This window comes from Salmo salar, chromosome ssa16 (assembly GCF_905237065.1).
Source record: "Salmo salar chromosome ssa16, Ssal_v3.1, whole genome shotgun sequence".
Lineage (NCBI taxonomy): Eukaryota > Metazoa > Chordata > Actinopteri > Salmoniformes > Salmonidae > Salmo > Salmo salar.
Genome location: NC_059457.1, coordinates 62,899,392 through 63,031,802, shown reverse-complemented (window position 1 = coordinate 63,031,802; position 132,411 = coordinate 62,899,392). Strand labels below are relative to the sequence as shown.

Sequence of the window (132,411 nt, the reverse complement as noted above, 5' to 3'; positions counted from 1 at the left end):
TTTTTTGCACTATTGGTTAGAGCCTGTAAGTAAGCATTTCACTGTAAGGTCTACACCTGTTGTATTCGGCGCACGTGACAAATACACTTTGATTTGATTAAAACTATGAAATAACACATATGGAAGCAAAAAGGCAGTAACTGCTCATAGCGCGGAACTGAGAAAAATGTCTTCAAAGTTTTTTAATTGTCCAGACAAATTAATTCTAGGGAGATCATTGGAGATGTAATGATCTGTTGCCTTACTATGAGTAAATGTTTTATGAATGTTGACCCTGACCTCTGACATGACCTTTGACCCTTAAACGGCAGTTACTGCCTTCTTCCTTGGCATGACATGTTATAAATTGCAGGGTAATACCAAAGCAAAGAGCAATATCTGCCATTTTCATTTGTTAGTTTACTATACTTCTCATTTATGCTATTAATACAAGAGCAGTGTAATTACTGACAGTGTAACAGAGTTGAAACTGCATCCTTTGTGTGTCTTCCACTAAGATACCAGTTGCATTTACATACACGTAGAGATGTAGGTTTTGCGTCAGTCACATTACATGCTGTGTTTGACAAGTAGCCCATGTCTTGTTATAAGAATGAATATGAAAATCAGCAATGGAATTGTTTGAATTACATGAAATGATTACCTGTCTTGTAATATATAATGATGGAACGTGATAGAAGTATGACGTAGGGTAATACTAATTTAAAAAAATTACCATGAGATTGCTAATAAAAACATTTTATTTGTATTTTTTCAAATGACACTTTTGAATGAATAAATAACAGCTTTAAGAATACATTTTAAACATATTTACATGTTCATATTCATAAGAGGACACAAATGACATTTAGCTACAATTGATAAAATGCTGAATAGTTACATTTCATTTTTAAGTAACATTTCATTTAAGTAAAACAACTTCAGCGCTATTCCATATCCCTCCTCATCCTCAGCAATGCTGTTCACAGCTAAGGCATTCAAGAACTGCCTTCGATTTGCAGGCATCAGAGGACATAGCTTGGTGATTATGTCCATCTTCTTGGACTCGTCTATCCCTCTATCCTGTGTACGTAGCGTCGAGGCTGTCTCTAGAGTGACTTTCTTCGTGGTAAAGTCAAGCTCTGTGAAGTCCTTTTCTTCATGGGAGACTTTGTAGACGAGGCTCCTGGATCCACGCCTCAACTGGATCTCAGCCATCTCTGCCAGCTTTGGTGCTGCTGCCTTCTTCAGCTTGACGAAGGAATGGCCAGCTTTCCATGCCAGGATGTTTTCCTTTTCATTTCGACCACCTCCACCTTGCCTGCATTGGAAGTGGCGACCACATGGAGGAAGTCCCTGAAGTCATACACCACACCTCCAGGTCGAGCTTTCATTTCCTGTTCCACACCATGGTGGAAACTGTCTGCACTCATGAAGGTGTGTCCCGGCTTGAAGAACTTGAGGGTGATGTCTTCCATCAAGGTTGAGTCAGCATTGACAACACTCACCAGTGATGTTAGGAGGCACCAGTTTTTGTTTTGAGAAGTGCAGTTATCCACCCAATACACTGCATGCTTGACATCGCTCTCCCCCTCTCTTCATCTTCAATCTTCAGATTGTTTTCTTCTTCTTTTGAGACTTCTTTCCAATGGTGGCGAATGTCTCATGATAGGCAACAATTCTTCTTGTGAACAATGCTGTTTTCACACCTGGCATGCGAGGGCGCATGATGACTTTTTGCATATCAACACTCCTCACAGACCAGTCCTCAGGACAATCTTTCTGTGCATCAGCCTGGTAATGGCTTCTGCTCTTCCCTGCATACTTCTTATGTTCCTCATATTTCCTACATTGCATGCAGTCTGGGTTGGTGATGGTGAATTCAGGTGCTGCATGGCTGTTGTCTTGGCAGGTTTGGGTTTCCATGGCCTCATTCTCCCTGTGCTCCATCTTCAGATGATGACCCATGCACCAAACAGAGCTCGCTCTCCTCCTCTCCAAGCTTCACAAAGCAGATGTTCCTTCCTTTTACCGCCTTGCGATAGGTCTCGTAACCGCAGTTAGCATCTTTGTAGTCATTATGCTTGAACCGAATATTGACGTCACTCGGGAGGTAGAGGCGATGTGAGGCATGCTCTCGTCTGTTGTGGCTGATTTGGGGATGGAAGGACTCAATGTGTTGCAGGATTGGAATCATGTTCAATTTGCTTGCTGAAGCTTTCCCCTCTGATGCTTTGGTGGAATCAGTTTGGTGGTGATTGACTTGCCCATCATTGTGACAATCAGCTTGTCATTTTTGGGGTGGTAGCCCAATGTTGTCAGAAAAAACACTTTGCACACCTGTTGTGCAGAACCACTCTGGTTTGGAAGATGGTACAGAAACGACCTGCAGCGTTGACTGTCAGCGCCAACAGTGATATTCTTCTTAGATTGCTGTGCCACCATGAAGAAGATCCATGTCCTCTTCTTCTTATACTTCATCTCCCAATACTTTTCCCATATTTCCCTTTGCCTACCCTCTGAAATATTCTGAGTACATTACCGCTTGCATTTGTGTCACGGATGTCGTAGGGTGTAGACCAAAACGCAGCGGGAAAATGTATACTCATCTTCTTTTTATTTAGTGAAGAAGGAAAACACAAACAACGTATACAAAAAACAAACGAACTGGACAGTCTCGTCAGGCACACAGCTAAACAAGAAACAATCTCCCACAATTCCCAAAACAAACACACTCCTAAATATAGGACCTTCAATCAGAGGCAACGATAGACAGCTGCCTCCAATTGAAGGCCCCAATCCCCATTACCAAAACATAGAAATACAAACGCCTAGACAGAACATAGAAATAAACTAACATAGAATGATAACCCAAAAACCCCGGAATACATATATCAAATACCCCTCTACATACACAACCACCCCGAACCATATAAACCAAATACCCCCTCTACATGAACACATACACAAACACACCCTGAACCACATAAAACAAATACCCCCTGCCGGTCCTGACCAAACTATAAGAACAAATAACCCCTTTACTGGTCAGGACATGACAATTTGGGACCACATGGCTTACTCATTGGTGAAATCTTGGATTTCTTGTTTGTTGGGTTGTCTGGAGTTGTGTCCACGGGCTCAGCTGCGACTTGTGCTGGAACATCCAACTCTGAAGGTGGATGATAATCTTCATCATAATCATCATTGGCAGTTGATTTCTCATCTGATAGACTGATGGCTAAGGAGTCAGACACCACCAAATGGTTCTCTATTTCATCAAATAGTGTTGACACTGTGACTTCAGTTAAAGGGGGTAGGTCAGCAATTACATTTTACATTTTAGTCATTTAGCAGACGCTCTTATCCAGAGCGACTTACAGTAGTGAATGCATACATTTCATACATTTTTTTTCTCCGTACTTGTTCCCCGTGGGAATCAAACCCACAACCCTGGCGTTGCAAACACCATGCTCTACCAACTGAGCCACACATTCCAATCTTTGTTGGAATGTGGCCCTCAAACTCAACTGAAATAAATAGAGCAAATAATCATGGACGTGCATCCTAATGATTCTATTCTGTCATGGATGATAATAATTGATAATGACATGTGGTGTGCAAACATGATCATAATCCTTTTCAGTTATTCTATAATATAGGATATAATCAACGTTGATTTTACCTTGTGCAAACATTATCATAATCATTTTCACTGTCATAACTCAGTTCATCTATTCATTTCTTACCTGCTCCATAAAAGGCTCTTAAATTTGCATCTTTATTTACAAATACAAAACAATTGCATGGATGGACATTGACAGGAATAAAACCTAGTACTGACGTGGTTGTACTGTCCTAATACACCCTCACATTGCAACTTTGATCCGCATAGATGCCAATCATCTAGACCACAGGGATTGGTTGAAGTCATTTTGGCAAAACAGTTTTTTCCGCATTCATGTAATGATGGCACTGAAGCAGACACATTGAGCACACATTTGGCATGTCAAAGCTTGTTGTACTAATTACATATGCCACCAAAAAAGGTTATGGATACAATTTGGGATTTTAACTTTCCTGACCGGTACAGTCACGCAATACTGGAATATAAAAGAAAACCAGAAACATGTGAGTAGCTATATTATTAATGAGCTAGCAATGCTGTGTGTGTCCCCACCCGGAAAACGAGTGTGCATGGCTTTTGACAATTCAGTATGGGGTGCACGTCCAACTGACTGTCAGCTGGCTAGAGATCGTGTGTGTGGTGTAACGTTACTGATTCAAATAACTCATTAAATGTCACAATACAACTATAGGGATTGTAGTCATTCCAGATATAATAGATTGAAGCTAGTATAAACTGCTGATCACCTCTTATGGGAGCATGTAGCACAAATCTGTTGCTTCAAGCTAATGCTAGCTAGGTAGGTTTTGACATTTTGGTAGGGGAGCGTCAGTTTTAGCTAGGTGGCTGTCACGGGCTAGAAATCGTGTGTATGGTGTACTGATTCAAAGAAACCATCAGATGAAATTTCTGAAAGTAATTCATTATATGGCTAATAGATTGAAGTTATTATCAATTGCAGATCTCCTCTTATGAGAGCAGGTAGCATTGGTCTATGCTCACTAGCTAGTTAGCTAGCTTGCTAGCTAATTAATTTTGATCTCAGATTTACTTAGCAAGCTAAAAGAAGAAGAAGAAAGAAATTCTACTTAGCTAGCTAGTTCTTACCAGTGTCTGAATGTCGCCGTTTCAGAGCAAGTTCAAACATAATTTTCCCCCTGGAATGCTGTGCCATCGTGTTGTATCCCAGAGGTTTACATACACCTTAGCCAAAGACATTTAAACTGAGTTTTTCACAATTCCTGACATTTAATCCTAGTAAAAATGCAGTGTTTAGGTCAGTTAGGAAAGATAAAATATACATTGCTCAAAAAAATAAAGGGAACACTTAAACAACACATCCTAGATCTGAATGAAAGAAATAATCTTATTAAATACTTTTTTCTTTACATAGTTGAATGTGCTGACAACAAAATCACACAAAAATAATCAATGGAAATCCAATTTATCAACCCATGGAGGTCTGGATTTGGAGTCACACTCAAAATTAAAGTGGAAAACCACACTACAGGGTGATCCAACTTTGATGTAATGTCCTTAAAACAAGTCAAAATGAGGCTCAGTAGTGTGTGTGGCCTCCACTTGCCTGTATGACCTCCCTACAACGCCTTGGCATGCTCCTGATGAGGTGGCGGATGGTCTCCTGAGGGATCTCCTCCCAGACCTGGACTAAAGCATCCGCCAACTCCTGGACAGTCTGTGGTGCAACGTGGCGTTGGTGGATGGAGCGAGACATGATGTCCCAGATGTGCTCAATTGGATTCAGGTCTGGGGAACGGGCGGGCCAGTCCATAGCATCAATGCCTTCCTCTTGCAGGAACTGCTGACACACTCCAGCCACATGAGGTCTAGCATTGTCTTGCATTAGGAGGAACCCAAGGCCAACCGCACCAGCATATGGTCTCACAAGGGGTCTGAGGATCTCATCTCGGTACCTAATGGCAGTCAGGCTACCTCTGGCGAGCACATGGAGGGCTGTGCGGCCCCCCAAAGAAATGCCACCCCACACCATGACTGACCCACCGCCAAACCGGTCAAGCTGGAGGATGTTGCAGGCAGCAGAACGTTCTCCAGACTCTGTCACGTCTGTCATGTGCTCAGTTTGAACCTGCTTTCATCTGTGAAGAGCACAGGGCACCAGTGGCGAATTTGCCAGTCTTGGTGTTCTCTGGCAAATGCCAAACGTCCTGCACAGTGTTGGGCTGTAAGCACAACCCCCACCTGTGGACGTCGGGCCCTCATACCACCCTCATGGAGTCTGTTTCTGACCGTTTGAGCAGACACATGCACATTTGTGGCCTGCTGGAGGTCATTTTGCAGGGCTCTGGCAGTGCTCCTCCTGCTCCTCCTTGCACAAAGGCGGAGGTAGCAGTCCTGCTGCTGGGTTGTTGCCCTCCTACGGCCTCCTCCACGTCTCCTGATGTACTGGCCTGTCTCCTGGTAGCGCCTCCATGCTCTGGACACTACGCTGACAGACACAGCAAACCTTCTTGCCACAGCTCGCATTGATGTGCTATCCTGGATGAGCTGCACTACCTGAGCCACTTGTGTGGGTTGTAGACTCCGTCTCATGCTACCACTAGATTGAAAGCACCACCAGCATTCAAAAGTGACCAAAACATCAGCCAGGAAGCATAGGAACTGAGAAGTGGTCTGTGGTCACCCCCTGCAGAACCACTCCTTTATTGGGGGTGTCTTGCTTATTGCCTATAATTTCCACCTGTTGTCTATTCCATTTGCACAACACCATGTGAAATGTATTGTCAATCAGTGTTGCTTCCTAAGTGGACAGTTTGATTTCACAGAAGTGTGATTAACTTGGAGTTACATTGTGTTGTTTAAGTGTTCCCTTTATTTTTTTGAGCAGTATATTTTGATTTGTTTAACAATTTTTGGTTACTACATGATTCCATATGTGTTATTTCATAGTTTTGATGTCTTCACTATTATTCTACAAAGTAGAAAACAGTAAAAATAAAGAAAAACCCTTCAATGAGTTGGTACTATACAGTCGTGGCCAAAGGTATTGAGAATGACACAAATATTACTTCACAAAGTCTACTGCCTCAGTTTGTATGATGGCAATTTGCATATACGCCAGAATGTTATGAAGAGTGATCAGATGAATTGCAATTAATTGCAAAGTCCCTCAAATTAACTGAATCCCCAAAAAACATTTCCACTGCATTTCAGCCCTGCCACAAAAGGACCAGCTGACATCATGTCAGTGATTCTCTCGTTAACACAGGTGTGAGTGTTGACGAAGACAAGGCTGGAGATCCCTCTGTCATGCTGATTGAATTCGAATAATAGACTGGAAGCTTCAGAAGGAGGGTGGTGCTTGGAATCATTGTTCTTCCTCTGTCAAACATGGTTACCTGCAAGGAAACATGTGCCGTTATCATTGCTTTGCACAAAAAGGGCTTCACAGGCAAAGATATTGCTGCCAGTAAGATTGCACCTAAATCAACCATTTATCAGATCATCAAGATCTTCAAGGAGAGCGGTTCAAATGTTGTGAAGAAGGCTTCAGGGCACCCAAGAAAGTCCAGCAAGTGTCAGGACTGTCTCCTAAAGTTGATTCAGCTGCGGGATCGGGGCACCACCAGTACAGAGCTTGCTCAGGAATGGCAGCAGGCAGGTGTGAGTGCATCTGCACGCACAGTGAGGCAAAGACTTTTGGAGGATGGCCTGGTGTCAAGAAGGGCAGCAAAGAAGCTACTTCTCTCCAGGAAAAACATCAGGCTGATATTCTGCAAAAGGTACAGGGATTGGACTGCTGAGGACTGTGGTAAAGTCATTTTCTCTGATGAATCCCCTTTCCGATTGTTTGGGGCATCCCGAAAAAAGCTTGTCCGGAGAAGACAAGGTGAGCGCTACCATCAGTCCTATGTTATGCCAACAGTAAAGCATCCTGAGACCATTCATGTGTGGGGTTGCTTCTCAGCCAAAGGAGTGGGCTCACTCACAATTTGGCCTAAGAACACAGCCATGAATAAAGAATGGTACCAACACATCCTCCGAGAGCAACTTCTCCCAACCATCCAGGAACAGTTTGGTGACGAACAATGCCTTTTCCAGGATGATGGAGCACCTTGCCATAAGGCAAAAGTAAAAACTAAGTGGCTCGGGGAACAAAATATCGATATTTTGGGTCCATGGCCAGGAAACCCCCCAGACCTTAATCCCATTGAGAACTTGTGGTCAATCCTCAAATAAAAACCCAAAATTCTGACAAACTCCAAGCATTGATTATGCAAGAACGGGCTGCCATCAGTCAGGATGTGGACCAGAAGTTAATTGACAGCATGCCAGGGTGGATTGCAGAGGTCTTGAAAAAAGCCAGAGGCCAGTGCGTAGCTGGTGTGGAGGAGTCAGGTTGCAGGACAGCAGAAATGAGTAAGGAATGTAATTTACTCAAGGAATCAAAAAATACAACACAATAAACTAGCCCACAATAACGGACCGTATACATACAAACAATCACTCACAAAAAACCATGGGGGAACAGAGGGTTAAATAATGAACAAGTAATTGGGTAAGTGAAACCAGGTGTGTAAAACAAAGACAAAACAAATGGAAAATGAAAAGTGGATCGGCGATGGCTAGAAGGCCGGTGACGTCGACCGCTGAACGCCGCCCGAACAAGGAGAGGGACCGACTTCGGCGGAAGTCGTGACACAACACTGCAAATATTGACTCTTTGCATCAACTTCATGTAATTGTCAATAAAAGCCATTGACACTTATGAAATGCTTGTACTTATATACTCCATAGTAACATCTGACAAAAATATCTAAAGACACTGAAGCAGCAAACTTTGTGAAAATTTATATTTGTGTCATTCTCAAATCTTTTGGCCATGACTGTACATACTGTAGTTTATATAGAGTTTCAACTAAAAGGCAACTATTTTATTCGATATTCAAATAGAGGTCTCAGAAAAACAAATAATACTTGAAAGTATTTTGAATACCTCTCAGAAAACCAAATAATATTTGAAGGTATTTGAATGTATGCAAAACTATTTGATGGCTGCCAAATGTTTGATGAAGAACCAAAAACTACAACAGTTAGTTGAATTTGTCTAAATATATTATCATAAGCACATGGTTTGGAAGGCCCTTAGATATGAATCTTAATAATATTAGAATTAAATACATGAAGGACATGGAATCACTGCAACACACCTCAACCACTTTTGCAGCATCAAAATTACTATCAAGTATTTTCTTAATGAGTAAGACATGAAGTAATACAGTAACACTTGACATCAAGTTCTTACACATTGGTAGTAACTTTGTGATTATTACAGTAGCAACATTGTCGTTACATAGGATTTTGGAAATTGCTTTATATTTGCATATTAATGGAGTTAATACATAAATCGAATAAAAAACATTCCTCGTGTACAGTAGTTACAAAAACTCTCAGCTCATTATGTATGCAATTAAATGTAATTAGAAAAGTATTATGTAACAATATCCTAATAAAACATGCTCCAAAAGTAATTGCAATTTTATTACACAGGCACAAGAACAGTTTAATGTTAAGTGTTACTGAGAATACTAACAGTAACAAAATATGGCTATTAAGTGTCTAAACGAAACCAAATATCCCAAAACTGCATTCTTGAATCAACTACAGCCAAGGTAGGTGGGAAATCATGTTAGTTTGTGTTCTGGGTAAATTATCCATTTAAATATAGTGTAGTGTGTGTTTGAAACAAGAACACTTACCCTCAGATGGAAAAAGATGCTCAAAGTTGATTGCAGCTTTCAACCTCTTCAGTGGCATGTTGAGAGTCATACAGTATTTGAGCATAACGTATTTCTACTTATCTGTACAAAATATAATTGGTTTGACTTTATAATGTACACCTGGGACAATGGACATTCAGAATGGACATTTACAGAATGTTTCGATAGAAATGTATTGTGTCGACCAAATATGACTGTCAGATAGATTGGAATAATATAGGAGATTGTGTGTACTCTATTCTATCTATTTCGATCTTCATCATGCGTTTCCAGATACAGCCTTGCCATTAGTTGAATGCAGCGAATCCAATAGTTTCTCAAAAGTTACTTTCTGAGATCAGTGTTCAAATCAGGGGTTGGAACCAGTTCAAGGAACAGAACCGAAAACTGGAAAAATTTTATTTTAATTCTGGTGCCGCTCTGCACACACAAGCTTGTTAGCTAGCTTGGTAGTCCAAAGTCAAGCCAACTCGAAATTCTTTCATAGAAGCCGCTCCTCCGTAGGTATGATTCTGTGGGCCTAATCGGATGATTGGGACGCTAGCGTCCCGCCTCGACAACATCCAGTGAAATTGCAGAGCGCGAAATTCAAAAAACAAAAGTAGTAATATTAAACATTCATAAAAATACAAGTGTTATACACCATACTTTAGCTTAGAATCTTGGTAATCGAACCGCTTTACGGCGAAAGCATAGCATTTGATTGTCTGAGGACAGCACCTCACCCACTTCCTGCATTAACATGAATTCATAACCTGCACAGGTGTCACAAAACTCAAAAATAGCGATAAAATAAATCACTTACTTTTGAAGATCTTCATCTTTTTGCAATCCAAAGGGTCCCAATTACACAATGAATGGTCATTTTGTTCAATAAAGTCCTTTTTTATATCCCCAAAAATTAAGTTTAGTTGGTGCGCTTCATTCAATAATCCATCAGTTTCCCCTCGTTCAAAATGCATACAAAATGAATCCCAAACGTTACCAATATACCTCATCCAAACAAGTCAAACAATGTTCCTAATCAATCCTCAGGTACCCTAATATGTAAATAAACAATCAAATTTAAGACGGAAAATAGTATGTTCATTCCCAGAGATAAATAACGAAGTGCGCGCCCTCACTGGAGCGCGCCACAAACATTTTCCAACCAAGCAGAGGCATAACGAAAGTCAGAAATAGCGATAAAATAAATCACTTACTTCTGAAGATCTTCATCTTTTTGCAATCCAAAGGGTCCCAGTTACACAATGAATGGTTGTTTTGTTCGATAAAGTCCTTCTTTATATCCCAAAAATGTCCATTTATTTGGCTCGTTTGATTCAGAAATACACCTGTTCCAACTCGCCCAACATGCCTACAAAGGAATCTAAAAAGTTCCCTGTAAACTTCGTCAAAACAATGAAAACATTGTTTCTAATCCAATTTCAGGTACTCTAATATGTAAATATTCGATAAAATTTAAGACGGAATAAACTGTGTTCAATACCGGAGAAAAAGAACGAGGAGCGCGCACTCATTCACGCGCGCCAAAAGACTAGAGTCCTTCTGAGGGATACTTCGAAAGAATACGAATACTTCTTCATTTTTCAAAAAACAAGCCTGAAACAATTTCTAAAGACTGTTGACATCTAGTGGAAGCCATAGGAACTGCAATCTGGGTCCTAATTATTAGACTTTCCCATAGAAAAGCATTGAAAAGTCCAATGACCTCAAAGAAAATAGAGTGTTTTCTATCCAATACTACCATACATATGAATATCCTAGCTTCTGGGCACCAGTTTACTTTGGGCACCTCAGTCATCCAAACTTCCGAATACTGCACCCTAGCCTTAAAAAGTTTTAAGATAATCCATGTCTTAATAACAACAAGTTGCCCAGTGTTTCAATTATATCTGTCACGTCCTGACCAGTATAAGGGTTAATTGGTATTGTAGTTTGGTCAGGACGTGGCAGAGGGTATTTGTTTTATGGTATTCGGGGTGGTGTGTTTGTTGTAGGGGATTTGATTTGTGTATTCCGGGGTTTTTGGGCACTGTTCCTTGTTATGTATGTCTATGATTGATCTAGCTGTTGTATATCTATGTGTGGTCAATTGGGGTTGGGACTCTCAATTGAAGGCAGGTGTTGTCCATTTGCCTTTGATTGAAAGTCCCATATATTAGGGTGTGTTTGTATGTGTCTTTTGTGGGAGATTGTTGTGTGCACTGCGTTTGTTTGAGCCTGCCACACTGTTGCCGTTGTGAGTATTGTTTATTGTTTTGTTTTTCTTCAAGTGGATACCTTACCTGTTTTTATCAGGAATAAACATGAGTGTCCACAATCCCGCTGCATTTTGGTCCTCCTTTCCTCAACACAACGAAATACGTGACAATATCTTCCTCCTCCACTCTCTCTCTCTCTCTCTCTCTCTCTCTCTCTCTCTCTCTCTCTCTCTCTCTCTCTCTCTCCCCCCACCCACCCGGTAAATGACCGAGGTAAAGACAGTTTCAAGTTGGATATTCGAAGGATATTCACGCTTTCAAACCTCAATAGCTTTCAAACCACTTGAGCCACAGACTCCAAACAAGTGTCATGTTGGAAAAATTGCGCACAACATTGCACAGGTCTTATTTTCACGATTTGGACATTAATTCGCTTTCCAAAGCTAATAAACATGTGGAAATGTGAGCAGCATTTTGTATTCCTAGTTGAATTAGTTAGGGAGCGTAAACAAAGTACAAACTTTTTTTACATTGAAATTTCAATAGCTCCTTGGTCATGTGACCTAATGACTTCAAACAAGGTTCAGTATGTCCACTGACTAGCCTTCTATATTGCACACCCTTTAGTTTGTCAATTTTCATATCACATGGTTTTACATTAATTTTTCCAAATGTATAATTTCAATAGCTCCTTGGTCATGTGACCTAGTGACTTCAAACAAGGTTCAGAATGTCCACTCAGTAGGCCTACATATTGCACACCCTTTAGTTTGTCCATTTTCATCTCATATGGTTTTACATGAATTGTTCAACATTTTGAATTTCAATAGTTCCTTAGTCATGTGACCTGGTGACTTGAAACAAGGTTCAGAATGTTTTTTTTTTGAATGGACCATTATCATGTAACTGTCTCGAAACAGGCAGCAGAAAAAATACATGTCATCTGTGCACTTAAATAGCGAATGGAGGACGCTTTTCCCTGTGGTTTATTTTCATGCCAGCCAGGTAGGCTATACTCCTGTTGTAAAGATAAGCAATGTGCTTAATATTAGCAAAGTTGAGAAGTAAATATAGTAGGCCTAGCCTATAGAAAGCTGATGGGAACCTCCTCTTTTTAATAGAGGCCATCACTCTGTTTTCTCACGCAATTGCATAGCCTATAGAAATGTTGTGCAACATGAGCTCATGGGCTCTCATGAAGTGTTTGATTAGATTAGAGGGACAATAGAGTGCTGAGTACCAGGCAGTTAGCAAGTTTGGTAGGCTACTAATGACCATCAGCAGCATCAGAGCTTGGAGAAGCTTAATTACCGTGACTAAATGGTCACGTGGAATTTGACTACTGTTATGACTCGTGACTGCTGGTGTGACGGTAATATGGTCACTGTAACAGCCCTAATCACAACCAGTGTATCAAATGGTTTGTACATCAGTTGTACAACATGAGTGTGTATGGGGCCAGAGTGAAATATTGTCTGTGGTGGCAGCTGACATGTTGCATTGAGAAGAGGAGCACATTAAGCTGGTGACTTTGTGCAGACAACTGAGGACCGATTTTTTTTGTCACAAACAGACAGTGAATGTAGCGACAAAAGGTTATCTCAAATCTATGTAATCCCAAAAATGTATTTATCATGAGGGGCATAAACAATTTCTAGTATTGCTGCATACTTCAATAAAGGTTAAAATCTCACCTTTCTGGTGAAAATAGTCATACAATGCTGAGGTGTAATCACCTTTGAGGACACAAGCTCAAGTACACAGTGCAAATATGATACACAGTGCAAATATATCATATTTTAATATTTTTTATTTCCTATTCAACAAAACTGTATGAATAAATGTGCATATTTTCTAAATCCTTGACTTGGTCATTTACAAAATACACTCGACTCAGCAAACTGGATGCAGCCTATCACAGTGCCATCTGTTTTGTCACCAAAGCCCCATATACTACCCACCACTGCAACCTGTATGCTCTCGTTGGCTGGCCCTCACTACATATCCGTTGTCAAACCCACTGGATCCAAGTCATCTATAAGTCATTGTTAGGTAAAGCCCCGCCTTATCTCAGCTCACTGGTCACCATAGCAGCACCCACCCATAGCATGCGCTCCAGCAGGTATATCTCACCCCCAAAGCCAATTCCTCCGCCTTTCCTTTCAGTTCTCTGCAGCCAATGACTGGAACGAACTGCAAAAATCACTGAAGCTGGAGACTAATTTCTTCCTCACTAACTTTAAGCACAGCTATCAGAGCAGCTCACAGATCACTGCACCTGTACTGTACATAACCCATCTGTAAATAGCCCATCCAACTACCTCATCCCCCATACTGTTATTTATTTTATTAATTTTGCTCCTTTGCACCCCAGTATCTCTACTTGCACACTCATCTTCTGCACATCTATCACTCCAGTGTTTAATTGCTATATTGTAATTATTTCGCCACTATGGCCTATTTATTGCCTTAACTCCCTTATCCTACCTCATTTGCACACACTGTATATAGACTTTTTCTATTGTATTATTGACTGCATGTTTGTTTATTCCATCTGTAACTCCGTGTTGTTGTTTGTGTCGCACTACTTTGCTTCATCTTGGCCAGGTCGCAGTTGTAAATGAGAACTTGTTCTCAACTAGCCTACATGGTTAAATAAAGGTGAAATAAATAAATAAAAATAAAAAGGTCTCTCTTAAACAAAAGTCTTCCCCCACCGCTGTGAACGTCACACAGAGCTCCAGCTTGGCTTCCTGAACTCGTTAGGAACTTGCCTTTCATCTCATATTAATCATGTCCATCTATGACAAACAGAACATGTTTTTTGTTTAAAATCTCTGAATTATTTTAGATTACTTGGCTTTAAATCAGTCTCTGAATGTGCTAGAGTGACCAAAGCACTCTCCCCTGCTGCTCTATGATGTAATGGTGCTTTCAAGACAACTGGAAACTCTGGAAAAAAAACTTTGTCAAATCATGATGTCTGTGATATCCAGGTCAGAAATTCGGAGCTCTAGAAAGATGCCAGTGTTTCCGACTTGGAATTCCGAGTTGGATGACCCTTCAAAACGATTTATCTCAGTCGGAGCTAGTATTTTTCCCAGTTGTCTTGAATGCACTGAAGTCGGAGTTCCCAGTTGCTTTGAATGTGGCATAAGGATTGCAGGCATGTGCTTAATCAGTGGCTTTAATGTAGCCAGAAGTTGATGGACAGTCATAAGAGCGAATTAAATGGTTGGAGGGAAATCCCAGCTTCAAGTGGTGTCAGATTTCACATCCTACGTGACACAGGCGGAAGAGATATACTTCTGTGTCCGTGAGAACCAGGGCTACCGCTTCGATCTACAGTGTCCACAGATCTATGTACAAGCAATAATGTTGGTCGGAACCAGTACCAAAACCACACAGGTCTCTAAACAGTGGACTTTATATCTATGAGGTTGTTTTTATTTTTTAAATGTAACCTTTATTTAACTAGGCAAGTCAGTTAAGAACAAATTCTTACTTACAATGACGGCCTACCCCGGCCAAACCTGGACGACGCTGGGCCAATTGTGCGCCGCCCTATGGGACTCCCAATCACAACCAGATGTGTTGCAGCCTGGATTCAAACCAGGAACTGCATTGACGCCTGAGATACAGTGTCTTAGCCCACTGCGCCACTCGGGAGCCCCATAGATATTAGATCTTTATGAAAAACATTTGACCTCAAAGGTCAACTAATAACTTGAGAAATTACCATCTGAATGGTAATCACAAACAGAGCAATACATTGACAATTGAAGGTTTCCTCTTGGAGTGCTGTCAGCTTTAAGAGCGCATCATTCAATCAGCTCACAGGGAATATGTATATTGAGTGAATTTCCTCCATGATGACCTTCCATGACAGGGGAGCGAGAACCAGGTTGCGTCCCAAATGGCAATCTATTCCCTATATAGTGGTGTACTTACACTACTACAAAGTTGTGCACTATGCAGGGAATAGGGTTACATTTGGGACACAGTCCCACATTGAGTCTGGCCTAGTTTGAGCTCACAAACAGAGATAGTCTATGTTCTTGTTCTAATATTTCCTCCATTTATTTGTTTTCAGAAGCCATATCCTGTAGTGGCAGAGACGAGAATGAATCGTCAGGAAAGAGGGACAGCCCGTCTTTCTGTAAATGTTTAGATAGGTGGCTGTGGATGTCACTGGGTTTGGGCGATAGCAGTCATAGAAATATAATTACTAGAAGGGAAGTAATTAGGTTAGTCCATGGAAATACTCCTATGGGTACACTCAATGTGGCCGTCGGTCCACCCATCACAGAACATTGACTTGAATGGGATAATCTATTCTAGAATCTAATTCCATTTCTATGGCAGCAGCTGCCCGGATCCCCTGTACACCCCTCTTCTGACCCAGATATAAGCTTTGAACCATTGGCACACAGGACATGACAGGCAGGGATGTGACTGGGCTGACTTCCCAGCGAGCCTTGTGAGACAGGGGAGCTGCTCAGTGGAAGGGAGAAGGAGTGTGTGTGGGGGAGGGAGGGAGTGATGTGAAGGTTCTGGATACTGCTGAAAGGGATACTGGGTCAGTCTCTTGGTGCTTCTCTGGGATCTGCTCCTGTTCATCACTGATGGGGAGAATGGACTGTCACTCCATCTCGATCAGATCCAACTCGCCCAGACTGTCAATAGGTCTATGTCTCATCTGTCGATTCAGTCACAGAGAAGATCCACTCAAACCAACTAACCTACATTCAACAAATACACCAACAACCAACAAAATATACAGCAACACCCGATCACACCACACAACACTCTCCTCTCTACATATAATCAAGATACAAATAAATGATTGGACCTACAAAGTCCCGCAGCATAATCGCAAAACTTTTAGTGGAGCAACCACTGTAGCCCTCACGCAGACACTGTGATTACAGAATGAGTAATGAGCTGTGCGTCCACTACTGGCGCTGCCGCTCTTAATCTGGCCCTATCAGTTTACAGATGCTTTGAAGGCTGGTCTGGCCGGGTGCAACGTTAGAAGCGAGACGTCTCTCTGATGTCAGGAAAGGAAAAAGCTCATGTGGAGTATTCCATTTCCAACTCAAAGACAAAAGGGAAAAAACATAATTTGGCAAAACATTATTTTCTTTTTTATAATTTGAGTCTTAAGAACAGAGACCCCCCCCTCCTGCACAGAACAACGACAATCAGGCTTCTTTGGTAATTTCTTGTTGACGGTTCGGTCATGGTTTGTGTCTGGTGTGCTCGTTTCTGCTGGGATCAATCACACTTGCTCGCTAGCTAACAGATGGTGGTGTGCTCCTCTGTTGGTTCGGGTGTTGCGTTTAGGGACCATAATTGGGCTGTTATGTTGCACCGCAGAGCGTGCTAACAGCCGCGCACCCACTTTGACTGGGTAACAACATGTGTCGAGGCTCTGAATCACTGGTTGTGGAGCAGTGGGTATTACACCGTCAGTAAAGAGCCCACTCAAAGCTGAGCCACGGTTCCCAGGAAGTAGCTAACAGTGAATGTTGTCAATCCATTGTGAGGGTTATGATAAGATATGAGACAATTACCTTTTTGGTCTGTTGTGAGACAAATTTCTCCCTTCAAGGGATAGTTTAGCAAATTAACGTAATTGAATTAAAACTTCCCTTTAAATTCAATACACAGTCTATTCATATTATGACTCTATCCATTTCCTCCCTCTTACCAATGCCAGCCAGAGAAATCCTTGAAATCACGGATATGTTACAGGCCATACCTTCTGGTTGTGTTAGTGTTTAGGTATGAGGGCTGACATGGCCAAACAAAACCATGTGTAGGAGATGGGGAGCCATGTAAATGGAGGAAGCAGAGTAATCGTGTGTGTGTGTGTGTGTGTGTGTGTGTGTGTGTGTGTGTGTGTGTGTGTGTGTGTGTGTGTGTGTGTGTGTGTGTGTGTGTGTGTGTGTGTGTGTGTGTGTGTGTGTGTGTGTGTGTGTGTGTGTGTGTGTGTGTGTGTGTGTGAGAGACGCTGGGCTCTTCAAAGCTTTGATGTTGGAGCTCCTGAACAAGGGCGACTAGAGGTCTGGGCTAATGGGAGGCCATGGAGAGATGAGAGGAAAACTATGGCTGGCTGACACTGTGTGTATGCATGTCTGTTTTCATGTTTGTGTTTGAAAGCCTGTGTGTGTGACCTATACAGAGAGTTTATGAATACAAACGGTGTACAGTGTGTGAATAGAAATGTGCCTGTGAGGGTGTTTGTTAGAGTGTACAAGTGTGTACATGGCTATGGACGATACAATGTACTGTGTGTGCGTGCGGGTGTGTATAAGCCGAGGTTACCTCAGTGTCCTCATACTAACAAACCCATCTGAAACTCACACAAAGCAAGACAAATGACCACATCCAGTGATGACCACCAACATTCTCTGTATGGTATAAATCCTTTATTAAATAATCATAATAACAATATTAATAACAATCATAAAAAGCAAATTTCTGTACAAAGCCCCCAAGCAACAATTAGGTCTGACCAGCGTCAGGGTCGTCCTTGTGAGGTTTAGCCCCTCTCTTGCCCAGAGGGGTGAGTTTGACTCATTCTTGCCCAGGGAGGTGTGTTTTAGCCCCTCCTGCCCAGACAGATTGGGCTACTGTTCTGTATCTGTAATCTGATATGGGCTACAAAGGCAAGCTGGATCACAGAAGCTCCAAGGCACTTGGAAGAGAGTCAGTGGGGTCCAGTGATGGGAGCCTCTGGGATAGGAGAGGGAATGTGGGTTGGTGGGGGTGGAGGGGAGAAGGGGATAGACTCTACCTCACGGCCCAGCGACCCCCCCCAACAACCTGGGCCTCTCGGTCAGCACAAGCCTGGGTCCACTCCAGCGCATCCAGACGCACACAGCCCTATACATGCCCATCATTGCATCACAATGACCAGGATACTCTTTCTTCGGTGTGTGTGTGTGTGTGTGTGTGTGCTAGCATGTGCACGCTGTGTATGCATGTGTGTGTGTGTAAGTGAGAAGTCTGAGGTACAGTGGAAAGATTTACTGTTCTCTTTCCCACTCCTCCTTCACAAGGATCGAGAGTCCAGAGGGAGCAGATGTGTGTGTAAATCCTCCTGATTTACCTCTCCCCATAAACCTGTTTCCTGTTAAAACGCCAGCCTCACCGTGACAACGCAAAATGGAGTCAAAGTGTGAAAAAAAGAGCAACAAACATCAAACGAGGAGAGCACAAGTGAAGAACCATGACACCAAGACCGCATTGGTCCACTCTGAGGAAATGGTGTCCTTCCATTGGTGTTTCCTCTACCAATCGCTGACTTCAAGCTCAGATGTGTGTCCACTGTCAAGTAATGACCTAGAATATATATCTTTTTTTTTTGTAACCCACTTTGCGTTTTATCGTCGATTCTTTCCTGATCCAACACACAGAGTATATTGTCCCCAGAGAGGTTGATTTAGGACTTTGTGCTCCATTGATTCATATTTTAGTTTTTTTATTCTCTCTTCGTCAGTTCTCATTTGTAGACGGCTATTCAGTCTCTGCCTGGATTTCCCAGCAATCCATAGGTTGCACTGACCAAAACCATCTTCACCTTAACCTTTTACTTCACCTAGCCACAGTTTACTGTAAACACGACCGTCAACCTTCTTTTCGATACAAACCCACCGGCAACAACAGCCTGAAACTAAATCTAACAATAAACTCCCTCGCTTTCTATCTTCAAACAGAACACGTTTAGAAGAGAACATGATTAGAACCTCCCCTTCTCTCCCCATTCCCTCCTTTCTTTATCAGCATTCACAGGCTGGCAACGGGCCAAAACCAGAAAGAAAACAGAGAAGAATTGAACAAATAACAAAAAGACACACGGTGATTAGTCTAAAAATACCCCGGACCTGTCAGAAAATGGGGTGGAGAACTGAGGCTGATGTGTTACAGAGACGCAAGAGTCTAACTCAACAAAAACACTTCATAAAGAATTCACTTCACTAGGTTCTAGGCCACTGGGTCCACGTGATAGAGAAATACTATCTAAGCACTGCATGAACACCTGCCTAAGGCGTTTTCTGTGTCAAGGAGTTTAGCATAACATCTTTCCAGTTTAAAAACTAGACCTAGAAAACTATGATGTATTTATATGGAATTCTCAATTTTGGGGGGGATAGTAGGTATTGATATGTGTTGATATTTGAACTCCCCTGGCAATGGAACAGTCCGCTACAGGGACCACTTTGGGAAATACCCAGTCCTTCCCTCATTGGTTTTGGTCCAGAAAACCCCACCCTGGACTGCACCACTTTGATTGAAGCAGGGTGGAGGGGTCTCAAGATCAGTCTAAAAAGTGTTTTTTCCCCAAAATGTCCTTCCATCTGGCAGGTGTAGTCCTTCAGCTCAGAAAGGAAATTCACGTTCCAAGCAAAGGAGAGAAAACAAAGGAGAAGATAATCTCCTCAAAATGGCCGCCTCTCTCCTTTCCTCTACCCCTCTCCTCTCTCTCCTCTTTCTCCTCATGCCTCGGTGCAGCAGCGCTGCTGGTTGAGCTTCACCTTGTGCTTGAGGCCATCATACAGCTCAAAGTTGTAGTTCTCCAGCGTGGTAGAACTACGCGATGACAGGCCACTGTAGGAGCACGTGCAGTAGAGCAGCATGCCGGCGCACACAGCGCCCAGCAGCACGCCCAGGGAGCTCATAACGATGATGGTGACCAGGATGGGGTCCAGCGTGTACAGCCACGAGTTGTCCTTGTCTGCTGAGGAGGAGACGCGCGTCTCCAGTGGCTCGGAGGACGGGGCCGCCGTACTCAACTCCTCGGGGAACACCCAGCCTGGACGACAGGAGAAAAAGGGAGGGAGAGGGAGGAGAGAGAGAAGAGAGAGGGGAGATGAGAGAGAGAGGAGAGGAGGGAGAGAGAGAGAAAGGAGTAGAGAAGGAGAGATGCTTATTAGAAACTAGGTGTTTTTTCAGTAATGGACACATGAAATACATTGTAGTTGATGGAAGCACTTACCTCCATCTAGCTGGTCCCTGCCATTAAAAAGTCTGCTGTCTCCAAACTCTGGTCTCTTATCTATGAGAGAAGAAGATACAAAAGAACAATTGCACAAAGTATGTACAACGCCAAGCATCCATCCATACAGTACATTTTGGTTTCATGCAATAATGTAAGCTGTCTATGTCAAATCTTCCTTCACTGTAATTAATAATTACAGTAATGAATTACTATAATATGTGTTGGGGCTGCTAAAGTCCAATGGCATACAGACACATACCACAACGTAGAAAAATATCACTTTATTATCACAGATCATACTATATTCACATTCATTTAACTATTTCAAACACACTTTCGACATAGCTCACAAAGAGGTGCAAAGCCCAAGTAAAGTATCAGCAAACAATTTTACCATCATCATCATCATCATCATCCAAATAGATTATGCATTGAGCGCTAAACAGACAGAGATAATCAAACACAGTTCCCTCCTGGCTTCCACCCACTGCATTGTGATGTGGTGTGATCATCCTGAGATACCAATGAGTATCAGCACTGAGAGTGGTCCTTAAGAGTGCATAAGCCTAGCCCTCCGTTCAACGCCCCAAAATCCACCCCGACGCTGTTTTTGAAAACGGCACTTTAACTTCAGGTTGATTTTCATCTTGAGAGGTGTGTGCGCAACACTTGGCATGTGGACAGAGGTTGGGAGTAAGTGCTTGGCAGGAACACCTTAACTGGAGCCCTCAACGAGAATCATTAATATTGTCTCCAGGGGCAACTGCTGTTGGCTGCTGGTGTGTGTGTGTGTGTGTGTGGGGGGGTGCAGTGTGTGTCGGGGGAGGGGTGCATGTGTGAGAGAGACTGCATGTGGGCGTGTGTGTCTGCGTGAGAGATTGTGTCTGTGTTGTGCAGGAGATGGGGAAAAGAGAAAAGTGCTTACTACAGCCTAAATAAATGTTATCGCTCCATTACCTAATTAGAGATATTAAGAGCTTGGAGCGGACCTACGGTGAGGTGGACAGAGTGGGGTGCCCAACCCCCAGTTGATTTAAAAGCACATAGTGAGTGGATGCCAAAAAACTCCTCTTCACTCTGAGAAAAGTAAAAAGCCTGATTGCCACACACATTCACCCAACTCAATGGGAAGACTATGGTCCTTATAGCCTTCTTCAAAACCCCCCAGATAACATGGTGGCTTCCATAGAAATGCTCTATTTAATTCCGCGGAGGCATCACTCTAACCCAAACACGGTTGTCCTACTTAAAGGGACAGTTCATTCCAAACTCAAAGTTTGTCAGATGCTTTCAGACCTGGGAATTGGTCTTATGTTGAGATAAGTTCACAATCCCAGGCCACCGGTTGTAAATGGAAGCACCATCATTTGCTGATTTTATTTGGTGTTTATCTTTTCCACTCATTCGGGTTTGAGGCATATAGCTGGATCTACACAACTATGGGACGTGGACTCATCTCATAGACTACTTTTGAGATCGGAAAACACCTTTGACATATTTGGTGGTTAAATGGGTTAAATGGGCAGGTATTGAACTAAACTACCCCTGGATGTACAATAATGGTGAGATAGATAACTGTTTATCATTAAAGGGATAGTTCACCCAAACTACACAATTAATTTAAAAAATCTTCCCCTGAAAGCAGTCTATAGAAACCATGCTTAGGCTTTGTTTACATGGCCACTGTTTTGTAATTTGGGTGAACCTCCCCTTTAAGGGACATCTGATTCTCAGAGCTCTACATAATCCCTAACAAACCAACCAACTTAAATATGTGCTAACTATTATCATAATTGGGCCTGGTCCCATTTTAAACATATTTCCAATTCTCTTGGCCACCGGTTGTTATACCATTACATTCTTTTCCATTTTGTTTATACCCTCAGTGTTCTAATGAGGGATGCATCCCGCCAGCATCCACCTTAAGTTATAGAGAAGCATCGTTTTGTAGTTTGTCTCTGGTTTCCATGATGTTTTGGTGCATTCTCAACTAAGAGCACACGCAACAGATTTTTTGTTGTTGCCTTACAGCTGTTTGAGAGTATTGCATAGAGTTGGATGTGGGGCTTACCAGCCACATGTTTTCACATGGGTGACGCCATTGAGGACCTTCCAAGATAGAACACAAACAATGTGGGAATGAGCATTAATCACTGATGATGATGATGATGATGATATTATAAAGACAGGGACTCTGCTCACAGACTGACTGAGGGGTCATATTCAATCAAAAGCTTGATGCAGGGTTTCCGGTGTGGGACTACTAAAATATTATTCTTGAGCTGCGTGGATGAGATTGATTCCTCAGGTCAATAAGAGTGACACAAAAATGCTCAACTTCATATTCAAACATGCTTTAAGTCTTACACTGGAATACCCAATAACCCGGCCCACTCATAATAAACAAAACACACATAATCGTTACAGTGTATATATTTAACATCTCCTTCAGTAATAGTAACACTAACATCTTAGCAGCCTGTCCTGAAGCGCTATCTTGATAATGAAGCCGCTCCTGTGGCACATCCATTGTCTCTGACTCTAACATTCCCCCTCCTCTCGCTCTTCTCTCTTCTCAGAGTGTTCCAGTGGAGCTGTCAGTAAGACAGTATCTCTCGCTTGTCTGTTTGTGGTCTGACAGCGCTGGAGGTTTTACATGGCTGAACTACTACACCCACACCGGGCCGGGAGGTTAGCCCACACTGAGTGTGTCCGTGCTGGTGTGATTTCAGGAAGCCCCGGGGAGTAGGAACCAGAACTAGAACCAATAGTCCTGTAAAGGCTGGGTTTGAAACGGGCCACTCACATAGATCGCTTCATCTCTCTCTGAATCACATCACCGCAGCTTGAAGTGTGAAATGTCAACGACCGACTCCCCCATAAACACAGTGAGCAAAACTACATCCATAGTCCGTAGACAGATTCAAATGATAGAAATAGTGTTCGAAGAGTTAGTCTGTGAACAACAACATCCGCTGCTGATGAAAGCAGGACCCAACAGAAAATGTCACTGTCAATACCACTCCGATCCTTGTCCCCCGTTGCATCATCCATGATCCATGCCATCAAAAGGGGAGGTGTTTAGCTGTAAGCCCCACCGCTTCCTTTCAGCAGAGGGCATATGTTTGGTGGCCGTGGTTGTCTAGCCTCACGGTGAGCACGGGCTCCGTCCCTGGAGCGGCCGTTACCGGGTTACTGGCTGAGCACTGGGAGTACTGAAAGTACTGGGATTGGCTGTGGTAGGCCACAGAGAGCTGGCTCTTCTTCGCTGCCAGCCTTCGTCGATGGCAACAGAGCGCCCGTACCAAGATGGCCACTGCGAGGAGTATCAGGGCACCCCCGGCGGCCACGAGGTAGTACCAGAGGGTGGGTATGAGTGGCAGCGCCAACGTGTCTACTGTGGGGTCACTCCCGCCAGGAACACCTCCCCCTGGTGGAGAGATAAGGAATATGTTGGCTCAGGGGGGGAGTAGAGAGGAGGCAAGCTAAGCACATCCAATGGACTGCTTTGTTTTGGTGTTTATTTCTCCCCTGTGGCTTTCCATCACATGAACAGCAGGCGTACGAGCACATGGGCATGCACAAGCATGCCAGCTCAAACGGGGAAAAAAAGTTATTCATCACAGATAATGGCTAAAACAAATCAAATGCATCAGGGTTTTTTTATTTTTATCTGAGGATTGAAGCTTGGGTTGCAGTCGATGGTGAGAGAGGTGATTTTCACACTAAGAGCAGTGAAGTATAGCTACAGATTTTAAATGAGTCTGTGGGACTGAATTGATCCAATGCTCCAATGAATAAAGGTCTCATGTAATAACTTGGGTGTGAAACAAAGGGTGTGATAATTAGCTGTAACAGAACGGACGCACGCACGCACACGCACACACTGAGAGACCCACTGGACAGAGACATCTGAACCATATGAATTGATACCTAATTAACTTGACAACAAACATCAATTCGGTTTGAAAGAAATGAAACCACAGAGGTTTCAAGCCCTGTGGTTGATTTATGATTGAAACCTGGTTTGGATCAAGACACAAACTGTGTAAGTTGTTGACTTTTTGTACATTCAATTGAAAAGTCACTGATGCAATGTTACGTGACTGCGCTGATGAAGTCAAATCTATTTTTCCCCCAATGAGGAGCCACTACTTTCTGTTGGTACAGGAAATTCCAGTGCTCCACTGACCAATCATTAAGACCCCATGGAGCCTTCATAGGAATGTTCTGGATTGTTGTCTCTTTAATTTGGAGACAGTGATGGAATTTGTTTGGCAGGTTGAAATGGATTTATTTGGAAGACACATTGCTGTTCTGTTCTAGTCTTTGTTGCTCTCTTGGTCAGTTCTTTCCTCTTCAAGCCAGGAAGTATCTCAGTGGAGACCCTCCTCTACTAACACAGCTCCTCTACTTCAATCCTATGAACCCCTCTCACATTCTTTGCGCAATCGTCCTAACAACGTCTTCCTATTCATACAGGTCTGTGAAATCATACGCCGACAACAGTTTCCAAGCACCCTTAGGTCTAAGCTAAGAAAATTGACCAAAACCAGCAGTTTAAGGGCCCGAGAGAGAGGGAGAGAGAGAAAGTGAGAGATCGCTGAGAGACTCCATGTACGGTGTAGAGTTGAAGCCACCCGGAGTATGCGACCATGTCACATAATTACAGAGGGATATGGTGCGTGTACCTGCCACTGCACTGTGCACACGCTCATTAGACAGAGCTGAGAGGATGAGAGAGACACCGGCGTCGCAGCTGAGTCACTCTATTTGATTACGTTTCACTAGGAAGTGTGTATGTGTGAGTTTTTGTATGTGTGGTTTTGTGTGTCTGTGTGGGTGTACGTGCATGTGTGTGTGGTTGTGTATATGAGTCTGTGTGTGTCTGTGTGTATGTTTGCGTGCGTCACGGTGGAGGAAGAAATTGCACACATCACACACACAAATTCCCAAGCTCTTATCTTATTGGAATCAGCAGCCAAAAACGCTATATCAAGCAATAACATCAATCCCCTATAGCTCTCCCAATATTTCTATTGAGGCAGACAGTTATTTTAAAACCATGGATGTCAAAGCAATAGTATGAAGTTCTCTGCAATAAACTGGATTCTGCTGGATTCAGTGGGCTCTGATGTCGTTTGATGATGTCTGGATGCTGATGATGATGATTTTGGGAATCGTTTGTCACCAAGGCAGCATTAATCAAGTGGCGAACACAGCTCTTGCACACCCATTTCTTTTGATTGGACTGGGCTTGTCACATGGGTGCCATCAAGCAAAGCTCCCATTAGCCAAAGCTGTACAGTGCAGTGCAGCGAGCAGGAAGCGGAAACATTTGCACAGGAAGTGACATCATTACACGGCTAAAGGGGCGCAAACTCACCTGTCATGTCGGGAGGGACGGAAGCAAAGGGTTCTGAAAGAGAGAAACAAGACTTTATAACCTGAACAATAGCTAGGAAAGTAAGCCAAAAACATTTAAACAAATTTAATTCGGATTCAATTTCTGTTGGCACTGATATCAGCCTATTGACAACTTTCTCAGTACTGCAACTCAAAATAAATAGAATGAAAGAGCCTGTAGGTATGTATGTTCTTGGGGTAGAATGCAATGTCAAAGAGTGTGTTATTGTGAGTTGGGAGACTTGGAGGGCGACTGTGTGAAGTTTGAGTCATTCAAAGTTGTGGAGTCCAGTTGAGCTGGGGAAGGTTGCTGTCTGGCTGGCTGACTGCACACACAACGTTCAGTCTGATTGACTTGGAATGGCAACAAAAAGAATTGGGGCCTGCGAGAGGGGTGACTTGGGAAGTGGAGCCTTTTTGGCTGTAACACCAATGTGCTGTGAACAAACTCGACTGCGCTGGTTGATAAGAGCACTCCCAGCATGCCTTGGGAATGAGGAAGAAGGAGAAAATGGGTAGAGAGGGGGAGAGGCACTTCCACACCGGTTGACAGAGGGAGGACGGGTTTTCATCTTTCGTCTCACAACCACACTACCGTACACACGCACTAACCCCCCCACCCCACCCACCCACACACACAGCCCAACTCTATGAAGTCAAACTCGATGATGGCAGGTTTTTGGCTCAGAACCCACGGTCTGTCTGTGATCTGTTTAAGACCCACTCCTAAACCCCCCTGCTCTGGCTAGATTAAAAAGCCCAGCACACACACACACTCACACACACACCTGTGCCGGATCTATTGCTTTGACGGCTCTGGAAAGCTCTGTTTACATATACGAGAGGAGAAGAAGAAATCTAACGAAACATAGATTAGCATCGCGGGGGCCCACGGGGCGTTTCTGGCCTACTTTCTATTCTTCCTTTCTTTTTCTGGCAGAGGAATAACACTCCACTCTTTCGTTCATTCTCTCTCCTTTCATCTCTTCGCCCCAGCTTTCAGAAGTACCAGTCAGTCTATCCCCGAGATTCTGATGAAGGAACTTGGGGTGTGTGTTTGTGTGTGTGTGTGTGTGTGTGTGTGTGTGTGTGTGTGTGTGTGTGTGTGTGTGTGTGTGTGTGTGTGTGTGTGTGGGGGGGTGTTTAAAGCACAACTGGAGTGACAGGTCGGGGACCCCAAGGGAGGAGAGGAGGAGGAGGAGGAGACGGAGGTAGAGAAGGAATGAGAGAGAGAGAGATAGAGGGGGGAACAGAAGTTGAGTGGTGTGGTGGTGGGATGACGGAGGAAAATAACTGGGCACTGGAGGGTCAGGTGTGTGTATATACATGTATGTATGTGTGTGTATGCACATGTATGTATATGTGGCAGTGAGTGTGTGTACACATGTTTGTATAATCTGCAGACTTACGTGTGCACTCCTCCAAAGGTGTACCAGAACTCATGCGGATGTTGTCGATCATGATATGGCCCTTGGTTCCGTGGTCAAAGAAGCCTTCCATAACCACCTGAGAGGAGGAGGAAGAGTAGGGGAAGGGGGAGGAGGAGGAGGAAGAGTAGGGGAAGGAGGAGGAAGAGGAGGAAGAGTAGGGGAAGGAGGAGGAGGAAGAGTAAGGGAAGGAGGAGGAGGAAGAGTAAGGGAAGGAGGAGGAGGAAGAGTAAGGGAAGGAGGAGGAGGAAGAGTAAGGGAAGGAGGAGGAGGAAGAGTAAGGGAATGAGGAGGAGGAAGAGTAAGGGAATGAGGAGGAGGAAGAATAGGGGAAGGAGGAGGAGGAAGAGGAAGGGAATGAGGAGGAGGAAGATTAGGGGAAGGAGGAGGAAGAAGGAAATTACCTACATGTAGATGCAGGGATACATCTTATACATGGAATCAATAACCATGAATATGGACCACTGCAACACATAACCACTAGTAATATACTTCTAGTTGTTTCTCCAGCTAACTCTTCTCCAGCTAACTCTTCATTAGCTAACTCTTCTCCAGCTAACTCTTCTCCAGCTAACTCTTCATTAGCTAACTCTTCTCCAACTAACTCTTCATTAGCTAACTCTTCTCCAGCTAACGCTTCTCCAGCTAACTCTTCTCCAGCTAACTCTTCATTAGCTAACTCTTCATTAGCTAACTCTTCATTAGCTAACTCTTCTCCAGCTAACTCTTCATTAGCTAACTCTCCATTAGCTAACTCTTCTCCAGCTAACTCTTCTCCAGCTAACTCTTCTCCAACTAACTCTTCTCCAACTAACTCTTCATTAGCTAACTCTTCATTAGCTAACTCTTCATTAGCTAACTCTTCTCCAGCTAACTCTTCTCCAGCTAACTCTTCTCCAGCTAACTCCAACAGACCATTTTTATGGAAGGGGAGAGGGGAGCATGCTGACGCCCGAATACCTGGAACTCTTTGGGGGATCGGGGCAGGATGGTGCGACCCTCCTTCCAAACGGGGCCCTGGTCGCCGCGGAGTGCCCAGAGAAGGGTCTCCTTGTGATGGGCATCGCGGAGAAGGATGCGCAGGGTGCCCTGGGCCTCTCCCCACAGCTGGTAGGAGAAGAGCAGGCAGAGAGGCCCCGTGTCGGGTCCCACCATGGGGCTTAGGATCCTGGCTCGCTGCCGCTCCGTCTTGGGGTTGGCTTCGATGTACAGGTAGCTATTCAGGTCTGTGTGGGGCAGGGAGACAATGCAGTGGTGGGTTTACAGACTTGAGATGTTGCAGTGAGGGGAACACAGTATGTATAGACACGTATGGGAAATACATACACATAGGCACACGTGCACACACACGAGGGAGTGTACACACACACACACACACACGTGCGCACATCAGCGCATCTGCACACACAAGAATAAAACCACACAATACCACAACTACAAGGTCAGACTTACAATAGCACAGGGATATGATACATACCAAAACACGCCTAACAGAAGAATAGGGTCAGTGAGAGAGTCAAGCACTAAGGGAAGGTGATGCATTCACAGCCAACCCAAGGGAGCCATTCCCATTGGTATTCAGGTAGACCCATTACATAATAGCATTGGGTTCAACACAGACAGTTGTTCATAGAAGAGGATGTTTAGTTAGTAAATTGGATGTGGACTTTGGAATCCTTTGTGGGAATGAACCTGACAGGGTGTGGGTGTGTGTGTGTGTAGAGTTAAGTGGGCTACGGACCAGTATCAACACATTGCTGACAAGATCACCTGTGCTTTATCGCAGTGTGTTTAGAGCAGTTAGGTGAGGGAACTACAGATAAAAATCATTTTGTGTGTGTGTGTGTGTGTGTGTGTGTGTGTGTGTGTGTGTGTGTGTGTGTGTGTGTGTGTGTGTGTGTGTGTGTGTGTGTGTGTGTGTGAATATTGTCCAAGAGGCACTAGGTACAATGAAGTTATGGATATTAGCATCACCATATTCCAGCTGAATGTTCATGTATAAACCGTTATATATTACAAACTGACATGGAATTATGTAATATATATAAATAGTATATGTTATGCCCCGTGTACTCAGGCAACAGGTGTAAATTGAAAACAATGTCTATCTTCAAAATATGATTAAAATGATCATTTTGACCCAATGGACTTTCAGTCCGTGCATCTATAGCTCCGTATACGAATTGTTTGGTGATTACGTTTCGCCAGCTTCATAGAAAACATTTATTTTATCTATTTCATAGAAAACACATTTTTATTAAGGAATGGCCTTCATTGCTTTTTAGTTGAAGCTGGACCATAGAAATAGAATTCGAAGAACTTGAGAACAGTGCACAATGTCATAGTCCTCGATTGTGATGCATCTGTGATGTCATCAGAACACCTGTGAAGCAACGTTCTAGAGGTCAACCAAATCATTTAGGCACTTGAAAGCATTGCCTATCACATTGCTATCTGCTCTGAACAATTAAAAAATATATAATTACTCCCAAATTCTTTCAATAATGGACTATCTCCAATATCTGAGCCAGTTTGGGCCCCTCCATCCCTTCCCTTTGGACCAGTTCATCTGGTTAGTGTTGAGGATGGACCTTCTCGCCTCATGGCTGATCACACAGATGACTGGAGGACCTCCCGTGCCTGGAGTGGCTACCTACCAGGACCTGAACCAGGTTTGTTTGGCCTAGATTATAGTGAGTAGTCTGAAATGGCAACTTATCCCCTATATAGCTAGTGAAATACTTTTGACCAGAGCCCTGGGCCTAGGCCGGGTTACTCTAAAACACGTTGTGACAAATGTTGATGTAAAAAGGGCTTTATAAGTACAATGTGATTTATTGATTGATTCGTTGCAGGGACAATGGCAAAGTGGATTTTTGAATACCCAACCTGCATGCCCGTTCCAGCCCAACTCAGCCCCTGCCACCTTCCAGCTAAACTCCAGCTATGGACAAGACCAGGAAACTTTTATGGACTGGAAAGAGGGGCCCCAGATCAACAACAACAATCAAGTGCATTGTCATCAGGATGTGGAGCCAATGGATGTCAATGTTGCTGTGGAGGTGAAAGACAACAGCCAATCAGTAGCCACTTGGCAGGCAACAGTCTGGCCCAGCCAATCAGCAGCCACTACCAAGACAACAGTCTGGCCCAGCCAATCAGCAGCCACTACCAAGACAACAGTCTGGCCCAGCCAATCAGCAGCCACTACCAAGACAACAGTCTGGCCCAGCCAATCAGCAGCCACTACCAAGACAACAGTCTGGCCCAGCCAATCAGCAGCCGCTACATTTTGGTCATCTAGCCAGCAGAATGCCGCTATATTTTGGCCATCGAGCCAGACAACCACTAAACAATTATCCACTAGCCAGACAGCAGTCTCCAACAGCCAATCAGCAGCCTTCACTAAGAGACATGGTGGCGACATGAGGAGCAGCAGCACTTGCCAGGTGTTTGACCCCAAGAGGAGGAGGATGTAAATGTGAGAGACTCTTAAGGGTCATTTTTCCCGAAAATGGAGGGTCTGTGTCACAGCCAAAAGACTCAGTCCATCACAGAGACTTTGATGTGTGGATCACAGCATAAGAAGCTGTAGAACCACAAGCTTGACTATTTTTCATAGAAAAATAAATGTTGGATTGATTGCAAACTAAATTCAGCATGGCTCTTTTGTGTCCAAGTTATGGTGGTTACTGTGGCTACATGTTCGTCGTAAAAGAATGTGCTGTCGTGGAGGGAACTAAATCATTTATTTGATTATATTAAAGGTTTAGACCACCTGTATAAGGACAGCAATCAGTATCCATGATGTAAATGCAGATAACTCACTTGTAATGAATTTAACACTTTATCAAGGAAATGTACACTCTACAATTTGTACCTAACTTAAATCTGGGGGACGACTGAAGTTTGTATTGTATGTGAGAGGGAGAGAAAGCTTGAGTACATTCAAGTGTGTATTATACTGTGCAGTATGTGCATGTGTGTGTAGCCACCCTAATAGTCTGTCACGATGACAGCCCCCCTCTGCTCTCTAGTGTGTGTGTCACATCAGTGTGTGTGTGTTTGTAAGGAGCCCTCCCATGCAGCACCATACAGCACTGTCTATTGGTGTCTGTGTGTGAGTGTGTGCGTGCGCGAGTGTGTGAATGCAAGTGTGTGTGTGTGACTGTGTGTATATGTGTGTACGAGTGTGTGTGCGCGAGTGCGTGCATGCGTCCGTACGTCTGCACGTGTGTATGTGTGTGTCTTCACCACACAGAAAACATCCCCACTTTATCAAACGGATCTTAATGCGTTCGCAGAGGCCCCCCTCTCCCTACACCTCGGGTGAACCCGGCGTCTCTGAAAGCTCCCCCCATTGTTCCGCAGCTTGTTCAGCAGACAGCTCATAATCGAGAGGGGCGCATTCACGTGATATGATGCAACAGCATTATTAATCCATTTTCTCAGCAGTCTCCTGCAGCGAGCGAAGACAAAAATAACTCAATCTACAAACACAGGCCTCATTATCGACGCCGCAGGCACCACGCGTTGATATGCTACGGGGCTAGTTCTCCAGCTGTTATGTTTTTACATTTTAGAGAGAGAGATCAAGAGGTTACTGGGTCTGGGTTTTCTGGATCACGAGAGAGACAAAGGAAGGGAGGGAGGGAGAGAGGGGGAGGGAGAGAGAGAAAGGGGGGGGAGTGTGGGACAGTGAGAGAGAGAGAGAGAATGGGAGAATGAGAGAGATAGAAAGGGAAATGAGAGCGATAGAAAGGGAAATGAGAGAGATAGAAAGGGAAATGAGAGCGAAAGAAAGGGAGAATGAGTGATAGAGAGAGAGAGAACCTCTCTCTTAGGCTAACCACTAACAGAGCGATCCGATTGGATGATTTGGCTACAATCCTCGACCTACATACCCAGGGATCCCCCGATCTAAAGCCCAGGTGACATCAGAGATTCCGAACCACTTTGAGCGCGAGCAGGTCCTGAAACTCCCCCTTTAATTCTTCACAGCTGCAGCTTGTTAAATATTTCATGGGCCCCATTCGAAATATAGCAAAACCAATGAATTTTAAAACAAGGTCAGGATAACAATCCCTTTAACCCCCATTTGGCGGAGTCCCAAATGGCCCCCTATTCCCTATTATAGTGCACTACTTTTGACCAGGACCCATAGGACCGGCTCATAGGGACCTGGTCAAGAGTAGTGCCCTATATAGGGAATAGGATGCCATTTATAGCACGGTCAGTGTAAGAAAACCTAAAAGAAAAACTCCAAACTGCTCATATCTTTAATTAATATGCCAAAAGCTTCACTCTTTTTTGATCTGCGGGGTATGTATAAAGGGAACTTAATAATTGCTCTAAGTACATGGGAGGCTACTTAGGGAGCCAGAGATTTGCCTGCAAGGTAATCGAGGGGCAGGAATGCGCGGCTGGGAATATGGTTTTCCTGGTTTTTCCTCTGGAATCTCTTGCCTCTGTAGTTAATAAGTGCTACTGGTTCTTTTTCCTGCCCAGAACGCTACCGGAACAACCCGTTAGCATCACAGAGTTGTCGCGCAGTCACATAGAGCAGAGTGGATGAGTTACACGTCATAAGTGTGTGCGTGTGTGTGTGTGTAGGTCTATGTTGTTGTGTGTGTTTATAAGTCACAAAATCAGCCTCGGCTGGGGCTCAAACAGAGTTTTTGTACATCCACATGTTTACAAACACCAAGCAAGTTCTTTACTGTACATCAAGCTAAATGAGGCCAAGTGGCTATATAACCTCTTTCTTGCCTTCTGAACATGGTCGTTGTGAACCACCATTGCCAACCCTGACTTATGGGGGGAAGCTAGCTGTGCTATGCTCAGGGAGACTCACCGGTGGGGGGCAGAGCGAGGTCCAGGCTGGGGCCCTGGGCTGGGGCTTTGGAGCTGCTGTGGAGGGACCAATGGAGCGGGGCGCTGAGGTCGTGAGTCCAGCCACACAGACTCTGCTCAAAGTCACACACACCACCCATTGACGGAGGGGAGGAGCTAGCTCCTGGAGAGAACGGGTGGGAGAGGGACGGAGAAAGACACAGAGAGAGAGAGAGACATCAATCATCAAACATTCTATAATATTATACAAACATAAAGTATCTATATGCAACATTTCCACACAGCATGCTTACAGACACTCACCTCTGCCCGCCCGCTGGGCAGTGCTACTCTCCATTGGACCAGACAAAGTCGGCGTGGCTGTGTCAGCCAGCGTGCTGGTTTCTATGGAGGCACAACACATAAGTGTTGTCAGTTACATCCAAGACGCTCAAAATTAAACACACTCAATGAAGCATACTCAATGAAACAACACCGCACTGTGAATGTGACCACAGCTTTCTGCCTAATCAACAGTTTGCCCATGAATACATTTTCTCAATCTCTGCTTCTCATAGACTAGTGCTTACTCCACATACCTAGATAAGAGTCTGAGGTCATCTCCCACGCTCCTTCCCTCCCTCCCTCCCTCCCTCCCTCCCAGACGAAGTGACTGGCTCATCTCCCTCCCTCCATGGGTCTGTTAGCCCAGACATCTCCCTCCCTCCATGGGTCTGTTAGCCCAGACATCTCCCTCCCTCCATGGGTCTGTTAGCCCAGACATCTCCCTCCTTCCATGGGTCTGTTAGCCCAGACATCTCCCTCCTTCCATGGGTCTGTTAGCCCAGACATCTCCCTCCCTCCATGGGTCTGTTAGCCCAGACATCTCCCTCCTTCCATGGGTCTGTTAGCCCAGACATCTCCCTCCTTCCATGGGTCTGTTAGCCCAGACATCTCCCTCCTTCCATGGGTCTGTTAGCCCAGACATCTCCCTCCCTCCATGGGTCTGTTAGCCCAGACATCTCCCTCCCTCCATGGGTCTGTTAGCCCAGACATCTCCCTCCCTCCATGGGTCTCTTAGCCCAGACATCTCCCTCCCTCCATGGGTCTGTTAGCCCAGACATCTCCCTCCCTCCATGGGTCTGTTAGCCCAGACATCTCCCTCCCTCCATGGGTCTGTTAGCCCAGACATCTCCCTCCTTCCATGGGTCTGTTAGCCCAGACATCTCCCTCCTTCCATGGGTCTGTTAGCCCAGACATCTCCCTCCCTCCATGGGTCTGTTAGCCCAGACATCTCCCTCCCTCCATGGGTCTCGACCGTCTCCACTGTCTCCACCTCCATCCACAGCCCAGTCAGACCATTGGCTGGGGCCCAGTCAGGACAGGCCAGACACCACTGGCTCCATGGGTGATGAATGGGCCTAGCTAGTTCACCTTCGAATGGATGATCACACACACACACACACACACACACACACACACGAGCATGCACGTACACACACACACACACACACACACACACACACACACACACACACACACACACACACACACACACACACACACACACACACACACACACACACACACACACACACACACACACACACACACACCTTCCAGCGGCACATGGTCTACAGACTGCAATAGGAATGTTATTGTGATAAGTGGCCATGCTATTGGGACCAGATGGGACAACCCTGGTTCCGTTATGCAATGACAGAGGGGAAAGGTTTGTGTCATCTCTGCTTTCTAACCACAATCTAACCAAGGTCCTAATCATATTATCATGCATCATGGAAATGTGTGGAAACTCTATTCCAGACTCTGTTCCAGAAGTCTGGGAACCTCTGCCTTAGAGTATAATGTACGTTCAACTTGTGCTTTCTGTTCATTTCTATGTAAAAATCTGTATCCAAGATGGCAAAACCTTTTTTTCCCCCCCAAGCATTCATACTTTCCCCAAGATGTCATTTAGGAGAGTGCAATGACTAGAGAGACACACCAAACTCGAACATCTGGAAAGCAACACTGCTAGCGCAGAATCTGGATGCATCTGCAGTCCAAAAACATAGCTGCTAGCTAATTGCTACGTCAGTGTGATGATGCTTCCTGGGCATGGCTATTAGCGTTTAGCGGCGTTTGAGAAACACAGACGTCAACAAACACGGAGGGAAGTTGATGACGTTGTCCATATCAGGACAGGTTGAAACGAGTCCTGCTGGGACTGAGGCTGTCCTAATACGGACACCATAGTTGACTGATCCTTTGACATTTTACCGTGACACAACCGCTTGTGAGGAAAAAAACACAGCTAAAATAGCGCAACATGAAAGAATAGCGCCCAGCTGTTGAGGTCTCTGACTGCGTGACATTAGGCTAACGTTAATGTCACACCCTTTACTGAGGCAATTAGTTGGCCGATCAGATTTTAATCACCAAGGAGCTATGGGGACCCCACCGGAAATACGTTAACCCCCTACTCCTCCCTAACCTTTTTCACATCCGAGGACCGTGTATCCTGTTATTTTATCTCTCTTAGTGCAAGCCTTTCCTCCAAGCCATTGCATCTCTGTGCTTTCAAAGGTCAGGCCTTGTCACAGTGGAAACGGCTTGACCTTTGTGGGGTGTGACAGGGGTGTGTGTGTTTCTCTGTGTCTGTGTGTGCGTGTATGACAGAGGTGTCAGGGGTAACGGGAGAGAGACGAGGAGCTATGACCTGCCTGCCTCTCCCCGAGGGCTCGCCACTCCTTGACACGTGTGAGGAAACAGCTACAGAGCTGCACCGAGAGGCCGGCCCTTATACAGTACCACTGTCCTTTCTCCTTGTGCAGAAGGCCTCCTCGTGCAGGACGGCCTCCTCATGCAGCAGAAGCAGGAGAAGGACTAATTGTGCAGGGAGAGGATCCCCTCATGCGGGAGAAGGCCTCCTTATTCAGGTAGAGAGTCCCCTCATGCATCAGAAGGCCTCCTCATGCAGGGAGAGGGACCCTCATGTAGGAACAGCCCCTTCAAATCAAATGTGATTTGTCACATGCGCCGAATACAACAGGTGACCTTACAGTGAAATGCTTACTTACAAGCCCTTAACCAACAATGCTTTAAGTAGTTCTTAAGGAAAAAGTGTTAAGTAAAAAAAATGTTTTTTAAGTAACAAATAATTAAACAGCATTAGTAAAATAACAATAGGGAGGCCATATACAGGGGGTACTGCGCAGTCGAGGAGGATGAGGAAGCGACTTTTTTTTTAGGATCTACTCAGCCCTCAAACTATGTTATGTCATTTACTGTGATCTAAAATGAAAAACCCGATCCTAAATCAGCAGTCCTACAGATACAAACGGCACCAGGGGAACTGTCATGTTACAGAGAATACAGTGAACAACGCTCCACCCCCTTCCCCTTTCTCACTGTTCTCAATCCCCCCCAGCCCCCTACTCTGCTCCTTCTCTTCTGGAAAACAGCCATAGCTCTCTCTGAACAATCTGACTCAACAAAATTTGAGCAAGAAAAAAAAAAAGTCAATTATGTAAAGAGCCTCTGTAAAACACACACACACACACACACACACACACACACACACACACGCACACACACACACACACACACACACACGCACACACGCACGCACGCACGCATTAAACCAGCGCAATTGTCAAACGCACGCTCTTTTGCAATTTCGACCTGATAAAGCCGGCGCTCTTCTATTTTCAAACCCTAGCGCCAGGATTGGTCATTTACCTGGTTTATATGAGCTTGCTTGTGCTGAGGTGGGAGGGGTGTCAATATTTTAGCTGTGTCCTTAAAAACGTGCGCCAAAGTGCCAATTTCAGGCGGCGTTCGTGGGGATATTTAAGACCAACCAAAAGCTGGTTTTAGCAATAACACGATTGTTTATGGCATGGATTTTGACAGCAGAAATGCAGCCATGACGCACAGTACCCATATGCGTATGGAAAACAAGATATATGTACTTTTTGTGCCCGTAAGCGTTTTTTTCCCCATTTAATTTTATTAAAAACCAAGCATAGCCTCAGGTTTTTTTTTGTCCTGCCCAATCCATTCGCTCACTTTTAAATAAATCTTAATCACCAAAGCTTTATTAAAACATCAAGTTTGGGAGCAGCAAAACAGTGAGCAGACATCCCCTTTTTAATCTATGTACTATTGTACATTATTTTAGCCAGCTCCTGTTATTATTTTGGATGTGCGTAAAAACCCCTCCACGCAGGCTACATACCCATCATGGAAAGATAGATTATATAATCCGAAGACAATCATATTTAGAAACACTTAAATTAGGTTCCTGTAACAATTGCTTGTTTTCTGTTTAGTTTGATTAAAAAACAAGCCCTTATAGGCCAACTTTACCCTACTATAACGAAAGCTGGTCCTACAGCAATTTGTCTGGTGTCTTTCTTATCCTGGCCATGCATTAGCCAAGTAGCCTATCCATAAAAGGTTTCTAAATGTTTTTTAATTTTTTTTATTTAACCTTTATTTAACTAGGCAAGTCAGTTAAGAACAAAATGTTATTTACAATGTCGGCCTACATTGCTGTTTCGTTATAGTAGGGTAAGGGTAGCCTATATGGGCTTGTTTTTTAATCAAACTAAACAGAAAACAAGCAATTGTTACAGGAATCTGTTTCTAAATACGATTGTCACCGGATTATCTAATCTATCTTTCCATGATGGGCATATAGCCTGCGTGGACGGTTAACTGTCTGGTTCAGGGGCAGAAGGACAGATTTTTTACCTTGTCAGCTCGGGGATTTGATCCAGCAACCTTTCGGTTAATGGCCCAACGCTTTAACCGTTAGGCTACCTGCTGCCCCTGAAATGTTTCACTCTTAGTCATCTTGCTTTTGCATTATTCCCAATTCACATAGGCCTACCTGTAGTGCATAGACAACTCTGTTCGGCTTATATACATCCCCATTCCAAAGAGCACATCTTGTCCAGTTAGCAAAGATGCACTCCTCCAAACATATTCAAATGATTCAGTCCTATAACGCCATATCAACGGTAGGCCCAGGCGACATATTGCTTATTGAGAACGTGCCTCACACACACAAGACAATTCACAGGAGCCTAATATTACTATTTTTTTGAAGTGCGATGCGTAAAGGCCTTTATTCATTGACGCCAATTACAACAATTATGACCGTCAACACTCCAAACATATTGAGCAAACACCAGCTGTTTTTTTGTTTTTTTTTACTGTTGCTATTACTCATTACTGTAGCCTATGCTATTCAATCCACAAACGGACTAGTAAAATAATATTCCGTGCCACCTGCCTAATTGTAGTTGATGACAAGGCAACCGGAGACAACAGCATGCAGTATTAAGCCATGAAATGTGTTGACAGGCCAATTTATTTATTCATCAAAACCCAGAATGTTATTCATATATTTCAGAAATTCATAATTAATCAACATTATTTTTTTTTAAATGCCCCAAAATATGTCCAACTTTTTTTTCTTCTTGTGATGTATATAAAGTGTAAATAAATCGAATACATTTCAACTTTATATCTGACATGGTGTCTTCTTTTACAGGGGGCTTTTTTTGAAAGCCCATAACCATGTGTGTGAGGTGGGGGGGGGGATGAGAAACAGCAGAGGAGAGTGGAGGAAATAAGAAGAAGAAAAACATTTACAGACCCACGCACTATGCCTAAGGGTGGGAACAGAGAGGAGAGGAGAGAACAGAGCCATGTGTGGGATTTAACAGCGAGAGAGAGAGAGAGAGAGAGAGAGAGAGAGAGAGAGAGAGAGAGAGAGAGAAAAAGGAGGGGTGACAAAAGATTTACAATCCTCCCTCCTGTGTTACGAGGCACAGCACTCCAACCCTCCCACTCAAGCACTGTGAACACTTGTGGACCAAATGCTCTGTTGAACGCCAGTGTGGTGTTAAACTCCTCCATCTCTCTGGGATATCCTCCATGTCCAATAAAGAGAAGCCTGTGACGGATTGCTTTAACACAGGGCTTTCACCTGGTCTCAATGCCTTTTACATGTGGCAGGGTTAACATCGGGATGGCTGTGGCCTCAAGGTGAAGGGTTGCCGGTTTGAATCCCAGGGCCTATGTGTAGACCCCACTGGGGGCAGCAGCAGGAAGTGATGGGGTGAGGAGGGAGTGACATAGGACAGCAAGGCGAGAGAGATGTAGGGAGGGGAGGAAAGCAGCTCATTGGTCAGTCATTCATGTAGGCCAATCATAGGTGTGGTACTGAGGGTCCCTAACAAAAGGCACTAGCCTGTTATTCTGACAGAGAGAGAGCGTGTGTGTGTTTGTGTCCTCTTGTTCTGTGTTAATGGAGGGTTCCGGTCTTGTTTCTCCTCTCTAATGGCATAGTGAGTGAGTCAGAGAAGAGTGGGATGAAATATTAAGAGGTCCACATCCTCCTTACACCACCGAACAGGGCTTGTGTACCTTACGCACAGACGCGCAAGTACGCACACACAAGCTCTCCCCTAACACTGATTACAGTGTGCAGGTGTAGGTGTTGAGACTCCAGCACAGACGTCCTGTGTAGGCCCATTAGGAGCCATTACAGTGTCTGTCTGTGTGTGTTTATGCGTATGTGTTGAACATCCTAGTCAGGGTGGGAACAGAGAGAGGAGCCTAGAACCAGCTCAGGGGAGATGAGGTGTGTGTGAGTGTGTGTGTGTGTGTGTGTGTGTGTGTGTGTGTGTGTGTGTGTGTGTGTGTGTGTGTGTGTGTGTGTGTGTGTGTACTGTATGCTTGCAGTGAGGGTGTGTGTGTTTGTGTGATAGGTGGAGCCAAGGTGTTGTGTTGTGTGTGTGTGTGTGTGTGTGTGTGTGTGTGTGTGTGTGTGTGTGTGTGTGTGTGTGTGTGTGTGTGTGTGTGTGTGCGTGTGTGTGCGTGTGTGCGCTGAGCCCACTGTCTGGTGCTGCAGCTCAGGTGTCCTGCGTAGGCCCAGTGGGAGCAGTGAGCAGTGAGAGACCAGATGTGTCTACTACCTCACATCTGGATAGCAGACCATACCAGCAGTGTGTGCGTGCATGGTACCCTTGAGACAGATTGCTCAAAACCCGTCCAACCCTTTCTCCACTCCCTGTAACTTTAACCTTCACTCTTTCCAAGACTCCCCTGATTTTTCCACTTCCACTTGCTTTCCAACTCCCTAATTGTGTATCCAGTAGACTCACAGATGATATATAGTACACGCACGCACACACACTTTTTAAAAATATACCCTACCGTTCAAAAGTTTGGGGTCACTTAGAAATGTCCTTGATTTTGAAAGAAAAGCACATTTTTTGTCCATTAAAATAACATCAGATTGATCAGAAATACAGTGTAGACATTGTTCATGTTGTAAATGACTATTGTAGCTGGAAACAGCAGATTAAAGAAGCAATAAAACTGGACTTCTTTAGACTAGTTGAGTATCTGGAGCATCAGTTTTTGTGGGTTTGATTACAGGCTCAAAATGGCCAGAAACAAAGACCTTTCTTCTGAAACTCGTCAGTCTATTCTTGTTCTGAGAAATTAAGGCTATTCCATGCGAGAAATTGCCAAGAAACTGAAGATCTCGTACAACACTGTGTACTACTCTATTCACAGAACAGTGCAAACTGTCTCTAACCAGAATAGAAAGAGGAGTGGGAGGCCCCGGTGCACAACTGAGCAAGAGGACAAGTACATTAGAGTGTCTAGTTTGAGAAACAGACGCCTCACAAGTCCTCAACTGGCAGCTTCATTAAATAGTACCCGCAAAACACCAGTCTGAACATCAACAGTGAAGAGGCGACTCCGGGATGCTGGATTTCTAGGCAGAGTTCCTCTGTCCAGTCTCTGTGTTCTTTTGCCCATCTTAATCTTTTCTTTTTATTGGCCAGTCTGAGATATGGCTTTTTCTTTGCAACTCTGCTTAGAAGGCCAGCATCCCGGAGTCGCCTCTTCACTGTTGACGTTGCAGGTACTATTTAATGAAGCTGCCAGTTGAGGACTTGTGAGGCATTTATTTCTCAAACTAGACACTCTAATGTACTTGTACTCTTGCTCAGTTGTGCACCGGGGCCTCCCACTCCTCTTTCTATTCTGGTTAGAGCTGTTCTGTGAATTGAGAAGTACACAGCGTTGTACGAGATCTTCAGTTTCTTGGCAATTTCTCGCATGGAATAGCCTTCCTTTCTCAGAACAAGAATAGACTGACGAGTTTCAGAAGGAAGGTCTTTGTTTCTGGCCATTTTGAGCCTGTAATCGAACCCACAAATGCTGATGCTCCAGATACTCAACTAGTCTAAAGAAGGCAAGTTTTATTGCTTCTTTAATCAGATCAACAGTTTTCAGCTGTGCTAACATAATTGCAAAAGGGTTTTCTACTGATCAATTAGCCTTTTAAAATGATAAACTTGGATTAGCTAACACAACGTGCCATTGGAACACAGGAGTGATGGTTGCTGATAATGAGCCTCTGTACGCCTAAGTCGATATCCATTAAAAAAAAAATCAGCCGTTTCCAGCTAATTTAGTTATTTACAACATTAACAATGTCTACATTGCATTTCTGATCAATTTGATGTTATTTGAATGGAAATTGTTTTGTTGCTTTTCTTTCAAAAACAAGGACATTTCTAAAGTGACCCCAAACTTTTGAACGGTAGTGTATATTTGTAGGATATTTTGGCAGTTATGAGAAACAGATTGAACGTTTGGAGCGGGGATTGAACCCCGGTCTCCGGTGGGGAGAGGAGTGTACATGTGTCTAAGCCGGGAATGTTAATAGAATACCGCGGGCTTACCTGGCACATCACAGCCCAATATTTCCACTCTCATCCCGATCCCGGCCGGAGACCACCTCTCTGGATAGATCCTGATGAACTGGGCCAGGGTCTCCTCAAAACGCCGTAGCTCAGGGGTGTCGTAGTGGGTATTCCCCTCAAATATCTGCAACACACACACAGAAATAAAGCAGAAATATTGAAATGTACTGTGGCAAAAATCTGTATGTAGATTATTTAAATGAGTATAATCCATACTTTACACTGACACACACACAACCCCAACATCACCCCCACCCCTACACACGTCCCCCTCCCCCACACCCACCTTGGGCAGGCTGGTCTTGCTGTCCATAACGAACCCCCAGTCCTTCCCATCTAGACTGTGAGCCACGCGGTACTTCCTCACAAAGGCCCTGTTGTCCGTGCTGCTTGTCCCCTCTCCGCCCCTCGCCCCCTGGGTGATCATCCCCCCGACAGTCTTGGGGACACCCAGGTCCACTTGGAGCCACTCCTCCCCAGCCAGGGGCTGAGCGGGGCCGGGGAACCAGCCTGAGTGGCTGCCCACCAGGCGGGCATTCCCTGGGGACCACAGCATGTCTCGAGCTGACGAGGCTGAGATCTGGGCGTCGGGGAGCAGGCCAGAGAGGAGGCCCTGCATCTCTGAACACGGAGCATCTGAAGTTAGGGAAGAAGATGAGTGGGGAGAGGGACGGGGAAGGGAGGGGGAGTGGGGAGGGAAATTATTTATCAAAATCCCCTTTATTGGGTCAATGTCATACATTACACAAAACTATCACATTTCAACCCTCACATATTATCTGTAAAAGAAGCAATGAGAGAGAAGGTGGGAGAGAAGGGGAGGGGTTACAGGAGATGATACAATAAAATAAAAAATAAAAAAAGGAGGAGGAGAGAGAGGTGGAACTAGGAGAGAGAAGAAAGAAAGAGCGAGGGAGAATGGTAGGGGAAAGAGAGAGAGAAAGAGGACAGTAGAGGAGATTAGCGAGGAAGAGACCCGAGGGAGAAACAGGGGAGAGAAGACCAGAGACAAGACGAGACAGAGGGAGTGAGACCGAGAGAGGAGAAAGCGAGAGAGGAGGAGAAGAGAGGAGAGCATTAGTAGGGTTGACGGTTTAAGAGCACACAGATCAAAGTTTCATGCTGTTATGTCACAGCACTCGCAACGAATGTAAATTATGGATAAATGGCAACAGAAATGTATGTGTGTGTGTGTATGCATCGACGTGAGGTCATCATGCTTGTCTTCAAGTGACTATGTGTGCACCTGAACGGTGAGAGCCAGTCTAACATGCACTTGCAATACTAGCTAACGCGTGGTACTCTCTCTCCCTCTGTGAATCACAGTTCAAGATTTACAAGTGAACAAGAGTGTCATGAATGATTGATTGTGACCCTTTCTTGTGACATACTGCATCTGCGAGATTGTAGGGGTTGAGAGAAAGTAGGTTGATATCCTGAAGTCAAAAACAGTTTAAAGGGCAGGAGAGGGAGCGGAGGAGGGAAAAGGGGAGAGACGGAGAATTATTCAGAGGGAAAGAAAGGCTATTGATAGAGAGAATTGGAGTAGGTGGAGAGGGAGCGAGAGAGGGAGAAAGAGTGAAAAGCAAGAACAGAGTATGGAATGAGAGAGAAAATGAAAGTGAGAGAAAATAATGATTACGAGGGAGAAATTTAGGAGGGGGAAGGAGAGCAGAATCATAGTGGAAAGATCGAGAGAATGAGAGCGAGGGAAAAGATGAAGTGATTGGAGATGTGCTGGCTGGCTGAGAACAGAGTAAAACTTTGATTAGACTAATGCTCTGGTTGCTGTCGGAAGTTCTTATGTATGCGTGTGTGTGTGTGTGTGTGTGCGCTCATGTTACTGCGTAGTTAATGCATAAACTGGCTGGCATTTCTTCTAAGGGGATTTTATTAAGTTTCTTCACTGACAGAGCAAGAGATGCTGGAACACATTTTGTCTCTCAAAAAGACTCTGTTTTGACGTGCAGTGGGACAGAGGATAGAATGTAAAGGATGCCTCAAGTATCTGAGGCAAAATAACTGAAACATCTCTTTTCCCCGTGGCTCCCTCTCACACACACCTATGATCTGGCAGCCGTAGAGCTCGAAACGCAGGGCAATGCCGTTCTTCCAGGTCTGAGGCCGGATGCGTACGAAGCGGGCTAAGACGGGCTGGGGTATGCGGTTCAACACCACCTCAGATGGGTCTGTGTTCGCATGGAACATCTGGAGAACACACAGAGAGAGGTATATGGTTAGACGTTTATACCAATCCGTAGATACCACGCACATTTTATACCACACACACACACACACACACACACACACACACACACACACACACACACACACACACACACACACACACACACACACACACACACACACACACACACACGAGCAGTGCTAGGGCACAGTGTTGAAGATGGCCAAGCACCAACAGAAGTGGGTAGCCTTTGTTGCTGCCCGATGCATCAGCCGGCGCGATGGGGATGAGTGAATGAGTGAGTGACACAGTGAAAGGAGATGATTGCTGCGCTCAATTTCTTGACCGTAAATCGCTCTGGATAAGAGCATCTGCTAAATTACCAACATGTAAATGTAAACTAAATCTGCAGGTGCGTGGAGCTATGAGCTGTGCGTGTCAAAAAGAGGGGATTTTTGTCTTCACATTCCAAACAACAATCTTGGGACTTTATTCTTTACAAAAAGTGAAAAAGTGTGCGACCAAGTTTTCAGTTCTCTCTTCCTCGCAATCTCTCTCTACCTCACACATCCATAGCCCGCAGTGAGTCTCGCTTCGCTGCACACACACAGAGCCCCAGCTAAGCACAGACAACCTAAACACAGATCCAATGACACCCACCCAGCTGTCTGTCTGTGTTTGTGGGGCAAAAGGTGAGGGATGGTAGGGGTTTGGAAGGGCAGACACACACACGCAACGAACACACACACATCCCAAACACACACCCACAACCACACACACGCACGCACGCACGCACGCACGCACGCACGCACGCACACACACACACACACACACACACACACACACACACACACACACACACACACACACACACACACACCACACACTCCCCTTCCCACACCGCCCACACACACTACCACCCTGGGGGGACTGAACAGTGGACAGAAATGCTTGATGGACATGACAGGGCAAGGTCGGACAGGATTGGGCGTTCTGTAACAATAACAGGAAGTCTCCGCAGGAGGGCAGGACAAGACCAGGGATTACTTCCTGTGGCATGCGTCCTGAACGTCCACCCCACTCCTTACACCTCCCTTCCTCTCTTGACCCCTCAGGGAGAGAGGTTAGAGGTCAGAGGGTAAATGTGACTGTAGGAGAGTTTAGGGGAAGGACACAGACAGACAACAGACGTCCCCTCATGCTCGTGGAAGGAACCAATGGTGAGAGACGTCTGACCCACCTCATGTCCTATCCCTCTATCCGGTCTGGAGGTCTTCCACCAATCACACCCCATCAAAACATCTCTCTCTCTCTCTCTCTCTCTCTCTCTACTCTCTCTCTACTCTCTCTCTACTCGCTCTCCATTCTCTGTCCACCTCCCCCTCTTTCTCTCCGGTGAGGCTCATTGCCAGTCTGAAACCACAGAGAGACACAGGAAACCACAAGACCGTCCTCTGGGATGCGATAACACACCCAGACCCCCCAGTTTGGACGGTCCAGCTCCAGATATAAGAGGAACTCAGAGGAAGAAAGGACCACAGGCAAAAGCTTAATATCAGTTAAAGCAGACACTGACTGTGTTCCAAATGGGACTCTATGTCCTATGTAGTGCACTACATTTGACCAGGGCCCTACAAAGGCAATAGAGTGCCATTTGGGACACAGACACTGTAGAAACATGTATTGTGGCCTAAAATGCACCAGATTGACAGCCATGGAGAGTCGTTACACCATCTGACCACAGAGGGCGCCAGAGCAAGAGGTTTTAATAAGTCTTATTTAAAGCCATGTTTTTGCATGAAATGCCGGCCTATTGCCATATGCAATGCAGGCCTATAGTCAAATACTTGAATGTGCTTTCAATGCGTCTCTTTCGCTCTTCTCCTTTGTGTCTGTGTCTATGGCAATTCTCTCGCTTTCCCTCTCTATAACCTTCCTTGTCTTTTCTTCTCTCTGACTATTTGTAATATATTTTCCTCTCCTCTCTTTTCTCTTCTCTCTATGTATCTGAGGCTATAATCATTCTACCAACCTTTCCTTCACTCTCTCTTCCTCCATCTCTCTTCCTCATTACAGTCTTTTCACTCTCTCTATCTCTTCCGATCTTCCTCTCCCTGTGTCCGAGGCCACTCTGTCCCCCGGTATTTTGTTTGGCCCTGTGTACTGTGTATGCTCATACGCATGTGTGTGTGTGTGTTAACCTAACACCCATGAGTCCAAACCACAAACCGCCCTCCAGAAGTAAACATAGCCAGTTCTCACCTACTGCCAGATGGTATAGAGATAATGTCCCTTGTCTTTTAACGGCCCAAACCACCATTCGCCACACAGATTTGTCCTCAGACTTAAAACTACATTTTAGAACTTCATTTTGTGATGTCAGACACATTCAACATTATTTTTGTATTTTTTTTTTGGGGGGGGGGCATGAGGGCGAGTTTTTAGAAAATAAAGAAGGATATGAGAGAGGGAGAAACACACACAGAGAGAGAGAGAGAGAGAGAGAGAGAGAGAGAGAGAGAGAGAGAGAGAGAGAGAGAGAGAGAGAGAGAACAGAGAGAGAGAGAGAGAGAGAGAGAGAGAGAGAGAGACAGAGAGAGAGAGAGAGAGAGAGAGAGAGAGAGAGAGAGAGAGAGAGAGAGAGAGAGAGAGAGAGAGAGAGAGGGAGACAGAGAGAGAGAGAGAGAGAGAGAGAGACAGAGAGAGAGAGAGAGACAGAGAGACAGAGAGACAGAGAGAGAGAGAGAGAGAGAGACAGAGAGAGAGAGAGAGAGAGAGAGAGAGAGAGAGAGAGAGAGAGAGAGAGAGATATAGGAGAAGGAGAGTCGTGCTGCAGACATCCCCAGTCCCCTCTGTTTCCTCTTCCTCTCTCTAGTTACATCCTTACCCCTGACCTCAATTACCCTATCAGCAGGGTCAAAGGTCATTCAGCTCATTAGACACCTGGACATTTGCTGGAAACAGGTGAAGGGTCATAAAGTTTTGTGTGTGTGTGTGTGTGTGTGTGTGTGTGTGTGTGTGTGTGTGTGTGTGTGTGTGGGTTAGAGTTGATGTTTGGGTATATGAGTGTGCATGAGTTTTTGTTAGAGCATGTGTATGCTCTATGCACATCATATGTGTTCATGCAAATGACATGAGTGTGTTATTGTATGTGATGGTATGGGATGTGCCATTGTTGCTCTGGCAGACTGTGGGTGTCATTCAGCCAGTCGTCTGGGCAAACCTTGTAATCTGCCTGACGACGGGAAGGAATAGGGGGGGTAACCAGTCTAGCTCCGCCCCTACTCAGCACACAGGGCAAAGAGGGCTAAATAATTAACATCGCATGTTGTCTCCTCGTGTGGCAGGTCATGAAATTATAACGAACCCCCCGAACGAACCCCTTGACCCACCCTACCCTAGCCCTACTGCACCACTTCACACATATACACACCCCGGAACCCCTCCCACATTTATGTGACGGTCAAAATGCCTGGAGCGGATGGACACCGGCGGGACAGAGGCACCATGGATATTTAACTATTGATGACCCTCCGGAGAAGAATGGGGTCACCGCGAAAGAGAGGGAGTGTGTGTGAGTGTGTGCAGAGCAGTGGAAGGAGATAGCGTCAGACTGGGCTGAGTCTCCCAGATGAAAAACACTTCTCTAAAAACAAGATGGAGAGAAAACAAAGAATAACAAATGGAGACCTACTGTAGAGAGAGAGAGAGAGAGAGAGAGAGAGAGAGAGAAAGAGAAAAAGTAGCGAGAGAAGCTCAACTCATCCTGAGATGATCCATTTGCCTTCTCTCTGTCCCTCTCTCTCTCTGTCCCGGTGCTTGTGCTTTTGGCACAACGCTGCCGTCTCTGCTGTGTTTCCCTTGAAGCTGATGGCACCACAGGGAGATGTGTCCGAGCTCTGCACAAGACATTCTCTCTGTCTTTCTATCCATCCCCCTCCCTCCCTCCTGCCTTCCGTTTCTCGCTCCGTATGAAGATGTTGACAATTGGTTCCAACTGGCTGCTTTCCACTAGTGGCTTGAAGAGGGGGCCAGCAGGGCTGTGGAGTGTGAGTGTGTGTGTGTGTGTGTGTGTGCTGAGGTACAGCACTCCTTTGAAATGGTCTCCCACCCCCTCACACAGTTGTTTTTGTCAATGTCTCCCACTCTGCCCCACTTCCCTCATTTCTCTCTCATCACACTGCAAGTGTGTGCGTGGGCTAGTGTGTGGGTGAGTGTGTGTGTGTTAGGTGTATGTGTGTCTACATGCCTATGTGTGTATGTCTATGTGCTTGAGTGTGTAGACATGCCTGCGTATATGTTTGTGTGTGTGTGTGTGTGTGTCTACGTGCCTGTGTAAATGCGTGTGTTTTCTACATTTCGAGTGTGTGTGTGTGTGTGTGTTTGACACAGCTAGTGTGTGTGACTGAGAGTAACAGGCTGTAACTGCAGAGTGGGCTGTTTTCTCCCAGGTTACAGAGTGGCAGATTTAGCACAGTAAGACAATGCATTTCCGCGAAAACACCACGTCTGTTTATTATTTGGGCTAATGTGATTCCCCCATTTAGGCACAATGTGTGTGTGCGCGCGAATGTGAATGCATGTGTGTATGTGAGAGAGCTGTGTCAAGTAACGATGTGCATGTGTGAGAAGCATGATGCCTATTTAATAAATCACACATGCTCCAATAATAAACTGCCAGTCACACACAGAGGAAGAGGAATAGCAATTTGGCACAAAAGGAACTCTATGCTATGATGGAATTTCAGTCAAAATCATAGACATGGGGTGTATTTACTAGGAACCAAACTGAAGCAAACAGGCTGAAAAGGGGAGGGAGCCTACTGAATTTGTCCAATAAGAATTGCTTATTTTCGTTTTTCTGTTTGCGACGGTGTGCACTAATGAACAAGACCCTGGTGTTACTTGCGTGATTCTTCAGATTCGCTTTATGAGAACTGCTGATGTTTCCAACCTTCTTTCGCTCAATAAGGAACAATGACTAGAGACCTCCAGCTGCTGTATCCGTGTGTCGGCACCCTGCTCCCACACATACTTTGACACACGCACACGCACACACACAAACCAACACACACAGGCACACATACAAACCAACACACACAGGCACACATACAAACCAACACACACAGACACACATACAGCTCTGGAAATAATTACAAGACATATTGCAAAATTATCAGTTTCTCTGGTTTTACCATTTATAGGTACAGTTGAAGTCAGAAGTTTACATACACCTTAGGCAAATACATTTAAACTCAGTTTTTCACAATCCCTGACATTTAATCCTAGTAAAAAATTCCATGTCTTAGGTCAGTTAGGATCACCACTTTATTTTAAGAATGTGAAATGTCAGAATAATAGTAGAGAAGGATTTATTTCAGCTTTTATTTCTTTCATCACATTCCCAGTGGGTCAGAAGATTACATACACTCAATTAGCATTTGGCAGCATTGCCTTTCAATTGTTTAACTTGGGTCCAACATTTCGGGTAGCCTTCCACAAGCTTCCCACAATAAGTTGGGTGAATTTTGGCCCATTCCTCCTGACAGAGCTGGTGTAACTGAGTCAGGTTTGTAGGCCTCCTTGCTTGCACACGCTTTTTCAGTTCTGCCCACTAATTTTCTATAGGATTGAGGTCAGGGCTTTGTGATGGCCACTCCAATACCTTGACTTTGTTGTCCTTAAGCCATTTTGCCACAACTTTGGAAGTATGCTTGGGGTCATTGTCCATTTGGAAGACCCATTTGAGACCAAGCTTTAACTTCCTGACTGATGTCTTGAGATGTTGCTTAAATATATCCACATATTTTTCCTCCCTCATGATGCCATCTATTTTGTGAAGTGCATCAGTCCCTCCTGCAGCAAATCACCCCCACAACATGATGCTGCCACCCCCGTGCTTCACGGTTGGGATGATGTTCTTCGGCTTGAAAGCCTCCCCCTTTTTCCTCCAAACATAATGATGGTCATTATGGCCAAACAGTTCTATTTTTATTTCATCAGACCAGAGGACATTTCTCCAAAAAGTACAATCTTTGTCCCCATGTACAGTTGCAAACAGTAGTCTGGCTTTTTTATGGTGGTTTTGGAGCAGTGGCTTCTTCCTTGCTGAGCGGCCTTTCAGGTTATTTCGATATAGGACTCGTTTTACTGTGGATATAGATACTTTTGTACCCGTTTCCTCCAGCATCTTCACAAGGTCCTTTGCTGTTGTTCTAGGATTGATTTGCACTTTTTGCACCAAAGTACATTCATCTCTAGGAGACAGAACGCGTCTCCTTCCTGAGCGGTATGACGACTGCGTGGTCCCATGGTGTTTATACTTACGTAATATTGTTTGTACAGATGAACGTGGTACCTTCAGGCGTTTGGAAATTGCTCCCAAGGATGAACCAGACTTGTGGAGGTCTTTCCCATGATGTCAAGCAAAGAGGCACTGAGCATGAAGGTAGGCCTTGAAATACATCCACAGGTACACCTCCAATTGCCTCAAATGATGTCAATTAGCCTATCAGAAGCTTCTAAAGCCATGACATCATTTTCGGGAATTTTCTAGGCTGTTTACAGGCACAGTCAACTTAGTGTATGTAAACTTCTGACCCACTGGAATTGTGATACAGTGAATTATAAATGAAATAATCTGTCTGTAAACAATTTTTGGAAAAATTACTTGTGTCATGCACAAAGTAGATGTCCAAACCGACTTGCCAAAAATATAGTTTGTTAACAAGAAATGTATGGAGTTGTTGAAAAATGAGTTTTAATGACTCCAAATGTATGTAAACTTCCGACTTCAACTGTATGTGTTTGGGTAAAATTAACATTTTTACACCAGGAACGCACAATCCCTCCATCAGTGCTCAGGCTGTCGCAATAGGCTGAGAGAGGCTGGACTGAGGGCTTGTAGGCCTGTTGTAAGGCAGGTCCTCACCAGACATCACCGGCAACAACGTTGCCTATGGGCACAAAACCACCGTCGTTGGACCAGACAGGACTAGCAAAAAGTGCTCTTCCCTGGTTTAAACACAGTGTCTCGCACCCACTGTGAAATTTGGTGGAGGATCGGTGATGATCTGGAGGTGCTTCAGCAAGGCTGGAATCGGGCAGATTTGTCTTTGTGAATGACGCATGAATCAAGCCACGTACAAGGTTGTCTTGGAAGAAAACATGCTTCCTTCTGCTCTGACAATACTCCCCAACTCTGAGGATTGGTTTTTCCAGCAGGACAATGCTCCATGCCACACAGCCAGGCCAATCAAGGTGTAGATGGAGGACCACCAGATCAAGACCCTATCATGGCCAGCCCAATCTCCAGACCTGAACCCCATTGAAAACCTCTGGAATGTGATAAAGAGGAAGAAGGATGGTCACAAGCCATCAAACAAAGTCAAGCTGCTTGAATTTTTGAGCCAGGAGTGGCATAGTCACCCAACATCAATGTGAATGACTGGTGGAGAGCATGTCAAGACGCATGAAAGCTGTGATTGAAAATCAGGGTTATTCCACCAAATATTCATTTCTGAACTCTTCCTCAGTTAAAACATTAGTATTGTGTTGTTTAAAAATGAATATGAACTTATTGTCTTTGCATTATTCGAGATCTGACAACACTACATCTTTTGTTATTTTGACCAGTTGTCATTTTCTGCAAATAAATGCTCTAAATGACAATATTATTTGGGGGAATTTGGGAGAAATGTTGTCAGTAGTTTATAGAATAAAACAAAAATGTTCATTTTACCCAAACACATACCTATAAATAGTAAAACCAGAGAAACTGATCATTTTGCAGGGGTCTCTTCATTTTTTCCAGAGCTGTATAGGCACACATACAGGCACACATCCTCACACACGCACACACTTCTGCACATAAATAAATACACACGCAGACATGCACAGATTCATAGACAAAGACATCCTGCAAACACACACACACGCTCAGCAGACGGACAGGAAGTCCCAATCCCTTTACTCATACTGTAGTTGACGTATACCTGACGACATATCACCAGTGTGACATGCGCGTGCGCACGCACACACACACATTCCCCCCACACACACATTCCCCCCACACACACATACTCAGACACTCCCATAACCAGCCCATTAGTTTAGCTAGAAACTAACTGTTAAATGACAATCAGAAGGGCAAATCTCCTTTCATTGCCATGCCCCCCATCGTGTTCCCTGGTTTAAACACTTAAAGGATCTCTAAGGGCTTAGGGCCTTAGGGCCAGGCTAACTCGAACTCTGTGTGTCTGTCAGACGCCACCATTGTCGGATTAACTGTCACGGAACATACATATGGACAGGGGACGTTCTATCTTGTACGGCTCCAGATAACGTCCACTGAGAGGGCATTGAAAGAGGCGGTTAGAATGAGTATCATGGCATGTTTCTACGAGGTTTAGGGTGTGCATGTGTGTGTACCAGACCTGTGCGTGTGTATGAACCAATAGAATAGTCTAAAATGAACAAACCCCGCCCATCTATTTAAACTTACGTCTGGTATGCACATACTGTATGTGTGTCTGTATGTAAATGTACGTTCTGGATATTACTAGACAGACTGTGACCTCCCCCAACCCTACACACACACACCCCAGTCCAGACAGTCCGCTCTAAGGTCAGCGGTGGTGTGTGTGCGGGGGGGGGAGGGGGGGATTTCCAGCTGTTGAGTTTTTTAAATTTAATTCTAAATCCATTTCCTCAAATAATCGCCTCACAGACATTGTATGCCCCCCACTGCCACCCAAAGCTGAAACAGACACACAGGGGCCCCAAAGCTAAAACAGACACACAGGGGCCCCAAAGGGAGAAAGGAGGTTGGGATTAAAAAGCAGATGACTCTCCCCCTCTCTACAGTCCACGGTGGCTTTAACATAAACTCAGCAAAAAAAGAAACGTCCCTTTTTTAGGACCCAGTCAAAGATAATTCGTAAAAATCCAAATAACTTCACAGATCTTCATTATAAAGGGTTTAAACACTGTTTCCCATGCTTGTTCAATGAACCATAAACAATTAATGAACATGCACCTGTGGAACGGTCGTTAAGACACTAACAGCTTACAGACGGTAGGCAATTAAGGTCACAGTTCTGAAAACTTAGGAGACTATAGAGGCCTTTCTACTGACTGAAAAACAGCAAAAGAAAGATACTCAGGGTCCCTGCTCATCTGCGTGAATGTGCCTTAGGCATGCTGCAAGGAGGCATGAGGACTGCAGATGTGGCCAGCGCAATTAATTGCAATGTCCGTACTGTGAGACGCTTAAGACAGGCTACAGGGAGACAGGACAGACAGCTGATTGTCCTCGCAGTGTCAGACCACGTGTAACAACACCTGCACAGGATCGGTACATCCGAACATCACACCTGCGGGACCAGTACAGGATGGCAACAACAACTGCCTGAGTTACACCAGGAACGCACAATCCCTCCATCAGTGCTCAGACTGTCGCAATAGGCTGAGAGAGGCTGGACTGAGGGCTTGTAGGCCTGTTGTAAGGCAGGTCCTCACCAGACATCACCGGCAACAACGTTGCCTATGGGCACAAAACCACCGTCGTTGGACCAGACAGGACTAGCAAAAAGTGCTCTTCACTGACGAGTCGCGGCTTTGTCTCACCAGGGGTGATGGTCGGATTCGTGTTTATCGTCGAAGGAATGAGCGTTACACTGAGGCCTGTACTCTGGAGCGGGATTGAGGTGAAGGGTCCGTCATGGTCTGGGGCGGTGTGTCACAGCATCATCGGACTGAGCTTGTTGTCATTGCAGGCAATCTCAATGCTGTGCGTTACAAGGAAGACATCCTCATCCCTCATGTGGTACCCTTCCTGCAGGCTCATCCTGACATGACCCTCCAGCATGACAATGCCACCAGCCATACTGCTCGTTCTGTGCGTGATTTCCTGCAAGACAGGAATGTCAGTGTTCTGCCATGGCCAGTGAAGAGCCCAGATCTCAATCCCATTGAACACGTTTGGGACCTGTTGGATCGGAGGGTGAGGGCTAGGGCCATTCCCACCAGAAATGTCTGGGAACTTGCAGGTGCCTTGGGGTAACATCTCACAGCAAAAACTGGCAAATCTGGTGCAATCCATGAGGAGGAAATGCACTGCAGTACTTAATGCAGCTGGTGGCCACACCAGATACTGACTGTTACTTTTGATTTTGACCCCCCCCCCCCCATCTTTGTTCAGGGACACGTTATTCCATTTCTGTTAGTCACGTCTGTGGAACTTGTTCAGTTTATGTCTCAGTTGTTGAGTCTTGTTATGTTCATACAAATATTTACACGTTAAGTTTGCTGAAAATAAATGCAGTTGACAGTGAGAGGACGTTTCTTTTTTGGCTGAGTTTACATATCTGGGTCAAAGTTCGCGTTTATATTGAGTATGAGTACTATATTCATACGTTATCCCATTGACAACCATAAACAAACTCAAGCACGCACGCACGCACGCGCACACACACACACAAACCTCTTCCACACTCCAGCTGTGTTTACAACCCCACTGGTGTGTGTTTGTGTGTGTGTAAAAGGGATGATGAATTGCAGAGATAGATATGGGCACACAGAGGACTCTATTGTTCATGTTTGGTAGGTTCCTCCCTCCTTCCCTCCTTTCTCAATCTATCAGGAAGACACTTCATGGGATAGGGACATGACTCATGTCAATACACATTCCCAACAGGAATCTCAAAATAATTCCCAGTCATTCCCACAGTATCATCGGAAGAGCAGCAACAGAGCAGCTAACTCTCCTGGCCTTGACAACTGGGATATATTTCAGACAAATTAAGAACGTTTTAATCTAGTTTTAGTCTGTATATTTGAATTAAACAGCCCCAATACAACAGCTTCAATACCTCCTCACTTAGGGCCAAACTACTCCCATTTTCAATGTGGTTTAAATGGTTGGGTCAATCACACAAGCTTAATAGAGATTTGTCTTGGGAGCAGTGTACTTTTGTATTACATGACCCATGTGGGAATTACATTACAATAACATTTGAGTAATTTAAATGTCTGGATAGGACATGCTTATCCAGAGCAAATTGAACCAGCTTGTCTCCCAGAGGGCAAAACTGTTAGAAATTACGTCATTACAACCAATTTCACATTCCTTACGATGTTGTTTCAACCAGTTTTGCAAGCTAGGCTACAGTTGAAAAAACTGATATATAACCAACTGAGACTTTGAGAACTGGGTTCCACATTGGAATTCTAGGTTTTAGGTTCCACATTTGGTTCTAGGTTTCACATTTGGGTTCTAGGTTCCAGGTGCTACATTGGGGTTTTAGATTACCTTGTGATTCTTGCCGTAGCGATAGGTCATCCAGTCCTCTCCATTGGTGCTGACCTCCAGCTTGAAGGTGGACACGAAGTAGGACTTCTGCGTCTCCTTGGAGACCGCTCCCTGGGTGGCGATGCCTGTCAGCACCTTGAGGAAGTGGAGGTCCACCTGGGAGGGAGAGAGGGAGAGAGGGAGAGAGGGAGAGAGAGAGAGAGGTAGAAGGGGGAAGAGAGGGGCCGAAATTTAAAATAATGAGATACATTTCAGAAGAAGCGGAAGAAACATTTCCATTTATTACAACTATATGACAATAAAGTATCTATTTATTTGATTCAATTAAATTCTATTCTGCTCTATTCTACCTTCCACCATTTCCCCAGGCACAGAGAGAGAACGAGAGACCTAGTAGGTAAGGTTATTGGTTCAATAGAGATATGAAGTAACTACGCAGATCCTGCACTCCTTTAAGTCATATACCCCCATAGATGGATCTAGACATCACTGTCAGGTTAAGAGCTATGTCCATCTGTCACAAAGACAGTGGGGAGTGCTGCCAGACCCTATGAGGCTACTGTTGAGGAGGGAGAGCGGGATAAGGGAGAGGAGGAGGTAAAAATCAATGGCACACTCTTCCACTGCTAACAGCGCATTCCTGAGTAGCAAACTAATCTATCAAGTGACAGATAGCATCCTGCATCTGCTCCGCACACTGCATATTATCAAAACAGTGTTTGATTGTGTGTGTGTGTGTGTGTGTGTGTGTGTGTGTGTGTGTGTGTGTGTGTGTGTGTGTGTGTGTGTGTGTGTGTGTGTGTGTGTGTGTGTGTGTGTGTGTGTGGTAGGGGAGGGTGTGTGTGTGTATCTCTGTCTCTCGCTCTCCCTCTCTCTCGGTCTCCCTCACTGTGTCTCTTTTTGACTGTCTGACCTGGATGTACTCCTTGGGGCTGTCCTCGCTGGGTGTCCAGGCGTTGTCGATGTTGTTGAGCCTGGCCTGGCGAGGGGACCAGCGGCCGTCGTAGAAGGAGGACGAGGCTGAGATCTGGTCATCCGAAATCTTCCCTGACTCCAGACCAAACGCTGTACTGCAGTGGAACGCTGTGGAGAGAGAGGGGGGGGTAAGAGAAAAGGGCCAGGTGAGAGAGGGTGTGGTTAGGAGACAGAGAGTTTGGGGGAAAGAAAGAGAGAGAGGAGGGAGTGAAAGGGAGATCAAGAGAGGTAGAGAGATAGAACGTGACTATGCAGACAAAAGGACACATATAGAATGGTAGAGGGAGAGAGAGATGGAAGGAGAGAGAGAGAAAAACAAAGGGATATAGAATGCGAGAACAGGAGAACGAGAAAACAAAAGACAGATGGGCGGACAGAGACAGAGGGGTTGGGCTACTTACTGTCACTGACTTCTTTGTGCGTCATGTTGTAGCGGGCTGAGAAGCCATCTTTGGCCACAGCCATGTCCGTGTGGAAGGACAGAGACAGTAGACCAGACGACGACTTGATCTCAGGAGGAATCTTAGTACCACAGTAACGACCAATCAGAGGGCCCACTGGAAACCCAGACAGACACAAATAGTTAGGAGGGATCTGTGTTTGCCATAAACTGAAGAAAATACTTGGTAGACCTTTTAACGTATGTATTTCATGAAATAAAATAAAAACTTGCACGTTTATTCGATATCATCAAATGATTCCTACACGCCTTTCAAAAAGCAAACTCGTATGTGTTTCCTATTTTTTATATATTTATTTCAGGATTTAACATGTTTTATTAGCATCGGTGTATTTTATGGAATGTGAGCATCTCCATTGAAAGTGCTTTTTAGTCCAGACATAGGCTTAAACTGGAGTAAGCAACTAATGAAAACGCTGAAGGTCTGTGTCTCAGCGTGAGACTCTCCCTCTCGTGTGGTTTAGGCTGGGATTAAGACCCACTGTGGGGGAAGCCTTTAGATTATACACTGCTGTCACCCAATCTTCTCAAACCCACCCAATCCCACGCAACTCCCCTGGATTACAGACACACACACAATGTTCCTGAAGATTCCTCAAATCAGCTTTCCATTCCTTTCCTTCAGATCTAAAGACTCTTCAGTGTTCCGACTAATGTGCTTGATGGGGTTGGGCTCAATTCCATTTCAGTTCAGACAATCAAGGTAGTTAATTGAAATTCTTACTTCAAGTCATGAAAAATCCCTTGCTCAAAAAAATATATTCTTGAATTGGAATTTCAATGCATTTCAACGAATATTGTCTCTCTTCTCTGAGTTAAAATGGAACTGATGCCCAATACTTTCATTTTATTATGTATAGTTTTAGTCTGTAAATGAATGTAATTCCCACATGGGTCATGTAATACAAAAGTACACTGCTCCCAAGACAAATCTCTATTAAGCTTGTGTGATTGACCCAACCATTTAAACCACGTTGAAAATGGGAGTAGTTTGGCCCTAAGTGAGGAGGTATTGAAGCTGTTCTATTGGGGCCGCCATTTCAAGTTGAAAATATTTGAGCAAGTGAGAGTCAAAATTCTCCTCTCTACTAATCTAACATCATCTTGCTCCCAGCCTCAGCGGTAGATACGAAGCGCTTTGATCCCGCTCTCCAGAGCTTTCTCCCGCTAGTGTGTTCCCCTTCCCTTCCTTTCCTGATCTCTCCTGATACCACTAGCATGTAGCTATGGTGCATTATGTAACTCCGCCCACAGGCGCCTCACCGCCACGGCAACCGATACCCCTCATGCACTGCACTCTCACTTTCGCTTCAGTGTGAAGTTTCCCCTAGGAACAGATCTAGGATTAGCTTCCCCTCCCCCAATCCTAACCTTAACTATTTGTGAGAAAAATGCTAAACTGACCCAAGAACAGTATCTAGGGGCAACTTCGCCATACTCCCTATTCCCAAACAGGAAGAAAGTGCTGTGTGATAAGGGTAGATTGAAGCGAGGGGGAAATGGGGCAAAGTAGGTGTGATGAAGGGGATGAATGGGAAACAGGTCATGGGAAAGTCCTGGCTGGTGTAGAATGGCTAATGCAGGAATGGGATAGTTCCGGGATTGTTATTGAGACAAAGGCTGCAGGAAAAGCTTCATTGAGGTATTGTAGATGACGTGTGTGCGTATGTGTGTGTTTGTGTTCAAATACATGCAGGTACCTCATATAGTGTGTATGTATGAAAGTGTATGTGTGAATGTGTGTGTAGACATGCATGCGTGCATGTGTCTGGTAAGCACTCACCCTGGGGCAGCCCGTCCCACACGTCCAGCCAGTCGTACTTGCAGTCTCCCTCTCCTGACAGCAAGGGATCGTTCTCCAGGTCAAAGGTCAAAAAGGTCAGGGTCACGTCCATGTGGGGCGGAGTTATGATGATGTAAGAACATTCCAGGTTGTGGGGGTACTTGTCAGGGAAGCCGGGGGACTCGATCACTCCGGAAGGACTGGTGAAATTCCGGAAACAGAATTCCGATCCTATGGAGAACACAGACATGAGCAATTTACCACAGAAAAGCAATCATTTTTTTTTACTAGTAGGGTATTTTTTTTTAAAGAAAATACATTTGTCACTGCAAGACAGCAATAATAGAATCCAGGTGCAGTTCATTGGGTACCACACATTCACACGCACTCACACACACACACACACACACACACATACACTGGGTGGCAGGTACCCTAGTGGTTAAGAGAGTTGGGCCAGTAACCGAAAAGGTCGCTGGTTCCGAGCTGACTCGGTGAAAAATCTGTCGATGTGCCCTTGAACAAGGTACTTAACCCTAATTGCTTCAGGGTCGCCGTCAATAATGGCAGATCCCTGGCTATGACCCCACTCTCCGAGGGCGTCTCAGGGGGAGTTGGGATATAAACATTTTTAAAAAAACATTTCCATTTCACACCTCACACTCGTACAGGTTACCTTTCTTGTACATGCAGCGAAACAGGACAAATATAAGCGCCCCCATTTGACCTTTGACACACACGCGCCTCATCGTAAACCTCATAACCGTCCCCACAACCCACAGCCCAGTAAGCTCTGCGTTTACTCCCTTGCTTCCAAAAAAAAGAAAAGAAAGAAGAGTAAAGAAAAACACATGCCAAAACAAACGGGAGTGAGCTCGCTAAGCGGCCCGGCGTGTCGGCAGCTCATTAGCTATGCAGATTTATGCGCCCTGGGCGGCTCACCTTGAGCTCGCCGACAGATGTGCCTCCCATATAAACTTCCCCCTGAGTTGCGGAGTGTTTATGGACGTGCACATTAATGATTTGCGATGTGCACATCTCTCTCTCTCTCTCATTTATTCGAAGCACGGATCATATATACCTGCACCTTACAATCCCCAAACTCTCTGTGCTCCCACCTCTCACCCTCTCGCTCTGTCTCTCTCTCTCTCTCTCTCTCTCTCTCTCTCTCTTTTCTTCCCTCTCCTCTACCTCTCTTGTTATTCAAAACATTGCTGGGTCACACACATATACTCATACTTACACGCAAACTGTGAATACACAGACAAGCTCTACCAACAGCACATAGCAATGATTCTGTGAGGGGCATGGCAAACAGAAAGAGCAGCAAGGAGGAAGAGGCAGGGAAAGGAATACAATGGGATGAAAGTGGAAAGAGGGAATGGAAGACTAGATAAGCAACAGCAAACAGACAAGCACTCTACACATCTTGGTGACTCCTAACGCAAAGCCCCCCCCAGATCTGGTTTGACCTTGTATGACCGTACTTCAACCACATCACAACAACCACAACCATCACCACAACCATCACCACAACCATCACCACGTGTAGTGTCTGAATGTTCTCACTATGTGTCTCCTAAGGCCTTTGTGTGTTGCGTGTGTGTGTGCTTGCGCATGTGTGTTGTCCGTCCATGCATGTGTACATGTATGTGTGTGTGTGTGTGTGTGTGTGTGTGTGTGTGTGTGTGTGTGTGTGTGTGTGTGTGTGTGTGTGTGTGTGCGCGCGCGCGTGTTTGTGTCTCCTGTGCCTCCATTGGTCAGTCAGACCCTCTCGTTTAACGAGTAGAGACAAGGCCAGTGTGATGCCTGCCTTAACCCGTCACTATGCCAACACACTTTTATAGACCTCCGTGGAGATGGGGACTGCTGCCTTTCACCGCAGGAAGAGAGGAAACACACACACGCACGCACACACACAAACAACAGACAAGTCCAGGAGAAAGCATGCTAAAGCACTACTCCAGCCAGGTCTACTACTGCTCATTGACTGCCCCTCACTGAATAGGGAATGCTGTGTGTGTGTTTGTGTAGAAGAACATGTGTGACACTGTGAAAGTGTGTGTGATTGAACAAAAACGCATACTGCATTCTATATAGGTTTTGTGGTTTATGATAGACAGGGTATGTGTTTGTGAATGAAAGTGTGCCTCAGTGTGTGTGTGTGTGTGTGTGTGTGTGTGTGTGTGTGTGTGTGTGTGTGTGTGTGTGTGTGTGTGTGTGTGTGTGTGTGTGGTAAGCCTCAGCATGTTGTGTGAGACACACTGGCCCAGTTATCCTCAATACTGGGTCAGGGTGCACTAGACTGTTACCCAGGCAGAGGAAAGAGGGCTTCAATCACACCATTGCATGTCTATATTAGCCCAGTGTGTGTTACCACCCGTCTCGCACGCACACATCGTCACATGCCAAATATGTGTGTGGCGTGTGTGAGAGATGGTGTGTATGCATGAGTACTCTCCCTTTTGTTAGTGCTTATTAGTTCAAGTATATGAACATTCCAAAAACAAGCCCCTCTTCCCCTCACACACACACACACACACACACAGACACAAGTCTGGCACAGCAGCCACTCGCCTGACTTGCACATTTCACCACGAGCAGCCATTTGGCAAGAGCTGTCTGCCGGCGGGGGGGTTGAGGAGGGGGGAGTGGGTGAGTTGCTGGGTAAAAACGCATCGGCGCTTTCCGCTCGAGTGCCTGACGGAGTAGTCTCTGCACATGTTGTGTCAGGGAATCCCCCCTCCCTCCCACGCTCCATTCCTTCACCCCCCCCCCATCCCTAGGAGGAATGCGCAGTCTGTTCATTCACCCTCTTCCCCCTCCTCCTTTTTTCATCTTCCTCTCACTCTCCTCACGCACCCCATGCTGTGAGAGTTCACCTCCACATTTGCGCCCGTCTGTTGCACATTACAACCTCTTTAACACTCTCTCTCTCACTCTTTCTCTCCCTCTCTATCTTTCTCTCTCACTCACTCTCTATCTTTCTCTTTCTCTCTCTGTCTCGCAGCCCACTCTTGCTGGAGTCAACTCAAGGGTTTCACAGAAATACACTTGAGGCGTGTGTGTTGTTTGTGTGTCTGGAGGGGAGGGGGGGCAAGAAAAGCAAAACAGGAAACCCTAGAAAAGCAAAACAACATTGTGAGCGTACCACAGCTTGGCAAGTTAAGACACCGCAGTCTATTTACGCGTGCATGTATGCTCGCACGACCACTGGATCAGAGAACACTACACTGAAGCCATGCTTTATTCAGTTAGGAAGGGGTCACAGCCAGGTCAGTCACCCTGGTCAATCTGGGCTACATTCCACTACATTCCAAAGGCAACCCGACAGACTGGGTTAGGGGGGAGCGACCATGACCCCAAGGGGAACCACAGAAAGACGAATCACGATTGGTTCTGCTAGTGCTAGAGGCCGGAGGAGGTCGCTTGGCAGGAAGTCTTCCCGCACTAGCCGTGGTAACAGCGTCACAGTAACAGAGTCACGTGACAGGGGGCGGAGTGGGGGGCTGGTTTGGTAAGAGGGGTTAATACGCCAGTGTGTGTGAGGAAAGTAGGGCACAACAATAATGGGGGGAGGGAGGGCAGTGGGTGTACATTCACTACTGTGGGGTTATGGTGCGTGCGTGTGGGATGGGGGTGGGGTGGGTTTGGGTTGTTGTTTTGGGGCACACGTTCCCTCAGGGGGATGGGATGGGGGCTCAGGGTAAAAGGGATTTGGGAATACAGTTAAGGGTGAGAAGTCAAATATCTTATTGCTGTTTATTATCCCTGTATCCATTATCGGCACTGGACATAGGAAGGTGGGCACAGTATACACAAACGCATATGCATGTCTGCACACACACACACACACACACACACACACACACACACACACACACACTGCTTACTTAACTGTGTATTCTCTGAATCAAGCTACAGCATACTCCTCATCATTAACCCTGGGTGCTGATGGCAGTCTAGGAGAAGAGATATACTGCAGGGCCGTGTTCATTTGGCACCAAACGGAAGAAAACAGACTGAAACAGGAAGGGACTATTACCTGGACTTGCCCAATAAGAAACACTGATTTTAGTTTCAGTTGCAAACTATTTTGAAACGTTGTCCATTGTGTAATGAACACGACCCTGATCAGCAGCGAAAGGAGGACTGAAGGGTCAGGCTCTGGCGGAGGACAACCGCCAGCCGGACAGACACACCTCCAAGCTGTGTATTGAACTAAGATCATATCTCCACTAGTGACGCCCTCCTTCAAAACACATACGGACTAGAGCGTGTACACAGACACGCTGCGCGTGCGCGCGCACACACACAGCAAGTGCACACGAATAAGACAAGAACGCACATCCCTCATGCACAAACATCAGTGTAAATAAACAACAGCTCTCTCACTGGGTTGTGCCTGGCAGACTCTAATGCTCTCCCAGAACTGGTAAACTACTGAGGTTTGCGGAACTATTTGGCCCGAGCCTGACTTGTTCAAATAAACAACCATGATGGGTGTAGGATGCGAAGGGAGAGAAGACTGCACTCCAAAACATACGCTCTGCCTGTCGATCTCTCTCACACAGAAACACACACACACATCTATACGCCTACATAGACACAAACAGAATCCTATAACGCCCAAGCACACTGTAACCACCCACGAACACATATCACACATACATAAATACGCACCTACACACGCATACCATTGTTTTTGCACCCCAAATGCACGGCAGGCTCTTGTTAAAACCATGGCAACAGCATACCCATCCATTCTGTTGCAGAGTGTGTGTATGCGTGTATAATATTAGCCCTATCACATCATCATATCATTGTGCTGGTGGCCTTGGTAACCGAGTTAAATGACAAAACTGGGCCACGTTCAAAACGGTTGTTTTTCAAATCACGTTTAAAAACGTTTTGAAACAGAGGAGGTACTACTACCTGAATCCCACCCAAACAAATCAATGTCAATGGGATCTTACAAGCAAAACACAGCTCAGTACAGAGTGTATCAGTACAGCTCAGTACAGTGTATCAGCACACTACCGCAAGTGTACTGTATGTCAAGTACACTTCCTCTTATGCACTACCACCACCAGCACCATCGTTAAACTCAAATCCCAGCCCAACCCTACCCCCTCTCCCAGTAATCATCCCCTCACCGCCTGTAGCCCCTCTCAATCACCCTTGCCCATCCTGCCCCTCCTCCTCCTCAACCCTCCCTCCTCATCATCTCCCTATACAGCCTGTAACCTCTCTCCATCACCCCCCCATTTCCCCCCCTCTAGATGAAGCAGATCCCAGGCCAGTTAAAAGAGGCATTCCTGAGATGCTTTTCAGACAGGATGAAAAGAGTTAAGGCTTTTTTTTCCCCCTTTCCTGTAAAACCATGTTTATTTTTCCTCCCTGCCTCTTTTGAAGTTAATTGGTCGGGGTGTGTGTGAGTTTGCGAGGTGAGTGAGTGTGTGTATGGGTGTGCGGTGTGTGAGGTAGACTCCCCCACGTGAAGGTGAAGGTTATCATAGGTCCTTCTGCCCAAGGCATCCATAGCAAGAACTCAGTCAACAATCCAACCGTTCCACAAGGCTAGTTAGCTAGTTAGCTAGTTAGCTAGTTAGGGGAACGGCCACCCAGAGCCATTGGAGAGTTTGGCCATTGTGGTTTCAACCCAAAAATGTATTAGGATGAACTTAGATCGCATTACATGGTTTGATGAAAGCCATGTTAGCGCCTCACGGGCAATATTGACCAATAGCAGTCCACAGGTTTATAAATACACATTTTATTGAATAAATAAAATGCTCAGAAGCAACAACTTGGCATCCATCTAAGATTGGCCGAAGTCTCTCTACATATGTCTCCTTCCCAACCTATTAGCAACCAGTCAAACATCAACGTCGAAATCACACAACCAATAATACCCCCGCCCCCAACGATCAACAACCAATCAAAACACCCCAATAAGAGCTCATCAGGCAGAATTAGAGAATTCACTCACCTGTCTTAAAGATCATGAACCCCCCCACCCGGACATAATTTTGAGTATTGGCTCACCTGTCTTGAAGATCTCGTAGCGTAGTGAGAAGCCAGCCCCCTGGTGGGCGTAGTCTGAGACAAACTTGATGTGCAGGGCAGTGCCAGAGGAGATGATGGCTGGGGGGGCGATGTTACTGCAGTGTTTACCCAGCAGCTCAGCCGAGTCCGAACCACCATCACGGATCTCAATGAAATCATACCTGAGAATGAGATACAGAGAATTTCATGAAAAATCGTTGAAATGTTTTTATGTGCGGCGTCCATATTAGGACAGCCTCAGGAATTGTTTCAATCTCAGCAGGAGTTGCCTTAGTCTCAGGAAGAGCTGTTTAATCAAAACTAAGACTGTCCTCATATGGACATCTTACCTATGGATTTATTTAATCATGTATATGTTAAAAGAGGTGCTTCGAGAAGGATGTATTGATTTCAGGAGGATGTTGAATGGATGATTCAAGCTTAAAACCAAGGACAAAGAGAAGAATAGAGAAAAAACGGCTTTGGGGCTCAATGTGATTGAACTCTAGTCCATATGACCTTCGACCTAAGACCTATTGACCTCCCTGAACTAACCCAAATTCTTAACTGTCATTTCAGAGACAGAGAGAGGGGAAACTTGGACTCAGACAAATCCCACCTGCCTCTCCAAAATTAGCCAACTCAACAGAAACGAGTCACTGACACTTAAGAAACTAGGAAAGGGGCATACCTGAGAATGAGATACTGTGTGTGTGTGTGTGTGTGTGTGTGTGTGTGTGTGTGTGTGTGTGTGTGTGTGTGTGTGTGTGTGTGTGTGCGTGCTTGCGTGTGCGTGTGGGTGTGCCTGTGTGTTCTTCTACGTGGAAGATCATAAGAAATCCCAGGACATAGAGTTGCTGTCACAACCGCCGAACTCCACACAGTTGTCACTGACTAGTTGGATATTCATTTCCCAGTGAGCAAACAATTTCTGTACTTTTTTTCCCTGAATTTTTTTGATCAGGTTTTTGCTTGGCAGACCTTATATCTTTATTGACATGGGTCAGTAAAATTCATGAATGCAACTGTTCATGTCAAATTGTTTATCAACTTGTAGCCCTGGTTGTCCTGTAAGGAAAAAGGTAAAACACTTCAACGTGAGGCTAAATATGAGGGCAGAGCAAGCAGATTCATGAAAATAGTGAATTTCAGCATTTCCACAGTGGACTTCCTGGGACGGATAATTAATAAGCGTCCCCCTCAAACCCTCTCTTGGATATGTGACGGAGCCGTCAAACAAGAGCCGTTGAAACAGTCTCACATCTAATTACAATGAAAGGCCTTCAGCAGCCTTCAGCACAGCACTGGATCACTGTTCTGTGTTGGACCCACGTGTGCACGCGCACACACATGCACACAGACACGCAAACACAAGAGCACGCATACACACACACACGCGCGCAAATAATACAGCCCCATACACTGTTATTGGGAGCAGGAATGTTTAGATTGACATAGTCTCTAGAGATCAGTGGCCGTTAATGGTTGTTCTGGGAGCCTCACAGTGTGTGCACATATTCGTTAGAGCCTAGCACTAACACTCCTGATTTAACTCATCAAGGGCTTGACGATTTTGTTGATGAGTTGAAGTGAAGTGTGTTTGCGCTGGGCTGGAACAAAAACCTGCACGGGCCCAGGATCAAACTACACTAATGTGAGGGCCTTGATCCAATTCACACACATTCCTACCTAATGCTACATCACGGTGGCTATTAAAAGAGGATTACTCCAGAGATCGCCTTGGTGAAGCTTAGAAAACTAGCAATCCATGAGTGTGTGTGTGTGTGTGTGTGTGTGTGTGTGTGTGTGTGTGTGTGTGTGTGTGTGTGTGTGTGTGTGTGTGTGTGTGTGTACACAAAGTATGTATGTTTTTTGGCTGTAACTGACACATGCTTAAGACAAACACACACACACACACACACACACACACACACACACACACACACACACACACACACACACACACACACACACACACACACACACACACACACACACACACACACACACACACACACACACACTGCAGTGTGTACGTAAAAGATAAAAGGCCTGAGAAGGAACTGAGAACCTAATTAGGTTTTAATTGATTTGGGAGTGGGCTCTCTCGCCTGTCGTGGATTAGAAGCGATGACTGAGTGTTTCTCAGATGTGATTATTGACCTGAGCTCTCCGTCTCCCCAGGCCCTGATGAATACATGCATGAAGGCTGGCCGAGTGGGAGAACAGAGTCTCTCACACACACATCCATGTGTGCGCAAACGCACGCAGACAGACAGACAGACAGACAGACAGACAGACAGACAGACAGACAGACAGACAGACAGACAGACAGACAGACAGACAGACAGACAGACAGACAGACAGACAGACAGACAGACAGACAGACCCTAATCCCACTCAGTCCATTAGAGTTCACCTTGCATTTTCTGACTCCTTCCTTTCCCCCTTCTCCCTCACTATGTGACTGGGTCTTCATGGGTTATGGAGTCCTGCTTGTTGGGACCCATGATGGTTTCAACCAGCTCTCCATAGAGGCCAGAAGAAACCCATAAGGGGTGAGCAGTGGAAACTTAAGGAAGTCTTTCAGGGCTGTTGTTCAGCACCAGTCCAGACATGCCTTCGCTCCTCTACTCCTTTCCCCTCATCCTCCTCTCCTCCTCTCAACTGCTAACAGAACCTGCTAATTACCTTTCACACCTTCCTTGTTTTTCTGGGACTTTCCTCCACCTCTGTGCATTCCCTACAGGCGCCAGGCCGGGGACGACCCTCAGACAGATAGCCTCGCCTGGGAGTGTGTGTGTATGCGCATGTGTGCGTGCATGCCTGTGTGTGTGCTTGCATGTGTGTGTCTGGGAGAGGGAGACACAGCAACCAGTCTGAAAACACCATGGTATAACTAGGGTGAAACCATTTCTCCTAACCCTTAGCCCCAGACTGTCAATCTCACCACTGAGAGCAACAACAGAGTCTAGTTCACTTCCACCGCTCTGTAGGATGAGTGTTGCACTTGACAGAAAATGCAAATATCTGTTCCTAAAATAGTGGCAAGGCAGGTGTAATCTACACTCACAACTGAACTGTGTAGTTTATATTGACAAAATGCAATTTTGAGGGGTATACAAAAAATAAAATGGCTAGGAATTTGTGTGCGTGTTGCTTCCAATCCAGACGATATATATTTGTTACCACCATTCACTCTTAATCTAAAGTGCTCAACAACCACAGCGATATCAGGCGCTGACGGTCAACAGCAGGGCTGAGGCCCAGACACTAAAATGAAGTAAGGCTTCTTAGTCTGCCAAGCATAGAGCCACGTCATGCGCCTCATGTACGCCTAATAAGGCATAAGTGCCTCTGAAATATTAAGTAGACGCTGGGAGAGAAATCCCAACAGATTCCCCCGGCTACCGTCTTCAATCTGGCCTTAGAACAAATAGCACTCAGAGCAGCCATCCCCGAGCCGTTGCTTACAGTAACTTTACAGTTACAGATAACTGGGGTGGCGTCCCAAAAGGCACCCCTATTCCTTATATAGTGCACTTCTTTTGACCAGGGCCCATAGGGTGTGCACTATTTAGGGAATAGGGTGCCATTTGGGACACAGCCCGGGGCTAAACCGCTAACAGCTAACCACAAAGAGTCTATATAGGCCTATAGGCTACGGCCCAAGGCTTTTTAAAGGGGCATCACCATCGATCCCGCCAGTCTGGTTGGTGTGAGTATCTACTGCTGGGATGCCCTGTATGACCTTCTTACGACTGTATTAAAAAATATGTTTTTCTCTCTGTCTGTCTGTCTTTCTCCCTCTGAGCATGAGAGAGTATATATGTATTTAAAGACTATGGTCAATTGGAGTGATCGGTTGGTTGACTATTGGTGTGGTCAAGTACACTGGACCGTAAATGTGACCGTAACACAGTGACCATGACTTGTGACTCTGGGCAGATCAGACCTGAAGCAATGACCTCACTAATCTGCCCCCCCCCCCCATATACACATACACACACTCCCCACGTCTATGGCCAATCAATTCCTCATTACAAGCGGAAAACAGCCATTGATCTGATTCCAACAGCTCCCATCTCCCCCCAGGGAGTGTAGCAGACACAGAGGATGATATCACACTCACACGTTGAACCTCTCTATTGTTACGCCTCAATGGCACTTCCCCCGTGATGAAACTAAGTGTACGTCCTAAATGGCACCCTATTCCTTATTGGACCTGATCAAAAGGAGGGCACTAAATATGGAACAGTGTGCCATTTGGGATGCAGACCGAGGCACATTAGTATGGGTTGCCGTTTGTAAAGTTGAATGATCAATTCTACGGAGGAACATGTCTGCAGGCTGATAGAACTGTACGGATATCAAAGCTCTACTAAATCGTCACCTCCAGTTGCCAATGTGGGGCCTGCAATAAAAATGACCTAATAAAACAAAAGCTGCATAAAAACAATATGGGTGGAAAATTGATCTTTGCGAAAGTGTGTGTCAGCTTTTATGGTGTGTGTGTGCGTGCGTGTGTGTGTGTACTGTGTAGGTGTGCCGCAAACATCCTTCAATTAGTTTAATCCCACTGTGCAAAATAAAGTACTTCCATACCAGGGCAGAGAGAGAGAGAGAGAAAGAGAGAAAGAAAGAGAGAGAGAGAGAGAGAGAGAGAGAGAGAGAGAGAGAAAGAGAGCTAAGGAGAACGTGGGATGCACCTCCTGCACTCCATATCGGTATCATCCCTTCAGCCCTGGTCCCAGCCAATGGCAGATTGCATTAGAGATATAGGCTTGATATTTCATCTCAGCCTTTATTGCATTTATTCCACATCAATCTACTCTGGGCTTGGAGGTAAAAGCCATTTGGCACCCTGCCGGACTCTGCCTGAAATGAAATTCTGAATTAAAGTGCCACCTCAGATATGTGAAGTCTGCATAACGCTGGATATTTTATTGCTGCAGCAGTGATGATCTGTGCAGTTGAAGCTACCAGAGCCTTTGACTCTTTGAACCCCGGGAAAGTGCTGGTTGGCCGGGAAAGGGATTAATTCATCAGTATGGTTTGGGTTATAAAGTAAGGCTGACCTTAGGTGGGCCAACCGAACACTTTCCTTGAGTTCACATGCTCAGGGTCTCAGAGTAATTTACTCTCAGGAGAGACCATGGCACTGACATAATGTGTATGAGCCATACAAAAGACATGGCTTACATAAAACTGTAATTGTCCATAGATTAAAGCCCTTTACAACTCTCGCAACTTTATCACATATTTACAATAAACACAGTCCATTTGTAATATTTACATTATATATACAGAATATTCAGATTACATTTAAATAATACCCCGACCAAGTGTCCTGCCCCTCCAGTGGTTTATTCACTAAGAACAAAACGGGCCGAAATGAGGAGGGACAAACTCTTGTTTTCGTTTCAAAATGTTTTCCGTTGCCCAAGAATTGTTACTGTTTGCTACGGTGTGCACTAATGAATACAGTCCAGCATTACCACTCCCTCACCTCAAACCAGACGAGGAAAAACTCCAAGTCTCCCTCCTGTCTCCTCAGTCAGACATACTGCTATGCCTAATCACTCAGGAAGGAGGAAACAACACACAGCTGCACCAGAAACACCAACTGGAAGCTATTTGAACCCAGTCTAAAGCACTCTGTGGGAGATGGGGGGGGGGTGTCGCCCTGTCTGGCTGTACTTTGGCTTTCTCCACTTTGTTTTGTTGCTGTTTTGGCCATGAGGGCCAAGAAACACATCTTCCACAAACTACATCTGCGTGTGTCCCAAATGGCACCCTATTCCCTATACAGTACAGTGTTCTCTGGTCAAAACACCATCCAGGGAATAGGGTGCAATTTGGGACACAACCTACATAAAAAGGCTATAGCAGCATTAGTGAGAAAAGGTCTTTATGAATAAATAACATTGTTGACGTGGCTCTCTTTTCTAATGGGGCTGTAAAGTAGGGGCCTTTTTCTCTGAGGATGGGGGAGAGGATGCGGAATGGATAGTGGTTGCCATGTGTTCCCTGCCGATTACACACACACTCCCAAGCATGTGTGCATGTGCAGATATACACGCATAAATAAGGAAATATACACACAGAGAGAAGCAGGCACGAAGAAACACACACACCCACACACAAACAAACAGAGGCATGTGCACCCACACACAGCGTTTCCAAAAAGCACCCACACACATCTGAGTGGAAGTGTGAGAGGGCAAAAAAAGTAGAGCATTTCTGAGGAGGCTTTTCAATTCTCTCTCTCTCTCTCTCTCTCTCTCTCTCTCTCTCTCTCTCTCTCTCTCTCTCTCTCTCAACGATAGTGAGCACATTCATTGTATCCGTCTATCACAGCTATCTATGAGTAGGGGGATTTACGTTACACAAGACCAGATAGGGACATCATCAAGTTCAACAACCACCCGAGCCACATAGAAATGGGAGTTATGGGCCTCCCGAGAGGCGCAGTGGTCTAAGGCACTAGCTGTGCCTGTAGAGATTCTGGGTTCGAGTCCAGGCTCTGTCGCAGCCGGCCGCAACCGGGAGACCCATCAACGTCCGGTTAGGGGAGGATCGCGCACTAGCGACTCCTGTGGCGGGCCGGGTGCAGTGCATGCTGACACGGTCACCAGGTGTACGGTGTTTCCTCCGACACATTGGTGCAGCTGCCTTCCGGGTTAAGTGGGCGTTGTTGGTTGGGTTGTGTTTTCTATAACGACCAATTGGATACCACGAAATTGGGGAGAAAAAGGGGTAAAACAAAAAGAAATAGAAGAAAAAAGGGAGTTCTCTTTCTCATTGAATGCAAGTCTAAGAAGTGGTAGATCTGATTTATGTGTGGAATTTCTACGCTTCCCGTCCTTACGTTTCGTTTTTACGTGTTTTACTTTCAGCTTTGCACACCAGCTTCAAACAGCTGAAAATATTGCTTATGGAAAATATATTTCACAGCGATTTAGACAGTAGAATGATTCTCTACACTAGAATTTCTGCAACCAGGAAATGGCTGAGAAATGTCTTCATACTGCAGCTTTAAGAGAGCAGTAGGAGGCAGGGGTTAAAGCCAGGCCAGAGCATGATGACTGACTGCTATGAGGTCAGAGAGACAATAGAAAAGCATATGATTCATATTATACATCTCTATGAAAGAGGAAACTGACCAAGCTGGTTCCCATCTAGCCTGTAACAGCTCCACTGAACTCTCTCCCTCTCTCAAATCTGTTTTCCTGTAAACTTCACCACGTCACCCCTGTCTTTCTTTTAACCACTCTCTCCATTCTTTCAATCCACGTTCCTTTTCTCCTCCACCCGATCAACCTCATCCTCCTCTCTATTATCAATCAATTATATTCGTTCATCCCCACTCAATATTCAAGTATTAACCGTGACAGTCGTGGCCCTTTCTTACCTACTGTAATGGCCAAAACTGTAACTATGGCTATCTATGAACACTCTGTTACATATGTATAACCAGTTAAAGGCAGATCTGGAGTTAAAACCATCCCTGGTCAATCTCCCTCCTCCTCTCCCTCCCTCTCTCCTTCTCCACCTCCCTCTACCATTTTTCTAGCCTAAGTATATCCAAAAGGCCTCCCTCTCTCCCTTTCCCCCCCATTCACCCCTCTCCCCCTTCTCTCCCTCCTCTCTCTCACCTGCAGTCCAGTCTCTCCAGTTCAAAGTGGGGGTTGAAGTTGAGGACGATGCGCTGGGAGGGCTCCGGGGCCGTGATGACCCACTGGCAATTCTGGTGGGGCGGGTACTCCAGAGGGTAGCCCGGGGACGTGATGTACCCTGCGTCGCTGGCATCCAGGGTGCCCCCACACACCTCACCTGAGAGAGAGAAAGAGCGGGAGAGAGACATATGGTCAATACACAGACTCAAAACATCTACGAATAAAAACCTTGCTATTCAAGTGATAAGTTATTGATTTGAGCATTTGTCTTCTTATTCCATGGCGATGCGATTTGTGATGTAGTGACGCACGATTTGTAATAACATCTGTGTCAGAAATACGTAGTGTTTACAATAATTCTACTATAGCAACAAAATAGACAACCACGCACACGTCCCCCCATGCAGACAAACTAACCCCCCACCATGCCTCTAATCTCTCCTCTGGGAGCATTCTCTAAATGTAATTGTTGTTCTGGCAAGGCAATCTGCAAACATTAGAACACATTCCCTGATCCTATCGGCTCTCTCCCAGGAACAATAGCATCGCTCGGCTGGCCAGACAGGAAGTGACAGTAGACCCCCTGTCTAGGGGTACAAGGGTTCACCCCGAATCTGTAATGAGAAGCCAGAGTAACAAAGCCTTTATTTTCGCCGTACGCCCACGCCTCGCTCGCCATACCCTATCTCACACAAACACGCAAAGCACACACAACCACATCGGCAGACAATACAGTGAGGCCTCTCATCAGTCATTTTACTGCAGTATATGATTTTCCAGTCATTATTATTCTAAATGGAAGGCGAGATTAGGAAGACAAAAATGTCTCTCCACAATGTTCACCATGACAACGATGCTAGGGGTGGTTAACTCTTTCCGTGCTGACAGAGGCTGCGTTACGATTCTTTACCCTTCTCCCGAAGTGTGCACTCATTTACTCCCCCTCACGCATTTGGTGCAAGCATGGCTGGAGGGAGTTTCCACCATTATCCCAACACCAGTTCATTCCTTTTAAATCCATGAGGGGGAGTGTACAAGTGAACAAATCGGAAGAAGGGTAGAGAATCGGAACACAGCCTGACCATCGGAAAAGGAAGACTGAGTGTGAATTTTCTATTTAACCTTTATTTAACTAGGCATATCAGTTAAGAACAAATTCTTATTTACAAAGACGGCCTACCCCGGCCAAACCCGGATGACGCTGGGCCAATTGTGCGCCGCCCTATGGGACACCCAATCACGGCCGGTTGCGATACAGCCTGGATTCAAACCAGGGTGTCTGTAGTGACGCCTCTAGCACTGAGATGCAGTACCATAGACCGCTGCGCCACTCGGCAGCCCAATGAATACATCAATGAAAATGGCGATGACTCAATATTCTGTTTCATCTGCTTCACCTATGTGAGCACATCATCAAAGGAAGTGGGGGAAAAGATTGGAGGGTTGACATATAATAGACTGTTCAAGTGTTGACATTTTCAAGGCTATTGTATTTTAATAAGGCACACTTAGGATTTGGTGACATTTGATATAATAGCGAAACCCTACCATCCTTACTTGGATAGAAACTCACACACACTTATGTATACACACACACCGGTGCATGCACACACACATGCACACACTCCCCCCACATGCCAGTCCAGCCTCAAAACACCTGTCACTCAATACCGCAACCAAAGCTAAATAAAAAGATAACCAAAAGTGAAGAAAAGTCTCTTTATCTCCCCTGGAGGATTCAGACATGCAGGATCATAAAGTCTGCCTATGGCGTTTTCTTCTCTCCCCACCACCTCCATGTCTACATCTTAAATGGCACCCTTATCCCGATTTAGTGCACTACTTTTGACCAGGGCCCATAGGGAATCCCATAGGGTTCTGGTCAAAAGTAGTGCACTATAGAGGGCAAGGGTACTCAAGTACTATTTGAGAAGTTCCGGTCACACAAATTTCCTAGTTGGCAAAGGTCCGGATGGATATTGCTGTTTATCGGCATAGCAACAAACCCCCACCTCACAACCCATGCAACCCCAAACTGTTCACACCCCTCTTGTCGGCAATTATACACATTTTGCATGGGACAGAGTTTTTTTTTATGTTTTAAAGCTAATTTCCTGCAATTGCACGCATTCTTCTATGTCTTATGTGTCTTTATATGATACCAGGGGTCAAAGCATGAGCTCGTAAAAACAATATATACACCTACTCATTCCAGGGTTTTTCTTTATTTTGACTATTTTCTACATTGTAGAATAATAGTGAAGACATCAAAACAATGAAATAACACACTTGGAATCATGTCGAAAACAAAAAAAGTGTTAAACAAATCAAAATATATTTTATGTTTGAGTCTTCAAAGTAGCCACCCTTTGCCTTGATGACAGCTTTGCACACTCTTGGCATTCTCTCAACCAGCTTCATGAGGTAGTCACCTGGAATGCATTTCAATTAACAGGTGTGCCTTGTTAAAAGTACATTTGTGGAATTTCTTTCCTTCTTAATGTGTTTGAGCCAATCAGTTGTGTTGTGACAAGGTAGGGGTGGTATACAGAAGATAGCCCTATTTGGTGAAAGACCAAGTTCATTTCATGGCAAGAACAGCTCAAATAAGCAAAGAGAAATGACAGTACATCATTACTTTAAGAGATGAAGGTCAGTCAATGCGGAAAATTTCAAGAACTTTGACAGTTTCTTCAAATGCAGTAGCAAAAATCATCATGCGCTATGATGAAACTGGCTCTAATGAGGATCACCACAGGAAAGGAAGACCCAGAGTTACCTCTGCTGCAGCTGCAGAGGATAAGTTCATTAGAGTTAACTGCACCTCAGATTGCAGCCCAAATAAATGCTTCACAGAGTTAAAGTAACAGACATCTCAACATCAACTGTTCAGAGGAGACTGCGTGAATCAGGCCTTCATGGTCAAATTGCTGCAAAGAAACCACTACTAAAGGACACCAATAAGAAGAAGAGACTTGCTTCGTGCAATGGACATTAGACCGGTGGAAATCTGTCCTTTGGTCTGATGAGTCCAAATATGAGATTTTTGGATCCAACCGCCGTGTCTTTGTGAGACGCAGAGTAGGTGAACGGATGATCTCTGCATGTGTGGTTCCCACCGTGAAGCATGGAGGAGGAGGTGTGATGGTGCTTTGCTGGTGATACTGTCTGTGATTTATTTAGAATTCAAGGCACACTTAACCAGCATGGCTACCACAGCATTCTGCAGCAATACGCCATCCAGTCTGGTTTGCGCTTAGTGGGACTATCAATTATTTTTCAACAGGACAATGACCCAACATACCTCCAGCCTGTGTAAGGGCTATCTGACCAAAAAGGAGAGTGATGGAGTGCTGTATCAGATGACCTGGCCTTTAATATCACCTGACCTCAACCCAATTGAGATGGTTTGGGATGAGTTGGAACGCAGAGTGAAGGAACAGCAGCCAACAAGTGCTCAGCATATGTGGGAACTCCTTCAAGACCGTTGGAAAAGCATTCCAGGTGAAGCTGGTTGAGAGAATGCCAAGAGTGTGCAAAGCTGTCATCAAGGCAAAGAGCGGCTACTTTGAAGAATCTAAAATCTATTTGGATTTGTTTAACACTTTTTTGGTTACTACATTATTCCATATGTGTAATTTCATAGTTTTGATGTCTTCACTATTATTGTACAATGTAGAAAATAGTAAAAATTAAGAAAAACCCTTGAATTAGAAGGTGTGTCCAAACTTTTGACTGGTACTATATATATATTTATTTAGTATTTTTTCCTGGACCAGAGGTCCGTATTGACCCAGTTGAGTATGGGGGATATAGGGAATAGGTTGCCATTTAGGACGCAGCCCATGTCTCCTATTGTATTCTCCAAAAGCTGTGCGGAGTTGTCAGTAGTACCGCCAGGGGAAGATTAAGCCATTTGGGAGAATCCTGCAGCCTCAGGACTTTTCCGCTCCCTGAATTGAGCAGACCATTCATGTGCAGCTAAGGAGGAGGGTGACGGGGGGACGGGGGGTGGAGAGAGGGATGCCAGCAGGGAGAAAGGCAGGTAAAGAGGGATAGATGAAGGGGATGAGGATGATGGGGGGGGGGGTGAGGGAGGAGAGGGAGCGAGATGGAGGGAGAGGGACAAAAAAGTGGGCGATAAGAGGGATTGAGAGAGGGGTAGAAGGAATGGAGAGTGGCAGAGAAAGGTTGTGAGACGGAGAAGGATTAAGGCAGAGAAGGAAGGGAGGGAGGTGATTGAGGGGGAGGAAGAAAGAGAGTGTGAGGAGGAGATGGAGAGAGAGAGAGCCTGACGAGGCTCATTAAGACATGACCGTCCCTGTGGGGACTGACCCTGGAGGAGCTGATGGGCTGTCAGTAGGATATACAGTGCATGCAGGGGAGAGGTGTGGGTGTGTGCGCGCGCAATGTGTATGTTATCGACTGGGTACGTCTTTGTTTAAGTCCTCTGTTAGGGTGGAGAATGTGTATGTGAATGTTTGTGTTTTTATGAATATACAGTGTGTTTTTCGGGGCACTATGTCTTATATGTGCATGTGTGTTTGTGTGATAAGGAGGGAGGATGAGGAGGGAGCGTTCAGTAGAGAGGTAGCCTCATGAATTATTGTGTCTGTGCTGGCTCAGGACTCCGTCCATCTCCCCACACGCACAGGCATGCCATAGCGACCTCAACATTTATGAACAATGTTGATATATAGTATATAACATATATGTAGCAATAACAGGTGAGGGCGTGTGTGGGTCTACACATGACGGTGTGTATGCGCATACGTGTGAGTGTGTGTGTGAACTTGGATGCAAGCAAAATGTGTGCTTTAAAGTCTTCAAATCTACTGTGCAAGTCTCCGTTTATATATACAGTGTCCGCATATGACTGCACATCTCTGTGTGTGCATGCACCAATTTCTATTAGCGGTATTATCAGCGTACTGTGGCGTCACACTTTGGGAACAGCTGTGAACGTGTGGAAGGGCCATTATAAATCTCCCCATCATTCTCTCTCTTTTTTGCTCTCTCTATCTTTCTCTCTCTCTCTCTACCACCTTAATTAAAAAGTGCTATCGCTTCGAGAGAGGGAATCAGGGGGACAGAGAGATGAGGCACTATTCGTTCGTCCATTCATCCCTACACAGGGGCAGTGTCCACGACTGTTTTTAATCTAACCACTCCACACAAGACTGGACTGAGGGAGGGAGGGAGGGAGGGAGGGAGGGAGGGAGGGAGGGAGGGAGGGAGGGAGGGAGGGAGGGAGGGAGGGAGGGAAAGAGAGATTTGTGACTTTCAAAGCTCTTTACTTTAATCATTAGGCACCTACCATAAGGCCCTACCTACCTTTAGATAATATTAAAGTGTCCTGTATGGCTCAGTTGGTAGAGCACAGCACTGACAACGTCAGTATCATGGGTTTGAGTTCCATTGGGGCCACCCATATGAAACTGTATGCACACACTGTAAGTCGCTCTGGATAAAGACATCTGCTAAATGACACATTATAAATGAATATGCAGCAGAAATCGTAGTTATAACATAGCCATTCAAGTGTACACATTTAGACTTCAGTTCCAATATGAACAACACACAGATTCGGTACCCTAATTCACCAATAGCGTTCTAGACTAAAGCCTCCTCTCTCTCCTGAGTTAGAGCACCCATGCATGTCTCTTCATAATAGGCTAAGTGGTTCTGGCTAATCAACTAAATGCATTGGGTTGGGTACAGCAATCAATTCATCAACGGATCAATTGACCACAAGCAGATGGTTGCGTTTCCCTGGGTTTTGCTTTGCTAAAATACTGCTGTCCAGATAAATGGCCTGTGTGTGCCGTGTGTGTGTGTGTGCAGTGTGTGTGCAGTGTGTGCAGTGTGTGTGTGTGAGTGTGTGTGCAGTGTGTGTGAGTGTGTGTGCAGTGTGTGTGAGTGTGTGTGCAGTGTGTGTGTGTGTGTGTGTGTGTGTGTGTGTGCAGTGTGTGTGAGTGTGTGTGCAGTGTGTGTGAGTGTGTGTGCAGTGTGTGTGTGTGCAGTGTGTGTGCAGTGTGTGTGAGTGTGTGCGCAATGTGTGTGCAGTGTGTGTGAGTGCGTGCACACACATCAAGCAGCAGACCGAGGGGCCACCAGCTAGCCGATAGGTGTATTATTTATGGTGACCTTGTTTATAATTTCACCCTAGTCGCCTTGTTCCAGGGGGTTGGCGTGTCCCCCTCCTCCCCCCAGCACCCCAGCCCTTCTCCTGGCCAAGGTATTGAACCACAGCCCCTTTGTTTTTCAGCTCTTAAATGCTAACAACGACAGTCCTGAGCTTGTTTCTCCGCTGCTGATGTGTTATAGGAGTCTGGGGCAGATTAAACAAGATTCTGGAGGAGAGAGAGTGAGAAGGGGGGGGGCAGCCGAGAGTGGGCATGGACAGGGAGAGAGTGAGGTGGGGGAGACAAGAGAAAGAAGCGAACGAGGGAGAGAAAGAAGCAAGCAGAGAGAGAGAGGAGGGAAATAAAGCTTTTCATTAATCTGCATTATAACAGATAGAAAGGTAAACATACAGAGACAAAGAAGACACACACTGGTCCTGTATGTTCAATTAATTACTAGTTCATTATTACAAATGACTTAATTATACTAACACAATCATGAGTCACACTGTTGCGGTTACATTATGTGCATCCCAAATGTCACCCTATTCCCTATTGTAGTGCATTACTTCTGACCAGAGCTTATTCCCTCCTTTAGCCCTATGGGCTCTGGTCAAAAGTAGTGCACTAAATACAGAAAAGGGTGCTATTTGGGACAGATACACAGACTTCTCCCTTCTGCTCTCCGACCCCCGGGTGTAGTGTTCATTTTCCCAATATCATCAGTTCCTCTTCCTGCCCTCTGTTCTTAAAACTCAGTGACCCTGCTGTTTGGTACTCAACCCCCTCCTGTCAAATACTGTACCCTTCCTTCTCATCTCTATCTGTTTCTCTCCGCTCTCGCTCTCTCTGGTGTTTGTCCTGAAAAACATGCTCTTGTTCTGCACAACATCTCTGTCACTCTCTCTCTCACAACCTCCTGTCTTTCCCAAATCTCCTTTCTCTCTCTCTCTCGTGCTGCTGTGTGTATGTACAAGATGTGCTGTTTTGAGGAGGACAGGAGAAGGCTGGGACAGTGAGTGCTTTGGCAGGCTGAGGTATCTGAGCAAGCTGGGGGAGAGCTGCCAAAGGCCCACATCTGTCTCTGATCAACGGGCACACAGGCAGCCAACACTGCCAACAGGTCATATTGAATCTCTCAAAATGGCAGGTCCAAAACCACTCTCTCTCACACACACACACACACACACACACACCTTAAATGTATGCAAACAAGAATCACACACACACCACACACTTTGGAGCACATTCTAAGGAAGAACCATAGGACTAGTCCGTAAACCAGCCAGGGATGCGACACTGAGTAGGGCACAGAGACAGAAAAGAACGGGAGTGAGAAACCAGACAGTGTTTTAAAGCTCAGGAGAGCTGTAGATCGGGAGTCCTGACTTGGACAAGATTCCAAAACTACAACAACAACAAAAATAACTCTTACGCATGAATTATGGATTCAACTACTGTGACTTAGGAAGCAAGCCAGCAAGCGTCAAATCAGCACGATTCCCTGAATGGAATGGAAGGTGGCATCAGTGGCCTTTTTGTTAAAATGTGTCATCTGGTCTTAACGTTGCAGCGCGACCGGAGAACTGATTGTGTGGCGCCGCCTCGAGCTGCCGAGGCACAAGTGCGATTGAGGCACAAACCATCACCATAATGTTGCAAGACTCTTGAGATAATGAGCGAGTTGTTGTTGGTGTTCCTGTCGATATTAATGATGATGGTGGTGGTTAGTCTAACTAATATTCTTGTCATTATCCACTAACGGCAAAATACCACTTGAGGCGCATTTATTTTGGTTTGGTCAACGGATGATGTTGTCTACAGACGCGTTTAGAGTTTAGCATTCATTCACGAGCTCTATCAAGAAACACAACAACAAAAAGAAAGTAGGTCCGTTTTTCCCCCTTTTTTAATTCTATAATTATTCTGGAATTATCGCCCTACAAAGCAGTCATTGGGCTATTATATGCTAATGTATGTAGGGTTATTCCTTTTTTATTTTTTTTTATCTGTGATCATAAAATTACAAAACCTGCCTAACATGAACGGCAGTGGAACTTTAAAACATGTAGCCCCCATGCTATGGCAACTTTTATTAAATGGTAATGACCTATTTTGGAGCATAATAGAATCGCTTTTGAGTATCAAATAACATATCACCCAGTCATTTCTCATGGGTGGAATATTGTCAAATTACTCTTGGAATACGAAAGAAGTGGAATAGCAATATTGTTCTGGACAAACTAGGATAACGAATGAGAATGGGTTCATCTGTCAAGGCTGAGAGAACATTTTGTGGTAAATAACAGTACGCTTACACTACACATGATAGACATTGTCTGATAACCAGTAGGCTGTCTGATGCCATTCACGGCCTATGTGTTGAAATTCCTGATTTGAAACAGATGGAGCCCGTGCTTTAAAACCAAATGAGTTTTCTAACGCTGAGGAAAACAAGCTATTTTCCCTGTCAGTCTCCAAGACACAGGTCTAATAAAAAAAACGATGTGAGCTTTCAGTTTTAAGCAAATTCAGAATTTAAAATCACCCGTAAAGGGTATTGTCCAGTACATTCGGACACGTTTCTTGACAGCCCATGTGTTGAAGAGAACTTACCCTTGTCTCCACGGACTCCCAGTGTTAGACACATTGCAAGTAAAAATCCAATCAGCGATGATAGCATATCCATTTTGGCAATGTTCAATGTCTTGTAATTTTTAAATGTTACCTCCCAGGATCAAATCAGTTGTCCATCAAGAAAATCCACACCCTTTTTGGCTGAAAATGTAGGGACCCTTTTTTGCAGAAAATGTAGGAACAAATGTTATTACTCCACGTAGACTATTTTACTAAAACAATCAACGAATAATGTTTGTTCCAAGTGTACTTAATTGAATAAAAATGGGCTAAAGACAGCGGTGAACAGCTTTCCCTCCGAAGCAGGCATATAGGCTGGGATGCCACCTTATAACTTTAATATTTTCGTCATGACTGGGTTATCTAGCCTCGTGGAGCAACGTGGATGAAATAAACTCCTCTTAATTCCCCGGTTCCATACAGAGCTTGCCCGCTGATTTGGAACCTCCAGGGGTATTTCCTACAGGGTCTGATAAGCGGCTCTTAGTCTACCTCCAAATACGATTGAAGCGCTTGCCTTTCCCCCCTTCCCTCTCCTGTGCTCGCAGGGAATCCAGGACTCCGGTCATTTACTAGCGATGAGACACAGTTGACTGAACTATCAACCGACAAGAAGTCTCCGTATTTAGGACAAGAATGGAGCGAGAATCATGAGAAGTGTGACGAACATGAATAGAATATCTTCCGAAGGAGAATTCATTCCATCTCTTGGCACCACTCTAGTCTTTCTGTCTGTAGCGGAGTGTCTCTATGTGCTCCAGCGGCGTGTGTATGTGAGTGAGTGAGAGTGTGTGTAATAGCACTTTTGAACAGAGCAGCTATCGCATTACAGTCAGCGCTTGGGCTCCGCCTCCGGTTGGTTGTTGATCATGGAGAGGTGCGCGCACACTCGTAAAACACACAAGCGCGCGGGCACACACACACACTTCACATGACGCCAATAGATAAGGGTTCAACAGATAACGCGCACACTATGAACTCAGGCTCGGGAGTATTTCCACAGGCTATTTTCAAGAGAGAAGAACCAAAAAAAAAAAAAAAAAAAGGGGGGAAAGTGAAGGGGGATAGAGGAAGGGGAGTAGTACATGCATTAGGGCTACCGAGTGGCGCAGAGGTCTAATCAAATCAAACTTTAATTTGTCACATGCACCGAATACAAGTGTAGACCTTACCGTGAAATGCTTACTTACAAGCCCTTAACCAACAGTGCAGTTCAAAAAGATTTAATAAAATATTTACAAAATAAACCAAAGTAAAAAGTAACACAATAACATAATACCGAGGCTATATACAGGGGGTACCGGTGCAGGGGGTACCGGTGCAGGGGTACAGGTTACATGTAGGTAGGGGGGGAAGTGACTATTCATTGATAATAAACAGCAAGTAGCAGCAGTGTACAAAACAAATGCCAATGTAATAGTCCGGTGGCCATTTTATTCATTGTTCAGCAGTCTTATAGCTTGGGGCACTGCATCTCAGTGCAAGAGGCCTCACTACAGTCCCTGGTTTGAGTCCAGGCTGTATCACTTCCGGCCGTGATTGGGAGTCCCATAGGGCGGCGCACAATTGACCCAGCGCCATCCGGGTTTGGCCAGGGTAGGCCGTCGTTGTAAATAAGAATTTGTTAGGCACTTACATTTTTTTTTTTAAAGGCAGCAGCATTTAATCAACAATATATCATACAGTGGCATACAGTGTGTGCATGTGTGTGTGTGTGTATGTGAATGAGTATGAGTGAGTGTTTGTGTGCTCTACAGGTGTGTGTGTGTGCCTCTCTGTACAGCGTCTCTCTCACCCCATTACCACAGCACATATCAAACAGTGGTTCGAGGCTTAAAGCTGCATGGCAAATGTCACCCTATTCCCCATGTAGTAGGTCTCTGGTCAAAAGTAGTGCACTACATTGGGAATATGGTGCCATTTGGGACACAAACAAAGTCATACGTTCCTGCTGCCTCGTGGAGGGAACCCACCAAGACCGGCACAAAACAGCTCGACAATCAGCCTGCCTAAATACAGCCACGTTAGCTTTACATAATAACACACTGCCTGGCCCAAAATAATCTGCTGCCTGAAAAATGCCTCTATGGTCTAACCCAGGCAGATTCCCACTGCTTACAGAACACGAGAGGGTAGCTATGGTCCAGGCAAGGGACAGGAAGGCTTAACATTAGCAGGCTGCACTAACTCCCTGAACCAGAGCTAATTGAAAAGGGACGTACATTAGCCTGGTCCCAGACCGGTCTGTGCTGTCTTGACCAACGACCAGATCTGTTACCAGGCTAATATTAGCTATATTACATGAGAGAATACAGTTTGTCTTTGATGACGCTTTGATATTTCTTTAGAGTCTAAGATGTTGGGGGAGGGAGTGCTAAACTGACATATGGAAATGTTTTAAGATGGTCATACTATGGATTATTTAGATATTTGATTTGAACTATATATAGAAAATATTGATTTTGGCCTTTATTCTGAAGCCAACAGAAACGTATTGAATAACACATTAATGAATGGCAAATGGGACACTCAAAAAATAAATAATCAGAAACAAGGTTTTGAAGTGTCTGTCCTAAATCTAGGAGATATAAAAAGACTCAGGAATTATAAATATATATACGGTTGAAGTCGGAAGTTTACATAAACCTTAGCCAAATACACTTAAACTCAGTTTTTCACCATTCCTGACATTTAATCCCTGTCTTAGGTCAGTTAGGATCACCACTTTATTTTAAGAATGTGAAATGTCAGAATAATAGTAGAGAGAATGATTTATTTAAGATTTTATTTCTGTCATCAGAAGTTTACATACACTCAATTAGCATTTGGCAGCATTGCCTTTAAATTGTTTAACTTGGGTCAAACGTTTCAGGTAGCCTTCCACAAGCTTCCCACAATAAGTTGGGTGAATATTGGCCCATTCCTCCTGACAGAGCTGGTGTAACTGAGTCAGGTTTGTAGGCCTCCTTGCTTGCACACGCTTTTTCAGTTCTGCCCACAAATTTTCTATAGGATTGAGGTCTGGGCTTTATGATGGCCACTTCAATACCTTGACGTTGTTGTCCTTAGTCCATTTTGCCACAACTTTGGAAGTATGCTTGGGGTCATTGTCCATTTGGAAGACCCATTTGCGACCAAGCTTTAACTTCCTGACTGATGTCTTGAGATGTTGCTTATGTCAATATAGGACTCATTTTAGTGTGGCTATAGATACTTTTGTACCTGTTTCTTCCAGCATCTTCACAAGGTCCTTTGCTGTTGTTCTGGGATTGATTTGCACATTTCGCACCAAAGTACGTTAATGTCTAGGAGACAGAACGCGTTTCCTTCCTGAGCTGTATGACAGCTGCACGGTCCCATGGTGTTTATACTTGCGTACTATTGTTTGTACAGATGAACGTGGTACCTTCACGTGTTTGGAAATTGCTCCCAAGGATCAACCAGACTTGTGGAGGTCTACAATTTCTTTTCTGAGGTCTTGGCTGATTTCTTTTGATTTTCCCATGATGTCAAGCAAAGAGGCACTGAGGCCTTGAAATACATCCCCAGGTACACCTCCAATTGACTCAAATGATGTCAATTAGCCTATCAGAAGCTTCTAAAGCCATGACATCATTTTCTGTAATTTTCCAAGCTGTTTAAAGGCACAGTCAACTTAGTGTATGTAAACTTCTGACCCACTGGAATTGTGATATAGTGAATTATAAGTTAAATAATCTGTCTGTAAACAATTGTTGGAAAAATTACTTCTGTCATGCACAAAGTAGATGTCCTAACCAACTTGCCAAAACTATAGTTTGTTTAACAAGACATTTGTGGAGTGCTTGAAAAACAAGTTTTAATGACTCCAACCTAAGTGTATGTAAACGTCCGACTTCAACCGTATACAGTACCTGTCCAAAGTTTGAACCCAACTCCTCATTAAAGATTTGTATTTATTTTGACATTGTAGAATAATAGTGAAGACATCAACACTATGAAATAACACATATGGAATCATGTAGTAACCAAAAAAGTGTTAAACAAATCCAAATAGATTTTAGATTCTTCAAGGTAGCCACCCTTTGCCTTGATGACAGCTTTGCACACTCTTGGCATTCTCTCAACCAGCTTCACCTGGAATGCTTTTCCAACAGTCTTGAAGGAGTTCCCACATATGCTGAGCACTTGTTGGCTGCTTTGGGTTGAGGTCAGGTGATTGTGGAGGCCAGGTCATCTGATGCAGCACTCCATCACTCTCCTTCTTGGTCAAATAGCCCTTACACAGCCTGGAGGTCTGTTTTGGGTCATTGTCCTGTTGAAAAACGAATCATAGTCCCACTAAGCGCAAACCAGATGGGATGGCGTATCGCTACAGAATGCTGTGGTAGCCATGCTGGTTAACTCTTTCACGCGTGAGTTCCAAATATCTCTAACGGTCGCCCCAGCGTGAGTTTTTTTATGCACGTGATGTTCGAACGTTCTCTCCATTCCAGGATGTGATTGTTACATAAACAACAACACTGAATGGCTCAGAGTGGGAGTGAGAGGTTACCGTGATTGACTGCCTAAACGCGCAATTTGTATCAATAAATCACTATCAGAAAATGTTTTGTGTGGTATTATTGATATATTTACTATTTTATTTACGTTTTTCAATTACCCGTGATAAATCATGCGTTCCGATTTTTGCATAAATTGTAAAGGGCGCATAGTATGTGTGTAAAATAATGTTTTGAAGGTTGTACTGATTATGATGAGCTAAGCTAATTCCAGCTTTGTGTATGGAGCCATGTTTGTTGACATACAATGCATTCTGGGTTTCACTTGATCGTCTGTCGGACCAAAGATGCTATAACAAAATGAGGTGAGTAAGGGTTCACTCATTTTTTGAGAACATCAGGAAGTGAATGTGGGATGTGAATGATGGTAGACCACACCCCTTCAACAACTCATCTTGTCTTCTCTTATTATCTTCGGTTTCTGTGAGGTAAAAAAGCATGGCTGCGCACTGAAACTAATCGTCAGATTACTTTCGATTTCTAGAAAGTGTTTTACTCAATTATTTTGATCAACGGTGAGCTCACCCGTGATGTGATTAATTGTACATAGTAATTGCTATTAGTGTAACGGCTGTCTACGGAAGAAGTGGACCAAAATGCGGCGGAATTAGGGTTCGTCATTTTTTATGTCACGAACACTATGCAATTCACAAAACAACAAAAACTGACAGCCAACACAGTCCTGTCAGGTGCAACAACAGTGACAAGAACAATTACCCACACCACACAACGGAAACGTAGGCAACTTATGTGTGACTCCCAATCAACCACAACCCTCTACAGCTGTGCTTGATTGGAAGTCACACGGCCAAAATTAAATGAAACAATAAAATACTCACTCCCTTCTGCCACGTCCTGACCCAACTACACCCTCTACTGGTCAGGACGTGACAATTAGCTAATTCATAGTGTAGTTTATGTCAGCCGAGAGTTAGAAAATATGACCGCTTGTGTTGCGTCAATCTTTCCTCAGCGCTAGGACAAATGTAGCCTACATTTTTCCGGTTAGGATGATTGTGTTATGCTATAGATACTTCTGTGAATATCTGAACATTGCATCCAAAAATAAACTGCTCACATTCTGGACATAAATTTGTATGGACTGTGTTTGTGTAAATAGTTTCTGAAAAAAGTGTGGCCAGCTCAAATGTTGTTTGTTGCGTCATTCGAAACTGGCCGTTCTAAATGAGTGTTCTAAATGAGTGTTCTAATCACACAGGGTGTGATCGTACGCTTCAGGGACCACTGTAGAACGATCACACCCCGTGTGATGGTACGTGTGAAAGGGTTAAGTGTGCCTTGAATTCTAAATAAATCACAGACACTGTCACCAGCGAAGCACACCCACACCATCACACCTCCCTCCATGCTTCCCAGTGGGAACCACACATGCAGAGATAATCCGTTCACCTGCTCTGCGTCTCACAACGACACGGCGGTTGGAACCAAAAATCTCAAATTTGGACTCATCAGACCAAAGGACAGATTTCCACCGGTCTAATGTCCATTGCTCGTGTTTCTTGGCCCAAGCAAATCTCTTCTTATTATTGGTGTCCTTTAGTAGTGGTTTCTTTGCAGCAATTCACCTATGAAGGCCTGATTCATGCAGTCTCCTCTGAACAGTTAATGTTGAGATGTGTCTGTTAATTGAACTCTGTGAAGCATTTATTTGTACTGCAATTTCTGAGGCTGGTAACTCTAAAGGACTTATCCTCTGCAGCAGAGGTAACTCTGGATCTTCCTTTCCTCATGAGAGCAAGTTTCATCATAGCGCATGATGGTTTTTGCTACTGCACTTGAAGAAACTGTCAAAGGTCTTGAAATTTTCCGCATTTACTGATCTTCATCTCTTAAAGTAATGATGGACTGTCGTTTGTCTTAGCTTATTTGAGCTGTTCTTACCATAATATGGACTTGGTCTTTTACCAAGTAGGGCTATCTTCTGTATACCACCCCTACCTTGTCACAACACAACTGATTGGCTCAAACACATTAAGAAGGAAAGAAATTCCACAAATGAAATTTTAACAAGGCACAAATGTTAATTGAAGTGCATTCCAGGTGACAACCTCATGAAGCTGGTTGAGAGAATTCCAAGAATGTGCAAAGCTGTCATCAAGGCAAAATGTCGCTACTTTGAAAAGTCTCAAACATAAAATATATTTTGATTTGTTTAACACTTTTTTGGTTACGACATGATTCCATGTGTCATTTTATAGGTTTGACATCTTCACTATTATTCTACAATGTAGAAAATAGTAAAAACAAAGAAAAACCTTGGAATGAGTAGGTGTGTCCAAACCTTTGACTGGCACTGTATATATACATAGTGCATTCAGAAAGTATTCAGACCCCATTACTTTTTACACATCTTGTTACATTACAGTCTTATTCTAAAATGTAAATGTCACATTTCAGTTTTCTCGATTTTAATACATTTGTGGGATATTGTGCATACGTCAACGAGGGACATTTAAAAAAAATCAATTTTATATATATTTTGTTTTTTACACATATTTAACCCCTTTTTTTGGGTAGGCCTCAAAACTGTCTTCATACTTCCATTTGATTTTTAAACCTGTACCGGTTACCTTCAGACAAGTCCCGTGACACCATCCTGTTGGTGAGAGTCAAACCGTTCGGAAGCTACAGATGTTTTTTGTGAGAAGACCAATTTTTAGGATGTCTCATGGTCTGACAAACACTGCTCTAGCTCTGCTACTTTTCAACACAGATGCGGAAGTGCGACACTGGCGGATGACGTGGATAGATTATTTAAACGGACAGATTTTGATAGGTATTTTTTTGTTATGTACGCGTCGGTGCATCAATCGACTCAAGGGGGTTAATCAGTTAGCGAGTCCATTAAGACTCAATGGGAGTGCAGTGTAGAAGTCATGTAGGACATAAGTTAAACATTAGTTGAATGTTTGACCACAATGCCCTTGGTGCAGGTCATGTGACGTGTGTGTGTCATGGCATGTCTGTAGCCTCCGTCTGCTGTCAATCTAAGTTTGCCCTCAAGCACCCAGTCATTTCACAGATTTCTAACACCCTGTCAATCAATGGGGACTCTACCTATAGCCTCAGAGGTTCCTTGTCACATGTGATTGGCTAATTTCAGATCTTGGACGTCGCCACAGACAGGCTGCCAGCCCTTTTGGCCGATGTCGCAGAATTCTGCAGTTATTTGTCGGTGTCTGTATGTTTTATGGCCCCCTACGGATGATGCATTCTGTGTGTGAGCATGTTCACCCACATGTTTATACTGTATATACCACATGTGGTGTTAAGTGTGTGTGTTAACAATTACTTACACCCTCAAAATATATATATAAAAAAATGTAAAATACCTAGAGCGTATATGTACACTACAACTAGCGCATGTGCATTTGTGTTGTTTTGTGTCCAGTTGTGTGTGTGTGTGTGTGTGTGTGTGTGTGTGTGTGTGTGTGTGTGTGTGTGTGTGCGCGCCTATGTGTGTGTAGGCGCCCCATGTCTCTATGAAACAGAAAGCGTCTGTGCTGCGGAGGCATCAGGCCTTCCTCACTCAACAGCCCCCTGCCTTGAGAGAGAGAGGAAGAGAGAAAGAGGGAAAGCGAACAGTCCACCAGGACCCTCAGCCTAGGCGAGGTCACTACCTGCTCCGCTCACAGCCTTGAGGTGTCACCTGACCTACGTGACATCCTGACTGTCACCCCACCTCCACACCTCTCCACTCATTCACCCACTACTCCGTCCTCCACCACTCCTTCCCCCCAAAACAAGGGAAGCGCGTCTCTCTCTCTCTCATGTTAGGGACTCATCAGTCAACTTATCAAACACCCTTTCAAATAGTTTGGTCAATGGAGGTTGAGTGAGCATTGTTATCGGCTATCTCTCTCCTCTGAAAGAACAACAGATGTCTTCTAATCTTCCTCAGAGCAGAAGATAAGGCCGGGCTGGACTTCATTTGACCCAAAGTCCTGGGTTAGGCAAGGTTAGGCAGTGTGAGCAAAACAGAGGGAGGTTTTGTTATTCATTGTAAATCAATCACACCACATGCAATGGTCTACTATCTGAACCTCCTCTCCATACTCACAGACCACACATTCCTTTGCATAGCCTCACCGGTCTAAAATACTCCTACTCTCTTTCTTCTTTATTTAGAATGTTTCTTTATGGAGTTATTTTTAAAATCGTAACAGAAATATAGTATTATATTTCTTAAAATATAGCAACATGTGGGAACACTATCTGCATCCGAAGGGAACGCCAATACCCTCTTTATTTGTCCACACATCGCACTGCTTTTTTGACAAAGTCATTTCCAATCCAACACATGCTGATGTCTGATGCGCAAGTTCTCAAGGACCATGAGAATAGACCACGCCCTGGAGCACCCGCCTGTCTACTGTCCAAAACGGCTTCTCTTCACCACGGAATTCCAGCCCACCCACTGCACAGGCCTGCCCAACCCCGGATAATAATTATACACATACACTATCCACTAATCTGCCTGGCGACTGTCTCTACTGTAAGACATGTTCACATCTGGACTGGAGTCAAAAAAAAAAAAATGATCCTACTCCCTGTGTTCTCCTCTCGGCATGGAAAATACCTCCTTCACTGAAGCTAGAAATCCAGTGTGACATCTATAGGTTAGACAGAAATGATTCAATACCTCGCAATCCTACCAAAGTCTTTGTGCTGAAATAGCAACCAGCCAGCCCCACAGTGCTTGACTTAGTTATTTTGCAGATATCCATTGAACCAAAACATGATAACAATATAAGAAATTGTTACAGTTCATCCACTCGCTTGGCTGTGACTATTTGTGGTGCAGTGCATGTTTGGTCCATATGGGGGCAGGCTATTTTTGGAGTGTTCCAAGAAACAGTTCATAGAAGCACCCAAACATGAACAAGTGAGATAAAAATCCTCTACACACCTCTAGACCATCTAAGAATTCAGGAGACCGCAAAGACTTCTCTCGACAATGATAGGCATTCCTTGTCAGATTTCCACTGTTGCTGTTGTTATTAGCCTATTTCCTTAATTACAAGATAGCCACCTCAAATACGTAGTGCCTTGGTCTTATTTACTGTAAACGAACGCTATATCCTGGCACGTCAAGAGGAGAGGAAGAGATAGGGGCTTTATTTATGTTTAACAGGAGCCAATTTTCTCTTGTTTCCTACTCTGTCATCCTGTAGTCTCAGAAGCTCTAGTGAAGTTTCCCCTAGGTACAGATCTAGGATCAGCTTCCCTTTCCACAATCCTAACCTTAACCATTCCCCACCACATAAAAAGGCTCTGTGGAATGTGTACATGTATCTGACATGTTTTTATCAATCAATATTTGTTAAGTGATAATGCCCTAGAAGCCGGTGTTTGGGGGATATATTGGCACGGGTGTTGTTAGGCCGTGCAAACCGGGCCAATATATCCTCCAAACACCAGCTTCGAGGGGATTATAATTTTTATACAATGGGTTACCAACATATTCAAATACTGATTTCCATATTTTCATTATTTTTAGGAATTTATTCATACTATTTCATCCTTCCACAAGATATAGTCCCGACACAAATCTAGGGTTGCTACCCAAGCCGGCTGGTTGTTCGTTCTGTCGGTTCGGTTGCCATAGACGCGACCCAGTCATTCAGTCTTTTTGTTCTGCATCATTCCAATCAGCATTCAGGATTAGACCCACCCGTTGTATAATTTTCAACATTTAGAAGTTGATCATCAAATTTAGAGGCCTTAATTAAATTGGCTATAGATAGCTAGACTGAGTGAAAGAGAGAGAAAAATAGGGAAGGAGAGACCATTGACTTTTTCAAGCTCTTTTTTGTCTTATGCCTATGGGTTGTTCATATGTTCGTTTGTGGGAGTTGTCATATGTTTTCTTGTGTGTTTGTGTGTTACATCGGTGTTATGCCACCTTGCTCCGCAATCACCTTAGAATGGAGATTAAATTAGCTCTACATCTAGGAAGCCAGTCTCCAGCTTCCAGTTAGTCTCCCCAGACTCTCCTACACCTTGTTTGCTCTGTGGGGAGTAGATCACGGGTGCAGCCCTCGACAAACTGGGAGAAGATAACAGTGGAGGCTACAAATGAATGTTAATGATCCCCAGCCCATTCAAGTGGGTGAATCACCAAGTCCTATTGTTTCACTGTGAGGAGGCTGGAATTGCCCCATCACATCCTGTGTGTGTGTGTGTGTGTGTGTGTGTGTGTGTGTGTGTGTGTGTGTGTGTGTGTGTGTGTGTGTGTGTGTGTGTGTGTGTGTGTGTGTGTGTGTGTGTGTGTGTGTGTATGAAAGAGAAAGGATAGGGAGATCGTAAGGTCAAGGAAGACACGCACACGCACACACACAGAGAGAGAAAGCGAGAGAGAGCGAGAAGTCAATGAAGTGTTCTGTTTAGGCAGGAAATGAGTAAAGGATCCTCCTTCTTGCTACTTCCTCTGTTAAAGGTGATTTATTGTGGAATTCCACTGCGTTTACAGTTTAGTTTAATGGAGGCTATGGGAACGCCATAGTATTTATGAGTATGTTGTATGTCTGTGATAAACTCCTGTCAGGCGATCTCTACACTTGCTTCTCTCACCCACCTGCCATGTGAGACTGGAGGCTTTGACATATATTGCTCTGGCATTGTCAGTTGAGGATACTGTGGGCAGGGGTGTTCAACTCTTACCCTACGGAGTCTGAAGCTTTTCTGTTCTACCTGATAATGAATTGCACCCACCTGGTGTCCCAATTCTAAATCAGTCCCTGATTAGAGGGGAATAATGAGAAAAAAAAGAGTGGAACTGGCTTCAAGGTCCAGAGTTGAGTTTAAGGGCTGTAGGGTAATACCAATATCTTTCTGTTTCTAACAGGACCGGCTTAACCAGTCTAGTCCATTAACATCCACCTTATCATAGCAATCTCGTAAAAAACGGAAATAACGTGTCTATGGTGCTACGAGGCCATGGTGTGTCTGTCGGGGCCGACAAGGAAACAGGAGATGTCTATGGGAAATGAAGAGAGGGCATTTCAGATTTGATTTAGTGTTAATGGTGTGGTGACGGCTATCTGCCCATCCCCGTGCAGACAAACCTAATCGACTTACAGCGTCTGTCTGAGCATCAAGGTAACATGTGTCACGCATGTACCCCCTTTCCAATCACACGCACATTTTTTACATTACCATTTTAGTCATTTAGCAGACGCTCTTATCCAGAGCGACTTACAGTAGTGAACACATACATTTCATTTCCTGCATTTTTTTTCTTCTTCGTACTGGCCCCCCGTGGGAATCAAACCCACAACCCTGGCGTTGCACACACCATGCTGGCGTTGCAAACACCATGCTCTACCAACTGAGCCACAGGGAAGACACACAGGTACAGACAGACGCACACACACACACACACACACACACACACACACACACACACACACACACACACACACACACACACACACACACACACACACACACACACACACACACACACACACACACACACACACACACAACGGGTGTAAAGCACTGTTAAACCACAGTATTGTTTGAGATTTCAATTGTTGTGCATTGTATGTGTCAAATAAATGAGTTCATAACACATACATCAATACATACAGACTGTCTGCTGGGAGGCAAATACTGGATCCCACTTCTGACAACCAATGTGGTGTCTCAATATCTGTCTGTCACATCACATCTACACTGAGAGTCAGAGAGAAAGAGGGAGAGAGAGTGGGAGGGAGGGAGGGATAAATGCCTAATTTCAATGGAGACTTACCCCCACACCAGTGTATGGCCAGAGTTTGATGTTACTGTTGGCTCTAGTGTAACTGTATTTCCATTAGGAGTGTGACACTAAGAACTTCGGGAGAACAGAACCAACAACCTCTGCGTCATCAAGACAGTCACTTTGTGAGAAGATGCTGAAGTTCACAGTTGGAGATTGTTATGTAAATGCCAGCTGAAAAGTACCAGTGGCCTGGCTTTGGCCCCAGGTGATAGCAGGTCCGCTGGAGCCATGGCCCAGTGAGACACAGTTTCTGGCCCGCGTAGATCAAAACAGAAAACCCACTGGGCACACACTGGTTGAATCAACGTCGTTTACACGTCATTACAATGACATTTTGTTGAACCAACGTGGAATAGATGCTCAATTGGGTCTGTGTCCAGTGGGAAGTTTAAACGGTTTTGGTAAAACAATTGGGTAAATCATGTATGGAAATGTACCAAAAGAGAGATAAAAGAGAGAGAGAGAGAGCAGGTTAAATTGACAAGGAAGGGATGAATCATTATTAGTTGAGGATATAGAATATCAACAATAGGATACAAGACTCGTATCATTATTCTATTATTAAGGGCGAGACGAGAGACGACAGAGATATGCTCCTATCAGACCACCACTCAATCTATCTGAGTGGTAATTCAATAAGAACTTCCTGGTTTTCCCTATAGCCAATCAATTGCACTCGGTGCAAAAACAAATAAGCATTGCCACTCCAATAACCGTCAGTCATAAAAATATTTCAGCTCAACTGACAGTGTTAATCAAAGCTCAATGTCTATTTCACAAATGGCACCCTATTCACAGTAGTGCACTACTTTTGACCAGAGCTCAATGGACCCTGGTCAAAAGTAGTGCACTACATGGGGAAAAGGGTGCAATTTGGGACGATGCCCATGTCTCCAGTTTCAGGAAATGTGTAAATTGGAGGGAACGAGTTGACAGTGGTATGTGCCATCACTCCCTGAGGTGGCTAGTGACCAAGATCACATAGATAGTAAAGAGATAGCAGTCACCCCCTGCTACTTGTGAACCCGAGCTTGACCAAGTAAAACAGATTGGGAGATTTACGTTGGCTTGTAAACAAAACAAACAAGTTCATTGAGGAACGAGTACCACAGCTTTCGTAGGCCTAACCCCCACATCACATAGACACACACAGACGCGCCCGCGCACGCACACACACACACACACACACACACACACACACACACACACACACACACACACACACACACACACACACACACACACACACACACACACACACACACACACACACGAGGGAACGAGTTGATGGTGGTATGTGCTATTACCCCCTGAGGTGGCTAGTGACCAAGATAACAGAGAGTAAAGAGAGAGAGATAACAAAGAGATAGCAGTCACCCCCTGCTACGTGTGAACCCGGGCTCGACCAAGTAAAACAGATTGGGTGATTAAGTTGGTTTATAAACGCACAGATACAGAAAGAGGGATATGCCATTTTTATTGTAAGTAGTTGGTTAATCACCTCACAAACACATTGATGACAGGAACGCCACAAAAGCAGTGTATACAGGCAAGCTGGTCTTGTTTACTCTCCCTCTCTCTCCGTCATTACATTTGACATTTTTCTATTTTAAAATAGCTTTATTGGCATGACATAATGTGCATATTGCCAAAGCGTACATTGGAAATGGAATGATTGTCATGAACAATGTTAACATCATTGTCAAAGCTAAAGGACAATTGGTAAAAACAATATAGGACAACATTCTCTCTCCCTCTCTCAATCTCACACATACACCAACATTAACTAGGTGAGAGCCCTTTGATGTTGGCTTGGGTGAGACTAAACCGCTTTGAATGGCCTTCTGAACAATTATTCAGATGAGTACACCAGTGAGTGGAGGGAGGGAGCGGGGGACTCAATGGAAGCTGTCATGGCCCAGTGGTGATAGGGAAGGGGTGCTTCCCTGATTGGAGTTGCCATGGCGATGGCAATAAGTGTGTGTGTGTGTGTGTGTGTGTGTGGGGGGGGGTTGTTGTGTTTATGTTTTTTTATAAATCTTTCGTATTTGGGTATTAGCAATGTTGTCAATAAAAACTGAGCAAGGGACAGTTTTTTACATTTCTTATGCACGCGAATGATGAAATGCTATGGGTGACAAAGAACTGGCGACGCCGCGGTGGTGTGACAACTGGAGGTGCTTGAAATACTATCTTAATCTCCGGACTGAACACAAGCCATCAAACCCACGTTCAGTTCTATGCAAATGCAATCTTCTATCCATGAGCTGCCACCCACCCCACCAAAATGACACAAAAATACGGCATGACGACTCTGTTGATCAAATACATGCTCAGACATGCACGCTCGCTCACACACGTAAATGAGTGTTTCGTTGCTCATTATTTTCCAAAACACTGTTCTGGGGTCAGCCGGTTCATGTGAAAGGTTATTTCTTAATGGCCGCTCTGAGGTCAGCTAGTCATTTGTTGCCAATGCTAAAAGGTTAAACCAACAGCACTATTATGCCATAGTCATTAATACCACTAGTCACAATAAATGATTGTAGACTCCGTCCCATAGCAAGGTAGAGGAAGAAAAAAAAAAACATGTTGTCCATTTCCTTACTACTTCACTCCTAGAAAAATTGCCCTTGCACAAACCTTTTTCCATATTTGTAGCTGATAGGAGTTGACCCAACAAGATCTAAACCCCACCTCAAACATACTACATACGGGTTGTATTCATTATTGGACACCGTAGCAAACCGTAACGAAACATTTAGCAACAGAAACTGTTTTAGTTATGTTGTAAAATTCTTACACTGAGTAAAGTGAGTAATCTGTTTACGTTGCAAAATAGTTTGCTACGGTTTGAATGCGACTCTGATCTACCAGCACACCTCTGGATAAAGAACAGTTGGTTTAGGGTCTATATTAGGATAGCCTCAGAGTCATAATTGTTAGCACAGTGATGTTCTTCCACTTATCGGTTCACTGTTGTTATCTAATGACATGTGTTGCACGTAAACATTAACATTTGGAGGCAATTCAATATTTGTGTGTGGCGAGAGAGGCTGGACATCAATGAGCAATTAGGCTGACAATGAATTTAATGTGGTCGCGGATGGCTCATTTCATTATCAAACAAGCATGAGTTGTCTTCCATATTGATTCATCTGTTTTAGAAAAAGGTATTTAGCACACACGCTCTAGCATGCAGCCCCCCACACACATTTCAGATGCAGTAAATGGCTCTTAATTGATGCACAGCATCCATTCTTTCATTATTTAGGAGCCTAGCTCATTATCCTGCCATTCCCAGCTGTAACTAAGCGCTGTACAGCCTCCTTGGAATAAACAAATACAAAGAGAAGCACCCAGAATAGCAAATGGAGCCACTTCATCATTCTGAGAGAGAGAGAGAGAGAGAGTGTGGTGAGTGAGTGAGTGAGTGAGTGAGTGAGTGCGTGCATGCGTGCGTGCGTGCGCATGCATGTTGCACACACTCCTACCCTCTGGAGATGAGGCACTCTGGTGGATTTCCCCACTGCCCAGTGATGCCGTTTGGACACTAAGCCCAGGTTTAGAGTCCACGACGGCGTGACATTCTAACATGCTGCTCTGTAATTGACTCATTAGACTCTGTCAGTCAGGGGCGAGCTCACCTGTTCAGCTCACGTCCAGAACCAATGATTGACAAGCTGTACCCTAATGCCCTAGCTATTCATTTCTCATTGGCCTTGTCTCAGGGTAGCAAGTTGGTGGTTTGAAGATATCCCTCTAGTGGTGTGGGGGCTGTGCTTTGGAAAAGTGGGCGGGTTATATCCTGCCTGGTTGGCCCTGTCCGGGGGTATCGTTGGACGGGGCCATAGTGTCTCCTGACCCCTTCCGTCTCAACCTCCAGTATTTATGCTGAAATAGTGTGTGTTTCGGGGGACTAGGGACAGTTTGTTATATCTGGAGTATTTCTCCTGTCTTATCCAGTGTCCTGTGTGAATTTAAGTATGCTCCCTCTAATTCTCTCTCTGTCTCTCTTTCTCTCGGAGGACCTGAGCCCTAGGACCATGCCTCAGGACTACTGGCCTGATGACTCCTTGCTGTCCCTAGTCCACCTGGTCATGCTGCTGCTCCAGTTTCAACTGTTCTGCCTGCGCCTATGGAACCCTGACCTGTTCACCGGACGTGCTACTTTGTCCCGGACCTGCTGTTTACAACTCTCCCTCTCTAACGCACCTGCTGTGTAACTCTGAATGATCAGCTATGAAAAGCCAACTGACATTTACTGCTGAGGTGCTGACTTGTTGCACCCTCTACAACCACTGTGTTTATTATTATTTGAGCTTGCTGGTTATATATGAACGTTTGAACAGCTTGGCCATGTTCTGTTATAATCTCCACCCGGCACAGGCAGAAGAGGACTGGCCACCCCTCAGAGCCTGGTTCCTCTCTAGGTTTCTTCCTAGGTTCCTGCCTTCCTAGGGAGTTTTTCCTAGCCACCATGCTTTTACATCTGCATTGCTTGCTGTTTGGGGTTTTAGGCTGGGTTTCCGTACAGAACTTTGTGACATCGGTTGATGTAAAAAGGGCTTTATAAATACATTTAATTGACCTAGTTCAATGACCTCTCTCTCTCTCTATATATCCCTCACTCTTTCTTTCCTTCTCACCCGCTATTTTCCTCCTATCTCACTCTGACTCTCTTTCCTTCTCTATTTACCTCGCTCTCGCTGAATGCAATGATGATGTCAATGTAGACAAGTCTCTCTCCTCTCACTACCCTTTCTGCCTCCCCCTCCCCCTCCCTCCCCAAGTCCACACAGATCCCAGAATAAGACTGCTAGTTGTGTCAATCCTACACCACTCTGATGACCACATTCAAGGTTCAGTTACTGTGCTCAAAGTTTCCATAGTCATCCAATAGGTATGATATTTTAAACTGTTGTCCAGCTGTCTAACTCCAGTAGGCGTTTCTCCGTATGTTATCCCTTAGTGATTGAAGGGCTTGGACTGTACCGTAGGAGCATTATCTATTTACGGGTGTCTTATTATCTAGATCAGATTGGGATCCTGCTTCTACACTCTCTCACTTGTGAACCGATGCTTATGTTATTCCGCTTATGCATATGCACAGGCGCACACACACACATGCTATCTCGCTCACGTCTCGCTTGCTCGCTCGTACACACACACACACACACACACACACACACACACACACACACACACACACACACACACACACACACACACACACACACACACACACACACACACACACACACACACACTTAATCCGTGTTGGCCGGAGACTAAGGTCTTTGTAAACAAAGGCACACAAATGCATCATGGAAGTAATGATTTGACATGTGAACGGGCCAATCCCTCTGTTTCTCACAGCGTTAGATTAAAAATAAGATTCTGGGATCATACCTCAAAGAAGGTTCATAACTCAACACAACAAAGGGAAGCAAATATGAAGCTCACTTTAAAGAGGCTATCTCAGATTGGTACATCCATTTATGAATACTTTCTATATACCCATTGATTCTTGAAGAACTTAGTGCAACTGTCTTACTCCATCACAATCCAAAATATAGGCTTGTTTGTGTGTACGCTTGTTTTTCTCCATGTAAACTATAAGTTTGGCAAAAAGCGGTAGTATAATTAAGAACACTATCTTGCAGGAATCAAAAACCCTGCCCTCAAACATCATCCTTCATCAATTTGGTCTTCATTTAATTGCGTAAAAAAAATGCCACTTTGGAGTTTTAAAATATCCCACTGGTGCCCAAGTTGACCTATCTTAAGAAATGCCATTAGTGGGTGGATGTAAAGTCTAAAGATCTTTGATAGGCTGATGCAGCATTTGTCACAGGTTAGCATAGGGTGAAATGGGTCAGGTTATCTAATGGGAACAGCTAAGATGTATATCATTTCATCACATGCAACTACATCAACTATTTTAATTGGCTGATGCACATTTTGAGACTGGAGAAAAGGTTTAAACTTTTCTAATGTTCGCAAGTATGGACCCATCATTTTCATCTCATGGATGATCAGTCCTTGCATCCATAGCTCTGTCTATACAGTTGAGAGTGGTCATATTTCTCCAGCTCCATCTCTCAGCTGTTTACCAAAAAACCTTTCAGGGATGAATACTTTCTTGTAGCTTGAATCCCAGATTCAAACTACAAGAAAGGTGCTGTGTGGTACCATGTCTCCTGTATTCTTGGAAAAGAGGAGCAGCGATCATTGCGTACAGTAACACAGTAGTATCAAATACTCCTGCAATGACTCACTCATCCTCAATAGCCATGAGTGGAGCCTCGCACCCTGCCTCCTGACTGGACATAGAGAGGGTTCGGAGAGAGGACAAGAGGAGATCCCTTAGCCCTCATGGACGCCCTGTGTGTGTGTGTGTGTATCTCTGTTTGTGTGTGTGTGCTTGTTGGGGGCTCCAGTGTGTGTGTGTGTGTGTGTGTGTGTGTGTGTATGTCCAGAAGGAATCTTTCATGAGTCATTTATCAGGCCAGTGTCTCTGCCCCTGGCTTTCGTGTGGCTGGAGTCTCAGCGCAGGATGGGGCCTGGGTGGCTACACGCACGGGGGGCTACAATGGCAACATTATTCTCTCACTGTCTGTCTCTCTCCAAGAGGCCTTGTGTGTGCTGGGACTGGGCCTCAACCAAAGCAGAAGGGCAATCCCCTTCCCATGGGTGTGTGTGTGTGTGTGTGTGTGTGTGTGTGTGTGTGTGTGTGTGTGTGTGTGTGTGTGTGTGTGTGTGTGTGTGTGTGTGTGTGGTTTGAGATAAGGCTTGCTATAATGACTCATACTCACTGGGTGGTCAGAGGGGCCAGGTCAGTTATCCAAAGCGTTTATAGAATATGTGTATTGGAGGGTGCGAGTGGGTTTATTTTCTCAACAGTTTCTCAAACCATTTCTAGCGGATTTCAGAAATCGGATAAAATTGTGTATTTGAAAACTGAAAAATTAGATTCTGATCCTCCGGATAGGGATTTGATAATCCAATTTTGACCTGTAATCAGGATTAAATGTTGATTTTGCGTTTTTCTGAACTCAATGGTAGTGATTAGGATAGTGCTGAAAATCTAGATAATCTTGAACCCACTGGAAAGGTGGACTCAGAAAGGTGAAAAACATGACAAGCAAGATAGTTCAATGTAACTAAGGTGAGGTTTAAAAAAACAAACAAAGCTTCATTATGTTAAATTGACTCCCGTATAGGTATGTGATCAGTCGTTATATTGAGTGTCATATAAATGCATGTACTTACTTATAAGTGAAATGCAGTCTCTATTTGTTATTTATAGTTAGTTACCTTCATTCCTGTAGTTTACTCATCTCTGTTTCCCTATGACAGTGTAGAAGTAGTAACAAAACCTGTCCAGTAGATGGCAAGGTGTAGGCCCTATTCAATTCTGCAATCTTGATATTGAGGCATCTGGATCAGAATGAACCTATTCGATCCTTTCTGAAAAACTGGCTCAAAATCAGATCAGATTAATCTGATCCTGGATTGCAAAAAGGGGACTACAGGATCATTGTTATCCAGATTAAAAGTAAAAATAAATAAAAACTGGGCTGAGAGAGCAAGGATTGTTTGATGGAAAATGTATAAATCTCTCAAAACAAAAGTGTGTATCTCAGAGAGCCAACACTAAGAACTGACTATTCTAGGTCACGATAGGTCATATGCCTCACTGTAACCAGAAGCACAACCACTGTTTGCCAAGTTTCCTTACTGCTTCCAGATAATGAGGCCTCTGACTCAGCAGAACTCATTAGCACCAAACTAGGATGGACTCACCTCATCAAGTGCCTCCACCCGGTGAGAATGCACTGATGTGGGATAGAGGTCAAAGGGCACTCCCATGGCAGTGAACCACCACAGCTCAGACAATCAGAATAGCAGCACAAATAAATCACTGCTCTGGCCTTCCGGCATCCAAACCACACAAAGAACAGGGTGGAATACACAGACAGGTGTGTGGGTGTGTGTGTTAAGTGTGAGGCGGTAAGTATATTTGTGTATGTGTGCCATCAATACTATTTGTAATAATATTTGTGTACGTGTGCTATCAACTGTCTGTGTATTCTCAGTTCATTGGTTCAAACCTTTGTGCATGTGTGTGCCATGTGTGAGGAGATTAGTATATTTGTGTGTGTGGGATATTAATAATGTTGTGCACATGTGCTATCAACTGTGTGTCAAACCTGTGAGTGAGTGTGAGGGAGTGTGTGCGTCTCTGCGGTGTGTGTGAGACGTGTGAAGGAGTAAGCCCTCTCTCTCCTCATTTTGTGCCCAACATTGGTGTACTGTATGTGTGCAATCAACTCTCTGTGTGTGTGTGTGTGTGTGTGTGTGTGTGTGTTTGCAATCCACTGTGTGCATGTGTGCACGGCTAGCTCTGGGAATCTTGCTAGTTGTATACGGCTGTAGGTAACTGGAGAAGGTAGTGAGGGAAGGAGGTGGAGGGCGATGGGAGATGGAGGTATGGAAACTTGTGTGGAGGAGACGAGTGAGAAGCAGCAGTTGGTACGACAGGGTGCTGTAGTGAGATGTGAAGGGGGGTGTGTGTGTGTGTGTGCACATTGATAGATGGGTCAGGGAAGTTAGTCGACTGTTATGTCTGGGAAATCTAGGGAATGTATAGAAGAATACAATGTAGACATAGGAACTTGACTAATGAGACACTCATATCTGTGTGTGTGTATGAATGGATACTCTTAACTAAACACTTGTATGTTTACTCTACAAATTGCATAAATTTCACCATCTAAAGAAATCTGATAGAGATCCGATATTTCAACAAGTCTGCAAAGATACATTTTCAGTTTCTTGTGCCTCAAAGGCTGCGATGACACAGGCAACCCATTTCTGATATATTTTTTAATGATTGGTCTTCTGACTAATCAGAAGACTTTGTCAAAAGACCATTTAGTGGAAAAATATCTGAATTAGGCTCCCTGTGTAACCGCTGTCAAAATCTTTGTAGTAAAAACACCTAGAACGAACAAACTCAAACTTCTCAAATATATTCCTCTCCGATTCCCAAGAGCCATATTGTGCCAAATACCCCCCAAAAACAACCTGAATATGAGATTCAATTCTGTAAATTGGGCAAGATTTAGACACATGGATCACAAAGCTGGAGAGTCAGAGTAACCATCTAAGTTTGTTTTCACTCAATTAGCCACTAATTGCTTTGCCTTAATGAGCAGCATATCAAATAAAATACAATTTTATTGGTCACATACACGTGTTTAGCAGATATTATTGCAGGTGTAGCGAAATGCTTGTGCTTCTAGCTCCAACAGTGCAGTAATATCTAACAAGTAATATCTAACAGTTCTAAAGAATATATACACATATATGTCGGCGCGGCTTTGTACTAAGATATAGTGGCATAGTATAGAGTACAGTACGTAAATATTGCATCACACATCTCATATGTATAAACAATTCAAGTGACTCAGATATCGTAGAATAGTATAGAGTACAGTTTATACATATGAGATGAGTAATGCAAGACACGGAGACATTATTAAAGTGGCTAGTGTTTAATTTCCTTAAAGTTGCCAGTGATTCCTAATCTATGTCTATAGGCAGCAGCCTCTGATGTGCTGGAGATGGCTGTTTAACAGTCAGTGGTGTAGTATAGAATACAATACAGTATATACATACGAAATGGGTGATGCAATATGTAAACAATTTAAAAGTGACTAAGATACCGCAGAATAGTGTGGAGTGCTGTTTATACATATGAGATGAGTAATGCTAGATACGGAACATTATTAAAGTGGCTAGTGATCCATTTCTAAGTTTGTGAGGGTTTTAGGTGTTAAGCCAAATTTCTTTAGCCTCAAAAGGCGCTGTTGGATTGGGGGGGTGCTCCCTCTGCTGTTTCCTGAAGTTCACGATCATCTCCTTAGTTTTATTGACGTTGAGTGAGAGGTTATTTTCCTGGCACCACACTCCCAGAGCCCTCACCTCCTCCCTGTAGGCTGTCTCATCATTGTTGGTAATCAAGCCTACAACTGTTGTGTCGCCTGCAAATTTGATGGTTGAGTTGGAGGCACGCTAGGCCACGCAGTCATGCGTGAACAGGGAGTACAGGAGGGGGCTGAGCATGCACCCTTGTGGGGCCCCAGTGTTGAGGATCAGCGAAGAGGTAGTGTTGTTTCCTACCTTCACCACCTGGGGGCGACCCGTCAGGAAGTCCAGGACCCAGTTGCACAGGTTGGGGTTCAGACCCAGGGCCTCGAGCTTGATGAGCTTGGAGGGTACTCTGGTGTTGAATGCTGAGCTAGTCAATGAACAGCATTCTAACATATGTATGTCTCTTGTCCAGATGGGACAGGGCAGTGTGCAGTGTGGTTGCTATTGTCTGTGGATCTATTGGGGCGGTAAACAAATTGAAGTGTGTCTCAGGTGGCAGGTAAGGTGGAGGTGATATGATCCTTGGCTAGTCTCTCAAAGCACTTCATGATGACAGAGGTGAGTGCTACGGGGCGGTGTCACTCACAAGGCTGTGTATGTGTGTGTGCGCAAGTGTACACCTGTGTGTACATGAGTGTATGTCTAATATGTCAATGTGTATGCAAGAGTGTGTGTGTTCCAGAGATGTCTCCACCATGTATTTGTAGCTCATTGGGATGTTTACAATTCTCCATCAGCAATGTTTCTCTGGATTACATTACTGCTTTCCAGAGCAACTAACCTTCGTCAACTTACCTGGTAAAATAAGGGTAAATCTTTTTATAAATACTAACCCAACATACTGTAACATGAGTCCAAAGCATCCTTAAGGAATCCAAAGTCATTAAAGGGGCACTTCACCCTTTTTTAACATCAAATTCATCATCTCCAGCACCAGCCCAACATCAACATATATAAAAACAGCAGGTTTCAATGTTTTGTCATCAAAAACCAGATTAAGATAATTTGCTTGTTATACTGTATGTTGGCATTGCGGTGGTACTGGAGATGATGAATATGAGTTTGAAAAGTTGTGGAATTCCCCTTTAACCTATGAGACCAGGCAAATTGTCCTCTTCTCATAAACTCCAACACCACTTGGTAAATAATTACCTGGGGTGCTCTGAGGTACAGGAATGCATGAGGAAAAAAGTAACAAACAATGCAAAGCGGACAAATCAAACAGGTAGCCTACCGACTATCTATGGTAGGTGTACTGGAATGGACAGCACTCTCTAAGGTGCTCATTAATTCAAAGCATTTCATAGATTGCAGATCAATCATACGAAAATTCAAGCCAAATGCTACCGGAGCCCTATTTAAAAAAATATTTTATGAGCCCAAGCTCGAATGATATAATATGATTGTGCTTTAATACAATACTTGGGTCTAGCGCATATCCTACGCATGGCAGGAAAACAGTAAATAAAGCCCATAGATTTAAGATGTCTTTGGTATTGGTCTGCAGCAAAATTAATCAAACCAATCGTCTTTGATTGTGGACTGTATGCATACTGTATGGACTGGTTAGAATAGGCTACGTTCCAAACTTTCAATCAATGAGGAATGGAGAGGGATGCTGATGGTTCATTGATAGTGTAGGCGGTCAACAGAGTTACAATTATAGTGAATTTGTATTTGATTTTGAATAGTAATAATAGGGCCTATTTTATATTTTAAACCTCTTAAATGTAACTAAATGTAATCAAAATGTAATCTACGTAATTCCCAAAAGTAATTACTTATCATGAGAAAGCCATAAACAACAACTAGTAATGCTGCATACTCCAAGAAAGGTTAAAATCTCACTTTTCTGGTATAAAAAGTTATACATTGCTGAGGTGTAGTCACTTTTGAGGACACAAGCTCAAGTACATAGTACAAATACGATTAAAATATGAACACGTTTATGTGATGTATTTCCATTTCAACAAAACGGTATGAATAAGGATTTAAAGTTTTTTTGATTTTTTATAACTGTAAAATACATATTGGAGGATTCTATACATACTTTCTAAAGGTCTCTAATCCATGCTTTTGTCACTTCTAGATTAAACTACTGCAATACTCTACTCTCCGGCTACACGGATAAATCACTAAAACTTCAGTTAGTGGTAAAACAGGCTGATAGAATCTTGACTAGAACCAAAACATTTGATCATATTACTCTAGTACTAGCTTCCTGTTAAGGCTAGGGCTGATTTCAAGGTTTTACTGCTAACCTACAAAGCATTACATGTACTTGCTCCTACCGATCTCTCCGATTTGGTTCTGCCGTACATACCTACACATATGCTATGGTTACACGACACAGGCCTCCTTATTGTCCCTAGAATTTCTAAACAAACAGCTGGAGGCTGGGCTTTCTCCTATAGAGCTCAATTTTTATGGAATGGTTTGCCTACCAATGTGAGTGACGTTGACTCATTCTCAACCTTTAAGTGTTTACTTCAGTAGGTCCTATGATTGAGTGTTGTCGGGCCAAGGGGGGATGAACTGCCCTTGCTGTCTCTGCCTGGCCGGCTCCCCTCTCTCCACTGGGATTCTCTGCCTCTGACCCCATTAAGGGGACTGAGTCACTGGCTTACTAGAGCTCTCCCATGCCGTCCCTAGGAGGGGTGTGTCACATTGTGCAAGGCTTTTTTTCCCACTATACTCGACTTGAGTGGGTTGAGTCACTGACGTGATCTTCCTGTCCGGTCTTTCAGTGTCTTAGGACACTGCGCCACTCAGGCGCTGTACAATGTGACCGGTCGGGAGTAGGCTACAGTACTACAGTAAGAGCAAAATAATCCTAACATTTCCACACCCTAATTGTAGTCTAAGTTTCTTTTAGAATAAAAACCTTAGTGTTACAACAGTTTTAGTAAGTAATACTGACGAGTAGTAACAAAAAAAAAGTGTATTTTTAGAGACACACTACGCCTTGGGACCCAAAAGCATAATCAGTGATCTAACTCCCCCTTGCGCTGGTCTGGAGCAATGAAGTAGCGACACAGGGTACCGTACTAAACCACAAATTCCCTCTAAGTCCTGCAGCACAATCGCAAAACTTTTAGTTGAGCAACCACTGTAGTTCGTTGGTAATGCAGACACCAAGGAACTTGAAACTCTTGACCTGCTCCACTACAGCCCTGTCGATGTTAATGGGGGCATGTTCGGCCCACCTTTTCCTGTAGTCCACGGTCAGCTCCTTTGTCTTGCTCACATTGAAGGAGAGGTTGTTGTCCTGGCACCACACCTTCTCCCTATAGGCTGTAATCAGGCTGTAATCTGTATAGGCTGTAATCTGTACACGAGCTGACTAAGCACGCACCCCTGAGGGGCCCCAGTGTTGTGGATCAGCGTGGCAGACGTGTTGGTGCCTACCCTTACCACCTGGGGGCGGACCGTCAGGAAGTCCAGGATCCAGTTGCAGAGAGAGGTGTTTAGTCCCAGGGTCCTTAGCTTAGTGATGGGTTTTGAGGGCACTATGGTGTTGAACGCTGAGCTGTAGTCAATGAACAGCATTCTCACATAGGTCTGCCTTTTGTCCAGGTGGGAAAGGGCAGTGTGGAGTGCGATTGAGATTGCGTCATTTGTGTATCTGTTGGTGCAGTATGCGAATTGGAGTGGGTCTAGGGTATCCGGGATAATGCTGTTGATGTGAGGCATGACCAGCCTTTCAAAGCACTTCATGGCTACCGACGTGAGTGCTACGGGGCGGTAATCATTTAGGTAGGTTACCTTTGTTTCCTTAGGCACATCGACTATGATATTCTGCTTGAAACACGTAGGTATTACAGACCCGCTATAGGAGAGGTTAAAAATGTCAGTGAAGACACTTGCCAGTTGGTCTGCGCATGCTTTGAGTACACGTTCTGGTAATCCGTCTGGCCCCAGGGCTTTGTGAATGTTGACCTGTTTAATGGTCTTGCTCACATCGGCTACCGAGAGTGTTATTACATAGTCGTCCGGAACAGCTGTCCGTGCTCTCATGCATGCTTCAATGTTGCTTGCCTCGAAGTGAGCATAAAAAGGCATTTAGCTCATTTGGTAGGCTCGTGTTACTGGGCAGCTCGTGGTTGGGTTTTTCCTATGCAGTCCGTAATAGCTTTCAAGCCCTGCCACATCTGACGAGCGGTCACTGTGGGGACGATGTCGTCGATGCACTTATTGATGAAGCCGATGACTGAGGTGGTATACTCCTCAATGCCACTGGATGAATCCCGGAACATATTCCAGTCTGTGCTAGCAACAGTCTTGTAGTGTAGCATCTGCGTCATCTGACCACTTCCTTATTGAGCGAGTCACTGGTACTTCCTGGTCTAGTTTTTGCTTGTAAAGCAGGAATCAGGAGGATAGAATTATGGTCCGATTTGCCAAATGGAGTGCGGGGAAGAGCTTTATATGCATCTCTGTGTGCGGAATAAAGATGGTCTTGAGTTTTTTTTCCTCTGGTTGCACATGTGACATGCTGGTAGAAATGAGGTAAAACAGATTTAAGTTTGCCTGCATTAAAGTCCCCGGCCACTAGGAGCGCTGCTTCTGGATGAGCATTTTCTTGTTTGCTTTTGTTGAAAGTATGGTTGGAATCGGTACCAGAACCATGCAGGTCCCCTAAATAGGGAAGTTTACATATTTCAATAATTAATATGCTGACACATTAGAGTAAAATTCTATAAGGAAAAAACAACTGATGGGTATATTATATCATTTTAATTAAATGATGAAGTGCAACGCTGGAAAGATGGAGAGAGAATTGCAGGCTCATGTCCATCAGAGCAGAGAGAGAAGGACAATAAAGATCCAGCCATCAAAGCGGAGCTCCCCCAGACAACCTCCCCCTCAGACTATCCGTCGCAGATGTGTTGTTTGCACTGAGCAGGGTGAATGCATGCAAGGCTGCTGGTCCTGATGGTGTCCCCGGTCGTGTGCTTCAAGCATGTGCTGGGCAGCTGGCTGAGGTATTCACTGACACTTTCAACCTGTCACTGTCCCAGGCGGTTGTCCCCATGTGCTTCAAGACCGCAACCATTGTGCCAGTGCCGAAGCAGTCGACTGTATCAAGACTGAATGACTTCCGACCTGTTGCACTCACCCCCACGATCATGAAGTGCTTTGAAAGACTGGTTTTGGCCTACCTTAAGTCCTGCCTCCCTCCAACACTGGATCCCCACCAGTTTGCCTACCGACCAAACAGGTCTACAGGGGACGCCATCTCCACAGCTTTACACTCTGCCTTGACCCACCTGGACAAAACCAACACCTATGTGAGAATGCTGTTCATAGACTTTAGCTCAGCATTCAATACGATCATTCCCTCTAGGCTGGTCACCAGACTCCATGACCTAGGGATCAGCCCCTCTCTCTGTAACTGGACTTAGGACTTCCTAACCAACAGACCCCAGTCTGTCAGGTTAGACAACTTCACCTCCTCAACCTGAACACCGGTGTGCCCCAGGGCTGCGTGCTGAGCCCCCTCCTGTACTCCCTCTTCACCTACGACTGCGTTCCTGTACACAGTTCCAACACCATTGTCAAGTTCGCAGACAACACCGCGGTGGTAGGCCTGATCAGTGACAATGACGAGTCAGCCTACAGGGAGGAGGTCAAGCACCTGGCTGCATGGAGCGCTGACAACAACCTGGCCCTCAATGCAAAGAAAACCAAGGAGCTAATTGTCAATTACAGGAAGTCTAAAAGCTGCAGCCACGCCCCAGTTCTCATTGATGACACTGAGGTGGAGCGTGTGTCCAGCTTCAAATTCCTGGGTGTCTACATCTCCGATGACCTTTCCTGGACCCTCAACACCTCAACCCTGGTCAAAAAGGGACAGCAGCGCCTGTACTTCCTACCATCAGGCCAGCGGTACAGGTCTCTACATTCCCGCACTAGCAGGCTCAAGAACAGTTTCTTTCCTGCTATTGTAACCCTGCTGAACTCTGTGACACGACACTAGCCATATCCACCCGCCCACCGCTTAGTACTGCCTCTTAGGGACCTTGTTGCACTACTCTTTTTGCACTCTTCACAGTACTACTGGACTCTGATATTACTTTGCAAAGTCTGATTAAGGACATTATTCAGTTGTACATGTCTACCTTGGTAACCTCTTTGCTGCTATCCTTGCATTTCCGTTGCATGCCTCCTTGCACTTTCAATTTGCCTTCATTGCACATTTAGACTTGCCATTTGTACTTGCCATTTGCCTTCATTGCACATTTACACATTCCACTTAATAACATACACTGTACTTAAATTTTTTGCACTCTTATTTGCACTTCTCGTCAGATGCTAACTGCATTTCATTGTACTGTACTTGTTCAATGACAAAGTTTAATCTAATCTGTAGGCAAGGCTAACATTTTCATAAATGTCCCTAGGCTTACACTAAATGTTTCTCACTTATCATTTCAGATATTGAGAAAATGCGTACAAATTTTAACTTAGCTTATTAATAAAAAGTAAATTACAAAAAGTAAATTACAAACATCTTAACACTTGTCATTAGCAGACACTGTTATATTGTGCTTCTTAAAAATGAATGATAGAGTAAGGTTTTTAGAGCATCAAAACTCCATAGTTTGCCTAATTTCATAGATGTAACTCTGCATTTACCCACAGGTATCTTTATTGTTTTCCATGTTCAAGTTGAAGTTTGAACTTTATCGCAATCAGCAGCCACCCAATTATCTATGTTTACCCAACACGTGCCATATATTTATTTTACAAGTTTAAGAGTTTCAGGTATTTTTCTGTCTTATTTGTATTTGCATTTATTATTGGATCCCAGCTACTCTTCCTGGGGTCGGGCAAAATTAAAAAACACCCTCTGTTCTGTCAGACATGTAACTCTTTATCCACAATATAGCAGTGGGTATAAAGCCATAACACATACGTTTTTCCAGCAGCAGACTATGACTCAGTTTAGTCACATGATTTCTCAATTTGCAGTACATTTGCCAATCAGTTGTGCAGCCAGACTTATTTGCCATTCCTTTCGCCTCATCCCTCTCAACCATAAAATGTTTAAATTCCTCATCAATCCACAGGGATTTAACAATTTTAACCATCATTTTCTTAATGGGTGCATGCTTATTAGTAACTGGGATAAGCAATTTCATAAATGTCTGTTTGCGCCTAATTACACACCACGGACCAACAAATATTCTTTACATCAACATTGGAATCACTACAAAACTTCTTTCAGTAACAAAGCGATGGTATCCCCCCACACCCTAAGTCAATGGGAGTGGTGTTACATTTTTGGGGTTTTATTGACAGGGAGATTAAATTAAGGGGTGGAGACTGATAGAGGACATACTGTGTAGAAGTGCGGTGGGACCAGGATTCAATCCCAAGCAGGCAGAGGTCTACCTATCATAATAAATTGGTGGGTGCTTATATTTGTCCTGTTACACACTTGTACAAGTGTGTAATGGAAATGTGTATCTTGCATACCCTAACTCCCCCTGAGACACCCGCAGAGAGTGGGGTTACAACCAGGGTCACCATTTTCCAGCACCCTTGAAGGCTTAACTTCCTTGCTCAAGAGCACAGCGACATATTTTTCCACCTTGTCAACTTCGGGATAGGAACCAGCAACCTTTCAGTTACTAGCCCAACGCTCTAACCTCCAGGCTATCCTGCTGCCACGTGCCAAGGGCAACAGCCTCAACTGCTCGACCAACCTCAGGCACGTCAATCTGAGTGTTAAGCTAACAGGAATACTTGACATACCATCACAGGGCAACCTAGTACTTCTGACCCTGGCACCCCTGTGACTGCCAACAAAAACATCTGGCATTTCTCTGGAAAGGGAACCAATTTCACACCTTGTGCCATGCTGTCAGCGGAGTCTCGGTCACTCACATGGAACGCAGTGCAGTGTATGTGTGTAGGATATTTGTCAGTGTGTGTGTGTGTGTATATGCAGACTGAGCGTATGTGCATGCATGTGGGTGTGTGAATGCTAATGTATGAGATTGGGTCAGGCACTAATCGAGCCTTTATGCTTACATTGCTTCAGAGGAGGGGTTTCCCCTAGACGTTGATCATGGGTCAGTTTTGCATTTTTCCCACTAATAGTTAATGTTAGGATTAAGGGAGGGGTATCTGATCCTAGATCTGTACCTAAGGGAAACGTGTCGCCTGGACCTTGCCTGGTGTTGAATGGCAGATGTATGGGCTCCCAAGCCATGGAATCTAGTTGTTGAGTTTCAACACACCATAGCCACATTACCATTGCTCATGTGTTTGGGCCCTGGTCAAAAGTAGCGCACTAAATAAGGAATAGGGTGCCATTTGGGACACAGCCCATGGTTTAGTTCCCATGTATTTAAATGGAGTATTTTCCCTCCAGATAACTCTGATATTTCTTAACTCTGTTTCTTAACTCTGTTAAGAAGAAAGTCCTGAATGTGATGTAGTGAATCTGTCGTAACACTCGGTGTGAAATACCACAAACCAGACATAAACTGCAAACGCTATTTGATTAGTTTGATGCAAAGTAAACAGCTGCCCGTTGCAACATCATATCACTGAGTCGCAGTGTAAACTTGTATAGGTTATGTTAGCCACATGCTAACACCTGAGCTCATAACTCTGCTCTGAAGTATTGAATGACATACAGACTAGCATGTTCATTCGCTAAACGTGGCGTGTGGAACCCATCTCGGTGTTGCCACGGCAATGTCATTAGCCCCTGCCCCCACAGTGAGGGATGCTTTGCCAGGAGCCGTGGCGTTGCTAGGACGACGGTCAGTTGAAAAAGATGGTGGTTGGTTCTCGTGTGTGACTGACTGAAAGTAGGGGAAGCAGCCAGTGCTTTTAGGGTAAAATGTGGCACAAATTTACACCAGGTTACTTTACAACAAGGAATAGTCACAGCATAGTATTGCACACGTATACCATGTACAAAGTCTGATTCAAGGGAGAAATCTCACAAATAAGTCAGCCGAATAAATAAAATAAGTCTGAAGTTGGGTGAAGTTACCCCTAGACCAGGGCTGTTCAATGTCAGTCCTGCAGAGCCAAAACACTCATTTTCATCCTCTCCTTCTGATCAAGGACTGATTAAGACCTGGGGCACCAGGTGAGTGCAATTAACAACCAGTTAGAAACAAAAAACTGAATTTGAACAACCCTGCCCTGGACTCTGATCTTGGGTCAGTTTAGCTTTTCCCCACTAATGGTTAAAGAGCGACTGAACGCACCGATTCCGCGTGTTTTTCTATTGCTCATTAAGAAAAATTAGATTTCAGTTTTGGGGGTGTGGTTCGATGTGGCAGTTACTGATGTTTGTCCCCCATGAGACACCATAGGATCAAATCCAGTATCACTTCCTCAAAATAGAATGAATATAAGATAACTCAAGATATCTCTAATAAATCTACATTTTTGCAGAGACTTCAGTGGCGCAATTTTATATCTAGCTAAGGTGTTTGGTGCAGTATTTCTTAAGTAAAAAAATGCAAGTTCGATCCGCTATGCAGGTCTGTCTCATTGTGTGTTCTGCCGTACGATTGGATAGACTGCAATCACCGCAGCTGTTTATCCCATGGTAGTGGGCATTGTTGAAATCAAAACCCAACCCTCAAGTAAGTAATGATGGACTCTTGTACACAAATCTCACAAAACTCAGGTTTGGACAATATTGACTTTACGACCAAAATTAACCTACTTGCACTTTGTCAATTTTGGCATTAATGAATGTTTCTGACTACTATCGATGTCACGTAAGCTTTTTTCAACAACAGAAGTTGGTTCTTGAGTTACGTTTTGTTTTAAGGTTTAGATTAGGGGAGGGGAAGCTGATCCTAGATCTGTACCTAGGGAAAAGTTCACCCCGGAGCCTGCTGAAAGCCACAGCGCTTTCTGCAGCCGGCTGTGTTAGTCCAATGGATATGAGGACAGGTGAAGGTCCAGTCAATGACTATCAGCCTGTCATTCCCATCTCCATTGAAGCACCCACTTAAACATCCCCATTTTAACTCCATGTTACCTGCCCACTTTCCTATTCCCATGGCCGTATAACCCCAAGACCGTAGTACATCCCAAATGGCACCCTATTCCCTACATAGAGCACTACTTTTTTGCTCTGGTCAAAATTGGTGCACCATATAGGTAGAGGGTGACATTTGGGACCCAGCCCATGAGTCTCTGGCTATATAATGGAGTATATAATGAAATTAGGAAATCCACTCAGGCTACACAGTGAAGTCTGATTAGCTCTGATACGGAGCTCATGATGTCATGATAAGGAGGGGTTGAAATGAATGCGGGACTGCGGTGATGGACGATGGAATAGGGCTTAATGCATCGGAATGTGGTTTTATAAAGAGGGTGAGGTCATGAAGACATCGAGAACTCGTCTGTGTCGCGGTTTCGGGCAATGCGAGGGCGTACGGGACTCCTACATGCTCCTGAACGCTCAGCTCTAGAATTTTTTTAGGGGCTGCATAGGACTGATAACTGTTTTCCGCTTCACAATCTCCAGAGTAGGGCTTTGATTGACACATGTTAACAAGCTGTGTGCTAGGAGGCGCTGGTGGAATAGGGAAGCTCAAATCAAATCAAATTTTATTGGTCACATACACATGGTTAGCAGATGTTATTGCAAGTGTAGAAAAATGCTTATACTTCTAGATCTGACAGGTAATATCTAACAAATTCCACAACAAAACCTAATACACACAATCTAGTAAAGGAATGGGATGAGAATATATAACTATAAAATATATGGATGAGCAGTGACAGAGCGGCTAAGATGCAGTAGATAGTAAAGGATACACTATATACATATGAGATGAGTAATGCAAGATATGTAAACATTGTTGAAGTGGCATTATTAAAGTGACTAGTGTTCTATTTACTAAAGTGGCCAATGATATCAAGTCTGTAGGTAGGCAGCCGCCTCTCTGTGCTAGTGGTGGCTGTTTAACAATCTGATGGCCTTGAGATTGAAAAACAGTTTCTATCTCTCTGTCCCAGCTTTGATGCATCTGTACTGACCTCGCCTTCCGGATGGAAGTGGGGTGAACGGGTAGTGGCTCTGGTGGTTGTTGTCCTTGATTATCTTTTTTGACTTACTGTGACATCAGGTGTTGTAGGTGTCCTGGAGGGCAGGTAGTTTACCCCCGGTGAGGCATTGTGCAGACCGCACCACCCTCTGGAGAGCCCTGCGGTTGTGGGTGGTGCAGTTGCCGTACCAGGCGGTGATACAGCTGCTTATTTTCTACTTTCTTGAAACGACTAGAGCACCTTGAGCCTGGCTTTTTTAGGATTACGTGTTTTTGGGGGGATTCACAGAATGTGAAATTAGGAGGTTTCAAATTAATTAACATCACCCCTTCGAGCTAGCCCAGAAAAAGAAAACAAGTAAAAAAATATATAAAAAGGTTTGTAGAATTGAGGAGAACAAAAAGAAAGACCAGACATTCAGAACTGACAAATAGAAAGTAGAAGTGGGAAAAAAGGAAAGAAATTAGCTGAATTTCTAGAATATCAAAAATACAAAGGCCAGCTATTCAGAACTGACAGAGGAAGTAGAAAACGGAGTCGAAATGTGACTCAGCAGATACAGCTTCCTGTGATGGGCCTTTTATTCGAGTGAGACTACTTCTGTCTCAAAGTGGGGAAATGATAAGACCTTGACATGAAGATTAAAAACAAACCCGACATAAAGCATGATAAGATGGCTGAGGCGCCAAATGAGGGACCGTGACCCTGTGAACATGGCCGACTCCATATAATGGGGTGTGACAGTGGATTTGTCATGCGGCATGATAGAGGATTTCTTGTGTCTGTCCGTGACCGTGCCTGAGTGGGAGAGAGACAGACACACACTCTTACAGACAGTCAGACAGAAAGACTGACAGACGACACACTCGCACAGACTGACAGTCCTGGCTCTCAGAAGTAGAATGAGTACAATGGGACAGACGCTCAAATTTAAAGTATTGCATAGTGTGAGGCCTGGTAGCCATATTTAAGTTCCTTTGGAGTTCCCCTTAAATTGATGCTTACCACAATATCTTTGAGGTTCTCTGTATCCTATATGGTATATCTTAAAGATTAGAGACAAATACATGCATAAATACCATGCATTACACAGATATAATATCACTTGTCTGGATAATCTCTTTTTTGTCAGAATGGTGTTCATTAGGCACCAAATGCAGAACAATGGCCTGAAACAGGAACGGACTAACTGGACTTGTTCAATAAGAAAAGCTGATCATCGTTTTCCTTTGCAGAACATTTTGAAGACAACACTAATGAACACAACCCAGGTTAGGTAAAGGGGTCAACCCAGTCCTGGTTGTATTTATTAGGCATCAAACAGAAGAAATTAGATTGAAACAGGAAGGGACTACCTGGACTAAATGCACATCTATTTTTCTGTTGCAAATCCTTTTGATACGGTGTGCACTAATGAACAAGGCCCAGGTGGCGTGAAGGGTGTCAAGGTGTTTCACCATAGTCTGGGTATAGGGTACACAGTGATCTGTGGAAGTTTAAGGTTGCATCCCAAATGACACCCTATTCACTATGCGCCCGATTCCGACTTAAGAAATGTATGCCTTTCCTACACACTTCTCAGTAGTTGGTATTTAGACTTACCTTACGCAGGTGTATAACGGCCTTTGCAGGCGTGGTTCCCTAATTTATGCACATTTTAGGTTAGGTTAGGTATGAAGGAATCATAAGGTTTGGAGAGCCTTTACGCACTAAATATATCAATGAATCAAAAATACAGTGGTTTGATTCATTCTGAAAGTTGTTATATTCAAGTTCAATCTATGAGTTATAGGAAGGTGGAAAAACAGCGTACAATAAGAGTTGAACAATAGTCCTAGAAATCTCCCCTAATCATGGAACTGTATGAAAACGGTCCAGTGAACCGTGCGCCAGGCTCCAGCTTTAACCTGCTACGTGTGGTCTGAGTTCCATAATGATTCAAATAGGATACGTGTCCCAAATGATTGCACAACGTTAGCCTAATAAGACCGACTAATGATAGCGACCCTCAGGAACAGCTACACAGACATGACAGAGGAAAGGTAAACGGAATGGAATGATGCAAGTGGATGGGTTATCTTGGCAAAAGACAATTGCTATCTAACAGGGCCGAAAAAAAAAGTGTGCACAAAATGTGGGGGAATTAAGCTTTTTGTGAGAATGGAACATTTCTGGGATCTTTTATTTCAGCTCATAAAACACAGGACCAACACTTTACATGTTGCGTTTATATTTTTATTCAGTGTATAAATATCTGTGGGTATTACTGACGGTGGCTCCTGATAGTGGCTAATATTTAACATGATACAAATTTTTAAATAAAACGTTGAAAAACATTTTAAAGCGCATACATCAACTCGGCAGGTTCAGCCCTACATAACCCTATAGTTTGGTATTCCAAATTGCATCCACGCAAATTATGAGGGCACACAATAACATTTTTGAATAACTGCATAGTTATTTATAGCCTACTTCACTGAGGTAAATGGGCCACAATACATATGTTATTCATGGTTTCCTTGTGCGTCAAGGTCAGAATACATCTGTAGACACACCTCAAACACACCTTTATTTCTTAGATCTCCACCCAAAATGAACAGCATGCTATTCTCATGTTTAAGTTCAAGGTCAGAATGCGCATAGAGAGTGCATTAAAGGAAATTACGTTCCATTTACGCACGCTTAACTCGGGTCAGAATCGGCCCCAATATGCCCTACTGGCCCTGGTCAAAAGCAATGCACTATGTAGGAAATAGGGCGCCATTTGGGATGAAGTCTGAAAACACTGACTGGCCTCGGCGGTAATTAAACACTAACTGATAAAATGAGCTCTCAACAGATTCTAATTATCCTAATTTCAACCTCTAATTCCACCAATCAGCCAGATCTTCCTTTTCCGTGGGAGCAAATTGGGAGGTAATCACTTCAGCACAGAGATCTCCTCAGTCTTAATTGTTGAGGGTGATTCGGTCTTTATCAGCAGTAAGACTGGGTCTACGTCCCAAATGGCACCCTATTCCCTAAATAGTGCAATACTTTTGACTAGAGCCCTATGAGCCGGTCCAATGGGACCTGTTCAAAAGTATGGCACTATGTAGAGAATAGGGTGCCATTTGGGAAGCACCCTGGGCCTCTCTGTTATCATAGAGGGCTAATTTATCTGAAATGGGAAAGCTAAACTGGGTTGAAAATCTTAATGAATCATTTGGGCGAGATGAGTCATCATATTGGTGACTCATAATCAGGACAATTGGCATAACTTTGCAATTTCATCATTCTGTTAAATGAGACAGCTAAATTGGTGAACAATACATTTATTCATCTTTGCATATTGTATATGATCATTTACAATGTATATTTAATGCACAGCATAATATAAAAACAATCATTTACAAAGGTTAAAATGTATCGTCATCAATGTACAATATGACATGGTATGGTCAGCGTTGTGATTCTTTACCGTCACACAGAGGAAATTATATCAATGGCGAGAAAGGATAATAATCCCGGTGCATATGAGTAACATGTTTAAGTGTCTCTCTTAGGCCTTCATCACTGGAGAATGTAGCTGTGTCCCAAATGGCACCGTATTCCCTATTTAGTGCACTACTTTTGACCAGGTCAAAAGTAGTGCACTATGTAGGGAATAGGGTGCCATTTGGAAGGGGTGGTTTATGGACCAGGCCATCATCAGAACACTCCTCTCAGCTGCTGACATGTTTTAGAAGCAGTAAAGGTCTATATGTGTACAGTATGTATAGAGACGTGTTTAGAAATGTGTTTCTTTATGCATGTGTGGGGATGTAAATAATGTATTTTGATTCACAGGGTTCCAGAATGACTGGAGATAGACAATGTACAGATTGGAAAGAGACTTTTAATTGAATACCAGCCAAACTCTTGCAGGGTTGCACAAACTTTTTGCACAAGCTTAAAAACAGGCCCCTCCCCTTCTGGAACAACAATGAGAGGCCAGGGATGGTGAAGTTAGGGTTTTGACTCAAAAAGCACCCTATACCCGAGATAACGGAAGACAAAAAGACAACTGGACAAGAAGCTGACACTGGACAGGAAGTTGATCCTAAGAAACAAGGTCAGAGGAACGGGAAGTAGGGACAGGAAATGAAGTCCACATCAAAGCATCTTTGCCCGCCTGCCGTGTCCCTTCCATCCACCTTTTTAGATGTGGGTGTTTTTTGAATGTGTTTTGGTTGTGGCCTTTGCTAATAAACCTTCCATTAACAGTTTTTTGCCTAAAACAAATTTCTGCTGCCCATAATGTGCTTTTTTTAAGTAAAGTATAATGTGTGTGGTGTTTGATTTAAAAACGGCCAAATTTAGGTTATCATAAAGACACTGTTGAAGAAATTAAAATGTATGCTCTGTGTTGACTAACTATATTTATTCATCACATAAAGGACTATGCCAGTTCTGGACTTTTTCTGGATCTATGTCAAGTAATGCAAGGGGAAAAAATGGCACAGCAGCCATTTTGGGAGGGGGTGTGGATGACCACACACCATAGCAGTCATCTTTTTGAGCAGAGAACTACTGGGCTGTGTCCGTAGCCTTATGAACCCTGGTCAAAAGAAGTGCACTAGATAGGGAATAAAGTGCCATTTGGGACACAGCCCTTCCCCTACTGCTTTGATGTTTGTAGCTCTCAAAGACCTGGTGTAAGCAGTATAGCTCACGCCCATTGGACGTCTAGTTGGAGCCTTATTACTTACACCAATCTGATTCCTTCAGATTTGCAGACACCAAACGAGGTAGGGGGGCGAGGATGTTTTCAGACAGGGGGGTGTAGAGCAGCAATGAGTGGGTCTGATTTAGGGTTGAAATAATCAGTAATCTTTCCAGAATTCCAAGGTTTTCCAGAAATCCTGGTTGGAAGATTCCGGGAATCAAGAAGAAATAAGGCAGAAACCCGGGAATCTTCCAACTGGGATTTTCCCAGAAAATCTGGGGAATTTGGGGAAAGTTACCAGAATTCTGCAATCCCAGTCTGAGTCCATCTAGCTATCGCACCTACACCGCTCCAATCATGCTGTTCTTCTGGCGTGGGTCCGGCTGCCTGCTGTCCCTGTAGCCGCCGGGGTAGCGCTCAGGGGTGGCGAATCGGCCGGGGCTGGCGTCACGGTAACCGCCCCTGCCCACTGTCTCGTAGCGGGGGGCACGGGTGCCTGGTGTGGGGGGTACCTCCTGGCGCTGGTCAGCCCGGTGGGGCGAGGATGGGTACTACCTGGGGTCCACCTGTGGTGGCCCAGGGGGCGAGGTGGCCCGGGGCAGGCTGGAGGGGCTGGGACTCTTTAGGGGTGTAGTAGTTGTCTCGGCCGGGGTAACCGGGTGCTGTCCTAGACTGGGTGGGGTAGAAACATATTAGAGAGTGTAGACAATTTAAAAAAATCAACTTGTGTGTGTGCATAAGCTTGTGTGTAAATGAGTGTCAAATCAAATCAAAGTTTATTTGTCACGTGCGCCGAATACAACAGGTGTAGACCTTACAGTGAAATGCTTACTTACAGGCTCTAACCAATAGGGCGAAAAAAAAAGGTGTGTGTGTGTAAGTAAAGAAATAAAACAACAGTAAAATGACATTTGAAAAATAAGAGTAGCAAGGCTATATACAGACACCGGTTAGTCAGGCTTATTGAGGTAGTATGTACATGTGGGTATGGTTAAAGTGACTATGCATATATGATGAACAGAGAGTAGCAGTAGCGTAAAAGAGGGGTTGGCGGGTGGTGGGACACAATGCAGATAGCCCGGTTAGCCAATGTGCGGGAGCACTGGTTGGTCGGGCCAATTGAGGTAGTATGTACATGAATGTATAGTTAAAGTGACTATGCATATATGATAAACAGAGAGTAGCAGCAGCATAAAGAGGGATGGTGGTGGGGCACACAATGCAAATAGTCCGGGTGACCATTTGGTTACCTGTTCAGGAGTCTTATGGCTTGGGGGTAAAAACTGTTGAGAAGCCTTTTTGTCCTAGACTTGGCACTCTGGTACCGCTTGCCATGCGGTAGTAGAGAGAACAGTCTATGACTGGGGTGGCTGGGTGTGTGAGTGAGTGTGTGTGACCCGGGGGGGGTAGCGCAGTAAGGAGGCTGCAGGCAGCTGGGTGTCTCTGATTCCCTCCCAGTGACTGTGGGGTGATTAGGGGGCTAAGCTCCTGGGGTAAGGAGACACGCAGGGCGACTCACAGAGGCAGGATGGATCAACTTTCACAGCCCCATTCACATTTTTCCCTGCCCACGCTCTGCCCTGCCTGGGCTAAGTTACACACACAGCCAACAACCAGAACCAAAGCCCAAAACTAGGCCTTCTCCCAGGTCAGATAGAGGTGAAACTGCCCTGGTAAATTCCCTGCTCATTTTCATACATGCGTTTGTGATACCAACATGCTTTACACACACACACACACACACACACACACACACACACACACACACACACACACACACACACACACACGATCATAAACCACATCCCACCCGCCAGCTCTACATCCTCGGAGGATAATAAATGTCGATCTACTCATCAATCCAGCCATCCCTCAATCTCTGGATGGAGAGACGGATAAAGGGATAGATTAATAGATGTGATGCTGTGAAAGGGTCATTTCGGGGGCAGATTTGGCCTGTGTAAGCTGGTGGAAAGATGTTTAGGCTAGTGGGAAGATGGAGAAGGATGTGGAGGTGAAAGCCTGTTTGGAGGCCTTGAGCTGGGGTGAAGGCTCAGGTGCTCTCCCCTCCCTCAAAACCCCCGCTGGCCGGCTGCTAATCCCTAGTGATGAAACATCTGGCTTTCATTTCTCTCCATCTCTGGCTCTCTTTCTCTCCCTCCTTATCACTTCTCTGGGCCCTTAGTGACATCATAGGGGCCCCGGTGCTGAATGATAAGGGACCACCTGTATGTCCGTGTTTGGGTGGTCAAGTCTACATAAACCACATGTTGTTGATGTCTGGCATGCCTAGCCCACTGCCCCACACACCACAGAGATCTCCCAAGGGAAGCACATACACAACTTGTTATGACGCACAGTCAACAGGTGCAGAGCTGTCACAATGAGCATGCCTGTGAGTGAACAGTGAGAGCTCTACTGTCACTAACTCTAGGAGAGATAGAGAGAGAGGAGGGTGCAAAGAGTGTTTTCAAACTCCATGTATACATGTGAGTGTATAGGTGATTGTGGATGCACGCGTGTATCTAAATGTATGTCAGTATAATGGATGTGTGTGTATGTGGGTATGTATATGTACGTGTGTGTGTGCATGTTTGTGTCTGTATATACACAATATACACTATATACACAAACGTATGTGGACACCACTTCAAATGAGTGAATTCGGCTATTTCAGCCACACCCGTTGCTGACAGGTGTATAAAATCCAGCACACAGCCATGCAATCTCCATAGACAAACATTGGCAATAGAATGGCCTTACTGAAGAGCTTATGGTTTCCATGGCCGAGCAGCCACACACAAGCCTAAAATCACCATGCGCAACGCCAAGCGTCGGCTGGAGTGGTGTAAAGCTCGCTGCCATTTGACTCTGGAGCAGTAGAAGAGCGTTCTCTGGAGAGAATCATGCTTTACCATCTGGCAGTCCGATGCCAGGAGAACACTACCTGGCTGAATGCAACTGTAAAGGTTGGTGGAGGAGGAATAATGGTCGGGGCTGTTTTTCCATGGTTCGAGCTTGGCCCCTTAGTTCCAATGAAGTGAGATCTTAACACTACAGCATACAATGACATTCTAGACGATTCTGTGCTTTGTGGCAACAGTTTGGGGAAAGCCCTTTCCTGTTTCAGCATGACAATGCCCCCGTACACAAAGCGAGGTCCATACAGAAATGGTTTGTCGAGATCAGTGTGGAAGAACTTGACTGGCCTGCACAGAGCACTGACCTCAACCCCATCAAACACCTTTGGGATGAATTGGAACGCCGACTGCGAGCCAGGCCTAATCGCCCAACATCGTGCTCGTGGCTGAATGGAAGCAGCAATGTTCCAAAATCTAGTGGAAAGCCTTCCCAAAGAGTGGAGGCTGTTATAGCAGCAAAGGGCGGACAAACTCTATGATTTTGGAATGAGACGTTCGATGAGCAGGTGTCCACATACTTTTGGTCATGTAATACAACCTGACAGAGGGAGGTGTGATCCTATCCACATGGGCCAAGTGAACGCTACTAATAACATGTCATGTAATGAATCAGACTCACACCTCTCAACTGTCAACACTCAATGGCTGCATCCCAAATAGCACCCTATTCGCTATATTGCACACTACTTTTGACCAGGGACCATAAGGCTTTGGTCAAAAGTAGTGCACCATGTAGGGTATAGGGTGCTATTTACATTTTGGGACACACCCTACACCATGCAAACAGCCCGTGAGATGTGGCCCGAAAACGGGGAGATGGTGCATGTGGTGTGTGTTTACGTGGTCTGCGTGTCTCTATGTGGCGTGTTGTGTGTGTGTTATGTGTATGTGTCTATGCGCTGTGTGTTTGTGTGTGTGTGTGCGCAATGACATTTGGGCATAGTTTCCGCCTTACGACAAGGAGGAATTTGGCCCTGGTGAGTGAGGGGGACTATTTGCACCTGCCCAAGGAAACGGAAGGATAATTAGGCCCTGTGGTTCTTACCTGACCCTCAATACACTCCATTGGTGTGAGGGAACACAGCTGGTAGCTAGCAGCCATGGAGGCCACCGAGGGGTTGCTTGGAGGGGATCTAACCCATTCTCTGTAGGATCCATAGCACTTACTGACAATCTGCATACGTGTGTGTGTATACCTGCGAGTGTTTCAGTTTGTGCTATGGACTTTCCAAAATAACGGACAGACGGAGGGATAGACATACACACACATGGCAGGCTGAGTGCTGGAGACAGAGGCCAGACCAGGCTGGTTTCACATTAAAGGGATACTTTCAGGATTTTGGTAATACAGTCTTTTATCTACTTCCCCAGAACTAAACACCCATAGATTTCCATTCATTGCGCTAGTCGCAAAACTACCTCTAACTTCATTCATACTGGGCACAGAGACATACAAATGGTATCCACGAGTTCATCTGACTCTGGAGAAGTAGATAACGGGCCTCATTGTCAAAATCCCAAAGTATCCCTTTAAAGGAAAACCATTAGGCTGAAATAGAGAGAGGTTATGTGTGTTAATCAAACCAACCTAGATAAATATTGGGGAGGGGGCTTTCACACAGACATGTATGCACACACCCACACACAAAATGTCTCTGTGTTTGCCATCACTCTGTCTACTCTATAGTGAGTACAGTGTGAATTACACTTTGCAGCACTGTATCCCACTGAGACCTTTACACAGGAGTAACACGCACTAAAATGACACTGAATAGCACCAACAATTCTATCAGATATGCTGGTGGCCAATTACTAAGTGGCCATCTATAAAGTAAAAATACACATTCCAGATTTAACTACTGGTACTTCAACTGGTTCAGATCTACAATACATTGTCAGCCTTGACTAGATCTTTCCGTCTGTTTTGTGACTTCATTGGTCAGCGGTCAAAGACCTTCTCACTCACTCGCTCTCAAAGTGTGTGTTTATCCTTTGTTTTATTTATAAATCCATGATTTCATTTTCCAGAAATGCTTGTGCCTGCCTCGGTGTCTGTTGGAGAGGGAGAGACCGAAAGAGGGAGACAGAAAGAGCGTGATCTCTCCAGGTAGCCAGAGCCCACTGAGGCGATGACTTTATGAAAGCCTAACGGCTCAACCAGTTTAATTTCCAAAATACTGATTTCATTACGGGTCCGTTTCAGCGAAAACAGAGTTAGCGGGGGAAAGAGTGCTGCGGCCTGCATTTACTTCGGCCCGAAACGGCAACACACTGCCACAAAAGGGAGCAATGTGACTTGAAGAACAAACCAGGACTCGTATTCAAAGTTTCCCACAGTAGGAGTGCTGATCTAGAATCAGTTCACCCCTGTCCATGTAATTGTTTCCATTGTGATCATAAGGCACTCCTACTCTGAGACGCTTTATGGATACAGGCCCAGGTCTCCCCTGTCCATGTAGTCTTATTCATTGTGATCTAAAAGACAAAACTGATCCTAAATCAGCAGCACTCCTACTCTGAGACGCTTGATACATACAGCGAGGAGCGTCGTGAATATGGAAAGTCTACGTTTGGGTCTGAGAAACCTAAAATGACTTAGCATACCAATAAAAAGGTCAATGAATTGAAATGATCTGAATTGAAACGAGAAGTAAGGGATGAGATTAGTGAGAGACCGATGCTCATGTGCTGATCAAACATTTACCCAGCATGCACCTGTTTAGGCGACATGCAGTGCTGACGTGGCCATCTGTCGGAGAGCGAAGCCATGCTCACGAGGGAGAAAACGCCCACCCACACACAGCTCCAATCACGGATCATTAGGAGGAGAGAAGAGACCACCGATCAGTGGGTCGGAGATAGGTGCCGTGGAACAAAACTACTGAGCTGAGACCAGGGAAGGTTAAAGTCAGGTGCAGAGTGTATGTGTGGTCAGACTGGTCCTCGTGTGTTGAAGAGTACACACAGACAACCTTTCTGGTTAATAGTGTAGCCTTGCACTTTGTGAAGACATTTACATTACTACAGTAGCTCTGGAGTTAAATGTGCCATTCAGACCACACACACCTCTTCTGCAGACCCCAATTGATGAGGGTAATATCAGTCCTCCATCTGAAGCACTGGCCACCGGCTGCACATTAATCACACAATTATCAGCCCAGCGACCACTGTTCACGCACACAGCCTCGGCTCAGCGGCCTAATCCAATCACCTATGGGGTCATGGGCCGTTCAGACTGGATAACCTGGGGCTGAGCCGTGGAGCCCATGACCCAGTGCTTCAGAACAGTAACGACCTTAATGTGCTCCATATGGGGTAGAATGAGTGTGTGTTTTACCCCTCCCTCCCTCCCTCCCTCTCCCCCCGAGCACCAACACCCCAGGCTAGGGAAAAGCTGATCCCCACTACAGGAGTAGGGGTTGGGATGGGGAGAATAGAGGGGTACCACCATTCCCCCCCTAAGGCACTGGACTTTCCAGACGTGCAGCCCCAGCCGCATCCCCAGCAAGTGCCGGCTCCTTCCTCACAAAAGACAGGCCAAATGTATGCTAATGGAACACAGCCGCACAGCAGAGACGCACTCATTTGAGAGGAAATGACTCTCAATGAGCTGGGCCCCGGGGGGGGATCTCGCGCAAAGTTCAGCTTGGTTTGAAAAACACATTTATTTCACCTCCCTCTCTATTTCTCTCTCCATATCACTCTCCCCCTTTCTGTATTATTTCCCCTCCAAACCCAGAAATATACCCCCCTCCCCACCAATCTCTCGCTCTTTGTTTTGTCAAATTCCTGGAATAAATTTAGGTCCCCCATCTTGGTATTGACGCTTCGGGGAGATGTAGTGTTTCTGGGGTACAGGGCTTGTTTCATCCTCGAGTGAACATCTAAAACAAGAGAGCAAACATATAAGGTTTGCAATGAATCATTCGGAGGCAGTGCGTGCGACACTTTCTTCTCTCTTTGTTCTGGTGCTGAAGACGTGCTGCTCTCCACCAGTGGTTGAATGCTCTTGTCACTCTGTACTGTAGTCTCACACAGAGACTTGAACAAAGGCTTGTGGGGTTGACACCTCTAACTAAAATAAGAAGAGAGGGCTAAGCGACAGCTCTGACATTTCTCTCGACAGTTCATTTAACCGCCTGCGATTCGACGCCGGTCGAGTGTGAGTAACCATGAGTTACGTAGGCTGAGACATGTGTTAGCATAAGCTTAGCATTAGCTCAGGAAGGGCCTACTTGCATAAAGCCTTAGGCTTTAGCTCACAGTCCAGACCTAGTCAGTCACACTGCTCCTTTCAGTGGATGCTCTGTTCAGTTTTAGGGCATCTCAGTCAGCGTGGCTCCACTCCCTTCTCCTTGGCGCCCCTCATATCAGCCGGAGCAATAACCCGTGAAATGACAGCTCTCTCCGCACCACTCCACTGTGTGCTCTGGTTGTCTCCCAGGCCCACCACACTCCTGGTTAGCGCTGGGGGACTAACACAGCAGTGTGTGTGTGTGGGGGGGGGGAATGTGTGAGTGTTTGAGTATGTGTACAGCAGGAACTAAGTCTACACGTGGGCACGTGTGTAAGAGCCATCTGACATGAGGACGTTGAGTCAGACGAATAGAGAGTGTTACAGCATATAATGTATGTCATTTAGCAGACCCTTGATTCAAAGCGACTTACAGTAGAGCATGCAAACATTTCCGTATGGGTGGTCCCAGTCGGAATCGAACCCGCGACTTTGGCATTGGGCCGTGCTCCGCTAACTGAGCTTCACAGAACCGCATCATGCTCATGCATAGTCTAGGTGGACCTCTGTGGCGCAGAGAAAGGATCCATCCTCCGTCTATTCTTCGTCTCCCAGGAGCTGGTCAGGGCTACTCCCGGGATGAGGAGGCTTTCCCAAGGCAAACACTCCAGATTTAATTATAAGCTCTAAAGAGGATTACTCTCTCTGCTGCCGTCTGTGTGTGTGTGTGCGTGTGCGTGTGCGTGTGTGTGTGTGTGTATTGTATTGTATTGATGGTGGCCTAAAACAGATAAGAAGACAGACAGACAGACGTGCATGCACACATACGCCAAGGTTGGGCTCAATTCAAATTGAAGGCAGTCAATTCAGGAAGTGATTTGAAATAAAAATTCACAAATGTAAAAAAACTTTACAAATAAAAAGCAATTTATTGAGAAGTCACTGAAAACAATAAATGCCTTCTTTTTCGATTGTTGAATTGTAATTAAAATGTACTTCCTGAAATGAACCTACAAACAATTCGAATTGAGCCCAACCCTGATGCGCACACACAGCCTACCTGGAGTGGGTTGCGTACTGTCGCTCCACGTCCTCATAGCAGGGTGCCGGGCGGGTATCAGGTCCTCTCACGGCCATCTGTGGAGGAGAGGGGCACATAATGGTCAATATTACACACCTGTCTGTCTGTCTGTCTGTCTGTCTGTCTGTCTGTCTGTCTGTCTGTCTGTCTGTAACCCCCCCACCATCACTAGCTAAGCCGGCTTAGTGTTAAGGTTCATATTAGGGTTAGCGTTAGCTATATGGGTAAGGGTTAACATTGGTTAGACGTAGCTGTAGCCTACAGTCAAGTGAGAGAGGACAAATAATGTTATTACAAATACATGCCTGTCTACCCCCACCGTCACATGATACGCCTCAGAATGGCTTAGTGGTAGGGAAGGGCTACCACTAAGCCAAGAGAGATTTTTTACCTTGTCAGCTCGGGGATTCAATCCAGCAAACTTCCGGTTACTGGCCCAACGCTCTAACCACTAGGCTACCTGTCGCCAACCCTCCATGTCTCAAGCTAGACATCAACCATGAGCATAAACCACATTATGCCGAGGGGTAGGCCATTTGGGTATTGAGTATTGAGCCGCTCAATCTTTGTGTGAAGGTTAAAGGCATTATGCAAAGAGGTGCGGGGTAATGGCTGTAGTCGCTGTGTGGCATTTGTCTCGTCGGCCATGTTCCAAATGGCACCCTATTCCTTACATAGTGCACTACTTTTGAACAGTGCCCTATGAGCTGGTCCTATGGGCCCAGGTCAAAAGTAATGCACTATAGGGAATAAGGTGCTATTTGGGACGAAGCCAGGGAGAGCGGGAAGCCGGGGGCCAGGGTTCAGGTTAGAGCCGCTCGGTTGCATGTTAAGTTTGGTCATATGTGTCTCTGGGGAAGAGGGAGAGATGGAGGAGAGAAAGAGAGAGAGAGAGAGAGAGAGAGAGAGAGAGAGAGAGAGAGAGAGAGAGAGAGAGAGAGAGAGAGAGAGAGAGAGAGAGAGAGAAAGAGAGAAAGAGAGAAAGAGAGAGAAAGAGAGAGAAAGAGAGAAAGAGAGAGAGAGAGAGAGAGAGAGAGAGAAAGAGAGAGAAAGAGGGAGAGAGAGAGAGAGAGAGAGAGAGAGGGGGATAAGAGGGGAGAGAGAAGCAAAGAAAGAGATAAGAAGAGCAAAAGAGCGGGAGAGAAAGCGGGGGAGAGAAAGGGGAGGGAGAGACAGGGAGACAAAGAGAGCGACAGACCGAGAGAAGGAAAGAGGGTGGGAAAGAAAGACAACAAGAGAGGACAGAGAGAATGTCAGCATAGAGAGCCGAAATTCACTCCAAACATTTTAGTAACAGAGTTGGATGGGTGAATTTGATCATTGGCCAGTGGACTACTAGTGCACCATCAAACAAGAATATAAAATGATGTACTTTATCATTTTGTTCATGTTGTAGCTATCGAGCGGGTTAGTGTCAGTCTCTATGAATAGTGAACAGAAAAGTGTGTGTGCCGAAAGGCTTCGACTCCTCTAGGGTGGTGGTGGTGGTTAACACTTCCTGGAGTCTGACCCCTCAACCTCCATCCCACCCATACACCCCAGGGCATAACTGCTCACCATGGCAACAGGGTAGAGTATAAATCTTTTGGACACAAAACAGAGAAGATCATATTAAATTCTGTTTCCTATTAAACTCACACACATTTTGGTTATGAGCCTGATGATGTCGTGTAAGTGTGTGTGTGTGTGTGTGTGTGTTGCTGTGGATCGCAGAGCCAGTGTTAATGTGTTCTACAGGCAGGGTAGCTTACAGAGGACCAGACTGTCTCTGGACACACTAAGCAGCTGAGGCCAGGCCACATGCAGCCCATGGGACATTGTGAGAGGCTGGGGTTCCCCTCCTGCACTGAGAAAGTTAAGAGTGCCATGTGGCAGCCCACTCTTCCCACCATGGATGACCCTTTTGTCGTAAGAAATTAAAACGTTACGAATTTGACCGGACTACAGACTGCCATACAAGACTGACGGACTATTTTCCCTCACAGTAAAAGACAAATGTCATAGCCAATGGAGAACCACACAGTAAGAACACAGGCTTTTGAGTAAAGGACGAGTTGATTTTCAAGCTCGAAAATCACCCTTTCTTGCTCGTTTTCCCCAGAAAACTAAGCGTCTGGAGTGCCACTAAGTGTGCCGCAAAAACACACCAATCAAGTAGTTAAAGCCAGCTGTCGCATTCATCAAAAATACTGTGCATATACAGGAAATGAATTTCCTGGAGCACTTCACTCCCCTCGCAATTTATAGTCACGTGCGTACGATAAGCCTCAAACGAGGGCCTGAATGTCTTGACATAAAATACGAGGAATGCTTTCATGGTAAAACGGAGGTACAAGAGGAAAAAAATTATATTCTGAGCCCCTCTCTTTCTCGCTCCCTCTCTTTTTGAACAGAGTAATTGCTTGTGTTCTCTCTGCCATCCATCCATCTCTGATGCTAATTAGCCGCATCTCTCAGTGAGGAATCGCAGCCTGGCACTCCTCGCAGCAGAACACCCCTCCCCCCTGCTGGCAGCGGACGTGTCCGCCTGCAGTCGGCTGGCATGAAGCAGCGGCGGGCGAAATCCATCCAATATCTGCAATTCCTCATCGTTTTCCGTAATGAGATTCCATTGATTTCCGCTCGGGAAACAAACTGGCACTGAGGGAACAGTTTTAGCCGTGGCAGGAGGGTGGGGGCTTTCAGGGGAACTGAAGTCTCAAACTGTGTTACTTTGTTCAAGCTGTGTCTCATGAAACTCAAACTGTGTCTCGCTACTAGCTCAAACTGTGCTCATGGTGCTCTTGGTGTTTCGTAAAACAAACAAACTGTACTCAGTCAGTCTCTAAATCTCAAAATCTCACTCTGCAAATCTCACCCCTATGTCTGGCCCTACATTACGTGTGGTATTGGTCTGTTTGACGCTTCACTGCTACAGTCATGCAGCCCCCCCCCCAAATGTCCCCTAAACACTCCCAGAGCTCGTTAGCAGCAGATGGTAAGACTGGCTCATTTAGGGCCTAGTCATGCCTCCCCTTACAGCCATGTAAGGTTACTTCCAAACAGAGTGGAATGGAGAGCTAGCTTGATCAGTGCAAGTACATGGTACAATCTGCCTGTAATTATATTAACTTGTTTTGGGAAATTGGGGTGGGACGGTGGGTAAAGGGGTAGGGTGAGGTTCAGTCATTTACATATAAACTTATTTGTAGCCCTTGGGGGGTGCGCTGTCCAATCGGCCTCTGATTGACTTGTAACTTTTCAACGACAGGGTTGGCCAAAGAAGCTCTCCCCCTGGAGAGCTATGTAGGTGCATGGTTTTAGTTAAACCCTGTTGTAAATCAACTGGTTTGGATACCGGTCATCAAGGTCCCGGTAAGCAACTGATTAGTAGAATCAGGTGTGCTAGATTAGGGTTGGAGCAAAAGCCTGCAGGAGGTGGATCTCCAGGAGGAAGTATTGGCACAACTGTGGGTTTGAGTGGTGTTCTCCACATGTTCAGGGTTACAACTTTGAGTCCAAAGGTAGGGGTGTGAGGAAAATCCACAAAGGGTCTGACTAATGATTTTGGTGGAGGTGGTGAGGAATGGGGTATTTCCGCTTGCCTGGCTCCAGGTGAGCTGCAGTATCGGTTCTCCCGTCTATTGAAAATGTTACGGTGCGTTTGCTCACAGCGCGTGTGTTTGTGAGAGGAAAATGTCCCCCATAGTCTAGACCCACAGAGTGCTTCAAGTACTATGAGCATTACAGTATTCTGTCAAGTCATGGCAGCATGCACACCCAGGGAGCCTGCCAACATCAAAGATGGGAAATTATGATCTCAACACACACACACACACACACACACACACACACACACACACACACACACACACACACACGAAAAATAAAATAAAAACTGAGGGAAAGGTGATGTATCCCAACCCAAGGGAAGGCGAGAGTGCGGGGAATCGGGATTGTGTTCGATTGCAGTTTAAACTGCAAACAGATCACACCCACTCTCCTGTTGGTCAAAGACAAGCTTTCAAGCCTCGGTGATAAAGAGGCCCAAATCAGTCCCAGGAGCCTTTGTCGGAGAGATAACCTAGTCGGGACTGTGCTCACGGAATTCAGAATGAACTGACATAAAACAAAGAGAAGAAGTGAAGCGCTTTGTGTCAGGTGATGAGGAGGCGGCGCGGGGGAACGAGGACGGAGAGGAGAGGGGGGTTCCGTGTTCGGAATGACTCATCGTGACTTTGAAAAGCATAGAGGAAAACTCTGGAGAGAACTGATGCGACACATTAAAAATGTGTGTGTGTATTCCACATTACATGTAGGGTGTTTGCAAACACATTCATCAAAGAAACATCAGAGCGGACAGGAGAAAAAAGGCAATATCAAAAGCCATTCCAAAGACAACGGGAGGTAAGCTAGCTAAGCCACCAACAAAACTTAGAAACAAAACAGAATAAAGAAGCTCAGAAGCCACTGATTACAGATAGGGTTGAAGATGACATTGTCTCTAGATGCTGATCTAAGGTCAATTTGTCATTATACCCTCTTATGGTTATTAACCAGGTAGGCCAGTTGAGAACAAGTTCTCATTTACAACTGCGACCTGGCCAAGATAAAGCAAAGCAGTGCGACACAAACAACAGAGTTACACAAACAAACGTACAGTCAATAACACAATAGAAAAATATATGTACAGTGTGTGCAAATGTAGAAGATTAGGGAGGTAAGGCAATAAATAGGCCATAGAGGCGAAATAATTACAATTTAGCATTAACACTGGAGTGATAGATGTGCAGATGATGTGCAAGTAGTGATACTGGGGTGCAAAAGAGCAAGAAGATAAATAACAATATGGGGATGAGGTAGTTGGGTGTGCTATTTACAGATTGGCTGTGTACAGGTACAGTGATCGGTAAGCTGCTCTGAAAGCTGATGCTGAAAGTTAGAG

General features: G+C 44.8%; 2 protein-coding genes across 3 annotated transcripts in view; both read right to left on the bottom strand.

Moving 5' to 3' along the window:
- Window positions 1-17,989: 17,989 nt before the first annotated feature.
- Window positions 17,990-82,055, bottom strand: LOC106574325 (neuropilin-2). 2 transcript variants are annotated; one of them, XM_014150167.2, is made up of 17 exons: window positions 81,229-82,053; window positions 72,467-72,644; window positions 64,809-64,990; window positions 58,761-58,991; window positions 56,919-57,074; window positions 56,456-56,625; window positions 55,543-55,698; window positions 44,107-44,251; window positions 42,330-42,679; window positions 42,023-42,167; window positions 33,567-33,647; window positions 33,265-33,426; window positions 28,371-28,636; window positions 27,393-27,489; window positions 25,964-25,996; window positions 20,575-20,634; window positions 17,990-20,391 (listed from the first exon to the last, which is right to left on the bottom strand). In XM_014150167.2, exons 1-17 carry the CDS (start codon window positions 81,299-81,301, stop codon window positions 20,075-20,077), a joined length of 2,802 nt encoding a protein of 933 aa, XP_014005642.1. In that variant the 5' UTR covers window positions 81,302-82,053; the 3' UTR covers window positions 17,990-20,074. The 2 variants fall into 2 exon arrangements, with proteins under 2 accessions (XP_014005642.1, XP_014005643.1); XM_014150168.2 differs by lacking the exons at window positions 17,990-20,391; window positions 20,575-20,634 and adding an exon at window positions 21,383-24,007 and having other exon boundaries at window positions 81,229-82,055.
- A 35,807-nt stretch (window positions 82,056-117,862) lies between these two features.
- Window positions 117,863-132,411, bottom strand: part of LOC106574327 (partitioning defective 3 homolog B) — a 241,797-nt gene continuing 227,248 nt past the window's right edge. Inside the window, exons 23-24 of the mRNA XM_045696696.1 lie at window positions 127,467-127,543; window positions 117,863-119,923 (exon numbers count right to left, since the gene is read on the bottom strand). Of these exons, the coding sequence (XP_045552652.1) occupies window positions 119,803-119,923; window positions 127,467-127,543 (198 nt within the window). The 3' untranslated portion in view covers window positions 117,863-119,802. The remainder of the gene's footprint in view (window positions 119,924-127,466; window positions 127,544-132,411) is intronic.

Coding starts and splice junctions, on each gene's coding strand:
- LOC106574325 (XM_014150167.2), bottom strand. CDS start 81,301: ATGGATATGCTATCATCGCTGATTGGATTTTTACTTGCAATGTGTCTA. Junction 56,626..56,918: donor GCACAAAGAAGTCAGTGACA/GTAAGTAGCCCA, acceptor CTCTCTCCACAG/CGTTCCACTGCAGTACAGCG. Junction 42,680..44,106: donor CTACGGCTGCCAGATCATAG/GTGTGTGTGAGA, acceptor CCCTAACTTCAG/ATGCTCCGTGTTCAGAGATG.